This window comes from Canis lupus, chromosome 7, assembly GCF_011100685.1.
Source record: "Canis lupus familiaris isolate Mischka breed German Shepherd chromosome 7, alternate assembly UU_Cfam_GSD_1.0, whole genome shotgun sequence".
Classification (NCBI taxonomy): domain Eukaryota; kingdom Metazoa; phylum Chordata; class Mammalia; order Carnivora; family Canidae; genus Canis; species Canis lupus.
Window position 1 is genome coordinate 73,717,409 of NC_049228.1, and position 144,179 is coordinate 73,861,587.

Below are 144,179 nucleotides of genomic sequence, written 5' to 3' on the forward strand. Positions count from 1 at the left end.
GTGACCAACTCCAGTGATCCTTGACTTCAGGATCATTCATGGCCTGTGGTATCTCTTCGCATCCCCCTTCACCCCCTGCTTTCCCAGCACACACATGTTGGAGAGGGTAACTTTCTCACTAGCAGGGTGTTATAGAAATGGTGAAGTATAATTTCTGAACTAGGGATGGCTGAGTGGTTGAGCATCTGCCTTTGGCCTAGGGCATGATCCTGGGGTCGTAGGATTGAGTCCACATCCAGCTCCCCATAGGGAGCCTGCTTCTCCCTCTGCCTATGTCTCTGCCTCTCTCTGTGTGTCTCTCATGAATAGATAAATAAAATCTTTAAAAAATAACTTCTGAACTAAGTCACAAGACGCCATGCTTTTTTTGTACGAATGAAATATACAATGCACTAGCTTAAATAAAATCTTTAAAAAATAACTTCTGAACTAAGTCACAAGACACCATACTTTTTTTTGTACAAATGAAATATACAATGCACTAGTCATGAAGGATGTGCTTGCTGAGAGATGGGAAGCAAATGATGTGAGCCTTGCAACCATCAGAGTTTACCTCCTTGAGAGAGTTTCCAAGGCAAGCATATGAGGGAGGGAGACCAGGAGAAGCAGATTCACCAAGTTGAGGAGATAAGGAGAAAATTCAGGAGAAGAAGGTGGTTAGATTTTGTAGAACAGAGAGGAGACAGCTGTATGGAGAGAAAATTTCAGAGATCTTCAGAAGGTTCCCTTGAATATTCAACTGGGTATTCATTAGGACATGGATGAGGAAAACAACCCAATGATGAGAAAAGAATCACATTTTCTCATCTTAAAGGATAAGAAGGAATAGTACTTAACACTCACACAGAGCCAGAAATAGTATCTATTCCCACCAGTCAGACTGAAAAGCCTCATAATCCATAGAACACGGGGTGAAACATTCAAAGGAATATTGCCTCAATAGTGGATGATAATCAACCTTGCTCTTGTCCCACCTAATAGATCTTAAATGCTAGCCTGAAAGTATCAAACTGTTTCCAAGTAACTTAATTACATTCCGGAACAAAGCTCATGAAACTACTTATAGAAATGAAAAACTGGGGTGCCTGGGTGGCTCAGTGGTTGAACGTCTGCCTTTGGCTCAGGGTGTGATCCTGGGATTCTGTGATGGAGTCCTCCATCAGGCTCCCCCTAGGGAGCCTGCTTCTCCCTCTACCTATGTCTCTGCCTCTCTCTCTCTCTCTCTCTGTGTCTTTCATGAATAAATAAATAAAATCTTAAAGAAAAAAAGAAATGCAAAAGTATCCAGTACTCAAAGGGGCAAAATTGACAATTTCTGTTATCCAATAAAAAATTTCAGTACAAAAAAGCAGAAGATGATTCATAATGAAGAGAATAATTGTGCAATCAAAACTGACTCAGAAGTGACACAGATATTAGAATTAGCAGACAAGGGCAATCAGTTGCTATAAATGTATTTCATATGTTGAAAACTTAGGTAGAGATTTATAAGACTAAAAAAGTGACCAAATCCAGGGCACCTAGCTGGCTCAGTTGGTGGGCCATGTGATTCTTATCTGGAGGTGGTGAGTTCGAGCCCCACACTGAGGGTAGAGTTTCCTTAAAAAAATGACCAAGTCCAACTTCTGGAGATGAAAACTAAACTGTCTGTGATGAAAGCACATTGGATATAATTAATGGCAGTTTAGCTATTGTAGGAGACAAGATTAATGACCTTGAAGACATAGCAATAAAACCTATCCACACAGAACAATTATTTTTAAAAATGGAAAAGAACATTAGTGAGCTGTGAGACAACTTCAGGCACCTTAATATACACAGCATTAGATGAACCAAAGGAAAGCAAGGGGAAAAGTGCTTAAATAAATAATGGCCAACAATTTCCCAAACTTGATAAACGCAATAAATTTGAGTCCTAAGAAATTCAATGAACTCCAAACATGATAAACATGAATAAAACTACACCAAGGCAAATCAAACTAGAATTGCTCAAAACCAGTAACAAGGAAACTTTAAAAGTCAGTAGGAAAGACAGGAGGTGTGCACAGAGGTGCATATTTAAAGATGACAGCAAACTGCTTGTCAGTGGCAGTGTAAGAAAGGAGGCAGTGGAGAAACGTCTTTAAGAAAAAAAACTCAACCTAAATTCTATACCTAGTGAAAATATCTTTCAAAAAAATTAAGGAGAAATAAAGAAATTTTTATTTTTTAAAGAAGATTTTATTTATTTATTCATGAGAGAGAGAGAGAGAGGCAGAGACATAGGCAAAGGGAGAAGCAGGCTCCCTGTGGGGAGCCTGATGCCAGACCTTGGGATCATGACCCAAGCCAAAGGCAGACACTCAACCACTGAGCCACTCAGATGGTCCAAAATATAGAAATTTTTAAACACACAGAAGCTGAAAATATTCATCATCCCAGGAGACCCAAACTATAAGAAATAAGGAAGTCCTTTAGACAGAAGGAAAATAATGCCAGATGGAAATCTGGATCTAGTCAAACGATTGAGGAGCATTAGAAGTGGTAATTAGTGATTAAATATGTGGTCATTTTTTCCTTATTATTTAAATATGTTTAAAAGATGATTGTTTAAACAAACATAGTAACAATGCATTGTGGTTTTGTACACACAATGGAATATACTCTTTATGGCTTATTTAACACATATTTACAGACTGAATACTTGGTTCCCCTGAAATTCATATGTTGAAACCCTAAACCCTAGTGTGATGATATTAGGAGACAGGGCCTTTGGGAAATAATTAGATCCTGTGGGTCTGTCCTCTTTAATAAGATTTGTGGCCTTATAAGAACAGACACGTGAGCTTGTTTTCTCTCTCCTTCCCTTCCATCATGTGGGAGCACAATAAGAAGGCCATTTTCAAATCAGGAAGAGTGTCTTTACTAGACACTGGCTATATCAGCATCTTGATCTTGGGCTTCTCAGACTCCAGAACTGTGAGAAACAAATGTTTGTTGCTTCAGCATACCTGTCTATATGGAATTCTGTTACAGAAGCCCAAACGGTCTAAGACAAAATGTGAAGTAATGTAATGTCACCTGAAGGTCAATTAGGATAGGTTAATGATGTATACCTTCAGCCCTAAAGCAATAAAACAAATGGTTAAGGCTAGCAAGCCAACAAAGGACATAAATAAAGTACCAAAAATATTTTTATTTTTACATATTTTAACACAAAAGAAGAGGAAGAAGAAAAAAAGAAAAGACAAATAGAAGAAAGAAGAGACAAATAAAAAATAAACAGCAAGATGATGGATATAGACCATAATCATTGTAAACATTAATGCTCTAAATGCCTCAATCAAAAGGCCAGAATTGCCAAATTGGATTAAAAAGCAAAGCACAACTATATGCTGCCTACAAAGAACACAATTTAAATACAAAGATATAGATTAAATGAAAGAAAAAATATATTCCATGCTTATATTAATCAAAAGATAGTTGTAATGCCTATATTAATTTCAGACTAACTAGATTTCAGAACAGAGACCACTACCAGGTGTAAAGAAGGTCATTTAATAATGATAAAGGGGTCAATTCATCAATGAGACATGCAATCTTCAATATGCACCTAATAATAGAGCTTCAAAGTATGGAAGCAACAACTGATGGATGTACAGGGAAAGGTAAACAAATCCATAATTACAGTCAAAGATTTTGGTATCTCTCGGTAACTGATAGAACAATTAAATACAAAAATCAGTAAGAAAATAAAAGTCTTGAATACAATCATTAACCAGCTTGACCTAATTGATGTTAATTCAAAATAGACTGTATATCTAAATGTAAAACCTAAAGCTATTGGAATACTAGAAAAGAGGGGGGAAGTCTGTTACTTGAGTAAGGCAAATATTTCCCGGATATGACACCTAAAGCATGAGCCATAAAAGAACAAATTGATTAATTAGACTTTATTACAGTTGAAGTCTGCTCTTCAAATGACATGGTTTAGAGAATGAAAAACTAAGCCACAAACAGAGAGAAAATATTTGCAAAGCATATGTCTGATAAAAGACTTGAATCCAGAATATAGAAGAAACTCTCCAAGCAATAATAAGAAAGCCAATAACCCACAAAAAAAAAAATCAGCAAAAGATCTGAAGGGACATTTTATCATTAGTCATTAGAGAAATGCAAATGAGAACTACAATGATATGCCTCTGTATGACTACTGAATGACAAAAATGAGAAGAGATTGGACAAATTGAGGAGGTACGGAGAAACTGGAAATCTCATTCACTGCTGGTAAGAATGTAAAATGATACAAGCACTTTGCACTTTGGAAAACAGTTTCAGTTCCTTAAAAAGGTAGCCATATACCTGGTGTAGGATCTAGCCATTCTATGCCTAGGTGTTTACCCAAGAGAAAAGAAAGCATATGTCCGTTCAAAGAGCTGTACACAAATGTTCATGGTAGCTTTATTTGCAAAAGCCCAAACCAGGGAACGACCCCATGTGTCCATCAACAGGTGAATGGATAAACAAAACTGCAGCATATTCCAACAAAGGATTACTACTCAGCAACAAAAAAGGAAGGAAGTATTGGTACACACTAACAACATGGGTGAATCTCATAATAATTATATTGAATTAAAAAAAAACAGATAAAGGGATCCTTGGATGACTCAGCAGTTTGGCGCCTGCCTTTGGCCCAGGGCGCGTTCCTGGAGTCCTGGGATCGAGTCCTGCGTGGGGCTCCCGGCATGGAGCCTGCTTCTCCCTCTTCCTGTGTCTCTGCCTCTCTCTCTCTCTGTGTCTATCATAAATAATAAATAAATAAATAAATAAATCTTTAAAAAAACAGACAAAAGAGCACATACTATTCAATTCTATTTATAAAAAATTATAGGAAATGCCAACTAATTTATAGACAGAAAACAGATCAGTGGTTTCATGTAGGCAGTGGTGGGAGAGGCAGGCTCACTGAGGCCCAAGGAGACTTTGGGGCATGAAGGATACGTTTACTATCTTTGTCATGGCACATGTTTCACTGATGAATACATGTACTGAAATATCAAATATTACACTTTAAATATGTGTATTTTGTTGTATATGAACTATACCCAAATAAAGTGGTTTGAGAAAATCAAAAAATTATGAAACACATTAATGACATTATAATTTTAAAGAAATCTGACCCAGCTATGTAAGTAGCCTCCCTAAAGAACACCTCAGTGACTACTCTAGTCTTTCTCTGCCAGAGCGTGTGGCAGAGTAGAGGGGCTGGTGTCAGCATCTTTTCCCCATTAGAGTACACAGCCATCTTTCCCTGGATGTTTCAGGTCTGCACCCAGTGACTGCACAATTTCCCTAGAAAGCCCACATCATTGTAACAGCTGGGCTGAGTTTCCATAGATCCATAAGCCTGTCTTTTGCCTGTCCTGCAGACACACAGTTGTTCTCCTTTATTGCTATGTTCAAGCCTACTGGCCTCCTGCCATCACTCTGTCATTCTAATGATGCCAAGTGCCATGTTGGACCATTTCCAGATAACACAAGCTCTTCAAGGAAGGGTTGTAAGCTGTGTCCTACCCATCTTGTACTCCTAGCGTCAAACTTTGCCGGCTTAAGTTTATCTTAGTGATAAGTTTATTTTAGGAATGAACAAACAGATGAATGTTTAACATAAAAGAGACAATTTTCAAGGTAATTCTAATATAATGGTACCCACAATATGAACAGGTTGTGATCTTAATCTTAATTCTTCAAAAAGTTATTTAGAATTTGTGACGTTTGCCTACATAATAATGAAAGCTGACATTTATCACATGCCTGCTTTCATATGCACCTTTCTAAGCATTTGACTCATGTTGTTTCACAGAACCTTCTAAAGTACCAGCATTCATTTGCTAGGGCTGCCATAACAAAGTACCACATGCTGGTTGGCTTATACACTAGACATTCATTTTTGCGTCATCCTGGAGGCTACAGTCCAAGATAAGGTATCAGCAGGGTCCATTTCTTCTGAGGCTTCTCTCCTTGGCTTACAGATGCCTGTCTGCTCCCCTGTGTCTTAATAATTATGCTGTATGGACTCACAATTGATCCAAATGTTCTCACTGGTGAGCAGATTCATAGGTTAGCCTCAAGAGCCTAATGCATCGACACCATTGGGATACTACTCTGGGTATTCCAAAGACCTGAGTGCTGGGGGTCTTAAGGCATAAAAAAGGAGAAGTGAAAATTGGAAAACAGCCCTGGGGGCTCCTCAAGCCATAGCTCTGTGGTGTTGGGAGAGTAAGCAATAGCCAGGACCTTGGGTGGCCACAGCCCTATAACAGAGAATTAATGGCTGTTTCTATGCAAAGGTCCTTATTAGGCAAGTGGTTTAATTCTGAGACTGACTATATTTACCAAAGAGACAAAATGAATAGAATAGAAGGCATAATTAATATGCCACTGGGATCTTGAAATAATATGTAGATTGTTTTAGGGTTTTTAATTTATTTTAACTTTCCTAGTGTACTGTATGTAATATACTACATAGATATATGCAATATAATTTTAAATCACTGGAGGCTTTCTTTTCTGATAGGAATTAATTTCACAGAGCAGCAATATTTCTTAGACTAAATCTCTCAGACAGCAGACAGCATGGATTCTTTTTCTCTGCCACTTAAAATGCACTCAGGGGAGAAAAAAAATACACCCAGAAACCTGTCTAATTCTCAAACCCATTTTTTACTGGCTTGTTTGAGCCTTATGCGATATTTAGGTTTGTCAACCCCAACTTTTATTTCGTCTCTATGAGGTAATGCATGTTCTGTAAGAGTTTTCATAAAAGAATACTCTTAAAAGAGCCTATGCAAAAGCTGGTATGTCAAAGCATATCCTCCATCCATGTGGTTTCACTTAACAAATATTTCCACATGATTCTAGGCTTCAAACGTAGTCTCAAGCCTTCTTCTTGTAGGGACTGACTTTTAGTGCCATGTGACAGGTAAGGACAGGCCTCTGACCCAACCCTCTAGCACGCTACACTCTTGGCCACTGAGGAATGTGGTCCCCATGGAGGAAACGCCTGGTGCCAGGACTACTGAGGAGAGAAGTCTAGAATATGAGACATTGTGGGACACTGGGAAAGCTCTCTGGTCAGGGTTGGCCCAGCTTCTGGCCCTCCAAGCCCAAGGTCCTAGGATGGTGGACTTTTAGCCTAGATGCATGGGCAGGCTGAAACTGAGAGGCAGGAAGATCAACGGGCTTATTTCTCTGATAGAAGTGTTAAATGTTATGTATAGAATCCGAATAAAGCGAGACTTTCAAGTTCTCAGTATAGTTTTGCATTCCAAAGAAACACTGGTCGTACAGCAAAAAAAAAAAAATAATAATAATAATAAAATAAAATAAATAAATAAAAATTAAAAGCAATTTTAACATCTTAATGAATTTTCAAAGAGGATGAAGAAGGGATTTCATTCATAAAATTTGAGTAAACTTGTTAAAAATCCTCGTTCATATGTATTGCCCCAAAGCCCCACTCATAGCACAGCAGTCGCCTCAGTTGGCTTCTCAATTTCCTAACAGAGGTGGGGTGGGGGCACAGAGCTGCACTTGCACTTCTCACCTAGCCTTGAGGGTGCCCTCGATTGCAGGCTGGCTTGATTCCAAACAGGAACCTCTGACCTCAGTGCCATCCTCTTGCTCTGGGAAATTTCTGCAGGACTCCCAGCCTGGGTTCCTTGAAGGTGTGGGTCCCACCTGCACCCCCAGGCTCCCCTTTCTACAGAGCCCTCCTCTTGCTGCCCTTCTCTCCTGGTCAAAGACAGAAAAAGCACCGGGGGCTATCTTTCCTGAACATAATTCGTTGCAATATTTCTTAGGCTAAATCTCTCGGGCCACACACAACATGGATTCCTATATGGTCTGAAACTCTCCATCTCCATGGGTCCTCTGGCCCCCACACCCCACAGACCCCAGGGATGGAGGTACAGGTGACAGAACTCAGCTCCCTCCTCATTTCCAATCACATCTCTTCAAGAGCACCTCATTTATCTGCTTTCTGAGAACTCTAAGGGACAGCAGGATGAACTCCCTCCCTGCCCCCTGTTTTTCTTCTTTCACCCCTTCCTGCCTCCCTTCCTTCCTTACACAGTAATGAAGTCTGCTTAATTGGAAGTTGCTTTTTACTTTCATTTACCACATCTCTGATGTCTAATATCATCCCAGCAGGCCATGTCACATGCTGAGTGTTTTCTGGGATTTTGGCATTGTCAACATGAGAGTTTGGTCTTTGTTGCATTATCTATAGTGACCAATGCTGTGCTGATCTCGCTGCTTCCTTCTAGATTTATTTCTTTTTGAAGATGCACATCCTTTGTCTGTAGCTTAGAAATTATTTAACCTTGTTCTTGAGTGATAATTTAGTTGTGTGTGGAACTCCAGGTTGACCATGTCTTACTTTAGCTTATGGATGACATTACTCCATTGTCTTCTGGTCCCTACTATTTCTGACAGAAAAAGGATGTTCTCAATCTGTTAGCCCTTTGTGGGTTTAGGTTTTCTCCCTCTCTTGGTATCTTTTAATAATTTCTCTTTTTCTTGATGATCTGCAGTTATTTGATTATCTGTTACCTTAGGCAGTACTCTGTGTTATTTTTATCTGAAGACTTATATATTTCTTTATTCAGAAAATCCTCAGGCATCAGCTCTGAGTATTGCCCCCCACCACTCCTCTCTCCCCTGCTTCTGGAATCACTGATCCATATATGGTGAGGCGTTTTTGTTTTTGTTTGTTTGTTTGTTTGTTTTGCTCACATGTTTCAGCATTTTTCATTTTCCTTTCATTTCTTATTGTCTTTGTGTTGTTTTCTAGGTGGATTCCTTAATATTTAATTCATTGTATTACATCTTCTTTTGGGTTGTGTCTTATGTAGATTTGATAACTTGTTGAGTTTTTCCTTTCTTTCCTTTTCTTTTTTTTTCTTTTTTTATTTTGAGAGCGAGAGAGAATGAGAGAGAGAAAGAACAGCAGGGAGGGGGTAGAAGGAGAAGGAGAAGATCTTAAGCAGAATCCCTGCTGAGCATGGAGCCCAAATTGGGGCTCAGTCTCACAACCCTGAGATCATAACCTGGGCTGAAACCAAGAGTCAGCCACTTAACCAACTGAGGCACCAGGTTTTTCTTTTTCATTTCAATTCCTGGCTTCTAATTGGTGTTTTTTCATATCCACCTACTAATGATTAATATCTGTCAGTTTTTGTATTTTTTTTAAATAAAGCTTCTCCTTTTCTTTTTATATCCTCTTTGAAGATACTGCCACACTTATTTTAAATTCTTTCAGATTTCTCTATTATTTTCATTTCTTCAGAAAAGAATTCTCCAGTTGTTGAGATTTTGGGTACCTTTTATAACTTTCATTTTCCTTATCTGTTTTGAAATGTTGAGTATGAATCCTTGTCTTCCATCCCCTCTCCTCATGGCCAGTCTTGAGGTTGCTACTTCCCAGCACCCACCCCACTAAGCTAGATCCTGTCCTCCCCTCCAGTAAGACATATTACAATGAATGAATTGGAGTTTAACTCTGCATCATTCTCATAGAGTGTATATTCTTCCATTTATTTGAATATTTAATCCTCATCATTTGGCTTTGCTTGAAACTAAAGGAAAGTTGGCCCATGGGGAGAAGATAGGAACAGGAGCAGTGAAGAGGCAACAGGACCAGGCTTTGGCTTGCCCTGATACCAACTAACATCTAAGCTCAGACTTCCATATAAACATGTTATAGGCTTTCTAGGGTGGCCTCCAATGCTGAATCAGTATTAATGGGAAGGTATTTCTGTGGGTCCATCTTCTTCCCTTTCTTGGTTTGTCCATTCCCATCTTTCATACCTATCAAAATGCATTGTCTTGGAGGATTCAGCCTCTTTTCTTCCTATGGTCCTTCTCTTCCTCCATGACACCAACCCATATTTAGATATTTCCTCTCACCCCCTAAGTCTACCATCCATAACTTTTTAAGCCAAGATTACTTTTCCATCAAACTCCTCCACACCAAGACACCTGATAATGTTGAATACCTGCTTTCAGGCCTTTGCCAAAAGCTGGGGAACACGTAGGGTTAGGAAGCCTCATAGAAAACCTTTGTTTCTTAAAAAGAATCAATGACATTATGTGTATGAGGGTCAAAGGTCAAATATTCTTTGATTAATTGTATTAAAATGTTAATTTGATACTGATTATAGATACTTGAAACAATAAGGTAAGAAAGGAGAAGATTAAATTTTTGATTCATTTTTTTTTTATGGACTTCCTACCACTTGTAACTAACTACTGCATAGCACAAAAATAGCCATGTATCTCACTGAATGTGCCAAATTAACTTGATCACAAGTTTCATTTCATTCCTAAGATTTAAGGAGTATTTATTATGGAGAGGGACCTAAAGTTAATAATTTCTACAATGCTGCACTATATGTGCATGTGTATATATTATATATATATATATATATAGTTTGTCATAGTTTATTATATATCTGTCTGGTGGTCTGGGATTACAGCTGTATTTTCTGCTCAAAACTATAAACATTTAGAAGAAAAAGGGTTTGTTGGTGGCTCATTAGCAGCTAATCTGATAAATTAATTTTCGCAATGTATCAAATAGTTGATAATGGCTAGGGGCTTGCCACACCCAGATAATATGCTGCATTTTAATAAAACCCTCGAACATCTTTTCTAAAGATTGAGCAGAAGAAGAAATTTAATCGTCTGTGTTAATCTAGTTTGAAGAAATTTTGTAGGGTTTTTCAGTACACTTCAAGTCATTCTGCAAAGACAATTCAGACTTATTTCCCACTCCATATGGAACTTGTGTTTGTCCTAAGGAAAACAATATACTACAGCTTAACACTGAACCTCCTGATAAAAAAGTGGCCTTTTCAATTTGTAATCTTTCACAATTTGATGCGTGAAAAATGGAAATGAGGCCTCAATGTTTTTACCTTGTATATCTCTAATGGAATTTAACATTTTAAGATGTCTTTGGTCATCTATGTTTCTTTTTGTAAATTCTCTTCGCATATTACTTGTCTGTTTTTTTTAAATTTCGGTTGTCTGTATCCTTTTGGATTTATAAAAGCTCTTGTATAGTAAAGGTTATTATGATATTTTAATCAATAGATATAAATCATATAGATATGATATAAATATAAATCAAACCATAGATATAAATAAAAGGAGTTTTGTTTTCTTAGGTTATAATAATGCAAGTTTCTACTTTTGTCAGTTTGCAAGGATGGCTACAACTGAATGCAATACTCTCTTCATCCTGAATACTGTCTTCTATTGTTGAATTAGCTATCTCCCTTAAAGGACTGCACATGGCATTGTTCTTCTTCTTCTTTGATATTTAAAATATTTATAATTTGGCCAAGATAAAAAGACTTAGAAAAGAAAACAGATCAAGTTCCCCTAATGAGTCAGCCACAAGGGATCTTTCTGCTGTGTGACTGGCATATTTGCATCAAGTGAGAGGTTAAGACATGTGAAGTATTTGATTCATCAGCGAAAACAATTTCCAAATGGCATATTTACACCGTCTTTAACTCTTAGCCAAATATGTAGTACAGCAGAACCCCACACTTTAGACAGACCATTCTAAGGGAATCTTAGAGTCCTTCCTCAGCCCCACCCATCCCTTGCCCTTTACTCTCCTATGCTAAAATAATCTTTGTTATCCACCTTTGTCTTATTTGTTAGGGAATATTCCAGACATCAAAAACATGCAGAGACAAGTTCAGCAAATATCAATTTGTCCCCTCTTCAGTTAACCAATGAACATAACAAACACAGCGGGAACTCCCTGTATTGTTCATCATCCCAAATATCTGGTCCCTTCCCCACCCAGAGGTAACAGCAATCCTGGATTTGGTATCGATCCCATGTTTGACATGTGCACGTACCTTTAAAAAGCATATAAAACTAACTTGTTTGCTTATTTTTATTTTTTAAGTTTATGTAAACACTATAATACAATGTGTAACCTTTATACTCAACATTATGTTTTTGAGATTCATCCATGTAGCTACTTGCAACTCCAGTTCATTATTTTCACTGTTGTGTAGTACTCCATTGTATATGACTTCCCACTCAACTTGCTGTCCTTGAAACTTATCTACCACATTAATTTTTTTTATAAATTTATAAAGCCAGTAGGCCTAGTTCAGTGCCCACCCTTCATTTCCACCCCCTTGATTCCAGAGCATTTCAAGAGAGGAAACACCTTCTCCAATGTTAGCTTTCCAAAATATTGTTCTGTGCCTGTGGGTTTTGTTGCTATTATATTACCCTTTTGCTTTATCTGCTATTATCTCCTCCTCATTCTCTATTACAGAGGTAAAAATGAAATGGAAACTGTTTTTTTCTGGAAGCACAGAGCCTTATCACTGTTCCCTCGTTTGTATACAGCTGAGTGTTTACCTACCAGCAGGGCTGCGGCGGAGTTCCCAGGCTGATTCATACTTTACTCCTACTTCAGGGACGCTGGCATCTGGCCCTCGACCTCATGACTTGACACCACCAGACACAAAGTTACGAAATATATGAAGTCTGTCACCAAGAACACAAACCTTTCTGATTTTTGGACTCTTTCTCTCATTCAAAATCTAAAGGAGTTTTGTTTTTTATGACAAATTAAAGGCTTTATTTCATGTTTCAGTTTGTATAACAGAACTGTGTAAACAAGAGTGTGGGTCAGAGTGGGGAAAGGGAGGGTGTCTTTACCCCAACCATCATTGTTCTCTGAAAAGTCCAAGGGTGTTGGAATCAGAGAAAGTCTGCTCCCATCACACTTTGCGGCATGCTAGCTCTCTTAGACTACATCTCCTCATTTTAAAAGTAAACTTCCTTTCGGGATCTTACAGGATTAAACATATTACATATGCAGAAAGCAGAGACCTAGAGCAGGATAAATACCAAAGATCTGTTCATTTTCTCATTTCCTTTCTGCTGGGCTTATTCTCCTTAAGAGTTCTGTTCACATACAGATAAGACCTGACTACTTCTCTGCCCAAGCATCCAGAAGGTCTGGAAGCTGAGTATGCTTGCAATCTTAACACTCACCTTCAGAAAGGACCTCTTTTGTTTCTTAAACTTTAACTAGGAAATTTATAATAAAAACTAAAGGACGGATAATGTGCGGTTTAGACTCAGTTCCATGAGAAATATCCTATATTATGCCTCATGCCAGAGATGACACAGAAAATCATCGTTCCGATTCCAAGTTTCTGAAGTTGTCTATAACTGCTCAGACTTGAGACGTCGGGTGCATCCTGCCAGCCTTCTCTCCCTAAATGGCTTCAGGCTCTCTGGCAAACCATGACATCTAGTGTTCCTACTCCTAACCCTATCCCAGCCCTTAGCCAAAGATCTGGACATGGTGTCCATTCTTACATGTCTCTCTTCATCTGGAGAAGGGCCAAGCTTCTCTCTCATAGTTACAACTGTGCACCTGCTTGCTCCTCCAGCCAGGTTTCAGGGATGCAGTTCTCCAGAAGACTATTTGGAAAAATTTGTATATCTGAAGACATGATGAGGATTTGTTTGTTTGTGTGTGAAGGAAATTCAACTCAAACCCAGACCCAGGGAAACCAGTATGGACTGGGGCTTTATTTGGTTTGTAACTCTGAAGGCCAAGGGTAGGTGGCATCAGATGTATTTGGATCCAGGGTCCCAACTATATCAGCAAAGTACACCCTCCACACCCACTGTGCATGCGTCTGTGCATGTGTGTGTGTGAGTCTAATTTAACATTGCTTCCTGTCACCTCTTGTCTTCATGCTTCCTTACCTCAGAGGGGAATTGAGAAAGTGGCTCTTGTCAGCTGAAGCCCTTTCCTATCAGGTCCTAATCCTATAGAAACTGAACCTATCCTGATTTAAATAAGGCAAAGGCAAGGACTCATGACACACAATCCCACCAGAGCCATCAGGAGTTGAAATAAGAGGGTCTAATATAGAAAGAAGGTACTGGGTGGATAGAAAGCAACAGGGATCTTAGGGTCCAAGACACTCAAGTTTCTACACTTTGAAAAACTAATGATAGAAATAAGAAGCAGTGGGACACCTTGGTGGTTGAGTGTCTGCTTTTTGGGTCAGGTTGTGATCCCCAGGTCCCAGGATGGAGTCCCACATCAGACTCCCCAGAGGGAGTCTGCTTCTCCCTCAGCCTGTGTCTCTGCCTTTTCCTGTGTCTCTCATGAATAAATAAATAAAATATTTTTTAAAAAGAAATAAGGAGCAGCATAAGTGACCATTTGAAATTGGGCTGAGTGAGCTTTTCTGAGCCTCTTTCTTCAGTACCTACAGGGGTGGATGAGGTTATTAGTGCTCACTGAGGTTTTCTCTTCTCTTCCCTTCCTGGACTTTTGTGAAGATCCCACTTCCTGCCTCCTTGACTGAGGTAGGGCCACGTGGTTTTGCTTGGAGCACTGAAATGGGAGAAGTGGTGTGGGTCACTCATGAGTAGAGGTGCGCAGGACTCAATGTGCGATGTCCCACATTTTCTTCCTGTGCAGCCAGAATCATGACGAAATTCCTATGGTGAGAAGAAGGAAATAAAAGATCAAAACAGCTCAACATGAGAAGCTGCTGTAAAAAGGGTGGTGTCTTGGATCATTTTCCAGATCACCACAGGATCTGGAGGGAGAAATGGACCTTTGAGTCTCAAGCTGCTAAGACATGGAGGTTATTGCTATAACGTTGCCTCTGTATCTCGACTGGTTCAATTGAGTGTTGAAAAACTAGGAAGGTTTACCTTTTAAAAATTAATTATATGAAACTGAATGCTTCACTTAGCTCTTAAAAAAAAAGATTTTATTTATTTATTCAGAGAGGCAGGGACACAGGCAGAGGGAGAAGCAGGCTCCCTGTGGGGACCCCAAGGTGAAACTCAATCCCAGGACCTTTGGATCATGCCCTGAACCAAAGGCAGATGCTCAACCACTGAGCCACCCAGACATCCCTCTCTTCTGAATACAAATTCATAATTTGCAAACTACCCAAGATCTTTGCAGAGCAGAGCATTAGCTAACTCTTTGGGAGAGTGATGGCCTGAAGACATGTCCAGAGTGTCAGAGCCTAGCTGGATGCTCACCCCTGCCGTGTCCTTGTCCTGGCACTCAAGCACTGAGTGCTGGCATTTCCTAGCCTACCTCGCAGTGGGATTGGGAGGATGTGACTGAGTTCTGGCTGATGGAATGTGAGAACGGTATCTTTGCCTTCCAGGGTAGCCAAAAACATCCCATGAATGATCTTCCTTGCTTTCTTCTCCCTTTCCTATGTGTGAGTCCCATAATGATGGAGTGTACAGTGACAGGAACCCAATCCTTGGTCATCATTTAAGGAGAAACTGGGACTATTGCTGTCCTTGAAAACTACCTGCCCCCACAATTTACCTCACCTGCCCTAATAATACATCAAGAACTGGATCCTGAGTGTGGAGAAGGTAGGCTGCAAGGCTCCATGATTAAATGGAGGTATGCAGCTGCCACCACAGGCTGAGCGCCTAACAGAGGACCAATATTCCAGACATCTGGCTTTTAGTCGGTGACAAATGACCTCGTCGGAGTGGATACCAACTTTGAGCACACCCCTCCAAAATGGAGCATATTCACAAACTAGTACTTACAAATGTGGTGTTTGCTAGCCCGTTTTGCTTTTGTTTTTGAGGAGCACCTCTGTTTATCTGGTCTGTGCTCAGAGGACCATCCGGAGCATTTACTTTAATGTTGTCCCTATTTTCTATCCCTCAGAGAGTTGATGAAAGCCACCAAGACCAGGGAAGGTTTCTTCCCACAAATGAGCCCAGGCGCAACAGGATGGACCACAGGATGGGGGAGTGCCAGTGACGAGGGTAACAAAAGATGTGGCAGGGAGGGAGAGAGTTAGAGGATGAATGAAACATTGAGACAGCCCAAATGTGCTTGGATCTGCGATTATTATACTTTTGCCAGGGCACAAGTCAAGAATAATGAAGCATGCCTCTCATCGGGTTTATTGTAGAATAAGTAATTTAGTAAACACAAAACAAAGCTGCTGAAAAATGACTTTAAAGCATTTTGTTTCATGGAGCATAAAGGGTGATTTGGGGGCAAGCACTAAAACAGTTATCCTGAAGCAATTATAGATGTAAGCGACCTCAGAAAGGCTCCAAGTTAGCAACAGACCTTGCCCAGGAAGCAGGAGGTGTGGAGGGCACAGTCTATTCTTTACAACAATGCTCCTTTTGCCCTTTTACACCCTGGAAGATAAGGAAATACTTCAAGGGCTACTTCTTATGTCTGCATTCCTGTGCTTGCTATGGCAGGGGTTATTATAAGGACAATGGAGTAAATACCCACAGCTGTGCTTGGTTGAGCACTCAGTGTTCAGACTCCCACGACAAGAAAGACACTCAGTTAAAGATCTCATCACACTAATGGCCAACAAGTCCTGGCCTCAGTCTCCCTGTGCGGCCTGTTGCAAAGTGCTTTCCCGCCTGATGTCGTGGGCACCTCATGACCAACTTCTGGGGTGGGCACTTTGACGATCCACATTCCACAGATAGAGAAATGGCATGTTAGCTCCTAAATGGTGAAGCTAGGACCCAGGCCACATCATTTGGCTCCTAAGCCCGAGCAAAGAGCCACAGCCCTGGGACTGTGTGCCAGGCTGTCAGGTCAGGGCAAGGCACTACTGCCCTCCCTATGCTGTGTCTGAACAGCCTCTCCACAGCCCAGCTTGGCCTCAGTCTTCCATCTGTGGACCCCCTGGGGAGATCAGGGTAGTCCCCAAGCAGGGAATGGTAGCAGCCCAAGACTGGGGCAGGAGTGAACAGGCTGCATGCAGTCTGTTCCACTGGGCCACATGCCACCCTGCTCTTGGCCCCATCTCTTTCAACTACTGCCGTGGGCAACAGTCTTCTTGATGCTGTTGGTGGGGCCATTTCAAGTGCCCACTGCATCTCTCTCTTCCCCCATTCTCAGGTCTTTCTCCGAAAACAAGGCAGCCCAGCAGCAGCGTGGAGGGAGGTGGAAGGGGGAGGCAACCTTTATCTGACAAGGTTGGGAGTCAGTGAGTAGAAAGAAGGAAATAGAAGGAGAATCTTTGTAGCATGCTCTGTATGTTCCTTAGTGGATCTCTGGGAGACCAAGCCCTTACCCGCAGGGTTGGGCAGCTCAACAGCAGCCACCATGTGGCTTTCTTTCATCAGCACTTTACTCTCCCCACCTCCTACTCCTGCTCATTGTATATCACCTGACAAAGCCCCTGCACCCCAACTAAGACCAAAGGTGCTCAGGATGTAACCCTTCCACGTCCATGACCTCAGTGGAGAAATAAGAAAAGGGCCCCACTTGCTTCTTGCCTAGTTGCCTCCAGGACCTCACACGAGCTCTCCAGCTGCACTGTGGTTGGGTCTCTGGGGCCTGCAGACTATGATGGAGTTTGGAGGACAAGATGTGGATTGCGGACAGGCATCTGTGCCAGGAAGGGCAGAGCAGGACTGGGGACGGGGAGAGGTCCAGTGTAACTCAGCACCTGCAAAGCCTCAGCCCAGCCCATGAGCTCTGCAGCAAACAGGGCCCTGAGTCCTCCCGCCTTGGCCTTTATCCCCAGGCCTCGCTGAGTCACTGTAAGGGCACGACCTGCCCAGAGAGGGGAGCTGGTGGCAATCTCCCCTTCTGCTGTGCTGGGGGATGGAGCTGTTTGCTCGTGGCCTGGCCTGTACCCAGACATGCAGGGAGAGGGGTGAGGACAGCGGTTTAATATTCTTCAACAACCAGCACATTGCCTAGCTCAGGTGGACAACCAATAACTCTTACATGATTTAATATTAAATATCAAGGACTAAAAAAGCTTCTGGTACATTCTTCATTTCGTAGGAAGAAAGAGCTGGAGCCCAGAATGATGAAGTGACCTGCCCAAGGTCACACAGCAGGGGAGGGGCTGATGGCCTCTGATGCACATATTTGATTCCAAGTCCCTTGATCCCTTCCAGTGCTCCCAGACACCTGGACCAATAATATAATATGTTTTCTCATTTTGATTCTCTGCTGGACACTTACAGCCAGGCAGATTTACAGCCATACTAAAAATAATAATGAAGAAGAAATCCAGAACTATTAACACCTATGAGCCCCAGGGCTGTGAGGCACAATGACCAATGCCCCATACCCAGGGAGGAGAGCAGAGGCTGAGCTGTTGCCATGTGCATCGGATGGAGTCAATTGCTATATTTCTTGAAAGGTCAAGAAATACTACTTGTACTTTTAATAAAGACTATTCTAGACTGAGTCTACACACTTATATACAACTTTGCCTCTTCCCTGATGAAATGATGCACTTTCTATGCCACCCTCCCAACTCTGGGGAGGCACATTAAAAGAAGGACAGGTCCTTTGGGACAAAATCTAGCAGAGCTAGGGATGCCCAGGGGTCAGAAAGGGTGGCCTGTTTATCCACCTGGAGTGCTCTGCTCTGGGGCTCCATGCTGGGGCCCAGGGATGTGCTTCCACAGCATCCTGACCCTTTAGAGATAGAACCTATGCTATGATAGACTCTGTCTCACAGAATCTGCCACAGACCAAACCCCAAACACTGCCTTATCAAGCCACCAGCTGCCATTCCAGGGGAATCTGGTGATTAGTTCCTAAGTTTGGCCATCTGCAGGATGTAAGAAGAATAGAAGGAAGCTGGGGTCTTGGCAGGCACATTTATAATTAGCAATGTGACGATTTTCAGGGTGCTCTCTGAATGGAACTTGAATATTCGTGCTGCACCACTATATTGTGATCAGCACTTGATAATTACAGCCATTTGTATAGAGCCAAGCACCTATTCCTACAAAATAGCTGCTTTGTATGGCTTGCTCATGAAGTGTAGCTGAGTTACCATGACAGGCAGACAGGAAAGCCCGTAAGTCAGCAGCGTGAAAGGGCACTTGGCGTATTTACAGCCCTGACATCTTAGGTCCCTTATATTTATGCACTTGTTCTGCTCTGCCACCAGTCAAACTCCGTTTCCCTGAAATATTTCTGAATCTGGGGGGGAAAAAAGATGAAGAAGTGGACTATAGCTGGGTCCTTTTATCTCTCTGGGAAACAACCCCCAGAGAAGTTTGCAAGCCTCAGACACCCTGCTGAGGGGAGGCCATGGGCTGCCTGTCAGGATTCTTCACACACCAGTCCTACAGAGAAGATGGGATTTGGAAACAAGTCCATGAGCGGCAGGTGAGAAAGGAGGCCTGTGAGGCCATCGTACCACCCTGCGGGCCGGCCTCGTCCCTGGTTGTGCAGGGCTCCTGGCCCTGTTGTGGAGTCTTCGGACAGCCTTTGGGCAAGGCTTCCACTGGGGGGGGGGGGGGGGGAGTGCAGGACGGCTGCGAGCACAGCTCTGTAGAGAGGTGGTGATCTAGGAGTCTACAGCGAGCCGGTGAAGATGACAGGTTGTGGCACACAGACACCCCGGTGCAGGCACACCTTCTCCTTTTATGCAGAGACACAAGGGAGCACTAGGTGGGAGGAGAACCCTGGGACTGTCTTGGTGTGGAGGGAGGGGAGGAGAGTGGAGGGGCGCAGGGAATCTCACACCCTCAGAGAGCACTCCTCCTCCTTCTCAGGGGTCCTCCAGCCTGCTTCAGACAGAAACTTGAGCGTCAAGTGTGCATCTGCCCAGGGCTGTGCTCCCAGCCCCCGTCCGTGCATCGGGCCTCCCTTTTCTAAGCTTCCCCTTCTAGGGCTTTCCACCTGGCTCCCTCATGTGCCTCATTAGTGACTTGTAAATATCACACCCACCACTTTCTCCCTGTAATTTGCTCCCTGGCCAACTCTGCAAAGGATTCCATTAAAGCTGAACAGATATCTGAGATCAGGAAGGCCTGGAAAGACAGGGCCAAGCCACAGATCCTCGTGACTGGTGGCAGGGGGTGAAGCCGGGTACCCCACACTGTGCCACCCCGGAAATGCCTGCTAGCTACTGGCAGGGCAGCCTTGAGTGGGGCGCAGCAGAGACCCCCAGAATGCCAACCCAGCGCCGCCTCTGGGGGAGAATAGCGTCCTGACAACAAGGAACAGTCATAGACTTTTAGGGAAAAAAACATCATTTTCTCCCAGCAGCGGGGGTGGTGGTGGTGTGGGGTGGGGGTTGGGGGGAGGATTCGTAAAGACAGGCGCAGCCAGATAGGGCCAGCATTTAGAACAAACATCTTATGGGTTGTTTAAATTAGAGACAGTCACAGATAAAGACATATTTCATCCAGCTGTTTGCTCAGGACTTAGCCCTAATTCTATCTCAAACGCTGTTCATTGTTTAAAGTCTTTATATTCAGAAGTTGTTCCCAGCCTATCTGCAGGGGCAGAAGCAGAATGCTGATAGCACCGGGGAGCTGTGCCGGCAGGGCCTGCTCTCGGGGGTGGGGGAGAAGGAGATAAACGCCCGAGTGGGAGGCCTCCCTCTCAGTGACCGGATTCTGTGCAGAGGCAAGACCTCAAGCGACACGGCAGCTCCAGGCTCACCCCTGGGCCTGCCGAGCAAAGGGGCCAGAGCAGCTAGGGCCACCGGGGCCTTTTCCGGAGCCAGGTCCTGGCCCCAAGGCCAGGTGGAGGAAGAGGAAGAGGAGTGGCTTCCCGTCTGTGTGTGTCTCTCCCAAAGTCGGGCCCGCTGGCCCCGGGCAGGAAAAAGATGGCCTTCTCTGATAGGAATGCTGTTTAATTGTTTGGAACAATGGATTCAAGGCTTGGTAAAGGCATTATTTGAACTCAACTATTTTGTCGCGTTATGAGAAAGGTTATTATGTGATCCTGATCTGATTAGTGTGGAACTGAGCTAAGTGATAGATGAAGCAATTGCTTTCCTGAAATAACAAAATTGCAACCAGCTTGGGTTTCATCTTTGCAGACATTCACTGGGATTTCTGAAACAGTTAAGGTCAAAGTGCAACATAATATGTTGAGAAGAGAGGGATAAAATATATTCGTGGCCCAGCCTCATCCTGATACATCGGCAAAACAGCCCGCCTGGCCTAGGAAGGGCTGGAGCAGCCCTCAGGCGTGTGAGAGGAGCGCAGAGCCTGTGGAGCCAGGCCAAGAAAGCAGAATGAGGGAGACAAATGTGGGAGTGAGAATGTGGCATGAGAAGCAGTCCAGGAATGAGAGCAGTCCTTCATTTCTCCAAATGAGAAGGAGGTGAAATGTCTGGGTCCGAGGCCACCCAGCTTATCCTGATCCCAGGCCCAGTCCTGACTCACAGCACTGTGCCCATGGAAAAGTCGATCAACGGGGGCTCTTGGAAGCTGTTTCCAGGGTGGTCCCTGGTCGGTGTGGGCGAGCTGTTGAAGGGAGGGGGAGAGAGATGGAATTGGCAGTCAGATTGGAAAGGAACCATTGGAGGTGAAGACAAGGAGGTCAAATGCAAGAGCACAGAGTAAGGGAAAGGAACAAAGTCAGGAGAGGTGAGAGAGGATGCAGGGCTGTTAGGAGGCTGGCATGTTAGCTCCTAGTGGGGCCCCTGAGGTCATTGCCTGAGTGACAGGCCTAGATTCCATCCCACCATGTATAGCCACAGAGAGGCCGCTGTGGCCCATCATGAAACAGCATCATTTAACCTCTTGAAGCCAATCCAGTTGTTACAGTAAAAAATGGATTAACCACTATTCCCATATCAATTGCATTCCTGTCATTAGGGGCACCTGAAGGGCCCAGGAACCTATCTGTCAGCTGGAGAATGATCAGGAGATTATTCTTCTTCCCCTAGGAAAAACAAAAACAAAAACAGAAACATTTGCTCAACAGAAGCCAGCTGAATATGTGTTTTTGCATCATGAATATTCGTGATAGATGATGCTAGTTGAGACAGGTATGGGAAATCATTGTCCGACCATGACAAAACTCTAAAGTGAAAGGTCTCAAACTCCCTTGCCTATCTAGTCCCAGGCAGAAATGTAATAATAAGCAGAAAATAAGCTTTATTTCATAAGGAGTCTATTTTGGTTATCAATTACCATATAACAAACCACACCCCAGGCTTAAGGGCTTAAGGCAACAGTTTATTATTCTCTCCTCTGTTTCCATGGGTTGACCTGAATCAAAGTCCCAGAATGTGACTTCCACATTTTGTTAGTCAGGCAAATCACCAAGATCAACTCAGATACCTTTGTTTCTTAGTGCCTGCATTCTTGTAACTGAACTTTTTTTTTTTAATTTTTATTTATTTATGATAGAGAGAGAGAGAGAGAGAGAGAGAGGCAGAGACACAGGCAGAGGGAGAAGCAGGCTCCATGCACCGGGAGCCCGACGTGGGATTCGATCCCGGGTCTCCAGGATCACGCCCTGGGCCAAAGGCAGGCGCTAAACCGCTGCGCCACCCAGGGATCCCTGAACTTCTGGTCTTTACGTCCAATGTCTTCCATGAAGACAACTACCTTCCAAGACCCCTTTTCCTCAGCTTGCTTTGACTTTTCTGTGAACGTTGTACTGGGATCAGAAAAACCGAGTCTAGGACAAGATTGTGCTGTAGATAATCTGGGTGGCCTCACAGCAAGATTTTTCACCTGGATTTCCTCATCTGTAAACCTCACTTGTTGTTGAGGGGTGACTGGTCACGTTACAGAAAAACATATGGGGAGACAAGGCCATCGCAGCCATCTTTGGAAAAACAATCCACCGCAGTGTCTAAACTTGTGTCTTTCCAAACGCATTCACTTTGCTTTGCACATTAACTGCATTGACATATTTTGTACAAATAACAACTATACTCTCTCCAACTTTTCTTGAAATAGAGGTTTATTTTTCATTTTCCTTCTTTTGATGGAGAGGTAGTACAACATATATCCCACTTTCCTTTTTTAACACATCTAGGGAAGAGATGACAGCGCAAACATGCTGACAAATGGCAATGGCAACTATTGCGGGGAGATTCTAGGGGGTGGCAGGGACTGTGGTGAAGTGGAGCCACATATCCCACCTACCAGAGTGGTAGGCACTCAGCCGCAGTGATTGTGATCATGTGAGAAAGGGTGTTGGTTATATTGCTTATAATTTACTCCGAAATACTTCAGCACATTCTTTGTGATACGTATGTGTATACAATTCAATTTTAATCTATGCCTAGGTGCAGTTAGTTAACATTTGCAGCATCCTTCAAATTAGAAATCCATACTCCAGGGGTGGTTAGTTACCATTTGAAAGGCCCTAACCAAAGGTCTACATTCCAGACATGCTCTCTGAATCTGCACTACACGGTTCATTAATAGGGTGACTCTACCTCCTGGTGTTGCTGGTTTACATCTGATGTTCTCATAACTGCACACAGTGCATCTAAATAGTGCACGTTCCCTGCCACTTCAGGATCCCATGGGCACCATGGAAATCGGAGAGCCCATTTGCATGACTGAATCCCCTAGGGTCATATCTGGCCTGTAAAAGAGAATAACCCCAGAGCTTTGGGTAGACGCACTCGCCTCATCCTTCTCAATACCTTAGGGAAGGCATTATCTTCCTGGCCTTCTGATGGTAGTTGTGGGGCTAGGCCCCTGTGCAGGTCACACATGATAAATCCAGCTCCCTAAGTCCTTGGATTCTCTCCTCTATCTTATGCCAGGGAGCGTCTGGCCTCTCAACTTCATGAAATACAGGCCACTATCAAGTCCCAAGTTCAGTTAACCAAGCAAGTTCATTGTTACAGCCACCTCCAAAGGCAGGAGCCGACATGTGAAATCCAAAAACCAGTAAGTGTACCAATAGCAATGAACTTTTCTATTATATGCCTCCCTGTCTAGTCTAACACCCTTGGAATGCAGCCCCACATGTGTTTCCCTGTTAGAAAAGTCTTGCAATCCTCTTGGCATATCAGCTATTTCTCCCCAGGCCACAGAGTGTGCCTATACCCCTGCAGGATGCTGAGATATGGGTCCAGTGGCACCATGTGGTGGTTATGGAGGGTCTTGCAGAGAACAGGCATCACTTTTCAGGACATCTGTCCCTTGGGTGAGGTTATTACAGAGTTTTCAAGCAAAAAATCTAGTATCCCTGGAAACTGGAGGGCAAAGCCCCACTTCTACTGGTAAGACTTCGATGCCAGTGTCAGGGGACAAACCTTCCCACCAGGTGTTCCCCTTCTGTCTCGGGAATGTAGCTCTCCCTCAACCAATGCTCTGGCTTTCACATGAGAAACTTGATGAGATTGTGAATAGAACTGTTGTAATTCAGCAACCAATGCAATTAAATTTTGTGTTTAATTTTTAGCAACGTGAGCCCTATTACAACCAGAAATCAGATTCTTTTAGGGCTCTCATAGAAGCTCCCATCTCTCAGACCATGTGACTTGTGCTGAAAGCCAAGGGCCCTGAGCTTGTCATTTTCTTTCTTTCCATGCTCAAATGCACTCAGAAGGATCCATCCATCTCACACCACAGATCTTACAGTCATCACTCTTACTATAAGGGCCAAGTATAGCAGCCACTTGGGCTCCCAAGGCACATGCTTAATTGGCACTTCATCATAATCTACCACAGGTACTAGCTTGACTAATTGTGATTGCACTGCACCATGGCTTACTAGCATCTCATCTCCCACTGCTAAGGAGCTCGGCAGCACGCTCAAATCAAAGGGTACCACCAAACCAATCCCCACGTCCCATCTGTGCCACTCTATCTCCTGAGACCACTCTAAGTTCCAACTGTTTATCAGTCAGGATCCCATCAAAACAGAAAGCACACAGTAATTTGTACAGTGAAACTTTAATATAAACAACTCGTCACAGGAGACTGGCACAATGGGAAATTGATGAGAGTTAAGGGAAATTCCAGAAAAATACAAAATTGCAGATGTAAGGTACAGCCCTGACCCTAAGGCTGAAATATACCATCCAGGTGAGAGACACAGCCCCTCACCTCCCAGGCTTGGGTTCCAGGCCTCGGTGGAGGAGAGGATGTGCCTGTGGTTTACTGGCTGTCTGAGAAATCAATCACTATAGTACCAGGTCAGTGGAACTTGCTGGAATTCCACCTTCTAAAGTGCTGGGGGAAATTGTCCTTCAGGAGGTGCTGTGCCTCAAAACTTTGCTACAAGCTGGGAAGGGATTCTTTAGGGAAGTCATGTTATAGAGGTTATAACAGTTATAGAGGTAACTCCCTGATGGCACTCAGCTGCAAAGCTGCTCACGGGGCTCCTTGCAGGAAGTTGCTGTCCACTGGGCATCACTGGCCACACCATGTGCCACCAGACTCAGCTTCTAGAGAAACTCTACATGCAAAATCATGGAGAGGAGTGCATCTTCCTCCTCTAGTGTTCCTCCAGTGTTCTATATTGACAAAGCATCACCACATTCCAGTTGACGAAGGAGAAATATTCAGAATATAGGTTCACCTATATTATAGCAGAGCTAGCAGTGAAGGATGGATTTGAAGACAAGTTTCAATAAACTGAGAAACAGACAACCACTTAAACAACTGCAAGAGTCCTAATTTAGACAATAAGTTATACAGTTACCCTGATCTTTAGACATAATTTCTTATGGATGCAACGAGTAAATTTTATGCATGCTCTTCTGTCCTTGCATGAATGGGATTTGAGAATCTTACAAGCCCAGAAGCCCAAAAACTTGAGAGGAATATCTTTGGTCTGGAGCTCCATTTGATTCTTTGGCTCATAATTTATGGAATTCTAATCTTGCCTAATCTCACCAGAAAGAGAGTTGAATCTGTGGTTAGGACACTGTGTCATTTTTGTCTTCCTGGCGTCTGCTGAGAAAAGAGTGGGAACTTTGCAGAATTTGCAAAACAGGTATGAGTTTTTATGCATGCTCACTAATAAATGTTTACATTTTACAGCTTAGTTTTGCTTACCATAGCACCCAGTATTATCAGATCTTCCAGTTTTTAAAGAAACACCATAATCTGGACTTTTGTGTAAATCTCCAAATTTGTAAATATTGGCAAGTGAATTCGGCCCATATCATTAGCTGAATAAAATTCACATTGGCATCACCTTGGGTTGCTTACTTAACCTCTCTAACCTTTCTACAGCCATCAAATGGGGACAATAATAATAATACTTCAAAGGGCTGTTATGGACAAACGTGGGTATATACTTAACATTGACCAGCAACTAGGCAATGTGTGTTGCCAATTAAAAAATAAAAAAGTCTCTGCCAGCCCTATGTCCAGGGGCTGCCTAATTTTGATCTCTCCTTTCTAGGGTTCCATGATGCCCATTTGCATTGTTCTGTTAGCCTCACCTAGGGCAGGAGTAAGACTTGCAATAAATAATATATTGAAGGAAGCAACTTTGCCAATGAGCTGGAAGAGTGTACACACCAGAAGAACTCTTTCAAACTCTGTCTCCACAACATAACTGCCTTCTCTTGCCTTCTGTTGTTCTGCCGTCATAAGGCAAAAGCAAATATATGCAGGGCTGCTGCCAGACGCTCAGAGTTGACTCCGTCCAGTTCTGGGCACAGGGTAGGTGCTCAGTCAAAGTGTTGACTTATCTGGACACAGTAAACACATATGCTCCTATGGGCTCAACTGCCAGATGCCTCATCTGGAAGCCATTTTTTCCTGGTAGAAATGTTGGCCCAACATTTTGGCATTAAAGCATCAGAGATCAGCCTAGTGTTTCTATTTGAGCCTGGCCCACTGGTTAAAATCTTAAAGCTTTAATCAAGGCTTTTAATCCTTCCTCCATTGAGTCAGAGTGGTTACTTACCTTGGGAGCAGATAGAGCTGAACCTTGAAAACAGGCAGAAGACTGTGGCTTCTGTAGAACCCTTATTGCTTCTCCCTTTTCTTACATCTTTTGTCTCTGAGAACCTAAGAAAGGTAGGAAGAGGGGTAAGAGAGAGAAGCAGATTTGCTCCTAGGAGGCCTGGTATTAGTGAAGGGATTGTCAGAGGAGGCAGGATATCTCTGAGCAAGGCTTCTAGCATTTAGTAAGATGGGCAGGGAACAGGCCTAGTCAACTCCTTGGGGAAAGCCATGCATGGGGATGCCTGGGTGGCTCAGCAGCTGAGCGTCTGCCTTTGGCTCAGGAGTTCTGGGATCAAGTCCCACATCAGGCTCCCTGCATGGAGACTGCTTCTCTCTCTGCCTGTGTCTCTACCTCTCATTCTCTGTGTCTCTCATGAATAAATAAAATCTTAAAAAAAAAAAAAAAAAAAAAAGCCACGCATGGAATGGCTCCATCCTCTCAAAGCCTTTCTATACTCAAATGGATATAGTTGAGATGTGGACAATGGTAGCCAGAAGACTGGACTCCCTGTAGCATCTTCTCCAGCTTCCCATGGGGATCACTGCACCCACCCTCTGTGCAGCCTGGTCCCTGAGGATTTCAGGCAGTTTTCCTCTGGGTATCATCTCAGGCCCCAACGTATGCACAACTCTTCGAGCCAAGGATTTTCCCTGCCAACACATTTGGTGGTAAACAGAAGTTAAGTTCTCACTTTTAATCTTCACACTCAATAGTCAATGCTTGCAGTGCTCGCATTGCACTCCTGAACTAGTGGTAAAGTCCATCAAAAGGGTTTTTGGCTAGAAATAGGGAGGGACATCCTAAAAAAAGGAAGATGTCTCTCAAAAACCTTTTCACCACAGCCAACCCCCCCTAGTCCTGAAAGGACCCAGAAAGCCTTTATTCAGAACATGTAACTGGCCTCTTCATTCCAGATTCTCAGAGGAAAGTGATCATTTCCCCTGAAAGGAAAGGATCCTTGAAATTCAGTCACTCCTATGCCTTGTTAATAATACAAATTTAGTGGGACTATTTCATCCACACTGGAGAAAATTCTCAGGAGAAAGCATTCATAGTATCATATTTCAATTCTTCAACACTACAAAACATGTTGATTCAAAGGCTGGATTTTAAAGTCAGTCTTCCTGGGGATCCCTGCGTGGTTCAGCAGTTTAGCGCCCGCCTTCGGCCCAGGGCGTGACTCTGGAGTCCTGGATCCAGTCTTGCATCAGGCTCCCTGCAGGGAGACCTGCTTCTCCCTCTGCCAGTGTCTCTGCCTCTCTCTGTGTGTCTCTCATGAATAAATAATCTTTAAAAAAAAATAAAAATGAAGTCAGTCTTCCCTGGGCTTGCATGCTGGCTCTATCACTTTCTAATATTGAAGAAACACCCCTCCTCTGTACCTCGGTTACCTTATTTTTGGAATGTGGACATGAACAGTGCCTCCTCCACAGGACTGTGGTGAGAATTAAATGAAATAGCACATGTAAGCTTAGGACAGTGCCTGGCATACAGCAGGTGCTCCCTAAGTGGTGCCAATCACCATTGTTGCTGCTGCCTAGCTCCTATTTTCTTTCTTTTTTTTTTTTAGTTGAGTAAGATGAACCAAGATTTGCATAGGGTATAAAGCTGTGAGCCTATGTAGATGAATCGGCTTGAGCAGCAAAGTATAGAGTTGAAAGGCAAGTAGGAAAAATGGAGGAAGGGAAAGCATAGTACAGTTGAAAACCATTGACCTGGGATCCGTGGGTGGCGCAGCGGTTTGGCGCCTGCCTTTGGCCCAGGGCGCGATCCTGGCGACCCGGGATCGAATCCCACGTCGGGCTCCCGGTGCATGGAGCCTGCTTCTCTCTCTGCCTGTGTCTCTGCCTCTCTTTCTCTCTCTGTGACTATCATAAATAAATAAAAATTTTAAAAAATATATATATTAAAAAAAAAAAAAAAAGAAAACCATTGACCTGGGTTCAGAACAAATATCGAAATGCTGCTAGGCGATTGAAATTGTACTCTATGCTGGGAATGAAATAAATGAACAAAATGCAGTGTCTGCTTCCCTCAAGAAGCACATCACCCGGGCCGGGACGGGGATTTGCGGGTAAATGGGCCAGGACAGCGCAGCACAATAGGAGTTTGCTTTTCTGTGCTGTAAAATGGGAGGTGCTGACTTATGAACAAGGACTACTCAGGTCCTTTCAGGAAGGGGGAGGGGGCCGGCTGTGGGAAGGCTGGAGGGAAAGTTCCCATGGCAGGACGTCCCTCCGTCTCTCTACAATCCCTGGACTGATTGTACCTCTGGCTCAGGATTGCTGGCTAAGCACTGTACCAGCAGTAGAGTGCAAAGGTATCCTGCGCGATCTCTGTGCAGAAAGAACTTGAAAGAAGGGGCATCTGGGCCACAAGTTGAAGGCTGAATTCGAAGTAGGCGTAGAGCGGGGAAGATTGTTCTGGAAAGGAAAATTAGTATCTGCAGATGCCCCGTAAGGGACAGGGGTGGTTTCAGGAACTGCAAGCGATTCGACAGAGCCAGGTGTCTGGAGCTCCAAGGGTGAGCGAGCGCAATCGGCCCACCAGGGTCTTCCGAGTCCACGTCACACAGCCTGACACTTGTTTGAAAGCAGCAGAGCCCCGGGGAAGGTGGTGCGACGTTACATGTCACTGTGCTCGGTGAGAACGGAGGCGAGGCGCCAGGCGAGGCCTGCAGCAGCGATCCCGATCCCGGTAGCCGAGCACGGCGGCCTGCGGCGCGGCGGCGGCAGTCGGAGCGGAGAACGGCGCGGGTGCACAGACCCAGACGACCCGGCCATTTCCTGGACGGGCCGGAGCCAAGGGAACGGAAGGGCTCCGCTGGCGGCGCTGCTCTGGTCGGGCCGCTGGCACGTGAGCCGCGGGCCTTCTCCAGGCGGAAAAGGGCAGAACCGACCTGCGGGGAAACGGCCCGGCTGGCTTCGAGGACGTCGCGCCACGGGGCAAGGACGGACGAACCACAGCATCTGAGGCTCCGGAGGGCCCGCAAGAGAGCGGCCGAAACATCCCCCCGCACGCACGGGCGCCCGCACGCACACGCACGTACACGCACGCACACGCACGCTCTAAAGGGCGGGGTAAGAATTCTGAAAAAGTCCCCCGCACGCACGCATGCGCACGCACGCACGCGCTCTGAAGGGCGGGGAAGAGTTCTGAAAAAGTCCCCCGCACGCACGCATGCGCACGCACACGCACGCACGCATGCGCACGCACGCGCACGCACGCACGCACGCATGGGCGTCCTTCGCTGTTCTCGTGGCCGCGTGAACCGTTGTTACCGAGGCCGCTGGGAGCGGCCGGTGGGGCTTCTGAGCGCTGGGTGAGCGCCTCTTCCTGCCACACCACCCAACGGAGGGACCGCCGTGGCCCAGAGGGTGGCTCAGCGGCCTCAGGATCCGGCGCCGCAGCCCCCGCCCGTGTGACCGAGAGCCCCACGGTGAGTGCAGCTGCCGCCCACCGCTAGTCACCATTGGAAGCAGAGACCCGCCGGTCCGGGCCCGCGTGGGCACACAGCTGGTGCTCCGTGGTGGCCCCACGCGCACAGGCCCCCTCTCAGTTTTGTCTCAGCCGCTCTCCCCTTGTTTTTGCGGGCTGAATCAGCTCCAGTAGGGCTCCCCGTACTTTGCCCCGAAGCGGCAGCCTGGGATGATGAGCCTCCTGGGCCAGCCTTAACGGGCGTGCAGTGTTTGAGGGAACGCGGTCCGGCACGCTCCAGGAGTCCAGGGGAGAGGGAAGTCCCTTGCCATCCACCAGATGTCTTTCTTGCAGAGAGAAGAGAAGCCTAAGCAGTTCTCCCCAAGTGGTCAGGATCTTAACAAGGATAGGAATCCCCTTCACATTCAGATACAGCGTTAACCGCATCCGTAAACTAGGTCTTTTTTTTTTTTTTTAATTTTTATTTGTTTATGATAGTTACAGAGAGAGACAGAGAGGCAGAGACACAGGCAGAGGGAGAAGCAGGCTCCATGCACCGGGAGCCCGACGTGGGATTCGATCCCGGGTCTCCAGGATCGCGCCCTGGGCCAAAGGCAGGCGCCAAACCGCTGCGCCACCCAGGGATCCCTGTAAACTAGGTCTAAAAACAGCGGAAGCAATAATAAGATATTCGGGGAGGCAGTGCATGCGAGGTAATAGTAAAGAGACTATTACTGACTTTCCCTTTGTCAGCCTCCGGGCTCTGTGGTCCCGAATAACTGGCAACCTCCCATCCTCCCAAACTCCAAGCGCTGCTGACACCCCAGCACACGGCGTCCTGCCCGTCCGGCCCTGGGTTCCTCACAAAGGTGAAAGGACCAGCAGGCCTACGTTGCTGTTGGGTTGAAACAAAATGCAAGAGGTCTTTTGCATTCATTCTAAAGCGGAAAGTTTCCCAGTGTTTTTGGGAAATCGCTGCTGTGGTGTGTGTTTTAAAGTTTTCATTGAAGTGATGAGCAAAAATTACCACTAATTAGCAAAAAAATACCACTAATACCATGCCATTAGGACAGCCACCCATTGCACGGCATGGGAAGCCAGAGGCTCGGTGGTGAGGGTGTTATCTGGGGAGCAGCAACAGTTTCTGAACAAAATCATAGAGAATAGTCTATGGCGAGGAAGAACAGAGTGCCGGCAGCAGTGGGGGAGAAATAGGTACATGCGTTATGTTCAGATTATACCTTTTGTTCTAGAATTCAAAGCTCTGCAAGTACCAGTTAAACCTGGATCATCATCTGAGGTCAGCATCCTTGCCCCATTTCGCAGATGGGAACGGAGTTGCTGTGAGTGACAGGGGCAGCCACACCAGCAGTAGAGCTATGAATAGAACCATTTCTCCTCGCCCCCCCCCCACCCCCACCTCACTCCACCCCACCCCCACCCCCAAGGCTGCTTCCTTCCCTTCTGAGTGAGTTGGAGCCAAAACCTCAGACTGGAACAGAAGCAAAGTCAACTTGGCCTTTCCTGCCTTCCCTGCTTCAGAGCTCACCCTGCTGCTGCTGCTGGTGCATGGGGACAGGTCTTTGGAACCAGACCTCAGAGAGGCAGGGCTCCCATCTGCTCTTTGAGGACATTTAATATCCCGGGGTGATTTCCACAGAACAAAATTTATTCCAGGCCCTGGGCTGGATGCTCCTTTTACAGAAGTGCAGAGGCTGTGTGCACTTTATGTTCCCGGCCATTACTCTCCCACCCTTGAAGAGACTCAGATGAGAAGCAAATCAGGCCGCCTCTGTGTGTCAGTGGCTTAGAAATGATGAGGGGGTGGCAGAAACACAAGATAGGATCCTCATCTTTAATCCAGCAGCAGCACCAGCACAGCTGATAATTTGCTTCTGTGGAACTTTGGTTTCAGAGAGGACGATTCCATTTCAAAAGGACGCGGTGTTTTCCCATCAGGCTGATGAAATTGACTTCCCTGGATGGTAGGATGCCTGCAAATTTGAAAACAAGAAAGCATTTTACTTTGCTGCAATTCACTTTTTTGGTTAAATAGTATTCAAAGAGGTAGGGAGATAAAACTCATTTTGTCATTTTCCAGCCCTGAGGGAAAAAAGAAAAGAAAGAAAGTGTAGGAAAATATGTAAAATAATGCAATTGTAAGATAGAGCCCAAATGCCAGTCTTGGCTACCTCCCATTTTTTAAGAAAACCTCAAGCAGCCACTTAATAAACCCAGAGTCTAAAACAGACTGATTTTGACACTGTCAGTTTGTGTGGAATGTGATGAGAATCAAAAATCATAGGAAAACTATTAGGGCAGTAATTATTGGAGCAGTTGAAGTTCTGTAAGAATGACTCAGAAGCCCTGTATGGAGTATTGGGCATGCTGTCTACTGTAGCGTTGGAGGCTGTTGGATCATCAATGTTTTTTCCTCTTTTTCTTTTGTTTTCGAAGCACAGACATCAAATGCAGAGCAGTAAAGCCAGCAAAAAACATGTTTGAATTTTTCTTCTTTTGGTCTTACCCCTTGCTTGTCTCTCTCCTTCCCTGCCCCTCTTTGTCAATTTCCCTCTTATTCTGTGTAAACTTTACCTCCACCTGCCACCTTTCAGACATTCCTATCTTCAGATATTTGCCTTCTTTCTTGATTTACTAGCACAGTACATCTCATCTCTTTGCCAGACTGATGATGTTCTGGCTAATATATATATATATATTAGCTATATATATGGCTATATATATATATATATATATATATATATATATATATCAATGTGTGCTGGAATGTTATGATGTCTCTCTCTAAACCCAGCACAATTTTTCCCCATCATAGAAGATATGGAGACATATAGGAGAAACACATCTGCAGACTGCTGGCATGTCGGAGAAAGTAACTTTAAGGAGAGATTCCTATTGTGATAAAAAAAAATCCTTGCCCCACAAGATGTTTTAACCAGAGGTGCTGAAAGCAAATCTGCTGGGCTCCTTCATGACCCAGCATGAAGGACACACAATGGACTCTCAAAACAATGCATCTGGAATAAAATGAATTAACAAATGGGAAGGCCAAGTAGTGGTGGGAGTAATTGAGAATGAAAGATTCTAAAAGGAATATCTGCACATTTGGGCTTCTTGGTCACTGCTCTAGAAAGGACATGATGCTTTCTGCATGAAGATCTTCTGTAAACAGCTATGTCTGTGATGCACATGTGGATGAGAAGGACCTGATGGGTACAGTACCCAGACTCCTTCAAGCCTCTGTGAGAGCATTCTCAGACTTTGCCTTTCGTTTGAGCACCCCAGAATAATCTTCAGGACAAAGATTCAAGTGCAATAAGCTTTTTTGGGATGGTACCCAGGAAGCACCTATAAGAGCTCTAAGTAAGCAAGCAAGCCAGAAAGCAAAGGTGGCTGACAAAGGACAAAGTAGTTCCCACAGTGGTGCCTTGGACTGTATTTTGCTGTGGAAATGTGGGAACCTGTGTAGAAAATGCACTTATGGATGTCCCCTGTATCCAGTAGGATACAAGCGCTGCTCTCAGGACTGGATCCCGTGGCACTTTGACTTCTTCTCTGAGTGAACAGGGTTCATTCTGGAGGCCAGTGAATGCCTTCAGGAAAAGAACTGTAGGTGCTGGCTGCTGAAAACCCCACCCCACAAGGTTGTGAGGGCAGTGGATATGGGTAGGGTACCATAGCCCGAGATGATCTTTCATAACTTCTAATTTCTATATCACAACAACTTTTTAAATGAAATTTAGAGTCACATGGCTCTTTGCTTAGCTATGCTTGTAAATGGTCATCCCAAGTTATGTGGATGAGGAGTACAGAGTGATTAGAAAATATAATAGCTAAGTGGTCTGTACAGGGGAGAGCCACACCTGAGAGGGGCTTTGAGTAAAAGTTTCCTAGGCATTATTCTGTGGGTCCTACAGAAAAAGAAAAAAGTGATACACCAATTGTTTATATATTCCTCTACAGATGGACAGCAAAGGAGGATGAGGAGCCTTTCCTCACAGCATCCCTCCTCCTTAACCCACCCCAGCTGGAGTATTCTCTATGCTCCCCAAACACCCTGCCCGTCCTTAGCACATGGGTACATTCTTGTGCATCCCTTTTCTCTCAACATACTTCGAACCAGCATTTGGTGAATAATAAGTGTACCCCCAGTAAATGAGTAAATCAATGAATGAGTATTGAATCTTATCTTTCTAATGAAAAGCCTAGTCCTTGACAATTTGGCAGTGACTTACCTGGAGGTTTATGATAATTTGGTATGACCAGAGTGATGTAGGACAGCAACAACCATTAGCATTTGGCTATTATATGCATCAGTCATGAGGACAAACCTGTGAGGGCAGGGATAGTGTTTACCTTGCTCACCATTGACTTTCTAGCACCTTGCAAACAACACGTGTTGGATGAAATGAATGAACCACCAATGTGAAGTCATACGATGGTGTAGTTGCTAAGAGTGCAGACTTGGGAGTTAGGTTAGCCTAAATTCAGAACTAGGTTAGCCTAGGTTCAGATCCCACCTGTGTCCTTTTGTAGCTGGATGATTCTGAGCAAAGTATTTAAACTCTTAGTGCCTTGGATTTTTCTTCTATAAATGAAGATTACAGTAGTATCTATCCCATAGGACTACAGAAACAGTTATAGATTTGTGAGGATCAAATTATGTAATGTATGTAAAGCATTTAGAATGGTGCCTAGAGAATAGTAAGCCTTATATAAAAGTTTACAGTTATTATGGAAGGTTAGAGTCTCCTGGACATCAAGAATTCTTTTCCAAAAAAATGGAAATATGGCCAATATGGGCATTGCCTTTAAATAAGTTCCAAGTCCTACTTTTATCATCTGTAGAACTTTGAGATTTCATAGCATACTACTAAGCAAATGAGTTTTCACAACCTCAAAACATTTGAAAAATGCAATCTCTATCAAAATCCCAATGATTTTTTTTTCAGAAATTTAAAAAAAAAATCTACCCTAAAATTCATAAGAATTTTAAGGGACTCTGAATAGGCAAAACATTTTTGAAAAAGAATAAAGTTGGGGGGCCTCACATTTCCTGATTTTAAAACTTACTACAAAGCTACAGAAATCAACAAAACAGTGTGGTACTAGTCTAGAGACAGTCCAATGGAATAAAACAGCCTAGAAATGAACCCTTTAATAAATGTGCAAATTATTTTTGAGGAAGGTATCATTCAATGGGGAAAGGACAATCCTTTCAAGAACTATTATTGGGAAAGCTGGATAGCCACATGTAAAAGAATGAAGTTGATTCCTTATCTTATGACATATACCAAATTAACTTAAAATTGGTCAAATACCTAAATATGAGAGCTAAAATTATAAGTCTTAGAAGAAAATGTAGAAGAAAAGCTTCACTATATTGGTTTTCACAATGATGGTCAACAAAAGAAAAATGTAATATATTGGATTATATCTAAATTAAAAACTTTTATGCATCAAAGGAAATGATCAACAGTGAAAATGCAACCCATGAAAAGGGAGGAACTATTTGCAAACCATACATCTCTTCTCTGAGAAGAGACTAACATACCAAATATAAAAAGAACTCCTACAACCAACAGCAACAGCCAAACCACAAACAACTTGATTTAAAAATGGACAAGGAACTTGAACAGAATGAATAAGTACATGAAAAGATGCTTGACATTACTAGTAATTAGGGGAAATGCAAACCTGAACCACAATGAGATGCCACCTTACACCTGCTAAGATGACTACTATAAAAAAAAAAAAAAAAGGCAGAAAATAACAAGTTTTGGGGAGAATGTGGAGAAATTGAAATCCTTACGCACTGCTGGTGAGAATGTAAGATGGTATAGCCCCTATGGAAAACAGTATGGCCATTTCTCCAAAAATTAAACATAGACTTTTCATATGATCCATAAATTCTAGTTATGAGTATATACCCAAAATAATTGAAAACACTTTTGAAGAGATATTTTTGTATATCTACATTCATAGTATCATTCGCAATACTGAAAAAGTGGAGGTGACCCAAGTGTCCATTGACTGGTGAATGGATTAACAAATGTCGTCTATACATACAACGGAATATTATTCAGCTTTAAAAAGGAAGGAAATTCTAACACACACTACAACATGAATGAGCTTGGAGGACATTATACTAAGTGAAATAAGCCAGTCACAAAAAGACAAATACTGTATGATTCCACTTACATGAGGTACCTAGAGAAGTCAAATTCATAGAGACAAAAGGTAAAGTGGTGGGGTCAGGGGCTGAAGGCAAAGGCAAATTGAGAGTTGTTATTTAATGGGTATAGAGTTTCAGTTTGGTAAGATGAAAGTTCTAGATATTAGTTTTACAATGAGGTGAATGTACTTAACACTAATGAATTGTATGGTTAAAAAGTGAAGATGATAAACATTTGTTATGTGTATTTTGTCAATTTAAAAACTTTAAAACACACACAAAAGTGAAAAATACAAGGTGAGTAGTGGAAAGCTAGACCAAGTTTCAGGAGACTTGAATTCCTGTCCTGACTTTGGTTTTAGTGCATAACTTAGTTAAAACACATGTGAGAAGCAGTACTAGAAAAGTATTTTGAACATTTTTTTAAAGGATGGCATTGTTATTAATGATCATCAGCATAATTACATTATTAAAACACTGTACTATGGAAACAAATTTTTTTCCCCTGACAAATTTTAGGCAAAAGCAGATGACAGAGAAGCTATCCTGCTGGTTCAGATTAACACCTGAATAGAAGAAAGAGGGCAAACCTGAAAAATGCAGTAATTTACTTAAAAGCAATTTTAAAAGAAAAAAAAAGAATAATAATAGCAGTAAATCTGTGACACAGACTTCATTTGCTATTAGGAGTGAATTTGGATGGGTCTTAGAGCCTTATACTATAAATCAAAACTAATTTGAGTTTGGGTGATTTTCTTTTTCATATGGTATATTTAACTCTTATCAGATGGATATATGGCCAAATAAGTAATGACATGTGCACAGTAAATTAAGCTAAAGTCATTTTCTTCCTTTAGGGATTTAATGTGGGTAAAGCATCATACAAGGATGATTTCTTCAGACACTCAACCCCTGTCAGAGACTGCCGGAGACCTGAGTTATTAACATAGTATAAAAGAAGAAATTTGGTCCTCTTACCCACGTGCTCCTCCTGAGCCCTGTTAACTGGACTCCAGTGTGCCCCTGTGTAATGGGCTTGTTGCTAGGTAACAGACACAGGGACCCCAGAAAGCCTTTCCTCAGGGCTGCCTATAATTCCTACTAAAGCCCTGGCTTCTGCAGTCTGGAAACTGTTTCCATTACTCATTGTCTCTGCTGTTCTTCTTCCCATTTGTTTTTGTTTACAGATCCCAATTTAACAAATGAGTTCATACATCTTATGCCATTAAACAGCTGTGTAAAATAGAGACCCCACTTTAATAGTATTGGTTTACTCCAACAGGTAATTTAATAAAGAGCAAATTTGGCTACTGGTATTTGCCTCCACTTTGTACAAAGAAAAGCGTTAGGAAAAGCGTGCAACCATATTAAAATGTTTCATTACAATGGAATGTTGTTTTAAATACAGGTTTAACTGACCAAAGAAATACATAAATAAAAGTGTGATTTCATAGCACAGATGTTTGGGGGCAAGTGGAAATATTTGAAAATGAACCCAGCATTAAATGGTATCCAGGAATACTGTTCATATGTTAGATGTGGAAATTGCACTGTGGTTATGTAGTAGAATGTCATTTTTTGAAGATGCCGCTAAAGGTGCAGAATGCCATAATATCTGAAAATTGCTTTAAAATGGTTCAGCAAAGGGCACCTGGGTGGCTCAGTGGTTGAGCATCTGCTTTCAGCCCAGGTCGTGATCCCGGGGTTCTGGGATGGAGTCCAGCATCAGGCTCCCTGTGGGGAGCCCGCTTCTCCCTCTGCCTATGTCTCTCCCTCTCTCTCTGTGTCTCTCATGAATAAATAAAATCTTTTTTAAAAATGACTCAGCAAAAAAATATAAATGAAGCAAGTATGACAAAATATTAGCAATTATTAGACTGGATGGTGTGATATATGGATGTTCATTGACCTAATCTTTATATTTTTATGTTTTGAAATTTCTTATAATAAAGAGTAATTCATAATAACAAACCCACAACTACCATCTTAGGTGGAAGATCGTGTAACAGGATAACAGGGAATATCCAATTTTTTTTTTCTGTTCCTGAAAAGAATGAGAAGAATTTTAAAGGGAAGTAGATTAACAACCTAGAAGGAGGGGATGGAGGAGGCAGGGAAAGAAAAGGTACATGGAGCTGAGGACCATATAGAGTGAAGTGGGCATTAAAAAATCCTGTGTTGAGCAAACAATGACTTTGGTATTCCATTTGAAACCATTTATGTTTCTGAAATATAATTCCCTCCTCTATGCAGCACAATTATTCAGCAAGTTGTGCTATACTCAAAATAATTTGTGAAAGTGAAAAATGAGTCCAGTGTCAACTTCCATGTCGTAGAAAGAGTCAAAGGGGGTATAGGACAGCAAGGCCACCCATAGACTTGCCCGTTTCCATGGAAGCTGGCATCAGATGTGATTGTGAGAATCAAAGTCCCTTGAAGATTCATGGAAATCTTTGAAAGAGATTCCAACTTCTACAGAGAATGGAATTGGACTTGAAGCCATCTCATCAGGGATTCAGCTTACATTGGGACAATAAAATTTAATCTTTCCTCAAGCCTAAGAAAATTGAAATAAAACATTGTATTATCCTCTTTTGTAGCAATGTAGGATGTACATTAATTTATCAATCAGACCATAAAATAAGTAGAATACACTTACTGTGACAGTCATTCAGTAGATATTTATTGAGCATGACTGTGTTCTGGCTATGTTTTCATGAGCTGATGGGGAGCCTGATGTGAGACTCGATCCTGGAACTCTGGGATTACGACCTGAGCTAAAGACAGACGCTCAACAAAACCCAGGTGCCCCTGTAGGGGTTGTGTTTTAGCATGTGTTGTAAAAGAAAGATAGGTTCTGGATATCACTTGAAGGTAGAGCCAAGAAAATTTGCTGTTGGACTTGATATAAGAAACAAGAAAAAGGTGTATGTGATGACATTGCCATTGTTGGCCTGAGCAATAGGAAGGAAGTTATTAGCTGATGTGGGGAAGACTGTGGGAGGAGTGGGTTTGGGAGGTAGAAGGTTGGGCTCTGGGTATGTTAAGTGTGAGGTACTATTTGACGTCTAGGGAAGATAGACAAGGCAAATAGACATATGAGGTGTTTACAGAAGTCTGGGGTAGAGACATAAATTATGAACGTGTGTGTGATTATGACTATTTTACAGGTACCCAGGGATTATTTAAATCAGGTATGGTAAGGGATGCCTGCCTGGCTCAGTGGTTAAGCATTTGCTTTCGGCTCAGGTCATGATCCCTGGGTCCTGGGATTGAGTCCTATATCGGACTCCCTGCTCAGTGGCCAGGAGTCTGTTTCTCCTCCCTCTGACCCTGACCCTGCTCAGGCACTCTCTCTTACTGTCTCTCTCAAATAAATAAATAAAATATTTTTTTAAAAAAATAGGTATGGTAAGACATGCAGATACGGAAATTGACTATCATGAAGGAAGAAGTTTGTCATCCTCACAATTCTCTAGTAACAGGAGGCACAGCACACAGTGCCGCATAAGGAAGCATCACATTGAGGTGGAGGTACAGAGAGGGAAATTGCAAGCAAGAGCCTTTATTGTGATATTCATGGAAAGGGATGGATAAGATAAGGTAAGCGGGGTAAGAAAGGACCAGCTATTTGGAATAATTTCAGCAGGGCCCGTAGCTGCATCTCTAGGTCTGGCACCTGGCCCCGGGGGAAGATCAGGGTAGCGGGAGAGTGGCTCTGGATTGGTTGGTTTGCATTGAAAGGCAAGTTCATGGGCATGCAAGTTGTTTACTGTCTCCAGGAATTGGCTAGCTCTGAGAGCAGCAGACCTACCAGGGTCAGCAAGGCCCTAGAGGTCAAAGTATCAGCATGCAGAAAATAAAAGTTCTGATTATTATAACAGTATTTAAAGTCATGAGAGTGGAAAAGATCACAAAGTTTGGAGCCCTGGGCTTTTGAAGCAAGATGTCAGCAAGATGAAAAGGGTCCAACTAAGAACACTGATAAAAGGTGGGGGGGAGTCAGAGAGTTTGAAGAGAAACCAGCAGAATGTGGTATCCAAAAGTCAAGTGAAGAGTTTCTAAGAAGAGGGAGTAAGAAACTGTGCCAAACACTACTGATAGTCCAAGTAAACAACAGGGGGGGGTCACTGGTGACATTTGCAAGAGCAGTTGTGGGGTAGCAGTGAGACAAAAGCTCAAATGAATCAGATTTAAGAGAATAGGAGAGGGAGAAAGACAGAATCAGTCATTCTTTTGTGATGTTTTTCTGTAAAGGGAACATGAAAATGAGACAGAACCTGGAATAAGGTCCATAGAGATGATGATTCTTCTTCTTCTTCTTCTTCTTCTTCTTCTTCTTCTTCTTCTTCCTTCTTCCTTCTTCCTTCTTCCTTCTTCCTTCTTCCTCTTCTTTCTTCTTTCTTCTTTCTTCTTTCTTCTTCTTTCGTCTTCTACATGGGAGGGAAAATTGTTTGTGATCAAAGGAACAGGGGAAGAAAGAATGTGGAGAGTTGCCCCTGAGTAGACAAGAGGGGCCCAAGAGGAGAGTCCAGCCTGGGATAGGAGTGAGGACAGTTGAGCTGTAGTGATGGCAGAAGAAGGAACTCATCGGGCCAGCTGGGGGCCTCTGTGAAGATGCGATGTCCCTCCACTGGCTTGTTTTCTCAGTGCAACTGTGATTAGCTTGAAGCTTGTTCTTTTCATTGATGCTGATTTGATGGTCTTAGTTAACCAGATGGATGGGAGACGATCTGATTCATTGGGAGTGAGAGAGACTAGTCTGTCTCCTTTTTTTTTTTTTTTTTTTTTGACACAGCATTGTAAAAGAAGGAAAATGAAAGACAGAAATGCAAACCTAGAAATAGAATTAACAAACTAGATGAGTATGATCCTGATTAAACTGCGCAGACATCTTGTGAACAAATGTATGTGGAAAGAGGAGCTGAAAGCGATAGCCATAAACATTTTAATGCTTCTTGCAATAAACAAAAAGTTAGTTACTTCCCAGAATATTATAAAGGTAAAAGGAGAAAACAAAACAAAACAAAACAAACCGTGGATTCAGCACTTGACTACATCAGGAAAAGCTTAACAGCCTCCCAGGGAGTTCCAAAGAAGTGGTTTAGGAGAAAGACGTGCATGCACACATACCCTCTGTACTAACATGCTTAACCTCTCAAATCCCTGACAGATCACAGCCTTGGGAACTATGTTCCTGGGACGGGGATGCCTTTATTCAGGCAGCTTATTCTTTTGACCTTGCAGTTGTTATGTGCCACTCACAATGACATGTTCCCTGCTTTCTGCTTTAAGTAAAGGCACTTTACTCGACAGCTGTCAAACAGTGCCCAAAGACACCTATTTTTTTTCTTTTTTTCATGTGCATAACTGAATCCTCTTTAGTGGGTGGGGTAGAGTTCCTGGAGATGATGGGACTCGAGCCTATGAGAAATCATAATGTGCTCACACCGCAGGTAAAGATCACATCTGAGAGTTGCCTGTCCAGTGCTGCAGGTATGGCTGTATGCCCTGGGCCACAGCGCTGCCCACTGATTTTCTGGAGATCTGGGAGGCTGGGCCTCATCAGCGCTATGGTCCATCCAACCCACCCAACCAAGGGTCTGCCAGGAACAGGTGATGACGGCTTTCCCCATCCAGTGAATTCCACACATTCCCCCTGCCCCCAATTTCCAAGAACCTGCGTGCTTTTCAGAGGCCCTGTGAGCATTTATTTACTTCCCTTGTGCGAATATTTGACATCCAAAGTCTGATTGACTCAACTGGGCCTTACAAGTCATTTAACATTTTCTTAACCCATTTGCTGCCCAGGAGGCAGCCATTTGCAAGCCCACGTTTCTCACCTGGATCATGCCTGTCTCTTGCAGAGACAAATCACACTTAGCTCTATCCCCAGCAAAGATCTGGCAGACAGAGGTTTTATTCTTGCAGAAGGCTTCCCTGTTATCTTTCTGCTGGTCGCAAACTCTGTTTTTCCAGGTGTCCTTCATGAAGATATATCAGAGTTAAGAAAAAGAAAGCTCTCACATCTGGTGTCCTCCGAGGTCCTAACTGATTTAAACCATGGGCAGATTTTACTGTTTGCTTTTTCTTCCTGTGGAAACAGAATCCACACTGTGCAGCAGGGAAGGGAGTTGTTTGTGTTTACTGTGGGGATAACCAACACTGCTTTCCCCATTCTCCTTTTCTGGGTGCAGATTACAGATTAATCTTTATTCAAGCACAGAAACTCTTGATTTATGTCACTAATAAGTATGTGCTTTGTGTTGCAGCCAGTGTGAACTGCTCAGAATACACGATGTGCTGGTTGTAAATTGATGACCATATATTGTAGACCCCGGGATGCTCAGAAGGAGGAGAGGACAATGTGAATCAAATTCGTATTATGAAGCCTGGCCCCAGTATGCAAATCCCAGCCTGAGTGGTCAGGGCCTCTTAGTGTACTCCAAGTTACCTGGCACATCATTTACATCCATTTTTTTTATTTCACTAAGAACACACAGACCCTCTTTCACTTTGCCACAATTCTTGCTTCTGAATCAAACTACACACGAAGAACCCTGATCTCACAAATGAGCAATTGCTCTATTATCTGCCTGCCTTATGGGAAACGGAGGTCCCAATGCATTAAGAAGGAAACTTCAAGCCACATGAATGAACTTTGCCTTTGTATAGAAGGGTACAATGCCTCTTCCCACGTGTCCACAGAAAAGCGTGTCATTTCCACATGAGAAGCAACAAAGGCCCCCGGAAGTCCAGCAAAGCCCAGGCACCCCAGCAGCATCTTCTTTGTCCAGGCTTCTTTTGTCATTTACTTGCTTTCACTAATCAAGATCGCACAGGAATGTGTTGAGTTAATGGTTCAGTTTTGTTAATTGCTTCATTGGACTGCTTTTCAGAAAGCACTTGCCCCAGTCCTTGAAATGGAACACGATTAATCGGAAGTCACAAGAAATAATGAGGTTGAGGCGCCTCTGCATCCACCCTGAAATTCTGAGACCCCCTGGAACTGCATTTTAGGCCAGGCAGCAAGGTAATTGAGATTTGCACAAAGAATGGCATGAGATGGGGGCTTGCGGGCTCTGATAAAGTGTAGGAGGGGTGCTCCTTGAAGTGATTACACCCTAATATTTGCATGATTGCTAGAGTCATCTGGGAATGATTTTTAAAGTTTGCATCAATCATAGTTTTCTCCAGAAAACGGGGAGCAACACAAGCCTGGTTGTCCTTTCACATTGTGCGCCAAGTAGAGACAATCCCACCTTTTCTCAAGTTCTGAATCGTGACATTAAATAGCACAAGAAAATAAAAGCATGGCAGTCCACCAGGACTGTCAGCTGAGATAGAAAACCTGATTAGTAGCAAATTTGGCACCTGAGACTTCTGCAAATGGGATGAATTGCCAAAGGCGTGTCTTGCTGCGAGAACATTGCCTTTCCATTCGGTTATAGCAAAAGTATGTGTTGCTAGATATGGTGCATTAATTGTTTTCTTAGGAAGCTGCAGTCTAAATATAATTTTTAGTACGTGCCTTTGTAAGAGGCATTTTTTATAGCTAGATCTATATATCATAGTTGCCTATTTTATTAAATGCTCAAACTTCTAAAGAAATTGTGCCATATTTACAAATTATCTATATTAGCAAAAACCATATAGGGCATGCTTAGGTTAATTACTACCAGAAAGATTGTGGAGGTCTTGACATATTTTCAATTTCAATAAGAAAAACTCTGCATTGCTAGGAGTGTTATGCCAATAACTAATTTCTTTAGATGAAAATATATTGCTGTGTAACACTCAGTTGTCAAGATGGACGGCTTGAGTCTATAGCGACACAGTTTAGGAAAGTAGGAATTTTAAATGCAAAGTTCTGGGAGACACAAACAAGGTTAACTAACTAATTCCCCCAACTCTTTATCACCATAGCGACTGCATCTCAAACATTTATGTTTCTCGTTTCCTTATAAAGTGAAATATGAGGCCAAGGTGACTACCACATCTAGGAAAGGGTAAGGATAAAGTTCACAATTAAAAATGTAGCACTAAGTGTATCTAATACATCATTTTTGTCATTCTTCTTTTAAAATGACACACTTTTTCACCTGCATTCTCAGAGCCTTAAGGTCTGCTAGAGATGTGTCAGGGGCCATTATAGGACACAACTGAAAAGACCATACAGATTATTCCTGGGTCTCCTGTCCACCACTCGGAAAAGAGCAGCTCTACATTTATCTCCCTCTAATCCTGGGGTTTAAGAAGTCTTCTGCTATTTGAAAGAGTTTGAAAAACAACTAGGTTGTTTTCATCTATTTAATACCAATTAGACATTTTAAGATAATACAGGGAAAAAATTTTTAAACAAGGAAACCTACTCATGACATATTGTTAAATTAAAAAATGGTAAAAAAAAAATGTGTGAACATGGTAAACCCTTTTTGCAGATATGTTCATATTTATTTATTTATTTTATATGTTCATATTTACACAAAAAAAGATGATAAAAAACCTAAATCATATTGAAGCTGAGTATTAGGGAGGGAGGAAGATAATTTTTATTATGTTTGCTGTTCAGTGTTTCTGTAACTTTGTTTTGAAATAATTCTAGGTTCACAGGAAGTTGCAAAAATAGCACAGAAAGGTCCTTTACCCCAATGTTAACATCAACAGAAACATAGTTCTAAGCACACTATCAAAACCAGGAAATTGACATTGGTATGACCCACAGACCCAATTCAGATTTCTCCACCTTTACGTGCCAATGCATGAGTGTACTCTTTGACCCTTAAAGGTTTCTTTGTTCTAAAGTCTGCTTTATCAGATGTTAATTCTCTCCCCTTCATAGTGTAATTAACTATAACATGTTCTTATAATTGTTGCTTCAATCACCTAATATAGCTTTAAAAATTCAAGAGGATAGTCTGTAATATTTACCCTCAACTTTTATGTTTTCTGCTGTTTTTTCTTCATCCCTCACATTCCACGTTCCTATCTTTTATTTCCTTTCTGTTCAAAGAAACTTTTTTTCTGTGTCTTTAGTTTTGCCAGTGATCTGCTCTCCTCAGCCATGATTTCAGTGCTTGGAACAATTTGTACTCTGCCCTCCTTGGCAATGTTTTGGCTACCATCTTGAAGAGCAGCCTAGGGTTAGCCAAGGTCTGCAGAGGGAATATGAATAGACCTCCAATGCACTCCACTGCTTCCTGACCTACACCAGATTAGGACCAAGAACAAAGGGCTTTCTCTTCAGGGTGGTGTCAGTATTAATGCCAGAGATAACCCTCTGTATAAAAACGACAGCTCAGAAAGCCACCAACTACTCGGTCTAGGAAGCAGTCGATAGTGACACGAGGAAATTAGGTATTTATTAGGTATCAGAAGATCCAAGTTCAAGTCCTGTTCTGACACAGTGAATGATTTTGTGTAAAGCACTTAAGCACTTTGAGTCTATCTTTCCATCTTTAAAATTAAAACAATGAATATCTATTTATATGGTTGTTTTGAGCTTAATTTGCTAATCTCTGGTCTAGAGGAATTCCCCCATTACTGACCAGATCTCTGGAATAGCAAACTTCCAGGAAGTTCATTAAAGATAGTGAACAGCATAAGACGTGAAAATTGGGAATTCCACTGACTTCATTGGAAGAATACTTTTAGAGCTTATCCAAGAGGGCCATTTGGGGCAAGGGGGAATATTGAACAATCGTTGATTACACATTTGAAGGTACTGACCAGATAGCGTCCCTAGATCCAAGCATAAAGAATAAAGGAAGGATGTTCACTGAAATCCCATCTGCCTAAAAATGGGAGAAACAGGATCTCATCAGTTGCTTTTAGGAAAAAAATATCTTTGGGCAGGAATCACAAGTCACTAAGAACATGCTTTTATGCACTATTTAAAATAACACTGCTATTGAATTGTTTGATATCAACCTAGATTATTTTGGCTGAAAACACTAATTGACAAGAATCTTTTCTAAGCCTGCACACTTGAAAATATCTTCTGTTTTTTATTTATTTTTGTTTGGTTGATTGGCTGGTTGTTTTATAGCCACTACTGAATGTATTCTGCTGCAGTTTTCAACAAGACCCTTGGCTATTTTCGGCTTCTTAAAAAAAGATAGCATATTAATACAAAACTAAAATACAAAATAGGAAAACACATGTCTGCAGTTGTATCTTCTCAGATTTCAATCATTCCAATGTATTATTTATCATTTTTCATTTATTTTGTTTTGTTTCAAGAAGTCATTATAAAATAAACCATCCCTGTTAATAAGTTACTTTAAGTTTTTGCATTTCTACTTAGGACCTGCTTTTCTCAGTGGCCCATGGAGCAATGTGTGCTTTTATGCTTTTGGGTAAGCTGAAGGTTACAAAGTTTACCAAAGTCCTCGGTGACCTCCTTGTTCATAATTCCACCAGATGTTTTCAGTCCTCACTTTTCATGGCCTGTCACCTGTATTTTCCAGTATGGGCCACTTCCTCCTTCCTCTGGCTTCCATGATGCCACACCTTTTCCTCTGTCGTCTTTGTGCACTCACCACGCATCACCCAGTGATTAATGTAGGACTTCCTCAGGACTGGGCTCCTCTGCCTCACTCTGTAGGCCATCTCTCCTCTTGGGCAATCTGATCAATACCTTTGACTTCAGTAGCAGCTATGCTGTACCAGTGACCCCAAGCTGTAGATCTACAGGCCAGACCTCTTCTCTGCCCCAGAACTAGTGATCCAATCTTCTATTCTATGTCTCTCTTTTTATTCTCAAAAGTATCTCAAATTCATTATGTCCAAAACTGGATGAATGACAAGTTCTACCATCACCAACACCACCACCACCTCTGTGTTCTTACACTTGCCTCTTGCAGTGAATAGCATAAGCAACCATCCATTGGTGCAGGCCAGAAAGGCAGGAGTCCTCTTTAGACAGCTCCTTTTCTTGTTCCTCCATATCTAACCTTTGGCAGAGAACTATAGACTTTGCATTCTGTCAAATCCAGCATTTTCTCTCCATTTCTACTGCTTCTCAGTGTGGGTCAAATCCCTGGAGATCCTACTGTGAACCCCAAGCTGGCCTTTCATAGCATGCTTGCTCTTCCCTAATTCATTCCCCAAACAGCAACAAAATGATCTTCAGGAATGCAAACCTGAGGGGCACCTAGGTGGCTTAGTCAGTTAAGCATCTGACTTCAGCTCAGGTCATGATCTCAGGGTCCCAGGATCAAGCCCCATATATGGCTACCTGCTCAGCACAGTCTGTTTCTCCTTCTGCTCCCCTGCTTTCTCTCTCTCTTTCTCTCTCTCTCTCTCAAATAAATTCTTAAAAAAAGAGAAAAGAATGCAGACCTGACCCCTTCAGCACCCCAACCCTCACACACACACACCACCAAGAACTTTTCAGTGGTTTCTTGTTGCCCCTTGCTCTGAACTAAAATCCTCACTTTGATCTCATGGCCCAGCACAATCTGGCCCCTGCATACCTCACCAGGCTCTTCTAAGCTAAGGTTACTCTCACCTCTGTCCTTCATACATGCAGGGCCCTCAGGGTAGAAGGGCTGCCCTACTCCCTTCTTTACCTACTTATCTCCTCATTTTCATGATCTTAGTTCAAATGATCTTAGTTCAGCCATTGCAGGGGACTCTCCCCTGATTTCCTAGTGTGGGTCTTACACAACTCTCTCTTTTTTCTCAGTAGTTATTATGTTTGTAATTACATACTGATTTATGTAATCATTTGATTAATTTCTATTCCCTCACTAGGCTGTGAGCTCCAAGATATATGGTGGTTCCATTCACCATTGCATCCACAGAGCCTAGCATAGCATATGAGAGGCACTAGGGAAGTATCCCATGAAGAGAAGAAGGAAGAAGGGACAGCAGGGGTAAAGGAAGTGATGCAGGGAAGGAGAGAAAGAGGGAGTAGAATAAAATGAAGAACAAATTATCCCTAGATATGGTGCCCAGGAAATCACACCATCATGTAAACATATAGAATCCCTTTTTATATTACAAAGAGGAGGTTCACCCACCTGCATGCCCACTGTGGAAATATTCTCCACTTGAGCCCATAAGCTTAGAGAGGTTTGTATCTTTCACTGTGAAAAACTCCGAGATCCAACTACTAGAATTGTGCTCATGGCATTTCTGAGCCCTTTTTCATTGTGTCACTGTGGTTGAGACAGAAAGTACAAGACTTGTACCTCTTTACAACAAACCAGGTGTCCCTGAGACTCTGGAAAGACAGAAGATGAATAGACATGTCATGACTTCTCACCAGGAGAGTCATCTTGAGGCCTAGGGGAAGTTCTTATTAGAAAATGTCAGGCAGCATAGAGACAGAATGATTCACTGTACGTGAAAAATGCTGAGGAAATCCTCCCAACAAGAGCCTTCGCAAGAATTATTCAGAATTGGAAGATAAAAAATACATATTCTGGAGGGAAAATAATTTTTTTAGGATCTGGGAAACAAAATTTGCTAGTAGGATAGGTAGGCCTCTTTGCAGGAAGATTTGCTATAAACTGTGGGCCTGCATGTATGCATGAGGTTAGAGACCTCGAGATGGCAGATGCAACATCTCCTCTTTGTCTTGATCAGGGTTTAGGACTCAGGGTTGAAAAATTGAATTCATTTTCTGGCCTTATAAATATTAAAATGCAGTTTTTAATAGAACCTGAGATCTCCTTCATCTTCATCCCTGTCCAATTGGTCTGTGGGTTTCTACATCGTGTCTATTGTCCCTGGTTTCCTTCTCTGAAAACCAGAGAGGCAGTCCCAAAGGCAAGACATAAATTCACATAAAATAAGGCCTTCCAGAAAGAGGTTTAAAGGTAGAGAATCTTACAAAAGCAGGCTAGAGACCCAAGTGTATAGATTTGAGATGCTTGGGGAGAAATTGTGGCCAAAAGAAGCTAAAACCAAGACTGAGGAGGCCAAAATAGGACTCCCCACCAGCCCTGCTTGTTTCAGTTTGTTTTATTAAGACATTAAAAAAATAGTTTTAATGACAGGGATGCCCACTTTCACCACTGTTGATCAGCATAGTACTAAGACCTAACCGCAGCAATCAGACAAAAAAAGAAGTAAAAGTCATTCAGATTGGCAGAGAAAAAATTAAACTCTCACTCTTCACAGATGACATGATTGTATATGGGGAATTCAAAAGACTTCACCCCAAAACTGCTAGAACTCAAACAGCAATTCAGCAATGTGTCAGGATACAAAGTCAATGCACAGGAATCAGTTGCATTTCTATATACAAACGATGAGACTGAAGAAAGAGAAACTAAGGAATCAATCCCATTTACAGTTGCACCCCAAACCATAAGATACCTAGGAATAAAACTAACCAAAGAGGTAAAGGATCTGTACTCTGTAGAACACTTCTGAAAGAAATTGAGGAAGACACAAAGAGATAGGAAAACATTCCATGCTCATGGATTGGAAGAATAAATACTGTGAAAATGTCTATGCTACCCAGGGCAATTTACATGTTCAGTGCAATTCCTATCAAAATACCATGGACTTTCTTCACAGAGTTGGAACAAATAATCCTAAGATTTGTGTGGACCTCGAATAGCCAGAGGAATGTTGAAAAAGAAAACCAAAGCTGGGGGTATCACAATGCCTGATTTCAAGCTGTATTACAAAGCTGTGATCGTCAAGACAGTATGGTACTGGCACAAAAACACATAGATCAATGGAACAGAATAGAGAACCCAGGAATGTACTCTCAACTCTATAGTCAACTCATCTTCAACAAAGCAGGAAAGAATATCCACTGGAAAAAAAGTGTCTTCAATAAATGGCATTGGGAAAATTGGAGAGCAACTATGTAGAAGAATGAACCTGGACCATTCTCTTACACTACATACAAAGATAAACTCAAAATGGATGAAAGGCTTAAATGTGAGACAGGAATCCATCAAAATCCTAGAGGAGAACTCAGGCAGCAACCTTTTTGACCTCGGCCACAGCAACTTCTTGCAAGACATGTCTATAAAAACAAGGGAAACAAAACCAATAATGAACTATTGGGACTTCATCAAGATAAAAAGCTTCTGCACAGCAAGGGAAGCAGTCAACAAAATTAAATGGGAAACTACAGAATGGGGAGAAGATATTGCCAATGGCATATCAGATAAAGGGCTAGTATCCAAGATTTATAAAGAATTTATCAAGTTCAACAATCCAATCAAGAAATGGACAGAAGACGTGAGCAGACATTTCTCCAAAGAAGACCTACACATGGCCAAAAAGCACATGAGAAAATGCTTTATATCACTTGCCATCAGGGAAATACAAATCAAAACCACAATGAGATACCACCTCACACCTTACACCAGTGAGACTGGCTAAAATTAACAAGACAGGAAACAACAAATGTTGATGAGGAAGTGGAGAAAAGGGAACCCTCTGGCACTGTTGGTGGGAATGCAAACTGGTGCAGCCACTCTGGAAAACAGTATGGAGGGTCCTCACAAAGTTAAAAATAGAGCTACCCTATGGCCACACAATTGCACTACTGCGTACTTACCCCAAAGATACAGAAGTAGTGAAATGCTGGGACATCTGCACCCCGATGTTCAAAGCAGCAATGTCTACAATATCCATATTGTGGTAGGAGCCAAGATGTCCTGTGACAGATGAATGGATAAAGAAAATGTGGTTTATATATACAATGGAGTATTACTCAACCATCAGAAAGGATAAATACCTACCATTTACATCAACATGGATGGAACTGGAAGATATTATGCTGAGTGAAATAATAAATCAATCGGAGAAAGACAATTATTATATAGTATCACTCATGTGGAATATAAGAAATAGTAAAAGGGACCATAAGGGAAAGAAGGGAAACTGAATGGGGAAAAATTAGAGAGGAAGACAAACCATGAGAGACTCTAGCTCTGGGAAACAAAGGGTTGCAGAAGAAGTGGGTGGGCAGATGGGGTAACTGGGTGATGGGCATTAAAAAGGGCACATGATGAGATGAGCACTGGGTGTTACACTATATGTTGACAAATAGAATTTAAATAAAATAAAACAGTTTTAGGACTGCAGCAAAACTGGGCCAAATGTATAGGAATTTCTCATATACTTTCTACCTCCCAACATGCACAGCCTCCGCTACTATTACCATCCCCCACCGAAGGGGTGCAGGTTTTACATGGACCCATCATCACCAGAAGTCCCTGCATGGCATTAGGGCTCAGTCTTCATGTTGCTCACATCCACTCTATAGGTTTGGACAAAAATGTACAACACTATAGTACACATATTCACCATCCAGAGTGTTTATGCTGACCTAAAAATCTCCGTGCCCCACTATACATCCCTTTTCCCAGACCTTGTCTTTTTTTTCTTTAATCAAAACTAGATCCTTGACATTGATCTAATTATCATACATGAGGGAAAGTAAATGTGATTTGGCCCCTACAAATATATGTCCCCTAGAGGTTTTCTTTCTTCTTTTGAGGTTGAAAGATAAAGCAACTAATGCCAAGTAACGTACCATTTGATATGTTGAATTTTCCACTTACACATATCTATTTGGGAAAGGAAGGCATGCCAAGTAGCTCCTGGTTGCTGGCCTTTTTCAATGGGAGTTAAGGATGTGACATGCTTTTGCTTTAATCATTCTAACAGAAACTTTGTAATTATTCCCTACTATTTCTAAAGCCTCAAGTGGATTTCATCTCATTTTTTAGTTCATGCCCAAAAGTTGAAGTGTTAAGATTTTGTTGCCAATCATGTTTTCAAAATTATCCAAAATGTAAGAGTAAACTTTGTCCATGATATTATGAACTTCCTTACATAGTGTTTTATTTGTAGATAGTTTTCATTATTAATTTAACAAATGGGAGCCACTGGAAGCAAAGCCAAAATCATATGTTGTTGCCCTGATTTGCTAAGTGACTATTCTTTATAGCATTAACTGAAAGATATTAATTATATTTTAAAAGTAATAATCAAATGGGATTCATCCCTAAGTGCCAAAATGCAAAGATGTTCAACCATGGTAGTTAGACAAAAGAGAAAAATGACCATTTTAATTGATGTCAAGAAACCATTTTCTAAATTCTTTATTTTTTCTGAAACATTGCTGTTAAATGTATTTATATATAAATTAGAAACACCAAGCATAATGGTAAAAACAAAAAAACAGTATCCTTTGAATTACAATGAGAATCAGTTTAGGATTCACAAATTTCTTTTATCATTAATTTAAACATGCTGACAAGTGCAATTAGACAAAAAGAATGAAATAAGAGCTATTAACAATGGAAAAAAGGAAGCAAAAGTATGGTTATTTTTTATGGACACACTTTTACATATTGAAAACCTAGGGTTAACATATGAACAAAAATTAGGAAGAATAAGGAAGCTTATGAGGTGATCATTTACAAAACAAATACTGAAAAATAAATTATTAAAAGGAAAGATGTCAAATCTCCGTAATTATCTATAAATTAAATATGTATAATTTCTGTATAATTCCCAACAGGATGACATCACTGAACAAAACAATTCCATATTTTATCTGAAAAAAATAAACACATGGAAATAATCATAAAATGGCTGAAAATAATAGGTAGTGGTCAGCCCAGGATATGTGGGAATATAGTATATTGCCTAGTTAACATTTGTATCAATGGGAAAACATCTGAGTATACAATAAAGAAAAACAACAAATATCCAATAAATACATGAAAAAAGATCAAACTCAGTACTGATTAAACAAATCCAAATTAAAACAGTTGGTGGGAAGGTCAATTGGTAAAATTTTCTAAAGGGCACTTTAACAAAACAACCTAAAGATGTTTCAGTAACTCTGCATCATAGTTCCCAAGAAGCTGCCTGTAGGAAACATAACTGGCATATCAGCTGGGAGTGGCCCCTGCCTACTGCCCATCCAACATGCCACATCGCATCTGAAGGGAAGTCCTGTTAGTTCTACCTTCCAATTATATCCAGAATCGTACCACTGCTCACTACTTCCTCCTCCACCACACTAAGCCAGATACTATGATATATTGCCTGGATTGTTAGAATACCCTTCTGGCTGGTCTCTGTGTTTCTAAAATTACACACTACCATATTTATTTTCAGCACTATGACCAGGAGGATTCTTTCAAAGGACAAATCAGATCATAATGTTCCTTTCCTCTATACTCTGAAGTATCCCAGCTCACTAAGAGGAAAAATAAAAAAGTGAGTCCTCTTGGCCTAGAAGGCCCTCAAGATCTGGTAACTACTCCTAGTTAATCCACCTCAGTCTTTGTGATTTATATCTCCCTGTACTCACCTCTTACTCATTTTGTTCCAGCCAAATCGGCCTTGTCACTGCTCCTCAAGCAAGCTGTGCGGGCTCTCCCCTCAGGCCCTTTGCACTGGTTATTCCTTTGCCTGGAAACTGCTCGGTTCTCCTTCAACTCCTTCTGGTGGTTGCTTAAATGTCACCAGCTCAGTGAAGCTTGTCTTGGTCACTCCCCACTCTCCCAGACCTCCTCAACCTGTTCTGTGTTTTCTATTTTTTAGACCTATGTATCATTTTCTAACTGACTCATCCACCTGGTTTCAATCTATGTTGATTATAGTCTGTCCCCTGTAGTTTACAAATTTCATAATGGCAGAGATTTTTGTTTTGTTCACATAGATCTGGCCCTAGCACACAAGCAGCTACCCAGAGATGTTTGGTGAATGAATTGCTGAATAATATTGCAAGGAGCCTTCCTACCTGGTGAGATTTAAAGAAAGCAGTACAATAATCAAATGGAACTCACAGAAGCGGAATACTATCTGACAGTCTTCAGGAATGCGAGGGAAGGCACGAAGGAAACGGTTGGTGTTTTCCTGTGCAATTCTAGATAGTCATCTGTTACTTCTTCCAAAAGATTCTCTGGCTGGTTACAGGCCCACACCAAACTCCTAGCCACAGTAAGAATAATAATAAAAAAATCAGAACCATAACATGAAATTAGTCCCTTATGTTTATATACCATTTCACAATGTACTAGTATTTATCTCGGTAAATTAGGTAGGCAAGGTAGATGTCAACTATTTGATGGATTAAAAATACTACTTTTACCTTGAGGCTACTTCTCCTTCTTTGATTACTATTATAATCTTTGTTTTGGATTCACTATTAAGAGAGGTTAAATTATACTGAAAGGATATTACGTAAGGGAAAAATGGTTGATGATGCTTCAGAAATTATCCAGAACAATTGGATAAGGATGGAATGTTTTATATTTGTCATTTTTGTCACAGATAATTCGTTCAGAGCTGAGAATTTATATTTTATTTCAAAGCTACTTAAAGGCTCCAAAGAAGCCTTTTTTGGCTTCTTTTAAAAGTCCATTTTCTGGGATGCCTGGGTGGCTCAGCGGTTGAGTGTCTACCTTCGGCTCAGGGTGTGATCCCAAGGTCCTGGGATCAAGTCCCGCATCAGGATCCCTGCAGGGAGCCTGTTTCTCCCTCTGCCTGTGTGTCTACCTCTCTCTCTGTGTCTCTCCTGAATAAAATCTTAAATAAATAAATGTCCATTTTCTGAAACCTGCCACAAGCTGATGGAAGTTTTATAGGAACCTTAAAGCCAATTAGAAGTCTGAGAACACTTGGTTTGTAAATGGCCCATAAGTTGGAGAGGCTACATTAGGGGCCAGGCTGAGAGCAGAAGCAGAGAGGGAGAGTGGGGAGCTTTTTGTTCTGCTGCTGTGAGACAACCACTGCCAGATGCCAACTCCCCCTCCTTGCCCCTAGTTCTGAGGTTGTCCCTATGGGTTTCAAAATAGGCATAGGCTTTGCCATTTTGTTTTATTCTATAGATGTCCTCCTACAACAAGGGAGAAGATAACCTTTGCTAAAATTTATGAGGCTACTTCTTAAAAAGAGCTTTCATTTAGGCTTTCTGAATTTTCCTCAACATGGAAGATTAAAGTTAAAGGACCAATTTACTCATTTTTCTCTCTGTATCTAATGCATTAGCAAAATAATCTCAGGATTGTGAGTTTACAGTTGTGAGTTTATGGAATGGCAAAAACAATTGGCTTAAAATGGATCCTATTATTTTAAATTCAACCATTTGAATCCAGTTGATGCATTTAATCCCCTAGATCACCACCCAGCCTGCCTTCAGACTGGACAAGAGCACTGTGTGTCCTAGCCAAATATTTCTACATCAAGGTCTGGTATATTGACATATATTGATATATATTACACTTACATCTTGTAAATGAAAGCTACTTCTGATGCAAAAATGTGTTTTCAGGTCATTTTGTATTTGATATTTGATAAGAGGAGAGATGGGGAATTGGGTCATGGGGCATGGAAAAAGAATGAATTATGATTTCAAGAAACATTTGCAGTGGCAAACTTGGGAGGAAATAATTTTGGTTAGGGCCAAATATGTGAAATGCCAGTGTGTGCACATGAGTATGTGTGTATATGTATGTATTGAGAGTGTTGTCAATGAAAAAGTGGTTATTTTATTTGATTAACCTTCAGAGGCAACTGATTAATCACAAATGATCTGTTGAGAGTCTCTGGGCAAAATATTTGCCATTAATTACACATACTTAAAAGTTTTATTTACTAAAACTCTCAACCTAACTATATTTAATCATAGAAAAATAAATGTAGTCAATTTCTTACTTAATAAATTAAATAATGGCCAAGTGTCTTCCTGTGGCTTCCTGGACACAGGACATGGCATGGTTTAACTGAACCTACCCTCACACTGATCCATCACAGATGGAGATGTGCCTACACCCATGCCCTGGTCATTTTCAATTTAGATTCTAGTTCAGCATAAATGGAGTTCCAGAGGTTCCCCAAGCCTCCAGAATGTTGATCTAGTTGAGACCATCCTTCCTAAAACAAGGACACAAAGGGACCTGCTGGAGAGGGCCAGGCAGAGAATGAAGGATATAGATAGGGGTAACAAGGAAACAATCAACATTTTGCAGTGCATATTCAGGCCAGACCTTCAAGTATATTCATTGGAATGACAAGGAACGCATAGACATACATGAATAATTAGGGCTTTAAGACAAGAAGAGGCCATTCCCAAGATAGTCTGTTAATGGAACCTGAGGTACTGGTGGCACATAGAAGGATGGAAAAACGTAGATGGGATCATGGAAATGACACTGTAGTCACAAACACCATGTGACCTCTGGGTTATGGCCACAGAACCAGGGTTCCAAGGAACCCAGTTTGAAATCCCCTTCTCAGACCCTCTCTGATGTTCCTCTGCCTATCTCAGCACTGTGAGACTTTATTTTTAAGAGATTTTATTTATTTATCTGAGAGACAGAGAGACAGAGAGAGAGAGCAAGTGGTAGGAGGAGCAGAAGGGGAGGGATATGAAGAGGTAAAGAATGTCCAGCAGGTTCTATGCTGAGTGCAGAGCGTGGTGTGGGGCTCAGTCTCACGACCCTGAGATCATGACCTGAGCCAAAACCAAAAGTTGAACACTCAACTGACTGAGCCACCCAGGTGCCCCACTTGTGAGACTTTAAATAGTACTTTCTGGGTATGAAATACAGTTCTTAAATTTATGTTACAATTTATAAAGGAACAGCATCTAAGTGAATGACTGGCCCTGTCCACCTCTAATGTTTTCCCATAAAACATAGAACCTAGGCTTCATTGATATACCAACTTATTTGTTTAATGGCTATCAAAATTCAGGCCATATGATATAAACCAAATACTTATTAGGGTCTGTAGTAAAACAAAAGAGTTGAGGGGCTCGTGGCTTTTGAGAAAACATATTTCCACAGCCTTTGTAATATTACTTCCATACATAATAAATACCACCATGATAAACAACAACTACATGGGTAGCCTCCCGTAATCCCCAGACAGAGAGATAGGTAGGTGATATGTTTCCACTGTTATAGATGCTGAGTATGAGGCACCAGGGAGTGGAGTTGCTTGCCTGAGGCCCACAGCTGGAAAGGATATGAGCTGGACAATGGGCCAAGACTGTGTGATGGCATGTCAAGTGGTCTTCTTCCTGCACCATTCACCCCCTTGACTTCTAGTCTGATTTTCCAAACTCAGGCATGTTTCCTGAGTCTTGAAATTGTTAATACAGACAAGTGAACATTCATTAAAACAAATGTCACATCTAAGCCAACTTCTACCCGAGATGTATGTTCTTCCTGTGCTTGTGTGTTTCAACAACTGAGAGAGTAACTTTCTAGCATCCTCAGACCATTTGGGTAAATAAATTACGAATATCCAAGAACAGTTGCCCTGTGCCTTCTTATATACCACATGCTAGCCCAGAGGCTGGACCTGCGAGGGTAATTTGGCCCCTGACTTTGAAGAATGGAGTTGGAGAGGCCATTCAGGTGGCTGAATGGGCAAAATAATCTCAGGATTGTGAGTTTACAGTTGTGAGTTTATGGAATGGCAAAAACAATTGGCTTAAAATGGATCCTGTTATTTTAAATTCAACCATTTGAATGCAATTGATGCATTTAATCCCCTAGATCACCACCCAGCCTGCCTTCAGACTGGACAAGAGCACTGTGTGTCCTAGCCAAACATTTCTACATCAAGGTCTGGTATATTGACATATGTATATATATAATACACTTACATCTTGTAAATGAAAGCTACTTCTGATGCAAAAATGTGTTTTCAGGTCATTTTGTATTTGATATTTGATAAGAGGAGAGATGGGGAATTTGGTCATGGGGCATGGAAAAAGAATGAATTATCTTGAAGGGAACGCCATAAACAGAAGGTCCCAAACTGGAAACGCCAAGATTTTTGCTGAAAATGATGAACATGTGGATATCACAGAGGCTTAAAATATTTTTGGGTGTCATCCTGAGTGTTAACCTGCTCAGAGGCACCTTCCATGCCATTTACCATCACTGCCCCTCCTCTTCCATGTCAGAACAATCCGTTTCAGTTATTTGTGATGTAGGATTTCTGTATGTGCATCTGCTCTATTTCCCTTCCACTGGACTGTGAAACCCCGACGCCAGAGACCAGGATGTTTTGGGGCTCTGCTGGAAGCCAATGCCTTACCCACCTCGGCACCTGTAAACAGCAGTCATCTGCTAACTACCGGGCAGTTCTGCAGCTGGAGAGGCATTTGGAGAGGTTGGCAGGTAGAGATGCTACCAGCCTGAGACATCAGCAAGAACACAGAGAATAGATGCTACAACATACCTAAGCCTTGGGTATAACTGCTGAAGAACATGCCTGGAAGGTCTCTCTCAGTCCATTTGTGAGATCCTCAGCAGCCAGCTTAGCAGAGGGTGGTTTCCCCTGAGATGATGGGACATCCAAAAGTTCAGTCATCTGTAAAGTCGCACAAAGCTAAGCTCCAAGTAAGGTATGGCCCTGAGGTTAAGACCCAGCTGCACAGAATGAAGAGCACACTTACAGTCTCTGCCCGTGGTGAGCTAATGACCACTGATAATAAACCAAAGTCATGTACCAATGTGATGCTGGTGCACTGAGGGTCAAATTCCCCAATGTAACAATCTCTTTACCTTGAGCTGAATATTAGTAAAATGGCTGTCTTTATGGGAAGCAAACCATGAACACATGTAACTTTATTCAAAAATGCCAACACTTCATCTGAAGAGAGAATTTATAAAACTGCAAAGTGAGTGATGGAGTGGCATGGGGGATAGCCCTGTTGTCCCGGAAGAGAAGCCCTGAAGACTTGGTTCCCCACACTGTCTGTGACTCCAGACAAGTTATGTCACCTGCTGGCCTCATTGTCTCGTCTATACATCAAGTGATGGGTTCAGCTGAACTCTCTGGCCTTTGGAGATGTAATAAGCCTTACATGGACTCAAGCTTTTCTAGCATTGCACTTCTGAGCTCTCGATATTTTTGTTAAACATTATAATCTGCAATTACATCATTCGGTAATATCGTATGAAATTTATTTTTCACAATTCTGCTGAAGTGCAGGGTGATCACATAAGCAGCATTCTTGTATTGGAGTTTGTCCTTTATTAAACACTAAATTCTACATCCTTATGTTTTCAGCTGTCTCTTAAAATCACTGGTAAAATGCAGTTAACACTCAGAAACATGAGTCTGGGCTTATAAAAGAACTCATGAAAAACACCCTGATATAATTTCAAAATGAAACACAAAATTGCTCCTAAATATTGAGAAAAGAGAGGCCCAAGGCCCAAGCTTTCTAGACATCCCTTCTCTCCCCTGCCTACACATGTCTGCATGCCCCACCGTACATTTCCTGAGGATGGAAACTTTCCTCTGTGTCCTTGAGCCGCCTCCCCCTGCTTCTGTGGGGACCTTGCTTGATTATTTATCCCACTTTCCCTCCTGATGTATCTTCATCTTCTGTCTGTCGAACAGTTCCCTCCACTCAATCTATAAACATCCCAGGTCTCACTTTCTGAATATGCTGTATTTCATCAATTCTAAGATATACATTTTTCACACTTAACATCTCTGAAATCAGGATGTTTCTTACAACTTGCTATTCTTAAGGAAGATTTTTTTTTCTTTCTTGGAACATAAAATGGGGGTGTGCCTTACAAATGATGGTATTTTAGATTGGATGTAACACAATGCAAATCCCTCCTCTGTCCCCCCATAACACCTGCCATGGGTTAGGCTCTTCAAGATGGTCAGAAATGGAACCTATCCTTTGGATATCTTAGTTAATGAGGATTTAGTATAAGGCACCACAGACCAAGGGAGGAAACAGTCCTAGCAGTGCCCCACCAGGAGCAGTGGAAAGTTGTGGCTCATTGGTGAACAGCAGGTGCTCTAATGATTCAAGACAGTGCAGATGGTCTAGAAGCAACTCTGGTGCCAACTCATGACTCAGCTGTCCCATCTCTGCTCTACAAAGTCAGACTCACATTCAAGATCCCCAAAAGTAAAGGTAAGATTAGTTTGGTCAGTCACCATTTATGCCATCAGCAAGACTCGTTTGCCAGACTAATGGCAACCTATATAGATTAGACACCCAACCATCCCAGATTGAATTAGATGTGGCCAGAGCAGGAACAAGACATGGCAACCTGCAGGTATGTAACCGCTCAGAAGAAGCTATGGCCTAGGACGTATTCAGAACTTAATGTTTATCTCCACATGTTCCTCTAGCTGGTACTTTATTTTCAGATTTCCTTTGCAATCCAAGTTTTTTAAAATGTGGTCTAAACTTCTTGTCCCCACCTCCAGTCTTCCACCTGATTCAATCAGATTTCCTTCCCAATGCCTCTACACACACTGCTCTAGCTGTACTTGTCCTCAGCATGACCTTGTGTTTGATTTCTCCAAGGAACACGTTTAGTCTCTATCTTACCAGCCACTGGGGCTGCAGCAGATGCCAAGGGAATGCCATGGATGGCCCACCTAGGGGCCCTTCCTCAGGCTATACACTCTTCCTCTGGGTGCTCCCCACATTGCTGAGGGCTCACAGCAAAGTGCCTCTCCAGAGAATAGCTCTGAGCTGATGGGAATGCACATATGACTCCTGACTGAAAAGGCTGCCTTGGTGCTGTGGGGGCTGGTCATGCTCCAGAGGGTCCCATGGGGTTGGTTTGAGGCCAGATGGTAACTAACTCCCATCTTCACTTCGCTTCTTTCCCTGTTGATCCTTTGCCCCTCACCTCCTTATAGATTTTCTCTACAAGCACTCCTTTAACAAATCACCTGCCCCAGAATCTCCACTTCAGGCTGTTTCTAAGAAACCAAGACACCTCATACCTTGCACATCTCTCCTGCACTGACTTCCTTGTTACCATGTTCCCCTCCTGCCCCCATGGCCCTTAATCCTATGTCTCCTACAGTGGCAAGCTCAACCCTTCCCTTCCTCCCCTCCATGGCAGTGGTTCCCAAAGCAGCAGACCTTACATCCATTTTAAATAACAACCATTTCACAGCACTCCCTTTACTGTCCTGAGTCAGAGATGACATCACTGCCTGGTACAAGTCTCATTTGCTGAAAGATGCAGCTATACATATGTGTGTATGTGCGTGTGTGTGAGTATATGTCAAGTAAAATTCAAATGAAACCATATGACTAACTGAATGGTAATTTTATTAGTTCATTATTAAGATTCAGAAAATCGTTTCTTCAGAAAATGCTATGAAATATGAGAAATCAAAATATAAATTAGGAATAAAGAGGAGGATAACAGCAAAGAACAAGGGTTCTGGAACCAGACTGCCACTAAATTTTAAAAGCTATGTGGTCTTGTGCAAGTTGCTTAACTTCTCTGTACCTCAATTTCCAGTTTACCTACTTGAAAGAGCTTTACAAGAAGTAAATTGCAAAAAAAAAATTATGTATGCCTGGCATACCACGGGTTTTCATTTATATTTTAAGACAATAAGTCATGTTTTCTTTTAGTTTTAGCACGGTGTTGACAACCTCCTCTTTTCCCCCAGAAGGCCAGATGGTAAATATTTGAGGCTTTGTGGGCCGTACACAGTCTCTGTCATACACTTTTCTTCTTCTTGATTACAATCCTTTAGAAATGGAAAAGTAAGGCTTGTGGGCTTTCGCTGGCCAGCTCTGTGTCAGTTAGAGACCACACACAGGTAACATGCAAAGAAAAGATTCCATTTGCACCCTTTTTGTTCTTCTCAAAACTGTGAAACATTTAAACATAAAGAGAAGGATGGAGAATAATATGATACTCAGGTACCCTTCACCCAGTAATTACAATGTTAAATTTTGGATATTTGCTTTACCTTTCTTCTTTTCCTGACTCCACATAGCAACTATTCACAAGTTACTGTGTACCCTTCCCGTCTGTGGCAAATCACCAAAATCAGCTACATTTTCTTCTTGGGCCAGATGTTAACCTGCAGTTCCCAGACTCCCATACAGTTAGATGTGAGCCTGTGACTGAGTGGTGGCCCCTGGACAGTGGGCATCAGTGATCGTGTCACTTCTCTGCCCAGATAAGGACCTGAAGATTTGCCTTGCACCTGGTCCTTCTCTCCATCTGCCACCTGAAGATGGACCACAAGGTGGAAATAGCCAGGATTCTTGAATGGCCATGAGGAATGAGGAGCACCAACATTAGATTGTGATATAAATGAAAATAAATAAGCATTTATTGCATTAAAGCCATTAAAATTTCAGGGCTTATCTGTTAGAGCAGTAGCTGGTATTATATGAATTTAATTCAACATGATCCATGGTTTCATAATTTTACTAAATGTGTATTTATCCACATATAATATATGGTACCACTTTGGGTTTTTTTTATTTTTATTTATTTATAAGTCACAGAGACAGAGAGAGAGAGAGAGAGAGAGAGAGGCAGAGACACAGGCAGAGGGAGAAGCAGGCCCCATGCACCAGGAGCCTGATGTGGGACTCGATCCCGGGTCTCCAGGATCACACCCTGGGCCCAAGGCAGGCGCTAAACCGCTGCGCCACCCAGGGATCCCCCACTTTGTATTTAAAAAAAAAAATGGTACATAGCATTCCACAACTTACTTTCTTTTTTTTCTCTTTGCTCAACAGTATGTCCTTGAGATGCATCCACATTGGTAAAGACTCGCACTTTCTCAATGGTAGTTATTTGCTTGATTTAAATAAGCTCTCTTAGGTCTATAAAAATGAATTAAAATATCTTAATATTGAAAATTATAATGTGTTCAAATCTCTAAAATGTTCTAAATTGTTTTCAGCTGGCATGTGATCGGTATCCAGTCAGCTTGGGAAGTGTACTGGCAAGCTAGCTTGTTTTCATTGCATTCCCACATATGTCCTTCTACATGCTTCCCCCCAAATCCTGTCAGAGAAGACAAGACAAATCCAGACAATGAGGAACTGGACAGGTAGATATTAAGAACCAGCCCTGGGTATGTGGAGGCACGGGTTCATACCCCAAACACCTGCTAGTTCTGTGACCTGGGATACACAGCTGGACCACTTAGTCATTCAATTATATTCCTCCCGGAAGTGGGAAACAAACTTGTAACCATATCTTGGGTTCTCATGAGGATTAGATAAGCTTTTACAAAGAAAACACTTAGCCCAATGCAGGCCACATAGTAAGCATTCAATAAATGCCACCACCATGGTCCCCTTAGCAGAAAAATGTGCTTCTATTATATGTAGTTAATATAAAACTACCACCCTCAGCACACAAGCTTACTGAAGGCAAGCATGCTGGTTGGCATGACTGGCTATTTTCTGAGACTTTCTACCATCTCTCCATTATTCATTTGTTTTGTGTTCACTGGGATCTATTTGCAGCTACTAAATATTGTTGAGTTTGGTCTTTCAATTATGAAGCAAAAATTTAAAATTTCAATATTCTGCCAATTTACTACTTTCTCTCTAGTGAATATTTTAAAAATGTCTGACATCAGTGAATTTTCGGGGTAGTGCATTGGACCCCACTCTCCAGACCTCACCCCTGTCCTGCATCAGGGACACAACTTAATCTTTCCTCTGGAGAATCCCTGTTCACTTAAACCTAAACTCTTATTACAAATGCCTCACATGTAGCTTCTTTTCTTTGTCAATGATGAGCATTTTTTTCTACTTCTTTCCTTCTCCTCCAAGTTAAATCTCTAAGTTCCTCCTATAACATTTCATCCCTCTTTACACTTCCATATTGTGAGCTTTTGATCCTAATTTGCTGTCAACTGAGATGTTGCTGAATTGTTAACAGCTGTTCTTGTTTAGTTCGATATTAGTGGTTCCTTAAAACCAAATCTGTACATCAAAATTCTGGGTTTTGTTTGTTTTGTTTTGTTTTTTGTTGGTTTTTTTTTTGTTTTGTTTTGTTTTTTTTTTACAGAGAGCCTTAGGGACACGTAATCTTATTATTGAAAACAAAATAAGACAAAACATCTTTACATAGTCATACTGCTAATATGGCACTGATCTGGGCCATGACCAGGTCTTTTGACTGTAAGTCCAAACTGTTTTCCTCCAAGCTCCACTGCCTCCCTGAACAATGCTCTACAATTCCCAAAGGGGCATTTGTTCATGTCCACAGTGTGATATGTCTATTCTCATAATAAAAGAATAAGCCTTATTTCAAGCAAGCAGGATAGTGGAACTTAAAAGTGTCTCTAGAAGTTAAGGACTGAGATGTCAACCCAGCAAGTTTCCAATTAATGAGACTTTTATACCATAGTTTATTGACTATGGGCTTTACATATATTGTCTTAATAACTTTGCAGGAGGTAATAATTCTGTACAGATGAGGAAACAGCTTGCGTAAGGTAGCACGCGTGTCCAAGGTCACCTAACAGGTAGGTAGTTTGATTCATACTCATGTGAGTCTGACTTCAGAGTCCTCAGCCCCATTCTGCCTCTCTTAAATACCAGCACACATGCGACAATGCTGCATTGTGACATTTGTCATAATTTGTACATTTGTCCCCTTTCTGATCTCCATTGCACCCTCAGGCACAGCCCTACTTATTTGTATTCTTCATGTACATAGATGAAATATATGTATGGGGAGATAACATAAAATATTACAGTAGTTTATGGAAATAGACAAGATGAAAGGGAAAAGTAAAGCACCACACAAAGAATCCGTGATAATCCCCGAGGAAGGGCTTCAGCAAGAGAAAAATCTAGCTTGTTTTCCTAATTTCTGGTCATTAAATTACTTATCGTCCTGGATTCTCATGAGTCATACTTATAAATAGGACAGCTGCTACAGGAAAGGAGAAGAGGTGAGCAAGTACAGGAAAGAAGACGTCCCGGGCTGGCAGAGAGCAGAGGAAGCCAGCGCAGGAGGGATGGGTGCTCTGCTCAGCGCAGGAGGGATGGGTGCTCTGTTAGCGTGCTGCTGAGGGACACACTCCTCCTTGCCCAATCCAGCCCTGTTTCTGTGTGGAGGCAGCATCTTCCCCAGAGGGAGCTCTGCTGTTATTTAAGGACCCAACAGAATCAGCAGAAGGCCTACTTGGTCTTACCATTGGCAATGTGCAATTCCACCCATTCCATTTAATGTCTTAGACCTATAATTCTTTCATTTCAGATCGCAGAAGCAGAGATAGCACCATACACTTTCCACAGCATTTCAAGAGAAATATTTAAGCTTCTTGAGCTCCTTTGACTCTGTGCCTTGCACACCAAGCCCAATCCAAGATTCAAGAGATAGTATCAGGTTCAGGAGCATTAAGTTGCATGAAAATAGGGCACTGCATTTAGACGTTCTCCCTGGAGACTCTGGAGAGGTGATGTGAAATGGCATGCCTAAAGATAGAAGTTAATTGACGAACTTAAGATAGTTGACCAGAGCTGTAGATTAATTATTTGCTGTGATGGAGAAAGGGGGGCTACTGGATAGCTGTATTATTTTTAGATGTAAGGTCAAATGGAAAAGAAGTATAGGAAAGTAGTAGGCTTTTAAAAGGTGTTTTGTTTTGTTTTGTTTTGTTTTTTTGTTTTTTTTTTTTCCTTTGGACTGAGGTGGACACTCTGGCCAGCCAAGAGGTAAAAAGATAGGGTTTCTTCCTTCTCACATCAATGACGATCAGTTTCCAGTTCTTTCCAGGGTAGGAAAGGGAAGAATCTTGAATTAAATTCTTTACCTTTCTTACAGTCTTACACTTTTAAATTGTACCAATACTCAGAAATCTTTCATTTCCCATGTCATAGAGATAGGTGGTTTTGCTTTCCTAAGATTACTTCATGATAATCTTATAAATCTAGATAAAACAATGATAGAATCTATTTTATTCATCACATAAGAAGAGAAATAATGATTTAGAAGCTTTCATAATAGGATTCCTAGTATAGTTTCTCAAACTTTTCTTTATGGATAAAGTATGTATGTGCAAAAACTGAGTCTGTTTGAAGTGTGCATTTCCATGAGCCTTGACAGTTCTACACAGCCGAGAAACCACCACCACAAGATACAGAATATTCCCATCACTCTCAAAAGATTTCATCCTGTCCCTTTACAGTTTCCCCCTCCCTCCACCCACAGTCACAGGCAACCACTTTACTTGTTTTCCCCACAATTATTTTTAAGGCAGGCATTTGTTTGTATCCACTTCTAGCAAGGAGTAAGAAGTGGCTACAGGATTCTAAAGAAGTATTGGGATTATTTTGAAAGCCTTCCAGTGTCCATGTCATTCACAAGTTCACTAAAGTACTTTGTCTTTTTCATTTTTCTAATGCCAGGGTGCACAGAGAGGGCTGAAGTAAAGCAGATAGCTCTCGAGCATCTGAAGAAGGGGTGCAGTGAGGAGATCAGATAGGCCCTCTCTTTTCTCTGGTACATCCGACAACGCAGGTTTGATAGATACAAGTGTTAGCCTAAGTGTGTGTTCCTGGGGGTGGCGGAGAGAATGCGGGGCTACATCAGGTAGTTTCTACCTGTGTGGTTTCAGGTGAGTGATTCCACTTGCCCAGTAGTCTCTTTCGCTCCAGCAGTAAGGTGAGAAGGGAGAACTGAATGATCTCTTGTGTAACTCTTTCCCTAGAAAGCCATATCCCAGCAATGAAACTTGTGCTACGGTGTGTACCACCTATACATACATTGTATAGGCCATCTGTAAATATCCCAGAGGACAGATACTGTGTCCTTTTTATTTTCCTAATGCTAAATTGGACAGATAGGTCTGATTTGCAGACCCAGAGAACAGTCGCTATTCTTAAGCACTTTGAAAATATTTCTACATAAATTGTTGTAAACCTTTTCAACAGTTTGGAACAATGGCAAAAGGGTAAATAAAGCAGGTAATTAAGATGACACTACCAAAAAATGTGTGAACTAATTTTGATATACGAATCTCTGTTTAACTGTAAACAAGGCCTTTAAAACATCAGTGATTGGGTTGTTATAAGTCAACGTAAGCAACTGGAATAAGAAGAGAGAATAGAAATTTTGTAAAAGAAATATTTTATAGCTTTCCATATCTCTTGCAGAGATTGTCCTTTCACTGAGGTTGCCTGAGACAAACAGTTCAATTGTCTTTCTTGGCTCTTTTTAACCTTTCTTTTTTTGATTCTGTCACTGTGACCTTACTTTGAAAATTAAGAGGAAAATTCATAAAAATGTAAACAACATTAATGTCTCTGTATCTTGTTGAAAAATACTATTTTCCCTGAAGGAAGTATTATGTTTACTTTTTCCTTAAGGCTGCAATATTTTAACTCAGCCTCCGGGTCACTTTTATCTCAAGAGGCTTTGAAACCAATTAATACCAAAAAATAGAATTCTCTAAGACTTACTTTTGCAACTAGAAAAAAAACAGAAAAAGACTTGAACCCTCTCAAGTCTATCCTATTGCAAACTGATGACCCATTGAGGCAATTGTAACATTGTTCCAAGACAGTATATAACTATTATATCATCTACTTTCTTTTAATAAGGAAAAATATTCAGAGAAGAGGCAAGTCAAACTTGCAAAGTACTTTTCTGCTTTTTCAGTGATAATTCTACATTTTCTTCTAAGTCTTAACAGTTTTTAACTTTGGAGACATAAATCTTACAAATGTACAACTCAACTGTTGGAAGGTTTCTGATCCAGTGTGTGGGTTATATAACTTTTTTTCTTCTCTTGATGATCATCCGCTATCTCACAGGAAAAGTCAAGGAGGTCCACTTTGCAACTCATTATTATGAAATTTTTAATGGAATAAGACTTGAATGATGAAATTTGTGGATTTTTTTGGCAGCAGCTTCTTTAATGGAACCTAAAGAAGTCACAGGAGTTTTTTAAGAGCTTCAGTCTAAATCAAATCTGACTTTTTTTTTTTTAACTTAACCCATTCAGCAAACTAAAGACAATGAGAAATATATATTTTAATGGCAAAGTTGAACATTTTCTAACATTGTTTTGGAACATGAAAATAATGTCTGAACCTCAACCAAACTGATAGTTATTTGATTTACGTATCAGTTCTATGAATCTCTAGCTTTTATTTGTTCTCTCATTTAAAAGATAGTATGGACATATCATCCTCTAAAACTAACCACGTAGATTTTATTTTTCAATAGTCATATTAGTATAAATGGTGCTCATGCAGCAAAGTAGTATATTATTTCAGAAACTTAAACCATGTGTAATGTATGTATGTATATAGATATATGTAATATTGCTATATATACCTCACAGATAGCTTATAAACTTTTATACAAAGACATTTTAACCATGTATCTACGTTTCCTGTGCTTTTTAAAATCAGTCTTTCCCTGGTGTTAGGCAAAACCATTTTTCCAGGGCTGTGGAGTATATTCTAACTTTTTGGTTAAATTTTAAGCTTGTCCATCAACCCATTTTAGATGAGCTCCATTTCTTTCAAATCTTGAGCTTATAAACCTCTGCTAATTTGCATAGATGTTCATGCAATCTTAAATGTGAAAAAGATTAACAGTAGTGAATTGGAACTTGCTGGAAGAGGGGTCAGCTACTTTGGTTGGTTTGTTACCCATGGGAGGTGGGGAGGCAATGTCTCAGGTGTCGGGTCTCTTTAACTAACACCTCTTACCTCTGGGATTTGTCGGAGACAGACAATGGGCTCAGCCCGTATCAGCCAGCATGCTCCAAGTCAGACAAGCAGAAACACCAACAATGCCTTTATTCATGCTTCCACACACTAAGTAGGGGCAAAGGCACACTAAAGGTCAAGAGGGACTATAGCTATCAAGACAGACAAGCTCGAGTGTCACACTGAAGCCAAAACTTGTACCTCCTGCAACTGCAGCCACCAGGGCAGATCACCACGCCAACAGGGCCTCTGTGACCTCTGGAGACAGCTCTGTGCTGAGAGGCCTCAGGAGAGGCCTTGAAGACTTGAAGCCTTGATCCTCCAGTTCCTCGGCCGTGGGTGAGGCCATATTGTAAGCAATATTAAAAATGTCAAGAAAGAGAAGAGGTTCATTAGAAAATCAGGAAACTTAGCCCACGGTGGTCATATCCCTGAGCAATGTGCCTTGGATAAACAGAGTTTTGGCTTCCTGGAAGTCATGTTGCATCCACGATGAAACAAATCAATTAGATTCTTCATAGCACCATTATTGACTATATTTGCTATAAAATGTGAATATTTATGGAATACTCACTACAAAAAATATGACCTCCATGAGCTTTTGAGGTGTGTGTGTATATGTATGTGATTTGGAGTTTGTTTTGGGTTTTTTTTTTTTTTTTTTTGGTACATTGTTATTTCCCAAATGCCAAGCACAACATCTATCATTGGCACTAATAAATATGTGTTGAGTGAGTGATTGTTTGAAGGCCTGCCTATAGGCTCTAATATTTTACATATAGTATTTCACTTAAATTTAAGTGACTCAAATAACACAGGTACTATGCACGCCCCAGTTTACAGATGTGAAAACTAGTCACAGAGAAGTTAATTTGCCTAAGATCTCACAACTAGAGATGAAAGCCTTAGAATTCAAGCTAGCAGTCTGTTTGTGGAGTTTGTGCTTTCCATCATATGTACACGGACTCTCATTTTCTTAGCAAGTCATACATAACACTTATTTTATACAAAAACATAACCAACCTTATTTTGCTCCAAATATCTCATGACCAGACAGGTTTCCCTGCTTCTAGAATGCTTACTATAAATGCTCTGACACTTTGGAAATATTACCTTTCAGATACACCTTTCTTCTCTATCAGCCCCTTTGACTGCTTGTGTCTGGGACTCCAGTGAAGTTTGAATTGTCCAATCTGAAGAAGTTAGCTTATAAAGGCAACTGACAGACTTCGGAGATGGCCACATTTTCCATCCTGTGGGGAGTCCTGACTCTTACCTAGATCACCAACTTGTACTCATAATGGAAGATGAGTTGCTTTTCTTTTGGAATTTTGAATGAATTTGGCTCCAGAGGTGGATGCTATATTGGAACCTCTGGAGAATAAGTTCCTTCAGTTTCTGCTTACTTGGGGACTGTGTGCTGAGGGCCATAGACTGTTACAACTAATGAGCCAAAACCCTACCCTCAAGTGCTCACTGAGAGAAAGGGCAAATGGCTGAGCTTCCATGACTGTTCCCTTCTGAGCCAGTGGCAGTGGACAATAGATTTTTATAACACCAGGAGCTTGAATGAGGAGCTGGACTGAGACCATAGAGACAGCAGAGTGGCTATAAAGCAATGTGATTACTTTTGGCTGTGATAGGACTGGGCCATGTGAGCTGCAAGTGATAAACTCTATAATCCATTAGTGTTTCTCAATTTTATCCATTTTCCATAGGAGGATATGATTAGCTTTTTTTATTTTTTCTTAAAGAATTGCTTTCCCATTAAGATTGTCTTTTAAAAAGGTTTTATAATGGTCTTATTTGCAGTAAACTTCATTTATATCCTGAGAATGAAGCTTGGAATTGCAGCAAAATAATCCAGAATACCATGGAAGGAAAAGATTATAATCTACCTCCAGGACTTTTTTTAGGTAATAGTCAAGATATGCAGAAAGAGGAACAGGTTATTTTCACCCACAGAATTCATGCCCCATTGGAAACAATATGAACTGGGCAATAACATCAGCAATAACTATTTGTATTTTGGACATGTTCAATGCATAGATATTAGAGAAGAAAAATGTATTACAATTTACCAGTCCATAACCATTAAAATAAAGCACTCTGTCTGAAAGTCAGACTAAACTATTCTCCTCTATCTTATTTCACCCAACTGTCAAAAAATCCAGCAGGGTAATTTAGAAAGTTAAGCTAGAGAAGGGCTAAAGTTTATTCATGACTTCATGAAATAAATATTACAGGATACAGAGACAAAGAAGCATGTGTGTGCTTTAATCAAGATGCAATTGTTAGTGTATCAGAGAGAATATGCATTCTTGCCATCTGGAAAAGACAATATGAGGTGTGTAGGGAGCACCTGAGTGGTTTTCTGAGGAGCAAGTCCATAACTTCATCAGGCTTGCATGGATGGTCATAATTTATTAGGTTATGAATCATTGCTCTAGCAAAGTGTTGACTCTGTCCCACTATGACAACATTTACCTGCGAGTCATTTAGCTGGGATGTCTGAATGTGAGGACTAGATTCCAGCATCGTCCCCAGGGAGAGAGTCAGATCTGGATCCAGGGTGAAGGAGCTACACTTTGGAAGTAAACTAATCCCAAATGAGCCAACTAAGTAAACTTTTCAGGGCATTATTAAGCACACAGAAGAAAATGTTGTGGCCTATAAAATAAAGTTCATTTCCCTCACTTGATGAGCAGGTCGTTCTCAGAGATATCTCCAGGTGTCCTTTTGACGAACCCCTCCTCCCCCCAAGACAAAGAACAAAGAAGTTGAGAATGGAAATTAATTTTTTTCTCTCTAAGTACTATCCGCATGCTGCTTGGTCCCAGGGATTGTGACCCTCGTCTATAGATGAACAGATGCACCAAATGTTTGTCTAAACTATCGACTTTAAAAGGTAAGATATTCTGATATATGCTACAACATAGATGAACATGGAGGATATGATGCCGAGTGTAAGAAGTCAGATGTTATATGGCTCTGCTTGTATGAGGTATATCTAAAATAGTCAAAATCATAGGGACAGAGAGTAGAATGGTGTTTGCCAGGGGCTGAAAGAAGGGTGGAATGGAGAATTACTACTTAATAGGTAGAGTTTCAGTTGAACAAGATGAAAAGAGTTGGAAATTGATGGTGGTATTGGCTGCACAACCATGTGAATGGACTTCACGCCACTGAACTGTACACTTAAAACAGTTAAGATGGCAAATGTTATGTCTTGTGTATTTTAATACACATATATACACAAAAATAGAAAAAAAAAACACAAAACCATGGGGCCCACCTTAAAACCATCACATCAGAATCCCAGAGAACAGGGCTTGCACATTTTGTTAAAATTCCCCCATGTGATTATGACCTATAACTAAGGCTACAAATTACTGATTGAGAGTAGGATTTTTCATCTTGACACTATTAGAATTTTGGATCCAATAATTATTTATTGTGGAAGAAGGAGGCTGTCCTGTGCATAGTAGGATATCAAGCCGCATCCCTGGCTTCTACTCATGTGATATTAGAAGCACCTCCCCCTTCCTCAAGTTGTGATAATCAAAATTGTTAGACAATGCCAAAGGCCCACTTGGAGGGGACATGGGCTGAGGAGCAAAATCTCCTGGCTGAGAAAGACAAAAGCTAGTATTGATAAAGAAGCAAGTAATATTCTCACAGCTACTGCCCAGCCTCTGTACTTCAAGAGGGGAAATTCTGTCCCCTGAGGCTTGGTGCCTAGTGGACCAGTGGATCTTCTTTGGATCCACATGTCCCTGTCGGCTCTACCCCTGTACTAGTGTACTGGGAAGGTTCAGGTCAGGGCTGAGAGCAGACCTGACCAAACAAGTACTCGCAAATTTTCTCCCTTAGTGAGGGTGGTTTTTGTTTCATTCAATTTTGCTTTGTTTGCATTAAAAGGCAAGAATTTGACCTCTTCTTTTTCCTGGTTCAACTTTCATTTGGGGCTAAGAGGCTTCAGTATTATCTGATCATTAAAACATAAACAAGGTATAAGACAGTGTGTACATGTGTGTGTGTGTGTGTGAGATTGAGAGAGAGAGAGAGAATTTTGGGGTACACATCAATTAATTCTCAAAATAATCTTGTCATATATCATGCCACTTAATCCTCACTAAAACTTCATAAGGAAAATACTATTACTCTGATTTGACAGAAGAGAAAACTGAGGCTCAAAGATGTAAATATATAGCATCTAAATGGATCATGAAGGTGCTAGATGTTGTATCCAGAGCCCAATTCAAATCTGTCAGATTCCAAAGCCTATGCTTTCTTCAACCATAGCACATTGCAATGGTTCCGTTTAACCCGGAACTTTACTTGCATGGTCTGGACAGCGTATTGGTACCTCATCTGCTTCCACCTATTACCATTTGCTTCACCAGCATGTAGATCTAACATCCATTAAAAGATTCACTTCTGATCCTGTCAGAATGGCCAACAGATGGTATTTTCTGCTGAGAACCTATAGCCAGTCTGACTGACAGATTCGTCTTGCCAAGGCACAGGCATCAGTGACCACAACCATGCATCCATTTTGTAGCCCCCAAATGTCCCAGCATTTGATGGCACACACAGGGGTGTAACCAAACCCAGTAGTCATCCATCATTTAATCCATCCATTTGGCAGTACTTTCTCTTGCAAGAGCAAAAAGACCATCTTAGGTGTGTGAGTTGCTGACACTGAGAGTCAACCATCCCCGTGAAAGCGCTGGGGCACCCTGAGACTCCACCCGTCTGGAGCAAAAGCACCACATTTGCAGACACCTGTGGTTTGCCTAATTACATTTTCGCAAACCCTTGGAAACCAGTGAGCGCTTCAGCTGCACCACGCGTGTAGTCTAATGAGGTTTCAGAACCCTATGTTATGAAATTGTCACAGGTTATTTGTCAGGAAGTGGCTGCCTTGTGAATCTAGCAGACTGAAAATATGGGGGACCCACATTCTAATAGTAATTCTTAGTAAGTATAAAAAATAAACATGACTTCAATCACATGCAACAAGTAGTTGCTGAGCATTCATTTCATACGCCTCTGAGTTTCCCAGGTCTTTTTATTCCCCTGAGCACCCTGGAGGGATTGAAAAGCAAGAGCCTCTGCTACCTACGTCCTTAAATTTGAGAAAGATTTGATTCCCAATGAAAATGGAGATCTTACCTTGAAATGAATTGATCAGTATTGATTTCCTTTCCTTGTAGATGGATTAACTACCCTATGTTCTTATGCTGACCTTTTTTTTTTTTTTTACAAATTATTGTGTTCTTTGCATTCATTCCTTTTAAAGTGTATTTAACATAAGTATTATCACCCCTTGGTTATTAAGAGATGGATGATCTGGTGGGGGGATTATTCTTGCCTTTGGCTGGCAGGTTATGTTTCCTCCCTTTTTTTCTTTTTTTTTTTTTTTGGGCTCCTTGCTTCTTAATCCCGCTGTTGCTAATTATGAGTTCTCTACACCGACTGGAGCATTGCCACAGCATCCCAGTCTCTGCCTGGGCTCAGTAACACCTCCGTGGCCCAGGGAGTCTCCTGTCACAAGTGCCACCGGGCCTCATCTCAGAGCCAGGAAGCCCTCCCTGTATAGGCACTTCTTAGCTGCTAGCAGGTGGGGTTTGGAAATAAACTTGTACCATGTTTTGTCCTAAAACCACACTGCCTGGGGTTTATTGAACTCCCACTATTTACAAAGCCATCAATATAGAACTTCTCCAATCTTTGGGGGAAGGGTATCTCATTGTCTGCATTCCTTCTGTGGGCATCTCCTAGGTACTTGGGGTTTTCCTATTCTGCTCTAGGAATAACCCAGCCTGTATGCCAGAGAATAATTGCGTCAAATTATGATTACACGTTCACTATACAGAATTTGGAAAATGCAGGAAAATTAGCACACATACAAAATAAGTGTAATGACATGACCCAGCAGTAACCCCAGTTTTCAATCTCTGTGTATATTTCTATGTTTATTTTATGAAAAGGGATTGTAACTTAATACTGTTTTATTAACTGATTTTTAATTAACATATCTTATTATTTTCAATGACATGAAACCCTGCTAAGTAATGCATCATATGACTGTATCATTACATACTTAACAAATCAATCGCAGCCCATCTAGGCTAGTTCCTTCTTTTTATTACAAATAATGTGCAATATGAAAAGATTTTCAAGGGTATTTGTGCATGTCTTGTTATTCCCTTGTGATAAATTTCCAGACTTGGAATTGCTGCATAAAAAGGAGGCATATTTTAAGTGAGGACTCTCTTCTTGACCTGACTCTACCAATTCTGCTTCCCATGGCTAGATTTTCCTCATCCTGCATTTGTCAGCTCTGATACTTAGATCTTCCTCAGCAGAATTACATGAAAATTCCTGGGTGCCACCCCCATCCCCATTGCTGGAACTGCAGCTCAAGGGTCTGCACACCTGATCTTCCACAACGGCATTACGTAGGAACAGGACAGACAGGAGCCACCACTGGGCCTCACGTGATCAGTCACCCTGTGGAGTTAAAATGTACTGATTTGTTTCAATCAAGTATAATAGGACAGAAGACACAGAAATGATTTGTCATGAAGGAAGAAATTTACACTCACGGATCCCTATAACAAGAACGCACACTGAGTCACGCAGAGCCACGTGAGAAGCACCAGGTCCATCAGGAGACAAAAATGAAGGGAGCAGAGTGTGGTCTAGGGCCCATCTGGGGTTTTCCAGAGAAGGAATGGGGAAGGCAGGGTAGGTGCACTAAGTGAACTTAGGGTTGGATAGTTTGAATAATTTCAGTGGTCGCTGGGCTATACAGGGTTCTGGTTTCTAGTAATCTGGTAGCTGGTTCTGGGAGGCAAAAATGTCAGGGCAGGGGGAATATGATCATGACCTCCTTTGGAAATGAGGAAATAGATATTTACTGGAAGTGAATTAGAATCTTGCCAACCTCTCCAGCCTTGATTCTACCCCCTACCCCCAAATTTCCTAACCACTGGCACTAGGACTCGGCTTCTAGCAATGCCCACCAAAGTGGCACCTAACGGGGCCAAGACTCTGATAGATTCACTTCTGTGTCAGTTGACCCAACATCAGGCACAAAGAAGCTAAAATATCCAAGCCCGAAGCAGGTTTGCTGAGTTTTGTGCTCTATATAAAGAGGTCTCCTGGGGGAGAGACTGAAATTCTTGGCAAGATGATATTTATGAATTAGCTATGAATTTCAAATATCCCTGCATCCGTATCACTTCATTAGTATGGAATCAAAAATTCTAATTATGGAGTAAATGTTTTTGAAAGGGGGAGAGAAAAAGAGTTTTCACCACAATCCTTGTTATTTCTCTTGTATAGGAAAATCTAAAATTGGACCAAAAGGAAACGGGACTATGAGCTTCCAGCATTCTCCCTGTGACTGGATTACTCCATATTATTATTTCTATTCATAGTTTACATTGCTTTTGTAGAGCTGTTATTACTGGAAACAAAAACACGACAATAACCCTTTGAAATCTTTTCCAGCAAGTTCTCTAAAGAGGTAGGCCTCTTCCCATCTCATCGCAATTCTTTTCTAAGAGGTCAGCTAATTTTTCCTTTTAAAATCATTGATATTTAAATCTGCTCTTTCTTTAATAGTCACTTGCCAAGAATTGTCAAATCTCGTTTTGAGCACGGAGGTAAAAATGTCCTTATCCGTTGTTGAGGAGGCAAGTGTTCTCTGTCATCCCGCGGGGAGGTGGCGGCCCCTAAACCCGCGTGGGCCGCCCCCTGGGCTACTTCTCGCTCACCTGCCTGCGCTCAGGTGTGAGCAGCAGCGGAGAGTTGCCTGTGTGACAAGGCGACAGCCCCAGGCCCGGCAGAGACACCAGTAGCACAGCAGCAGGGACGTTTGCTCCTCGTTAGCCTTTCCAGAGCTGCGGGGCTCAACCACCAGGTCTTTTTGTGGACAGGCAACAGGTACGCGGACCTCACAGCCTGCAGCACCCGTGGTGCTTCCAGAGAACTCCATACTCCATGCGCCCCGTTCGCCGTTGTCGCTTGCGTGCCAGGCAACCCTGGCCGTTTCAAAGGCACAGACCGCACAGGCCCGCATTTCCTTCCTGAGGCCCCAGACATCTAGTGCCTGCTCGGTTCCAGCCACGTGGGCAGGGTGCTGGGCTGGAGCCCTCCCCCCCCCCCACTTATCCCCTGCATGTAAATCAGCCTCCCCCCTCTCCCAGGAGCAGCAGAGACCCATATAAAGCAATCTCCTGAAGCTGGGTTTGCTGTAGCAATGTCCTTGTCAGAGCTCAGTTTCTCTTGTCTCTTTGTACGCCCAGTGAAAAATTCTGGAACAGTAGCCCCAAGAAAGCTTTTCTTCCCCCCTCCCCCGCCAGCGCTCCTGCGGATGGGGGCGCCTTCTGAGGCCTGCGCCGGCCCCTCTGCTCCTTTGATGGCCCGGGAATGTACATTCCTGTCTATTTCAGCTGCGCTCCCTCTAAAGGCGTTTTCAAAAATGTTAACTGCTGAACTCTAGCCAGCGTGAAGCCGTTTCATTTTGCTTCAGCCAGACTCTCAATACTAAAGCTCCCACAAAGACATTCACACTGTGTTTTAGAAACGAGAGAGAAACACAAGTTTGAGAACACTTTGCAGGAGTGAAATTGCGATCTTTGCAGCAGCCGTTTTGACTTGTGTTTGGAATGAGTCAGTCGCAAGATAATGCGAACTGGATTCAATGGCAGAAAATGGTACGAAAAGGCCCAGATACACCATTATTCAGTGTTTCTGAAACGGCATGGAGAGAGCTTTTAGCAGGATCTACCCCTGCTTACAAAATGTGTACACCTTTGCCAAGAGGAAAAATGTGAGAGCAGATTACATCTTCTGTCTGAAGTGACAGTCCCTTTCTTTACTGTCTTCGTGATATTTGGCTCAGCAAGCACCAGCAGCGGCATGTCAGCTGCTTGTTCTACAATGAAGAATGCTCCGCACACATTGCGGTTGTAAGTAGGTAATCAATCTCCCATGTGGGCAAAAAGGGAGTGATCTCCCAAATCTGTATAGACCTTGTTTCTCTGTCTCCTTTGAAAGATTCTATGTGCTCAGAGAAATTTCTGGTGCTCATCTGTAGCATATGTGGAAAAGCACGCACATGGAAACGGAACGCATATTATCCAAAAACGTTGTGACTACACCAAGCGAGACTCAGGGGACTGAGCCCCGGAGGGAAGAAGGGAGAAAGCTCTTCTTCGGGGAGCTGGTTTGCTGAAATATTTTGTTTCCCATCTTATGGTTTGGGAGCAAAACCTGATTGCAGGAAGGAAGCCTCCTTTTCTGGAGCTTGCTTGTCTGTAGTCTTGCAAGTGCAGAATAATTTCTGTAATTTGTTTTTTGGGGAACTGAGCATCAAAGCCTGGGACACGTAGCTTTTGCAGGCATCTCTGGAAAGGAGGCGGGGCTGTCCAGGGCTCTTTGCCTCTCTGTCATCTTGGCCACCCAACCAGGGTGGCCCACAAATCCTTTCTGATCTGACATCCTTATTATTTTATATTTGTTTGGACTCCGGCTAGTTTCTGTGCTCCCAGGGAAGCAGCTCTAAGGAAGTACGTATCCGTGCCTCCAGGAAGTAAAGCAGGAACTTGCGCGTTGGACAAAGGGTCTGAATATGAGAACAAAAACAAAAACCCCAAACACATGTTTTCTAAAACTGTGTGGTTGTGATGCTCTCCATTATGGTTGCTCAGGCCGCTTTTTTTTTTTTCTTTTTCCATATATGTTACTCATCACCAACGTGTTAGACAATCGTGTCATTTTTTGAGGAGTGCCTTAAAATTTTTTCAATTTAACAAATGATCAATATTTAAGTAATTAGATGAAACCAGTCATGCATTTTCTGTCAGTTGAAAGACACATGGTTAAATAAAGGAGGTTTTCTCTAGGCCGTTTAGCAAAGGGCATCATTTCTAGTTCAGGAAGTCACAGCCATTCACATTCCGTGATAATATCGTTGGGTGCAGCTCACTCTCCGGCTGGTGCACATTGCAGGGTGCCCCGTTAGTGACTTGGGCTCTGCTCTGAGCTGGGAGAAGAACACTCACGGTGCAGAACAGCAGCTTTGCTCGGCTGAGCCCGGCCGGAGCCGCCATCAGGGGCTCAGATGGGATCAATGCACGACTTGCAGCTAGTGATAGAGTTTCAATTCTGTATCCATCATACTTCAGTAAGAACAATTATAACAGGATATACTGGTAGAAGTATGCAAAGGTCAAATGATGTTTGACTTACAAGCACGAACACCTGGGAGCTAGGGATAATTTTAAGTTCTTAAGCTCACAGAAATCAAAGTGAAATCATCCAGTTGCTTATTTGAAGGTGTGATCATATCAACATAGCTTGTTATAATTTTTTAAGTTCAGGAAGTCTTGTGTGTTGTCATAACAACCCAAACAACAAACACTACTACATAGTTAAGTGTCATATGTCTTCTATTTGTTTGTATTATTTTGTTTTGTTCTTACGCATGTGGGCAGAGCATGTATACCTGGAATAAAAGTGACTGATTCGCTTTAATTTTTTTTTTTAAAGTTTCAAAGTGTTCGGCAATGGCTAGGAGAGACTCTTTTCATTTACCAACTTGCTCATGTCACCCCTAAACCCCCTTTCATGTTGCCTGACTTGGTTTAAATTTGGAATGGTATAAAGACAAAGGAGGGAAACAAAAGCAGTATGTCTAATAATTGGATTGTATTTTGACAAGTTAATTCTCCACAGATATCTGGGCTGCCAGTCTAGCTGCTACCTGGCTTCATTTCACAATACAGTCTTACGGGCTCCTTACCAGGAAGATCCTTTTTAAAGACAAAACAGAGTGTCATCTTATATCAGAAGAAGGAACTACCTGTCTCTCAAAGTTGCTTTCTGTGTGGACAAAGTTGCTACATCCAGTGTCTGAAATACCAGACAGGATTAGGAAATTAATAACTTAATAAATTAATAACTTTTTATCTTACCAAGAGAGGATGTGATTGTGAACGGCTTCCCAATGCTTAATTTTCAGCGCTCTAAATGGAATTTAAGCTGCAGGCAATAAATCAGTGACACCTTTGATTCATTATAGATAATCAAGAGGAAGCTCTTCTGATTATCAGTGCTAGCAGATTCATAGCTCCTCATTTTCTTCAAACATACACGATCAGTCAAAAGGAGGGACTGGCCAGTGGCAGAGGTGGGGTAGTGGTAGGTGGTAGGTAACAGCCGAGTGTCCTACCAGAAGCCAGATGCTTTAGGTCTATTCCAATGCAGCTCTACATAGTAGATGTCGTACCTGCCAGGGCGTGGACTGACTACATTTGAGGCAGGGTGATGTGGGCAGGTTTTCACCTTCTCTGGGAAATGAGGGTATGATGCTACCTACCTTCAAGGCTTTTTTTTTTTTTTTTTTAAGATTTATTTATTTGAGAGTGCATGTGCAAGAGCAGGAGTGGAGGAGGTGACGGGAGGAGAAGCAGACTCCCTGCTGAGCAGAGAGCCCGATGTAGGGGCTCGATCCCAGGCCCCTGTGATCACGACCTGAGCCGAAGGTAGATGCTTAACCTACTGAGCCTTCCAGGTACCCACTCCTGAGCTTGATGAAACCTATCGCACTGAGCGTAGGGCCTGGCACAGTCTGCTCTCGGGATGAGAGGTCTGGCAGTATCACTGTGGAGGAGAAATGGCAGCTCAGAGGGATAAGGACACCTTCCAGGAGCTGCTCAGTCAGCAGATAGCAAACTTCAGGTCCCAAGCCAAGCCCTTCTGACCTCAAGGCTGGCCTCTGCACCCAGGGGCCCTTGCTCCCTGAGGTCCACAGGCCCTTTCCCATCTATTTCAGGGATTTACACTGCTCTTTCTAGACTCTGCACCTTCTCCTTGAGAAAGGACATGATGGAAACTCATGCAGATAGAGGCCAGGGATTTTCGTTTTAGGGACATGGGCTTATTGTTTTGGGGTCAGGTTTTGTTTTTTGGGGGGGATTTTTTTACCCCAAAAGATGCTCTAAATTATTATAGTTGGACTGTCCTTTCCACATAGAAACGTGGGTTTTGTTTTTGTCTGATTCTGTTTGTCCTGACCAAAGCAAGGCCTTAACTAAGCAGTGCGCCATCGGCTTGCTCAGGCCTTGGCCCTAAATTAGAACACATAGCCCCTGTGTCAAAAAGACCATGGGGAAGGTCACCTGCCAACAGGCTTTCCGAACATGAGACTTTCTGCTGGAGAGAGTCAGCAGAGTTTGTTGCTGGAGCACAAACATAGGCTCTGTAAGCTGGCAAGTCCCTGGGCATGAGATTTGAACCCTAGAGCAGCCCCACCTTTCCTATGAGTCCCTTCCTTTTCCTGGCCTTGACTGGAAGCACCAGTGGTTCCCACCATGGAGAAGGAAGATGTCCCTGACAATGAGAGAGCTTTCTCGTTTTCTCCCTTTGCAGATCAGTCTCATTGGCTTCTTTACTCATTGGACTCACCGATGGCCAGCCTGATAGCAAGTCCCGCAAAGAAGGATGCAAGAAGGAAGCAAAGGAAATATTAGTTCAATGCAATAGACTCGTATTGAGTCCCTGCCCTATGTGGACCAGACACTAAGGACAGAGGTGCATGAGTGAGCCAGCTCATCAGAGACTTACAGTAATATATCCGAGAAGAGGAGGGATCCAATCCTGGGAGAAGCAAGTGAGGACACCTGTGAGCAATAATTTTTCAAAATGTTTTTAAAAAATATACGAACTTATAAGAAAGCTGGTTTCTGATTGGAGCGATGATGGGGAGGAAGAGCTAGGATCAGGTTCCTGGAGAGAGTTATGGGTGATGAGAGGGCCCGTGAAAGCCCACCTTAAGCCCAGTCTGGAGCTTGCCTTCTGCCCCTACCTTGCCTTCAGAAGCACCTGCTGCTGTCTGACCACAAGGTAGGGGCCAACGGCCACCCTCTCCTCATGGCAGCCCCTCCTCCACATCACAGAGAGACTCCAGTAGGCGCTGACACTCAGGCCTTCCTTAGGTCATGTCCCCAGAAACCCCTTCATCCTATCCGCTGAGTTTTTTTTCTCCAGGCTCCTATGGACTTGTACCGAACTGTAACTTCTCCTGCAACTCTTTGAAAGTTCAGGCTCTGCTAAGGTTCTTGCTCCTTTACCTCCAGGACACTCCACAGAATAGCAGAAATACTATTTTCCATTGGTTCTCAGATCCATTTCTACTTCTTCCCATTTTCACATAGTCACATCCCTGAAAGCAGGGTGTGCTTGAGTGTTGATAGCATTTTACAATTAGAACTGGCAGCAACTTTTTAAATTAGTGGCACATAGAATAATGGCACATTCTACAATTAGCAGCATCCTAGATTTAATCAAATACAGCAGATTTGTAGATGCAAAGCAGTGCTTGGGCAAAGGGGTGGCACCCCCATCACTGGTACAGAGGATCCAGATCCCAGCATAACTGCAGGTCAGGGTCATGTGCTACCTCCCCACCCCCCGAACATATGAGAACCTCTGCATGGCAACCGATATTTCCTCTTATTTCCAGAGGAATTGGGAGCGTGAGAGTCAAAAGACTTTCACAGTTCTCATTACACAAAGGGGGAAGGCTGCTGTCTAGACATAGACTATAATTACTATTATTATTTAAAGTCACTGAAATGCCTGAATTGAAGAAAAGAGCAAAAGGGCTCATATATGCCAAAAGCCCTATTATGGTCCCCAGTAAACACCTCCCTGTTTCATGTGACATCCATTCCACCCTTCGTCGGGGAAGCTGATAAAAGAAGCTACCAGAATCTCAGAGAAGTTTGTGGTTGATATAACCCATAGACAGTATTTCTACAGTAAGCTATTTTTTAAAGTGCTCTCAATTTAGTTAACTCTAAGGTCAATTAAAGTCTTGAAATGCCTATGCAAGGCAGCCCAGCATGCTGAGATGAGCAAAGAACTTGTCAGTATTGCACTACATTTTTGTAATTGTCACCAGATCCTACAGAATGCCCCTGCTTTTATATTTTAAGAAATACAACATATGATTCATACTTAGATCTATGTTGGTCAAGGCACAACATTTGAAAAGCAACCATAAGGCTGTGGCAGTGTATATAAACACTGCAAACTGCTTCTGAAAACAATTTGACTTCCAACATTTTCTATTTAGCTGACTTTAATCGTATTTATCAACATATTTGCTCTTCTTACTAACATCTGTCTCCTCCTGCTTCTCTCAACTGCAAAAACACCTTCCTTTGTGGGAGGATTGGGGATCTGTGTGTAGGTCTGTTGAACCCCAGAGTGGAGTTGGTCCCCTGAGTCATTGAAATGAGTCACCATTTGACTCGTTTCAGCCATGGCATCTCTTCCAGCCACAGCTGTGACCTACTGATCCCCACCTGCAGGTAGGGCCACCCTCATCTCCCCAGGACCATCCAAATCGAAAATGACACATACGTCAGTCTTCGAGGACCACACTGTAGTCAGACTCCTACCAGGGTGCTCTGGGTCACTACTAAGGCCCAGCGTGGCCCGGGCCCCGGGCTCACCCTGTGCCTCCCACTCTTCTACGTGAAACGTGGGTTCCTGGTGAGTTGCCTCATTGCCTGTGACTCCTGAAAGGACCTTTACTTTCCCGCCTCTACTCCGAGGGCCTGAGCCTCTCTCTCCTAATCCCCAGCTGGATGGTGGGGATGGCTCCCTCACACAGATCTGCCCAAAGCCATTTGTGGCCTCACTTTCTTGAGGATTCCCTGCCCTGCATCCTGCTGCTACTGTTCCTCTCCACCACTTAGGACCCTGTGCTATGCCATCTATGTCATCCAAACCACACTCTTCTTAATTGGGTACTGTTTACCTTAATTGCCACCAACATTCCAGCCATTCCAGAGATGCATACTAGCCTGCTAGATCGATGCTTTTTTTGATAGCACCTGGCACCTGGTCTGTCCTTCAGTCGCTGTCCTCAGCCTTCTCATTCGGCTTCACGTAGCTTACCATGCCTCGTCGATTCCAGAACTATGACCCTTTTGCTAAAGGCTAGGCTCTCACCTAGAATGCCTGGCCATCTCTCCTATCCCCCTCCATCCTTCATGTCTGAGTGCACAATTCACTTCTGTGTTTCTTGTTCATTTCATTCTTCATAACTTTCAGTAGGAACCCATCACACGATTTATTAAATGGGTTGGACAGCAGCATGGGTCAGACCTAAGGTAGCCAGGATACACTGAAGGCAAAAGAGGAAACTGAGGCTGCATGTGGGAGCTGTCAGAAGACCACACCAGGTGGGCAGGACTCTAGCCCGTGAAACAAAGGGAAGATCAAGAGGGCTGGAGTAACTGATAGAAAACCAAGGGACCCAAGTATGGAAAAGAAGGCTACAGGGTACTATTCAATGGGAACCTTAGCAAGAAACCAGCAAATCCGGAAAGGATCATCTCCATTCAGTGATCTCTGAACCTCCTGAGTTCTTGACCAAGTATGACATGGTCAGTCTTGATCAGTACAACATGATGTGTGTCCCAGGGGCTGAGAATATGGGTATCTGAGACTCTGGGCTGGTGTCTGCTTTTGCAGTGCTCTGGTCTAGAATTTCCCAGCCTGCACTGCACAGAGCAGTCTTCATGAGACAGTCTAGGTGTGCCAGGTCAACTGAGTGCCATGATAGGATGATGTCTGGGCAATGCTGCATATTCAACATTCATGTGGTGTTTGGATGCTCTCTCTATCTGATTATGAAATTGCCTGCATATCACTTGAAGTATTTCCCAGAGATGTGGTTCTGTACACTCTATTATTTCACCGTTTCTAGAATCTGGAATCCCATTCATATTCATGTCTTAGGAGTTTCCAATTTCAGGTATCAATTTGCCCCAAAATTTAAAATTTTTATTTCTTTCATGTCCCATTTAAAAGGGTAAGTATTTACTCTGTTTATGAGAGTGTAAATTAGCACAAACATTCTGGAGGGCAATTTGGTAATATCTAGGGAAGTTAAAAATGCCCAATCATGTCTCTAGCCACCCTAAAATTTTGATGTTGAAGCTTTAACCCCTAATGAGGACCTAATGAAGTCATAAGAGTAGGGCTGTAATCCTGTAGGATTGTGGCTTGTAAGAAAAAGAGAGAGAGAGAGAGAGAGAGAGAGAGAATGAGAGAGATCTGTCATGTGAAAACACAACAGAAATGTGGCTGTCTGCAAGTCAGGAAGAGAGCTCTCACCAGAAAAGTGACCATGCTGGCCTCATCGCCAGCTTCTGGCCTCTAGAACTGTGAGAAAATTAATTTCCATTGTTTGAGCCTCCCCAACAGTATGCAGTATTTTATTGTATCAGCCTGAGCAGACCAAGACACCTACAATATAGAAATTTAGAAATTCAAGTTCTAGGTATGTGAACAAGAGAAACTTTGAATGTGAGTCCAAGGAGTCCTGTACAACAAAAATGGAAACCCAACTAACTCTTCATAAATAGAGGAATAAAGGAATACATTATCTTATATTGATAAATAGAACACTATAAAGCAGTTACAAATAGCCAATCTACAAATCTGCAGGTGCCATGTAACTATATCTCAATCTTTTTGCACAAAGTAAAAAAAGTCAAGTTGCACATGGACATGTCAAATATGGTAGCAGCTGTACAAACCTTAGAAACACAAATCATCTTAACTGCATAAATATGCATACAAATGCATATGAAAATAAAAAAACATGGTGGAAAAACCACCAGTTTCAAAACAGTGATTCACTCTGAGATGAAAGGGAAGTGATAGAGGTAGGGGTATCACAAAGGCCTCAGTTGTATATGTATGCTGTTTATTTTTTATAGGTGGGTTGATCCATCCTTGTTTCCTCCCATTTACTCTTAAGATCAGTCCAGTCCCTATTTTGCCCTGATCACAACAATGAAACAGCTCTTGTGAAGGTATCCAACCACTTCTATTGACACTTCTTTGTCCACATTTTACTTGACTTTAGTGAGATTAACCCCTTCCTTCTTGATAATCATTCTGTCACTTAACTTCTGATGTCATTTACCTCTTTTTTAAGTTTCTGTCTTAGCTCCTCCTCAGCCAATAGTACAATGTCCATCCATCATTCCTGGGTTTCCTCTACTTTACCTAGCATGTGTCTCCAGATATTCTCATGCCATCTACATGTTAATGACTCCCAAAGGCATACATCTGTCCTTGAGCTCTACTCATATCTACTGTCAACTTGGCATTCTGACTTGGATGTCTACTAAATATTTCAAATTTAATGTATTCTAAACTGAGCTTCATGCTCTGCATGCAACCCTAAACCTCTTTATCTCTTGAGCTCCTACACCATTCCCTTCCTCCAATATTCTAGGGACTGTGCTTGATTTCTGTCTTCAACTCACTCCACTAATGTATTACCAAGTCTGGTAGGTACTACCTTGATTTTTCCCCATCTCCACCATTTCTTGCATGGATTAATGAGCTAGTCAATCCTCCACTGGTCATCTCTGCTTTCACTCTTGCTTGTCACTTTCCACAAGTGGATTAAGGAATCTTTTCCATTTATGCCTGTTTCTGGATCTTAAATATTTCATGATAATAATTCATTTTGTCTTTTAAGTTTAAATGCAATTTGCCAACATATAGTATATCATTAGTTTCAGATGTAGTTTTCAAGAATTCATCAGTTGCGTACAACACCCAGTGCTCATCACATCACGTGACCTCCTTAATGCTTGTCATCTAGTTACACCATCCCCCCACCGACCTCCCCTCCAGCAATCCTGTTTGTTTGTTTCCAAACTATGAGAGTTTCTCATGGTTTATCTTCTCTGTTTTTTCCCCATTCAGTTTCCCCTTTTTCCCTTATGGTAACATTTTGTAATGTAAAGCCAACAGAGCCTAAACCCCCCAAGTCTACCATATACCCATAGAGCAGCTTAAGAAATAGAATATTTCAAGTTAGTGAAAGCCTTTGAGTAGTAGCCCCCTCATTATTCTTCCTTTCTTCACCATCAAAAGTAAGCATTAAGTTTAATTTTGTGTTTGTCATTCATATATATTTCTGCATATTTTATCCTTGTGTTTGATTTTCTAAACATCACATAATTTTTGTATATTTTAAACTTTATTTATGAGTAGCATACTAAGTGTATTCTTCTGCAGTTTTCTTGCACTCCAAAGTATTTTTATGAGATTAAGCCATTTTGATACCTATGACTCATTCATTCATTTTTCACTGCTGTATAGCATTCCAAACATATAAATTAATTTATCCATCTTCCTGTGGATATTTAGTTTCTTTTTCTTTTTCATTATTTCAAACAATTCTTTCTATTGCTATTGCCTGAGTGTTTGTGTTCCCCTAAAATCTGTATGTTGAAACCTAATCCCCAAGGTGATGTTATTTGGAGGTGGGACCTTTGGGAGACGATTAGGTCATAAGGATGGAGCCATCCTGAATGTGATTCATGTTCTTATAAAAAAGGTTCCAGAGAGCTCACCTGTCCTTTCTGCCATGTGAAGGTACAGCAAAAAGTCAGCATCTGCTACCAGAACATTTCTCACCAAAACTTGACCATGCTGGCACCCTGATCTCTAACTTCCAGCCTCTAGAACTATGAGAAATAAATGTCTGTCATTTATAAGGCACGAAGTCTACGGTGCTTTAACAGCCCAAACAGCCTGAGGCACCTGCTATGAACATATTTAAGATCTTTCCCTGTCTCATGCTCAAGAATTTATCTAAGACCTATGTTCCATGGTAAAATTCCTGGACTAAAGAGAATGAGCATCTTCAGCTCTTCTTAAGATTACTGAACAATTCTCCAAAATATGTCTTACCAATTTATCATCCCCCAGCAGCATGTGGGCTCCTATTGCCCTAAATCCTTTCCAACACTTTATATTGTTAGCCTAATACTTTTTAACAATCAGTTGGGTGTGAAATAGCCTCTTGTGCCTTTTGAAATCTAAATACCAATCACGGACAGCCCAGGCGGCTCAGTGGTTTAGTGCTGCCTTCAGCCCAGGGCGGGATCCTAGAGACCCAGGATCAAGTCCCACATCATCCCTGCATGGAGCCTGCTTTTCCCTCTGCCTGTCTCTCTCTCTCTCTCTCTCTCTCTCTCTCTGTGTGTCTCTCATGAATAAATAAATAAAATCTTTAAAAATAAATAAATAAATAAATACCAATCACAGTGAGCATCTTTTACATGCTTATTAACTTCCAGTTTCACATCTTCAACCCATTTTTTCCATTGATTTTTTTCCTTCCTACTGATTTTTGGGGAAAAAATGTATATATTATACACTAATCACTGGTTAGTTTTCTGGTTGTTGCTTCACTTTTCATTTATTTATTTATTTATTTTTATTTAAATTCAATTAGTCAACACATTAGTTTCAGATGTAGTGTTCAATAATTCATCAGTTGCATACATCACCCAGTGCTCATCACATCACATGCCCGCCTTAATACCTGTCCCCAGTTACCCCATCCCCCCACCCACCTCCCCTCCAGCAATCCTGTTTGTTTCCCAGAGTTGAGAGTCTCTCATGGTTTTTCTCCCTCTCTGATTTTTTTCCCACTCAGTTCCACCCCCTTCCCTATGATCCTCTGTGCTGTTTCCTGTATTCCACATATGAGTGAAACCATATGATGATTGTCTTTCTCTGACTGACTTATTGGACTCAGCGTAGTACCCCTAAGTTCCATCCACATCGATTAAATGGTGGGTATTCATCCTTTCTGATGGCTGGGTAATATTCCATTGTATATATACACCACATCTTCTTAATGCATTCGTCTGTCAATGGTCATCTCAGCTGTTACAGACATTGCTGCTATGGCTTCACTTTTTAAATCGTGTTTTTGATAATAGAATTTTTAAATTTTAATGCAGTGAGATTTATACATCTTCTTTATGATTTGCTTTTTATGTCTTTTTTTTTTTTTTGTCTTTTTATGTCTTTCTTGTTTAAAAAAGCCTGCCCTACCCTGGCCTGTGGAAAGTGATGTAAATCATACCACATCCATGTCCTGCTTAAAATCCTCCAATGACTACCTTCACTGTGAATCTGAAAGCCAATTTCCCTCCTTGCCTGCATCTCTGAACTTGCTGCCCCACTGCTCCCTTGCTCACTCCTTGCTGTCTTCTCTTCAGTCCTCAAACATGCCAAGTCTGCTCCTGTGTCTCACCTCTTTAAACTTGCTGCTGCCTCGAAGCATCTTTGCCTGCCTAGGAATATGGCTGGTTTCTTCTTATCACATGGGTCTCAGTTTGGAGATCACCTCGGGGAGACCTCCTTTGACCCAAGTATCTAATGCTCCTCCCCCATTCCTTTCTAGAACATTCCTCCCATTTTATATTCTTTATAGCACTGTCGTGTTGTGAAATCATCATGTGTGTTTGTCTATTTGGTGTATTGTCTGTCGCCACCATTAGAAGATAAGTGTCTACAGAGCAGGGGCTTTGCCATCTGCTCTCCTCGATACTTCAGTCTTGTGCAGTGATTAACACACTCAAAGGCATGAATAACTATCTGTCAAACAAGTAAATAAACAAATGAATTTGAGGGAAACTTACCAAGATAATGGGAAAGCAGTGATCTGTAAAAGTGGTAGATGAGTGATGTGAGATACTGACCAAGAAACCCAAAATATGTGTAACTCATATTTCTGAAGAAACTACAGGATACATTGAACAAACACAATGAAAGATCTAATGAACTTTTTTAAGTGTTTCTGAAGAAAAGGAGGAGCTGAATCTTCCCATACCCTAGTCTATTCCATACACAACTGTCAAAATATTCCTTTCGTGGCACACGTCAGGTTTTTCTTGCACTCAAAACCCTGCAATGGCTCTCATGTCACTCAGGGAGAAATCCATATAGCCCTGCTGGCCACAGAGTCCTGTGGGGTCAAGGCCTGGGGACTCATCAGTCTCCCCTCCTTTACCTCCCACCCCCTCTGCTACCACACAGGCTGTCTTGAGACTTCCCCTCTGCTCTCCCTCTCCCCCTGCCTGACCCTCCATCATCCAGAATAACCACCTGCCTCTCACCTTCCTCTTCTTCACCTCCTTGCTCAAATGTTATTTTTCACTCAGGCCTTTCTGAATCAGCCTATTTAAAATTGCAATCCACCTCCATCCTGTAGGCTCTTTACCCTCTTTCAGAGCACAGATCGCCCTTCCAAACAGTGTTTCACTCTTTATATTATGCTTACTGATTGTCTTTTCCCATGAGAATGTCACCTCTGCAACGACAAGGCTTTTGTCTGTGTTGTTCACTGCCATATTCACAGCACACGGTAGGTGCTTAATATATACTTGCTGGATGAATGAATTCATTCAACAAACCTGTGTCTTGGGGGAAAAAATGAGACAGAATGACCAACGCTGAGACACACTTTCATAAATTTACAGAACCTCAGTTTCAAGAAGAGTCTTATGGAGATCCAGGCAGAAGAACACACATATGGGGAAGAAGGAGGGAGGAGGAGCCTCGGGCTTTCCCTCCACCATCAGTGCCAGCACAGTGGTCCATGCCTGCCACATTCTGAAGCAGAGAGAGCACTACACCAGCACAGTAGAAGGAGCCACTCTGTTCTTTGTGTATAGAGGGAGGACACTCTCAAGCAGCCAAGAACTCAAAGGAACTGGAACTGCCCACTTTCTTTTCTTTCTTTTTAAAAAGCATAGCTAATTGGCTTTATTCAATGATTCTTAAATCAGACAGCGACCCATCTAGCAAGTAGAGTGGTGCTCCAAGGAGTTGGTTGTACAAAATGGAAGGTTTTTATAGAAGGAGGGTGGGCCGAGGAAGTTATTAGCAAAAGTAAAGGATGGTTCCAGACAAGGCTGCTTTCCCTTAAGGGAAAAGGAAGGAGGTCTTATCCTGCAGATGACCTCATCCTTCTTTGGGGGAGGGGAGGAGTGGACAGGGCCCAAGTAGCAGACTCACTGGTATTGATGGAAATATTCCTAACTGATCAGTTAAGACCACATTTCTGGGGGAGATCCAACTGCAATGAGGTTCTGTAGTAAGCCCTGGCTTGAGAACTCGGTTTAAGTGCCACCATTTCAAGCCTGTCAGCCACCACTGTCTAAACTAGTTTGTGAGAACTGCATGGAGGAAGGAGAGACAACATTGTTTGCTGTGTGCTGTCTGTTCCCCTAGCGTTGTTGTGTCACTCCAGCCGGGGACCTCAGGGCTGTCATTTACTGAGTGAGTGATTGCTATGGGTCTAGGCTTTTCACCTCCTACTCAATGAAAACCTCACACTCTAGTTGACGAGAAAGCCCCATTTTATACATGAGAAGCCTGAAACAGAGCAAGGTGAACCTACTCCCCAAGGAATGCAGTAGCCGAAGGAGGATTCAGTGTTACACAGCATTGCAAATATCAGCCTTGCACCCATCAAACTCCAGGGAAATCCTACCTACTGGCCTCCTAATAAAGCCGAGACCACCACTGTGCAAAAGTGATTTCTAAATCTCCATTTCCTCAATTTCTGACAGCTCAAGAAAATATCAGAAAGCAGAATTCCCTCCCAGAAATAACACAGAAAGGATTGGGACTCTCCATCTAGAAAAGAAAAGATGAATGCAGGACTTCATGAATATAATTTTTAATGTTGTGAGTAATGTGGATAAAGCCGATGCACTTTATTTTATTTATTTATTTATTTATTTATTTATTTATTTATTTATTTATGATTTAATTTATTTATTCATGAGAGACAGACTGAGAGAGAGAGAGAGACAGAGACACAGGCAGAGGGATAAGCAGGGTCCATGCAGGCAGCCTGACATGGGACTCGATCCTGAGTCTCCAGGATCACACCCTGCACTGAAGGCAAATGCTTAAGCACTGAGCCACCCGGGCATCCCCGATGCACTTTAAAATTGAGAACAAGTAAGAAATAGTGATTACGGTCAGTTATAGTCAAGTTATATTTTAAACTTCAAAGTACCTAAAAGACTAGATCTTAAGTATTCCTACTACCAAAGAACCCCCAAACAAACCAAAAACAACTAACAAATAATTCTGTGACCCGATAGAGGTGTTACTGATGCTATGGTGGTAATCCTACTGCAATATGTAAATATATCAACTCAACACGTCCGGCACTGTTGATCCTTCCACAACGTTATATGTCAATTTGATTTCAATATAAAAAAGAGGGACAGCTTTTAACAGTCTATGATAAAGCTGTGTAACCCCTACCCATAAAAGTGAGAGTAGCAGGAAATAAAAATAGGTCCAAGCTGTTTAGACACATTAAAGAAACTAGTGCCCTGACTATTTCCCAGGTGGGCATGAAATCCTCAGCAGGAGGACTATCAGAAAGACCTGGATTTGAGCCATTCTTATTTAATACTTCTTTTTCCTCACCCCACATGCTTGCTGTTAGAAGAGAGTAATAATTGGTTTCACTCTACTCTTATGACTGACTTCATTTAATTTGTAAGGAATTATTTATTTACCTCGTTTCTGTTGCTACTTGATAAAGAAATATTGCATCTTTTAAGAAACGGTTGGAAGCCCAGACAGCAAAACAATAAAGAAAACAGAAATATAGCTGAAATGAAATAGAAGTAATTAGACTTGAATCTGGCATCCCTTTCTTTAGCTAACACAATATATTAGTACAAAAGGGAGAGTAATGGTTTTTCATTTACCTTCATATTCACGATCATTATGAAAAAATCACATAATCATACTTAAAGAAATCTCCGGTTTAAGCCAGTGTTTAAAAAGGGTTTTACTTGAACTGTATTACACTAGTGATTTCTGAGCAAGTCGTTTTTCTGTACAGCAAAAAAATATTTTTGAAAAAAAAAACGTTATAAGCATTAGTCTTTTTTATTTTAAATTTATATATTTTCAAATTATGAGTGCAATATCTGCCACTGTTGTAAAATCTTCTTCTGCGTCACCAAAGAATATCCTTTGGGGAATTAACATTTCAGAAATTACTGGAATATGCTGGAGCTACTTGTCACGTTGTTGCTCTATAAACCCATTTTGTGTTGAGTAAGACACTATAGAGGTTGGTTTATTTTTACTTTCCTTAACTGGACCTGTATTATGAGATGAGATTTATTTCTTATGACCTCTTACCATTATTTTTTTTTAATTTTAAAATTTGGAAATTATTATTTAAAATATATATTTTTTAATTTTGAAAAAAATTAAGCTTAGAAATTGTAGTATAAGCAGCACAATTACAATGAATTAAAACATTATCACTCATCAGCACTGTGGTTCCTCAGCTGAGGAACTCCACATCTCATGCCTGAAAAGGAAATAAAAATGAAGCTGAGCCTGGAGCTCAGAGCTCCATTATGGACTCAGCCTGGCTCTCATCAGGCCCCTCGATCCCAGATTGATCTCCTCATCTCCTCTCTGGGCAGAGCCATCAGGATGGGTGTGGCAGAAGCAGCCCTTCTTGCGAGCTTGTAGGGCTCTGCAGGCATTTGAGCCAATTAAGACATCTCACCCATGTGCTGCAACATTTCTCGTTCCCCATCGTCTCTGACTGAAGCCATTGCCAACTCATGCTCAGAACCACTGCTCACACAAATGCAATTTTTGATCTTCCTCCCTGTCAGAACTGCAACACAAGAAGCCCAGAGTTAGAGCAAGGATAAGCTGAGTTTGGTGGCCATCTCATGGTTCTCCAGGGCTGCACTGTCCAAGAAAGCAGCCACTAACCACTGTGGTCTTTCAAATTTAAAAGTAATTAAATATAAATAGAACTTAAAACTCAGTTCCTCAGTCTTACTATTTCACATACTCCATGGTCACATGTGGCCAGTGGCTGCCATATTGAACAGTACCAAGTATCTACACGTAGAAGATCATAGAAGATCTCAGTTATCACGGAAAGCCTTCTTGGACACAACTGCCCTGGAAGGTATTATATGTCCTATAGGTGATAATTTTGGGTGAGAAAGTGCTGCTAGGTCGATCTCAATGGAGAAAACCCTATCTTGTTCTCTGGCTCTGTCACCAACCTACTGGAAATTGGGGTAAGTTATCTCCTTACTCATGAAGGCTTTCTGGAACTAGATTTGGGTCCATGATGGATGAAGGGCAGGCTTATATGGCACGTGGGTCCTAGAGCAGTTATTTCTGTATGGCTTTTTATAGAATTGGTTTTACCAAACTGTGGTTTTGTATCATGTCTCCCACTTATGTAAGGACAATCACATAAAATTCAGTACTGCATTCATTTCAGGGATATTTTTGAATATTCTAAAAATTATATTGCATAATTTTCTTTTTATGAGACCCAGAGGGGAAATTTCTCTCAGGTCTCAGGACCAAGACAAAATGTGCTTCTTGTAAGCAACTTGTGGGCATTTAGTTTTCAAAACAATGTGAATATTGTAACTAATCTTGTTTTCCTTTTGGTTCACTGCAAGGAAGTTCAGAGCAATAATGTTAGAAGCAGTTAGACAGCATTTATGGTATTCATTCCTCTTTCCTAATTGTATCTCTAATAAGAACTTTTTGCAAGCCATCAAAATATTTGGGGGAATGAATAGTAATTGAAGAAATTATTTTATTAATTGAGAGAAATAAATGTTTAGACCCTCAAAGCCCTCAAATACATCATGAAATGCATAACATCAAGTCCATGCTAAGAGAATCCATCTGCTGGGAAGATATCCTTACAAAGATGGGCTGTAAGCAGACTTGACCTTAGATTTGGAAGTTTGGTAGATACATATTTCTAGAGTCTAGTATGAGACTAACAGAAGTTAGTGTGCCTGACTTTATAAACTCAAATGTTCTGGAGATTCAACAATAAAAATACATCACTTTTTTTTTAATGGAGGGTTTTGCTGTTCTGGTTAAAAAATATGTTCTTTGAATGTTTCTAAAACTGTTGAATTCACAGATTTCTCACCATTCCTACATCAAGCATAATCTAAGAATATGCTACTTATTCCTAAATGAAGGCATAAAAAACAATACTGAGTTTTCTTTTTATTACACATCTGAAAGTCTATTCCTTACATATTAGTAACAGAAATGATCATTGATATATCCATGTCCTCTCAACGATCGTGCCAAATAAAGACACAACAAGGAGTATTATTTAAATAATAATAAATTATTTTTACAGGGAATTTAGTACGTTCCAGGCATTCTAGATGGATTGTCTTGTTAACGAACTATGAGGTAGGTACTGCTTCTGTTCTCATTATAGACTAGATGAAACATGGGAGCTAACTTCTCTGGCTCCATAACCACTCAGTAAGAGACAGGACTCCAGCCTGAGACTGACTCCTTAGCTATGCTATTTGTCCTCAGCAGTGTGAATGACCTCACTGCAAGTTAATGTGGAAGTTGAGAAAATCCCAGAAAGGTTCCCATTCTCACCAACCGTATACCCCAAGTAGCCCTTCTGAGCTCCTTCTCCACTGCCCAGAATAAATGAGCATGAACCAAAGGCACACACACAAAGACCTGGGACAGAAGACTACCCAAATAACTAGGAGAAACTTTTCTGGCCTGGCTTCTTATCATCTACTGGCAAACTTTTTCATTTGCTTTTCCCTAAAGAGAGAATAAATGCAGTTGCACTTACACACAATTAATTTGCTTATCATGTATATAATAATAATCATTCTGATTATCTAAGTATTCTGAGGCCAGATAGTTGCAACTCTGAGTAGGCTCAGTTCTCCTATCTCTGCTTCTAATTCTATTAAACAAGGATGGATAAAAGGCTTCCTTATCAAAGTACCTTAGTGTTTGATGATGAGTGCAACAAACATATGCTGAACTGCCTTTGTATGCAGCTTAAAAGGCCAAGAGTTTTCCAGTGGAGCCTCTAACCACATGTAAAGGCCTAATCTAAATACAGCTTCTATAACATAATTAAGAAATCATACTTGGGGCCCGCATTTTACCATTCAAAAATAATTAAATGCTCACAACTGGCTAGGCATCTCTCCACAGATCGTGGTCCATTTCGTCTTAGAAGATGCCTTACTTATCTGTAGAATGAACATGTGACGACCCATCCTCCCTTTCAGATTGAGTAGAAGCGGTTGGGGAAGAGAAAAGATGGGTCAGACCCTTCTTCCTTCAGTGTTTGGGAGCTAGAGCATCTCAGCTTGCAGAAGGCTCTGTGAGCTGCCCCCACAGTGCAGCCCCAGAGGACAAGACCACCTGTCTGGGAAGGAAGGATGCCATGCTGGGCTTGCCCAAGCCCTGTGTGCTGGCAGCTGCCTCTTACCATATAAAGGTTTTTGCCGGCCTGTCGGACCACTGGGTAAGCAGCCCCCAAGGAGCTATCATTCAAAAATGTTTATGATACTATCCAGCTCTCCTGGGAACTTCCCCCACCATATTTAGACTTGGGCTCCTATAACTCATTCTGTGTGAAAGCGAACAATTGCCTGCATTTTGGTCTGAGATTGCACTTGCTGTTATAAATCTTGGTGATCCATTATTGTCTGTAAATATATAGATAACTAGTGTAGGTACATTTATTTGATTAACATCTGCTGGGCTCCCTTTATGTCTGTTAACTTTAGCACTGTCTCCTGACCAAGAAAGAAAATAGTGTTCCCTGGGCTCCCCCTCTTTCTCTTGCTCTCCAAAGCAGAAAAGAACTTGTCTCTTGTTGACCAGCTACCAGTCACCTGGGATTCTTGAGAGAACTTCCCACCCCTCCTCAGTCTCCTACCTCCCACCTCACCCTACACCTGACAGCTCAAAGCCAAGGGCATTGACAAACACACCCTGGACTTCCCGTGCACTCTGGCTTTGTGAAGTCGGTGCCATAGAGCAAGGCAAGACTGAGTGATGAGCCAATGTAAACAAGAACTACTTCCGGGGGGAACTGGTATGGGTCCTAAGAGGACCCTCTCAGAGAGTTTGCTGTAGGAGGGCCCTCAGCAGACTTGGATGGTTCTTTCCAAGCAAACAGGCAGATCAAAAGCAAAATGATCAAACAGAGTCTTAACAAAGACATTGCGCCCGAGTGTGGTGAAGTGTGAATTTTAGAGCTCTGCTTATGTTCCAGCTCCTTGGGGAGTCAGGTACAAAGGCAAATTTTATTGCAGTAATGAAAAAAGCCATTGATTTACATGGTACTGGAAATGCATCTAGCCAGATGAAAGAACTCAAACAAAACAAGAACTAACATGCTCTCCTCCTGTCTCCTCCCTCCTCCTCCTTTCAGGAATGTGAGTTTGGGAGAAAACCCAAGAAACTATTTGTGCATGAGGCAGATAGCCGGGGCAAACGTCACTTGCTGCCTGGTCCCAGCCCTCGGCATCCTGCTGGTCATCAGTACAAGCGGAGTTGCAGGAGAAAGGCCCCTTGCCAACTCTAGCTGTCCTCACTCACCCTGGTCCTATGCTCCACTTTTGACAATTACTTGGATAAAAAAAAAGTAGGCATAGAGCATATAAAGTCCTTGTTTTGCCTGCCTGGCATCTGAACCTCCTTTTTTTTTTTTTTTTTCAAGATTTTATTTATTCATTCATGAGAGACACAGAGAGGCAGAGACACAGGCAGAGGGAGAAGCAGGACCCTGCTAAGCAGGGAGTCAGATATAGGTGCTGGATTCAGGACCCTTGGATCATGACCTGAGCCCAGGGCAGATGTTTAGCTAGCTGCCTGAGTCACACAGGATCCCCCGAACCTCCTTCCTATATTAGGGGAATAGCTTGTATAACAAGCCCTGATGGGAGGCAGAGCTCACCTCCAATAGTAGATCCAGAAAATACCAGATACTTGCATTCCCAGCTCGCTTCCAGCTAGGGTGCAGGTAGGTGACCCAGGACTTGCCACTCAGGCTAACGCACCCTCAGTTTTAAGCCAGAGGATGGGAACTCAGAGAATGATAGAGGCAAATCCTTTCCATGGCAGAGATAGGTTGTGGCAGTGGCTCTGGGTTTCCATGCAGCACTGGCACGTCACAGGGCCTGCGTCCACGGTCCAGGGCCACAGGCTGGGCAGGCGGGGGCCATCCAGGCACAAGCAGTGACGTCCTCCACAGTCGGGTCTCGTACCCTGGTCTGTGGTGGCGTCTTTCCTGCTCCTTCCCTGCCATGGCACAGGGTTCTATGGCCTCCCCAGTGATTCCGGGAGCCGCCCCACATCTTTGCAATCAATTGTTTCTCTATTTACATCAGCCAGAGTTGATTTTGTTGCTTGCAACTGAGAACATTGACTGGTAGCATACTTTTTAAATCTGCCAAAGGCATGAAGCTGGAAGGAAAGCAAGCTCTGGGATGGGAGAATTAAGAGTAAAAAAGATCACCAGGACTGGAACCTAACAAGACGATATCAAACAGGAATAAATGTGTTTGCCTTAAAGTTGGACCCCAGAGCCAACTCTGTGAAATCAGACTTGGGCAACACTTCCCTGGCCTGCATTGCAAAATCCGCACTTTCATGAAACAAAGGGATCCCTTCGGGGTTGATTTTAATTTTTTTTTTTTTTATCGCATTGCTACTCAAATATAAAGTAACATAAAATTAGGTATAAAGTCCTTATGATCATGGCTCGTTTACAGTTATAAAACCAAAACAAATTTACAAATTAATTACAAGCAGAACTACAAAAGCAATAACATTCAAATTAACATCATTAATTTAATGTGAGAGATGATGATGTTTTGCTGAAACTGGATCATTGCTCACCACATGGCTCTGGCACCAACTGCTGAGGCACAGGGGGTCTTGACGTGGGGGAGGCCTGTCTGCAGGCTTCTAAGCTAGGAATCCACTGAGCCAAGGCACCCCCCCCCCCCCCATTCACCACATATCAGCTTCCCCCTTATTTCCCATGACAGTGTTCTGTCCCTAGAGTCGGGCTTTTGTCTTACTGCCCTGACTTACACTGAAATTCCTTCTTCCCTCAAAGTTATCCTTCCTTAACTGAGCTCCAGTGCCCTGGGACTCATTGGCCCTGCATGAGGCCAATATTGATCCCTGATTAAACCAACTGAGGTGAAGAGACAAGATCAAATGGTGCTAATGCTATGGCTGCTTTAGATTCATGAGGATAGGGAGGAGGAGTCACAGTACAGTGCTGCACACCTATCTCAGCGACATGCCATGGCTAAGTCCTACATTTCTACTCTAGCACCATGGGAATTCTGATGCATGGCCTTCGGGAGACCTGCATGAGGATGTTCACTGAAGCATTGTTTGTGGTGGCCAGGTGTTGGGGGTGACCTGGTTCCCATTACTGGGAAAGCAATCCACGGCAGATATACACCATGATCTACCAGTAACTATTAGAACCAATGGAAGTTCATACGTCAAAGGATGTGGACTTAAGAAACATGGTAATAACGAGAATGAGATTGAAAATACTATTTACATAAACTAGTGATACATACAAAAAGCAATATGCACTTGGCAAGAAGGTATGCAAATACAAAGATGCAGATTACATTTAAATATTTGCTTGTAATGGTGAGACGGGAAAGGTAGTGGAGTCTGCTGATAAGAGACATCAAACAAAAATAAACTCACTTGCTTATCAACAAATGAGACAAAGGCCATATAAGGGCCAGTGATAATAACGTCCACGAACATTAATGCTTAATGAATGCTTACGTCAACCCTCTGTACCCAAGGTGGAAAAAAAAAAAAAAGAAGAGAGAAGGAAGGAAGAAGGAGGTAATAAGGAAGAAAGGGAGTGCTGGATATAGCAGGGATCCGCCACACATGCAGATTACAGAGATTCTTTCTAAAGTCTTACTTCACCTCATGAGAAAAAGTTTTTGGAAAGTTGCAATTAGAAATTTTCCCTTTGAAAGGCAACAGCCATATTGCTTGATACGTAGTCAGGAACAGCTATTTGGACTTTAGCAGTGCCTACTAAAAGCCTGCCTAATATCCCACAGATCTACATCTTAAAAAGTAACCCAGTCATTACTCTAACTTTGACGTATCCAAATGCTAGTCTACCAAGCGTGATTTGAAGGTAATGAACGTGAAGGTATTCTTTATTGCATAATAAGTTCGCACACAGCTTTATCTTTTCAAGCCAGAATAGGCTGTGCTATTTCAGTTACATCTGAGTGAGATACCCTAGTCATGAATCATGAAAACATTTCATTAACTGATTATAGATCTTGTCGCTTCAGCAGGGGAACTGAGAAGTGCACTTCTGACCTGAAAATCCTTCGGTACAGATTGAGTGACAGTGACACACCAAGTGTCACAATTCCCTGTTTGGTTGCTAGTAAGAGATGCTAAGAAAGTGACATTTCTTTCTAGCCAGGCATCAACCACATCTTAAATAAAGAGATGATTTCCATAGTCATCCTGGGATCTATGAAAATCTTTTAAGACTTTGCAAGTAAGTTTTAAAAATAATGGCTTTGTGTACAAAAGAATCACCACCGGTTGATACTTAACTCCAAGGCATGAACAATAAGCTTGTTATGGTTTGACCCCGAATTGAGCTTTTACCTTAAATTAAACCACACGTAATGAAGTCCCTATCCTCAATATGCAAATAAATTGAATAACATTTTTCAGCTGCATGAAACAGCTACTGTCTTAAAACTTATCTTCTATGTGGTCCATTCTAAGTAAGGTCACAATTTATGTAGCTATCTATTGCATTATTCATGATATAAATAGTTTGCTTCAATATCTATGTGCTGTCTCAATTTCCCACTCCCCTTGCAGTTAGGTGGAGCCAGCCATGTGCATTTCTCTGGTCAAAAGGCAGTGAGCGGGAGTGATGAGTGTCACATCTGATGGAAGGAAATTAAGACCTGGAGAATGGAACTCACCTGTGGAGGGTTGTAGTGTCTGTTAGCCCGGGTCTCTGAGAGCCCATGAAGGGCAAGCTCCCACAGCTTAAGGAGGGCAGATGAGAAAGAAACTTCAGCTCTTTTAAGCCACTGAGATCCACGGGTCACTGGGTTACTGCAGCATAACCTAGTCTATACTGACTAATATTCAAATTAATGACTCAATTAACATAGAACCTAATATACCACATCCTAGGAGGAACAAAACAAAATTTAAAAGATAACTGACATGGGAAAGTTAGGCAACAATGTTTTAAAAATACAGTAGAAGAATTTCTCGAGCCCTTATCATGTGACCAAGTGAACCGTAAGTGAATGAGGGCTCCAGATTCAAAGAGGTGTCACTGGGCTGCAGGGCTGGAGGAAGAATTCATAAAATAAAGTGAGATTCAAGATAACCCTTGTAATTGAGGCCAGATTTGGAGAGTCTGGAGCAAGAATGGGAGTAAAGGTCTGTAATTAAGTATGCACTGGGGTGGTCCAAAGATAGTAGAAAGAGAGATTCTGTTAGGAGAATAACTGGAAATCAAGTTTGGAAAATATTTTGATATCATAACATGAAGTCCATCGAAAACTGAGCTAAGGATTTTATACTTATATTTAAGGCAACAGAGAGTTGGCTTGGCTTTTCAAATATCATGATGAAGAAAGAGAGAGAGAGAGAGAGAGAGAGGTCACATACTTTCCTATTTAATCTGTAAGTGAAAGTGATTTCAGGGCTCTGGGCAGGTCTGAGGACTGGACTGAGTGGAGGTAGAGGTCTGGAGAACGTCCCCTGGGGTTGTGGTCATGAAAAGAGAAGGAAAGGATAGGCATGAAAGGCATCATGAAGAATCTACAGATATGAGTGACTTCGCAGATGCAGAGAGCGAAGGAGAAGGATGACTATCAAGCCATTCATTCATTCACTCACTCACTGATACATTCATTCATTCATTCATTATCAAATAGATAGTAAGTACACACCACAAGCCAGACACTATTCCTTGGAGGGAATGTGGGGGTTTTGGACATTTTAATGAGAGAAATGATAGCATTCTTTCATACCAACGGGAATGGGGTAGTACAGGAAGAGCTTTGAAAACACAAAAGCAGGAAGAAATACTTACAGGAGAAAACTTCCTGAAAACAGGAGGCAATAGGATCCAGAGAATCACTGGAGACTGTGTTAAAGAGGACAATTTTATCTTATAATTTGAGGGATTATTTAGGTTTTACTTGTTTCCTGTTTCAAGTTAATAACGGAGTCTCTGTTCTCTGTACTTTCTATTTTTAATTAAATTGAATTTGTATCTAATGCTTCTTGTTAGCTATGTTATGATGAAAAGATTTAATATTTTAAATACTTTAGAATGCCTGTTTTAGAGTACTGGAGAGGTGGTGTGGGAGAGAGGGAGGAGCACTTTTGAGGGGTCTAAACATGCTTTGATTGGTGATGTAAGGAAATTTAACGATTGATCAAGAGATTTAATGGTGTGCTTCCAAGGCGGTGAAAACATTGCTTTACACGTATCACACCACCTTAAAAACCCTTCAGTCACTCTCAGTGTGTAACAAGTTTAATTGTGAACTCTAAATCTGGACTCCTAGTGCTTCCTCCACTCTTAATTGTACAATTTTGGACATATTCTAATTTCCTTATTTGTAAATTGGGGAGAGTAATACTTCCCTGACCAAAGGTAGGTGATCACTAAGTGTGATATTAGGCCAGTTATTATTGACTTGTAGGATATTGTCACAACCTCTCAGCATTTGTTCCAACTCTTCCCCATTAGGTAGAAACCATGTGGTTTTGGTAGTACTAATTCTACTTCTAACTCTCTCTCTTCTAGCAAGGAAGCAACGGAGAACATCTGGAAGTTATCTTAAATTCATGAGGGGAGTTAATCTTAAGATAAAGCAGACACCATGAGAGACAGAGGAGAAATGGAAAGGAAGGAGATCCATGATGACATGTTTGAGCTACTAGAATCAAGCCAACACTTAAAGTAAGTTATATGAATTTTCATTGTTTTACCAATGTGAGTTGGATTTTCCATTACCTACACTTTGAGGGAAATTTTTTAAAAAGCACAGACTCCAAGTGTAGAGTAAGATTTTGCCATTTACTAAGAGCTGAATCCTGGAGGGCAGGAGAAAGCCTTCTCCTGGCAGAATCGAGATAGTTATACTCTACCTTCTTGACTGGCTGCCAGGTTGGAAGTCTATATCTACAAGTATGGGGGGGTATGGAGGGAGGTGAGCAGTGATGAAAGGCAATGGATTTTTTTAGTCACGATAACTTCTAAGGGGGCACCTGGGTGGCTAAGTGGTTGAGCATCTGCCTTCAGCTCAGGTTGTGATGCTGGGGTCCTGGGATCGAGTCCCACATCAAGCTCCCAGCAGGAATCCTGCTGTGCTTCTCCCTCTGCCTATGTCTCTGCCTCTCTCTCTGTCTCTCATAAATAATAAATAAAATCTTAAAAAAAACTCCTAAGAATAACTCATTGTAGCAAAGGGTTATACCATTGCAAAGTGTGTGACATTGAATAGAAGTCAGTAAATGTGGAGAGCTAGCCATGCAGTGCTGATGAACACCCTGGTCAAAGGGATCAAGTACATCCAAGAAGAATAAAACCCAATGGTCTTAGTGTATCAGGCTTTCACCATTTCTCTAGCTATGTGAAATGTAACTCTGTTATGGGGATGATAACAACAACAAAAGGCTTTTACTGACACATTTATTGACACATAATTGAACTTTAATTGAATAAAGTTCAAACTCTTTCCTCCCTGTGACAGCACTGTGAGGGATGCTGGGGGGAAAGGATGAGCAAGATGAGAATGTCTCTGCCCTCATGGAGCTTATGTGGCAGCAGAAGACACAGATGTTTAGACTCAAAGACTTACAAATCCAGGAATCATACACGTACAAAACGTTAGTGGGGGTGCTGTAGAGGAGAGACAGATGTGTGACAGCATGTAAGCAGTGAGTGACAGTCCCAGCATTCCCTGCCATACTCTCCTATGAATGGTGTTAGTGGCCTGTTGCCCACTCTTTGTCTCTTATCTTCCATCGACTTAAGTAACTTGTCACTGATGATTTCATTAACTATTAACATCATTATTGGATTGTCAGTGGGAATCTTCAGATAAATCATGAGTAAGTCAATTTGCCTGTGAACAACTCTTTTTTTTTTTTTTTTCTGGTTGAGAAGGCTAATGTCTAATAGCACTTGGTTAATTTTTATTTATTCAATGGTTAAAATAAGAAAGCATTGGAAAGAGATGAGGAAATGGACATACTTACACAAAATCAGAGAAGAAGTAAACTGATACAACCAGTTTCGAAGATGATTTGGCAATAGCAAAATCAGGTATGTGTATAAGCAGAATTTCCACTTATAGGACACTCCCCTACACAAGTATTGATGAGTATATGCAAAGACTTTTATATAGAGTTGAGCATTGCATCATTGCCTCTATTAGCTACATATTAAACACAACCAAAATGCCCATCTATATAGAAACAATTTATAGACACTTATATTGTAAAATACAGTGTAGTTGTTAAAAAATGATGATTTTTATAGAATGAGATAGATCTCCATGAAATATTAAGTAAGAAAAGCAAATCATGGAACTATATATTGTGAGTTTTAATTTTTGTAAAAAATAACTAGAATCATGTTTGTGTATGTGTGTGTGTATATGTAATAAACGTAAATAAGAATATCTGGAAGGATAATAGCTACCTAGGGAGGGAGGTTAAGAGAATTAAGAGAACCTTAGTTTTTCACTCCAGACTTTGAATTTTTTACATTACCACAAAAGATTTTTTTAAGATTGGAAAGCAATAATTGTTGTTTAACCATATTCTAGGGCTTCTGGAAGCTCTAGCCAGCATAATAAAAAGATTTTTAAAGCAATTGAATATATAAATATTGAAAAGGAAGGCATAGAACTACAAATCTGTGATGAAATGATCATCAAATTGACTATTTTAAATTGAATCAGTGGGGAAATGGTTCAGTGTTAGCCACTTATCACACAAACACACACATACACACACACACATGCCTGTGTGTGTATGTGTGTGTGCATAAATGCATGCATAATCACACATTAATGCAAAACTTTCTAACTCTATTGGCCAGAAGAGGAAGGTAGAGATGTGGAACCAGGCTTCTAATCCTGTCCAATATACCAGAAACCACACTGAAAGTCAATATATTCCTGAAAAGTTTCACAAATGTCTCCACATCTGGAGAGAAGCAAACAGTATCACAAATCTTTTTCTTCTTTTCTGACTGAAGAATTACAGAAACACCTGCTGGGAAGAAATTGGGAGATGGGGAGCAGACATGGGAGGAGATGGGACAGTGCTGATCCTCACCCTGCTAAGTAGTAGGGGACAATCCACTGATACTTTCTAAATCTGAAACATGTTGATTTTTAATAGCACAATAATGCTGAATGGTTGTCATAATTACTTTTACTTAATTCCAGAAAAAAATTTTATAAAACAATATATGTTGAGAGAATGGCATATTTATAGAAAAGCCAACAATTCTTTTTTATTTCCCTTCAGTTCCTTTTTTCTATGAAATTCAGGTAAAATTAAGACTACTATTTTTATTAAAAACAAAAATATTCCATCTATTCTCCATTTTTCTGTCTGCCCACCATTTTGAGCACATGCATGGGCAGATGTCTACAAAAAAGGCCCACTGAATGGCACTTCGCAGTATTTTTCAGACTTAAAATAGTGTTTTACATTTCACCTTCATACTTTTTCCACATTATTTGAGTTGTCTGTAATGATTGCGTGTCACTTGTACACAGTTGGCATAAGAGTAAGGGAAAATCTTCATCTCTCTTTGAGCTAATAAGTACACTGTGGGGTTTCTCTCCTATTTAAAAAAAATATATATATACATATATGTATGTATATATATATATATATATATATATATATATTTGGCCTATTTTATAAGTCACAATCATTTTGTAAAGTCAAAGTCATATTACTCCTTTTTTTTCCTTCTTATATAATTTTTAATTATCCATTGCTGCAGTCCATTGCTGTGAGGCAATAGAGTATGGGGCAGTAGAGTATAGTGGGAAAGAGCCCACTCTCAGGTTCACTGCCTACATCCCCTGGACTTGCTATGACTTGCAGGTACTTGGTTTCTCTGATTTCCTAGTTGCCATAGACAGATGCTCAAACAATATCTAGCTCATAAAATTATATAAGTCTCCCTAATGCAGAGGAAGTGTTCACAACAGTCTACTGTAATACTTTGCTCTACTTCCTCTTCTAATAACACAAACAAAATAGGTTCACTTTAGAAAACAGGTCAATTTCAACTAAGCAAAAAGGGAAACAGGGAAAATAATTTGAATCTCTTTACCTACAAATAATTACATCTCAGCATGGTACTGTTATGTATTTTCTTTCTTTTTTTGTTATGTATTTTCTTATGCTCTTAATGTTAGTCCTCTTATGTTGTTATTCAGGAAAAAATAAAAAGCATTTTTTTTCTCTCACTCTTTCTTCAGGAAAATACCTTTTGACTAGATATTATACATACATGGTTGAAAGGTCAAAATGTACAGAAGCATCTGTCTACACTGGAAGGTAAATCTTCCTCCATCTCCAGCCACTACCCTGCTATCCTCCCTGGAGGCAACCACTACGAATTAATGAATAAGTGAATGCACACATACACTTTTTTGCTTACAGTGCTTTCTTAATGGATTTTTTTTAATTGAAGCATAATTGACATACAATGTCCTACTAGTGTCAGGTGTACGTCATAATGATTAGATTTTTTTTTATTTTGTATACATTACAAAATGGTCTGCCCTGTAAGTCTAGTTACCACCTGTCATCATCTGTCACAAAGTTACTATGATATTATTAACTACATACCTTGTGTTGTGAAAAAAAAAAAGTCTTATGACTTATTTACTTTATAACCCAAAATTTGTACCTCTTAAGCCCCTTCACCAATTTTGCTCACCCCCACAACCCTTTCCCTCTCTGGTAACCATTAGTTTGTTTTCTGTATCTATGAGTCTCTTTCTGTTTTGGTTTGTTTGTTTTGTTTTTTAAATTCCATATGTGGGGGATCCCTGGGTGGCGCAGTGGTTTGGCGCCTGCCTTTGGCCCAGGGCGCGGTCCTGGAGACTCAGGATCGAATCCCACATCGGGCTCCCGGTGCATGGAGCCTGCTTCTCCCTCTGCCTATGTCTCTGCCTCTCTCTCTCTCTCTCTCTCTCTGTGTGACTATCATAAATAAATAAAAATTAAAAAAAATAAATAAATTCCATATGTGAGTAAAATCTCTGTCTGACTTTTTTCACTTAGCATAATACCCTCTAGATCCATCCATGTTGTTGCAAATGGCAGGATTTCATTCTTATTCCTTTTTTCTGGCTGAGTAATGTTCCATGTGGTATGTATGCTACATCTTCTTTATCCATTCATCAGGTGATGAGCACTTGGTTGCTTCCATGTCTCTGGGCTATTGTAAATAATGCTGCAATAAACATAGAGGTACACATATTTCTTTAAAGTGGTGTTTTTGTTTTCTTCAGATAAATGCCCAGAAATAGAATTGATAAATCATATGGCATTTCTATTTTTAGCTTTTTGAGGAAACACCATACTATTTTTCACAGGGGCTGTATCAGTTTTCACTCCCACCAACAGTGCACGAGTTTTCTTTTCTTTTTTTTTTTTTACGAGTTTTCTTTTTCTCCACATTCTTGCCATCAGTTGTTTTTCTTTTTTTTTTCTTTTTTTTTTTTTTTTAGTTTTTATTTAAATTCTAGTTAGCTAATATATAGTATAATCTTGGTTTCAGGAATAGAATTTAGTGATTTCATCATTTACATATAAAACCAGCACTCATCACCACAAGTGCCCTCCTTAATGCCCATCACCCATCTAGCCCATCCCATGCTCACCTCCCATCCAGCAACCCTCTGTTTGTTCTCCATAGTTAAGAGTATTATTTCTTATCTCTTTGTTTCTAGCCATTCTGACAGTTGGAGGGTGATGTCTCATTGCGGTTTTCATTTGCATTTACTTGCTGATGAGTGATGTTGAGGATCTTTTCATTGGTCTGTTGGCCATCTGGATGTCTTCTTTGGAAAAATATCTGTTCAAGTCCTCTGCACATTTTTAATCAGGTCGTTTGAGTTTTTTGATAGTAAAATATGTAAATTTTTTATGTATTTTGGATATTATTTTTTATTGGATGTATGATTTACAAGTATTTTTTCCCATTTAGTACGGAGAAATGCTTTGTTTTGTTGATGGTTTCCTTTGCTGTGCCTCATGAAAAATTTTTAAATTAAACTCATTTCTTCATGGAGGAGCGGGAGGAGGACATTTCAGTTAGCCACAGTCAACCACAATCCAGAAGCAGATGATCATCCTTCTGACATATAGTCTGGTCAACAGCAGCCTAACTAACACTGCATCACATGCCCACATCATTGCCCTCACTTCCTCCCATCACGTAGGCAATTTCTTTGCATCTCACTGCATTATAGTACAAGCTGTTTTGAGAAAGGGACCACATTCATATAACTTTTACTACAGTATATTGCTCTAAGTATTCTATTTTATTATTGTTGCTGTTAACCTCTCACTGTGCCTAATTTATAAATTAAACTTCATCGTAGATATGTACAGTTAAACCTCAAACAGTGCCGATTTGAACTGTGCAGGTCCTCTTATACACAGATTTTTTTTTCAATAAATGCAGTACAGTACTGTAAATGTGTTTTCTCTTCTTTGTGATTTTCTTAATAACATTTTTCTCTAGCTTACTTTGTTGTAAGAATATAGTGGATAATACATATAACATACACAGTAGGAGTTAGCAAACTGTTTATGTTATCATTAAGGCTCCCAGTCAACAGCAGGCTTTTCCTAGTTAAGTTTTTGGGAAGCCAAAAGTTACACACAGATTTTTCGACTGTGCAGAGTGTGGTGCCCCTGACTTCCATGGTTTTCAAAGGTCAACTGTATGTGGTTCAATACTCCCTGCAGTTTCAGGAATCCACTGGGGGTCTTGGAAAGGAACCCCTGTGGCTAAGGGGAAAGACTGTGTCTCACTAGGTCTTTCCTTTTCTTTTTCCTTCTCGTGAATCTTTAAGAAATTCAGGAGAGATCTCTGCCTCCCCAGGCATAGTCTAGAAAAGGAGTGGACACTCACTCTAGCCTGGGGCCTTTTCAGATCATCTGCTTGCCTCGTGATTTGGAGGAGATTGCTGGACACAAATCTCCTCCACATCTCTCCTCAGATAGGATTTCAGGGTGGCACAGCCAGTGAACTCCCCTCCCACAAAAGATACAAAGTTCTGAATCAATTGTTCCTTTATTATCTCTTAATGTAGAGTTTCTTTCTTACTGTAAAAGTAATAGATACTCATTAGTTTAAAACTTGGAAGAAAACATTTCAAAGTATGCAAGATAAAAATAAGCATTTGAATAGTTATAAATTCACCATTCGTAAAATTGTTTTATCCTTAAATATTAGCTCTTGAGCTAATAATTGAAAATACACTAAAGCAAACAAAACAGGAAGCAAACAAAATTTCATATTTAAAAATCACAATACAAAGAAAAGGGGGAGTGAAAATGTCTCAAATGAAAAATAGCCATTATTTTAAGTAATTTTAATATTTCTTAATAAGTAAGATTCCAATATGATATTTGGACTAACTTAAGATTCCCTTACCCTGTGTCATTTCTTGACCAGGATATCAGTATTTGGGAGTGATAAATATACTCCTTGAGGAATGAATTTTAAAGCAAATCAGCTATGCCAAATAATTATCATGTGTGAAAACTGGTCTCATTTAATTGTTGGCATTTGGTTTGCTAAGCTCCTTTGTAGAAGTTAGGCATGACGTTTGCCCCTCCTTCCTTTCTTTGACTCAGCCTCTTTCCCTTACACAATCAAAAACTGAGATTGTCACTTCACAGAGAGAAGAAAGACAGGAAGTAAAACCACCAGGGAAAAAACAGGTTCTATTTGAAAACTGTGATTACGTGTGGTTAGAGGCTGATTTTTCAAACAAGTCATCTTTTACTGCTAGAATAAATTAATAGCTTAATCAAGATAAAATGTTTAAACCATTTATAATAAACAAGCTTGGCTTCCACATATTTTGGAGTCAGATAACTCTTATTTGTTCATTATAAACAACTATTTTTTTTTATCCTGGCTTATGTTATGCATAATAATTATGTTAAGGCATTAAAATATTTTAAAATGAAATATTCTGTTTTTTTCCAATCAGTCCAAAATAGTGAGATTTTACTCTATCAGGTATTCCAGAAATTTGCCTTTTCTCCTTTGTAGGTTTTATTTTTTTTTTTAATTTTTTTATTTATTTATGTTAGGCACACAGTGAGAGAGAGAGAGGCAGAGACACAGGCAGAGGGAGAAGCAGGCTCCATGCACCGGGAGCCCGACGTGGGATTCGATCCTGGATCTCCAGGATCACGCCCTGGGCCAAAGGCAGGCACTAAACCACTGCGCCACCCAGGGATCCCCGTTTTATATTTTTTTAACTATACACAATATGTGTCCACTATAGAAAAATAGGAAATATAGCTAAATTTTAGAACATTTAAAAAATTTAGAGGTCTGGATTTCAGCCATTGGTGAGAAATAAAGTGAAGACATCTACCAGAGATATTAAAATGAAATTTATTTCTCAGGACTTAGTTAAGTACTTAGAACACACAGATTTATCACACACCTTTATTTTATTTTAAAATGATTTCATATCATGGTGCCTAGGTGGCACAGTTAAGTTTCGAACGCTTGGTTTTGACTCAGGTTGTGATCTCAGGTTCTTGAGATCGAGCCCTGCATCTTGCTCCACACTGAGCATGGAATTTGCTTAAGACTCCTCTTCACTCTCTATTCCCCCCTGCTCTCTCTCTCTCTCTAATATAAATAAATCTTTTTAAAAATGTAAAATGATTTCATGTTGACTGTGACCATCAAAGTTGCTACTAGTTTTTCCTCTATTATTAACCAAATAGAGAAGATGTTGACTAATTCAACCCATAGGCTGAACTATATCCAATTAGTCAGAAACAAGTGATTTTTAATTCCATTTATAAAATATCCAAGGGAAAACATCCTACCTTGCCCAAATAATCTGTTACTAAATTTCCTTCCTGCTCTGAATAGCTCTACTATAAAGAAGCTTTTCATTACAATTCATTTGAATCTCTTAAGCCATAACTTCACCTCATTTCTTCTCATGGAATCAGTTGTATTTGAATCTATTACCTGTGATTTTCACTTCCATCAGGGCATTTGTCTCAGTTTCTAGACTGTTTTTGGCTTTTCCTTACCTATAATCCACTTGTGTTATTTGTTTGACAGAAACAATTGTTGAGTTATGTGCATGTAACACATAACCACAAATTCTACTTCCAAGCCCAATTTCTAAAATTTTTTTGGTAAAAATTTGTAAGACTTTATAAAAATTACACAAGAAATGCACAAATACATTCTTACCATAAAAGATTTAAAGATATCAAAGTATATAGAATGAAACACTAACACCTTTCCTCATGTCTCTCCACACTAATTTCATAAGCCGTTACCATCTACACTATCCATTCAGTTCCTATACATTGTCAACCTATTCTAATAAGTCTTCTAAGACTTTTATGTCTTCCCATAGAGGCTCAATACTCACATTGAGTAGCTGCTATTTGACCCAGCCATCCGGAGTCATACCAATGGTTCATTGTCTTCAGTGTCCAGTCTCTGCTAATGAGCCAGGACTCACTCAGGTAGAAGAGCTCCACAGATATCCTCAGCAAAACCCCACTCTAGCCTCCCACCTCTCCAAAAGCACTATTTCACTTTACTTATCCTCCACATACCTATGGCATTTAAATAGTATTCCTCAGGCACCTGGGAGGCTCAGTGGTTGAGCATCTGCCTTTGTCTCAGGGTGTGATCCCAGAGTCCTGGGATCGAGTCCCGCATCAGGCTCACCACAGGGAGCCTGCTTCTACTTCTGCCTATGTCTCTGCTTCTTTCTCTGTGTCTGTCATGAATAAATAACAAAATCTAAATAAATAAATGGTATTTCTCACTATTAATGAACTTAGTAACTAGTTGAGTGATGTTGGGAACATCACCTAACCTCGGGGGCCTCATTTTATCGTGTATAAATAAATCTAGTAGTCAGATTATGCCATTTCTAAATTTCCTCCCTGCCTCTAAAATTCTTTAATATCAGGCTTAAAATAAGGTAATGATATTAGTAAGAATAATTTATAAAAACATAGCAAGTATTTTTTTCTAAGGAATTCTTCACCTTGTTTTCCTACTGAAAATATTGATTGACAGACCTTGACATCAATGATCTAGAAATGGTTCCCATACCGCAGCCCAAATGAACCAAGGAGTCTGCACTGAACTGTAAAGTCATTGAGAGGGCAATAATTAAGGAGACACACTGGATCCCAGTTTGAGGAAAGGAATAAAAGTTCAAGGTCAAGAAAAATTTGTCAAAAGTCAAGTTCCACAGATGAGGTAAAGCCACGAAGGTGAATAAAAATCACATTTCCAAAATGACCAGAAATAGAGTGGGTATCAGAGTAAGAAAAAATATAGTGGCATGGTGGACAATGTAAGGTTTTTCATACTCTGTATTGGTTATCTACTACTACATAACAAATTACCCTAAAAGTAGCTACTTGAAACAATATACATTTATTTTCTCATATGCTTTCTGAGGGTCAGGGAGCTAGAAATGACTTAGCTGGATGGCCTGGCTCAGGGTCTCTCATAAGGCTGTGATCAAGTGTTGGCTAGGGCCATAGTCTCAGAATTTTTGACTAGGGCCAGAGGATCCACTTCCAAGCTCACTCACATGACATTGGCAGGAGGCTTCCTCTCCACATGGGCTTCTCCATAGGGTTTCTTGCAATATGATTTCCCCAAGCCAAGTGATCTGAGAGTGAGAGGGTAAATATATAATTGACAATATTGAACTAAATAGAACCAAAACCAGACATGGAGCAGACCAAGGTTTAATTCAAAACTCATCTCATCTGTTTTGTTCTTTTGTTTTGTTTCTTAAATTCTACACAAAACAAAGAAAAAAAAGACTCTTAAATACAGAGAACCAACTGGTGGTTTCCAGAGGGTAAGTGGTGAGGGGAATGGGTGAAATAGGTGAAGGGGATTAAAAGTACACTTATTCTGATGAGCACTGAGTAGTGTTTAGAATTGTTGAATCACCTATATTGTATACCTAAAACTAATATGACACTGTATATTCATTATACTTTAAGAAAAAAACCTCACATCATCTTTTAAAAATGAAAATACAGAGGTTAGTTTACTGCTTTGTAAACATTTCATTTGATCACATTTACTTGTTGAAAATCTTTCCTCCATCTTTTTAATAAAATAATTAAAAATCATTTAGTATATAATTCAGAGGATGTAAGCAAGTTAAGCCAAATTTATTTCACTAGGAAAAAAAAAAGAGTAAAAGTAATTTGAAATAAGAACTTATCTTTAAAGAACTGAACTTTTGGAACTAATGTGACTTCCAAACAATAGACACTTCAAATTCATGAGCCAGCCTTAGTAAAACTATAACAGAATGGCAGGACCATACACCAAACATCTCCAAGTGTGTGATGATAGCTTGGGAGAACGTTAGTGCTGATACCTGAACTCTTGCTCTTTTGAATTTTATTTTCTCTTTTATAAATATGAGAAATACAATAGAAAAAATTATTATACATATTATTTGAGTTTTCCAATTGGAAAAAGAAATTGGGCTGTTTCCTTTGATGATTACTTATATTTCATTTCAAAAGCGTGCTGAATACGTGTCTCTTTGATACAATAATAGACAATAAGCCATCTGCTGGTTAGTATCTTCCTACCGCTGATGGTGTCAGAACACAGAGACCTCTCCACCATTCCTAGGGTAACTCAGCTGAGAAGAAAGTCCATCCCCAAACTAGCTAAATCACCATAGAACTGTGCCACCCCATTTCTCAGTCTCATGCATTCATTCTCCTCCATCAATCCATCCATTCAAACATCTACTGTTGAGTTTCTGTTATTTCCCAGTCCTGGACTCCACATAAGAGACCCTCTCTCCGGTGCAAATTTGACCTAATCTCAACAAGGTTACAGAGCCCTCATCTCTAACAGGCTTTCCTCAGTTGTGCAGTCAGAGAAATTCAATTCATCAGCTTGCCTTGACACCACCTATAATAAAGAACAGTGCCTTGGAGCACCTGAGTGGCCCAGTCAAGCGTCTGCCTTTGGCTCAGGTCATGATCTCAGGGTCTTGGGATCAAGCCCCACATAAGCTCCATGCTCAGTGGGGAGTCTACTTCTCCCTCTCCCTCTGCCCATCCCCCACTCCTGCTCTCTCTCTCTCTCAAATAAATAAATAAAATCTTTTTAAAAACCCCAAATCAAACAAAAACCAGTGCATTTTTTCATTGACTTAATCTTTGTAATTTTTTAAAAAGATTTTATTTATTTATTCATGCAAGAGGCAGAGACACAGGCAGAGGGAGAAGCAGGCTCCATGCAGGGAGCCTGATGTGGGACTCGATCCAGGGTCTCCAACATCACATCCTGGGTCAAAGGCAGGTGCTAAACTGCTGAGCTACCCAGGGATCCCCAATCTTTGTTATTTTTAAATGCAAGTAGCAGCCAATGCTCAGAAAAGCCCAAAAGCACATTCTTACACTGATTAATAAACAAACCTAATATTTATTTTACATATATGCCTGCTAAGTAATAAATCTGTATCATTAAATAGGAAAAAAACCCACAGAAACAGTATTTTTTTAAAAGACTTTATTTTTAAGTAATCCCTACACCCAGCATGGAGCTTTAACTTACAACCCCAAGATCTAGAGTCACATGTTCTTGTTGACTGACCCAGCTGGGTGCCCCCAGAAACAGTACTTTTATTTTATATTATTTTGCTTTTCATTTTAAAAAATATTGTATTTATTCTGTTATTCTAGAGAGAAAGGGAGGAAAGAAAAGAGTGTGAGGAGAGGGAGGGGCAAAGGGAGAGGGACAAGCCAACTCAGTGCTGAGCATGGAGCCCAAGGCAGGGCTTGATCTCATGACCCTGAGATCAGGACCTGAGCTGAAATCAAGAGTTGGATGCCCAACCAACTGAGCCACCCAGGTAACCCAGAAATAGTACTTTTAACAGTTGTCTTTGACCCTAAACAGGGTGTCACTTAATAAAAAAAAAATACTTCTCTGTTGTTAGATTCTTAGTTCAGAGAATCTTCTGAACATTCTTAGTTCAGAGAATTAGTGCTTATAAGCAGACAAAAGGACTGTCTGGATATGCTGCCTGGTGCTGTTCTCCCTTCTCACATCCAGAAACCCAGCGTGACATGTCAAAGACATGAGAAAAAGGAAGACATGAGCTAGATAGGATTCTGCTCATAGATTGTACAAGCATTGTCAGTTATCAGAAGAAGCTGTTTTATTTGGATGGGCTATTGGATTGCCCTAGGGAAATCTTCTGATTCTTTATTGATTTAATTTGGTCAGGGCATACACTGCTCTATGAACCACTGACTTCATTCTTATGAGGTAGGGCAATTAGTTAGAAAGAAAAGAAATGTACTATTTGAAAGAAAGACCATGAGAAGGGACACTCCTGTGCTTGAACTACTAACAATCCATTAGAAATCTCATAAAAAACAAAAAAGAGATCTCATAAAAGTTGGCGTTTTTTATATCTGAGCTGGGATGAAGTGTGGGAAGACAGGCACCTCTGTGTCATTGCTGCATACAAGGCCCTCCATTTTCTCACTCAAGCCTGTGAGGCCATTAACCCAATGTCCTCCAGCTCATTCCTCTTTCCGCCACATCCTGACCTCTGGAAAATTAGGTCAGTTAATACTTTAGGACATTTATCAAAATGATAGTTCTGAACTGATTTAGATGAGAAAGAATGCATATAATTTTAAAAGGTTTCTTTATCATGCATGATATATTTATCCATAGTCATAACTGAATGAGAAGAAGAAAGAGCATTCATCATCACGTGAGGAAAGAAATATTTTCTCCATTAGCAAAAAAGATATACATTCAGTTAGGTAAGCACCTAACTGCATATCAAAGAGACTTACACATCTTATCTCTTATCTTTCAGGAACTGCCCATTCTGAGTGGAAATCATGTAAATGAAACAGGAACTATGGCATAAAAGCAATAAACCAATTCATGAATATGCAGTGCCTTATTTACATCAAATTCAAGTCAAAAATGATTTAAGGCTAGGGATTAGGAATAACAGTCTATCTAGGGGTGAAACTAGGGAGGCTAGGGGTACAATTTCAATTCTACTCAAGAGGGAGAAGTTTTCAACTCTTTCTAATCAATACAGAATTTTCCTTAACTGTGTCCTAAAATAGCAAACTGTGATTTGAAATGATGACCTGAGAAAAGGGTCATTGTTTCTTCTTAGAACAAGGAAAAGTGTGCTCTTTTGCCCACAGAGGGCCTACACTTGCCCCTGGGGAACTCACCTGGCCTGTGCTCATAGACCAGAGGCTGAAGGCCTCAGGGCCTAATGTCTTAGGCTGGATTTGGGCACACTCGAGGTGAGCCCCAGAAGAAAAGTGAAGGAAGTAAAGTGGGAAAGACAGGAGGAGTTCAAACCACTACAGTGTGTACTATTGACTCAGCACTTGCTTAGGCTTATTGTAAGCAAGTCCCTGAAGCCCCATGCAGAGAGTAGCTCTAAATTGTCCTACAAAAGATGGGAGACTGGTTTATTCATTTATGACAAAGATTCCAAGACTACACAATGGGGAAAGGACATCCTCTTCAATAAGTGGTGCTTGGAAAACTGAGTAGCCACATGCAAAAGTAAATAAATAAATAAATAAATAAATAAATAAATAAATAAATCTGGATCATCTCACTACCAAATACAAAAATAAACCCAAAATGAATTACACACTTGAACATAAGACCTGAAACCATAAAACTTCCAGAAGAAAACAGAGGGTAAGTTCCTTGACATTGATCTTGGGGATAATTTTATGAATTTGACACCAAAAGCCAAAACAACAAAAGAAAAAAAAAAAAAAAAACTACGTCAAACTAAAGAGCTTCTACACAGCAAAGGAAATTATCAACTAAATGAAAGGCAACCTACAGAATGAGAGAAAATACTTGCAAATCTTGGATCTGATAAGAGGTTACTATTCAAAATACATGAAGAACTCCTACAACTCGATAGCCAAAAAAGGAAATTTGAGGAAGTGAATAGACATTTTCCAAAGAAGACATACAGACGGCAAACAAACACAAGATGTTTAACATCATTTTTTTTTTTTTTTTTTTTTTTAGAGGATTGGCACCTCTAATGTAGTTAATGGGCCGATCATCACTTTCACCTCAACAGTCACTGTGACTTAGAGCTCTTTTATGGTGATAAACATCAGGCTTTTTTTTTTTCCTTTTCCTTTTTAAAAATTTTTATTTATTTATGATAGTCACAGAGAGAGAGAGAGAGAGAGAGAGAGAGAGGCAGAGACACAGGCAGAGGGAGAAGCAGGCTCCATGCACCGGGAGCCTGATGTGGGATTCGATCCTGGGTCTCCAGGATCGCGCCCTGGGCCACAGGCAGGCACTAAACCGCTGCACCACCCAGGGATCCCCAAGATGTTTAACATCATTAAGCATCAGGGAGATGCAAATCAAAATCGTAAGATCACCTCAAACCTGTCAGAAGGACTATATCACACACAAAACACAAGAAATAACAAGAGTTGGTAAGGATGTGGAGAAAAGGGAGCCCTGATGCCCTGTTGGTAGGAGCATAAATTTTTGCAGCCACTATGGAAAATAGTATGAAGGTTCCTCAAAAAACTTAAAAATAAAACTATCAGGAGTTCACTTCTGGGTATATACCCGAAGGAAATGAAAACAGAACCTCAAAGAGGTATCTGCACTCCCATTTTTATTGCAGCATTATTTATGACAGTCAAGACATGGAAATAACCTAAGTATCTATCAGAAGATGAATGGATAATGAAGATGTCACACACACACACACACACACACACACACACAGACGAATATTATGCAGCCATAGAAAAGTAGGAAACTCTGCCACTTGCAACAACATGGAGCATTATGCTAATGGTATGTTAGACAGAGAAAGACAAACTGCATGACCTCACAAATATATGGAGCCTTAAAAAAACAAAGTCATAGAAACAGATTGGTAGTTGTCAGAAATGAGTGGGGTTGGGGGGGATGTGAAAGAAATGGATGAAAATGGTCGAAAGATACAAACTTCCAGTTATAAATAAATAAGTCCTAGGGATGTAACGTACAGCCTGCTGACTATAGTTAACAATACTGTGTTGTGTATTTGAAAGTTGTTAAGAAAGTAGATATTAAAAATTCCTATCACAAGAAAAAAATGTGTATGCCTGGGATGCATGTTAACCTTATCATAGTAACCATTACACTATATGTATAGATCGCAAATCATGATGTTATAAATCTAAAACTAATATAATGTTAAATGTCAATTATATCTCAGTAAAAGTTGGAGAAAAGAAAAGATAGGAGGCTGGGCATTATCAGTTTGGTCCCATCTTCTGTTTCTCCAGGGTTCTTCCTGAAGGCACTAAATCCCTTAAGCCTTGCAGCTACAGTGTCTCCACCTGAATGAGCTAGTGCAGCTTCAGTGGAAGTTCTAAGGTAAGAATCAGAGACAAAAAAAGTTGCTTGAGACAGGACACTGCAGCATGCATGGGAACTGTCCACTGCTCCTGCAGCCAAAACCGGAGGCAGGAGGTAGGATGTGCTATGGACACCATGCATGTCTGCTGGCTAATCTCCTGCAGCTGTCAGACCTACTCATGTCCAGACTGATCCACTCAGTTGGACTCACCCATCCCGGAGCAGTTACATGATGCCCCAGTGAATTCTCTGAATTCCAGATATGTGTCTCCCTGTCACATTATAGCAGCAACAGTGGCTCTTCGTGATCATCAGAACTGATTTCTCCTGCCAGTATAGGAATTCCTTCCTTGCCTGACAGTCTCCAGTTTTGACACCAAATTGCCCAGGCTGTAGACTCACTATAGTTTAGCTTCCATGGAACCCGTACTGTTCCCAAGTCAGAGCCATCTTCTGCAACCAGAATTTTCAATCCATTAGAACTTAGAGTCACAGGATGGATGGGTGCTGAAAGTGATGGTGAGAAGGTCAATCCTACTTTTGTTTCTTAGTTCCTGGACCCATGAAGTCTAGCTATCAGAGAAGCAGTGCTCCGTACCAGTGAGTAGTCCATTGCAGGTGCCCCATCCTGAAGGACATCCCCAGGTTCATGCCTCTTTGAGACCTTGAAGAAGCCATTCCAATGTTCTTACTCTTTCTAGGTAATGAGATATGTGGGAGAACCACTGTGATCCTGGTCATGTGCCCATTGTCATACTTACTTTGCCATAAAATGGACCCTTTCATGCAAGGCAATGTTATCTGGGATCCCATGCCTATAAATGAAGCACCCTATATGTACCCAGACCACTGTGCTTACAGATGTGCTTCAGGCATGGAATACAACCCCAAATCTAGGACAGTCATCAGGTTCAATAAGGACAGATCTCTTCTCCTTCCAGAGTTGACTGCGTCCAGTGTAATTTACCTCCCATCAAGTGGTTGGCAGTTCAAACACATCAAAAATAGAGCCCCTGATATTCTCCCTCAAACCTGCTTTCCCTCCAGCTTCCCCGTCATGATTTATAGCAACTCTATCCTTCTAAAGCTAAAAAATAAAGCTAACGACTTTGGGAGAAGCCCGGACTCCTCTCTTTTCCTCATGTTCTATAGCTGATGAACCAGCAAATCGTGTTGGGTCTGCCTTCAAAATATATCCAGAATATGTTTCTTCCCCATTGCTACCCCAAATTTACCTCTGTCAACTTTTTTTAAAAGCTTTTATTTATTTATTCATGAAAGACACAGAGATAGAGATAGAGATAGAGATAGATAGAGATAGAGATAGAGATAGAGAGAGAGAGAGAGAGAGAGAGAAAGGCAGAGACACAGGCAGAGGGAGAAGCAGGCTCCATGCTGGGAGCCTGATGTCGGACTTGATCCCGGGTCTCTAGGATCACACCCTGGGCTGAAGGCAGCGCTAAACTGCTGAGCCACCTGGGCTGCCCACCTCTGTCAACTTTTATCTGGATTATTGGATTAGCTTTTGACTGGTCTCCCTAACTCTGTCTCTGGCCTCATGAAGTCTATCTTCAATCCATCATCTGGACCAATCCTGTTAAAACACAAATCACATCTTGTCATTCCTCAGTTCAAAACTTCCTGATGACTACCAGTGCCAATCAGAGAAAAAGTCAAAGTCCTTATAGGGCCCTTATCTCTTAATGTGATCTGAGGTCCCATGATCCTCTCTCCTAGTGTCCATGCCTTTGTGTGATCCCTTCCTTTTGAGTGTTGGTGGGAGCTGTGACTGGCTTCCAACCAAAGCATATAACAAGGATGTCAGATGACACTCTTGCAATTACATTTATGTAACTTCATGTTATACTCCCTCTGCTTGCAGACTCTCTCACTCTCCCGCTGACCTTGAATAATAAGCAAGCTGCCATATTGTGAACTTCCTATGGAGTAGGCCATCTGGTAGGCTTAAAGCTGAGGGTGGGCTCCACTGAGGCCCAAGAAGAAACCCTTACAGCTCTCATTCTTACAGTAGCAAGGGAATGAATTCCAACAACCTGAGTGAACTTGAATGTGGATCCCTCCCTAGCTGAACCTCCAGATGAGAACACCGCCCATCTGATACCTTCACTGCAGCCTGGTGAGACTTGGAAAGAACCTAGCAGACCTAGCAGAGAACCCAGTTAGGCTGAGCATGGACTCCTGACACAAGGAAACTGTGAGCTAATGAAAGGGTATTGTTTCAAGCCTCAAAGTTTGTGGCAATTTGTTATTAGCAGCAATACATGACAAATGTAGTCCTGTTTCTTTTCTGAACACATCTCCTCCTACTGTCCTCATCATCTGCTCTGCTTGAGCTACACAGGCCTCTTCATTGTGTCTCAGATGAGCCAGGCACATTCCCATCACAAGGCCTTTGCATTTGCTATGTTCCTCAGCTTGAGATGTTCTTTCCTAGGATACACACATGGCTTTGTGCCCTCATTCAGTTCTTGTTTTCACATAAAAGGAATCTTCTTAGTAGGCCTTCCCTAGCCAGCTTATCTAAAATTTCATCACTCTCCCTCATTTTATAACTTCCTTCCCTGCTTTTTTTTTCTCCTTGGATTTCACCATCTTATAACTTACTATATACTTTAATCATCTACCCTACTTATTGTCTTTTCTCTCTCACTAGAGTGATGGCTCCATGAGGACTGGGAGTTTTGTGGCTTTGCTATATTTATTCCACAGTGAATCCAGTCTGTGTGATTGTGATTCCTTCCTGCCACACTGAATCACTCTGCAGCAGGCACAGAATGAGAATATATTTGGGTTTAGCCAGAGTTGGAGTATGATGAGGAGACAGAGCAAGCAGCAGGAGGGCTGTGTGTGTTCTGGGGAAAGGCTACACCGTGAGATCAAGTCTCGGAGAGAAGTGGGGACATTCAGGAAGTGGTGGGTGATTTGAGGTCTCATTAAAATCTGAGAGCTCCTGGGCTGGGCTTACTAGATATTCAGGAGACTGGGAAGTTATATCTGGAGAGATGTTTGAAATTGAGAAGCTGGGAATGTGCTTGGTAATAACAAGGTCTGGGGTGTGGCTTTGTGAGTGGGTGCCTGAAATGAGGTGGAATAAGAGATTAGTGGCTGCAAATGATTTAGGAACTGAGAGATTAGTGTGTTAGATGGACAATTTATTAAATTACGAAGTCTCCAAGAATGGTGGTAAGGTTGTCAGCAAAGTGACTCAAGTGTTCAAGTCATTAAGGAGTAAAGGAACACAGCAGAGAGATCAGCAATTCACAGCTGTGATCTTGGATGTTTGTAAGAGGGAAAAATCACCTTTGCCTAAAAGCTGAGGAAAACAGGAGTCTTGTAGCGGTGGCCAGGTTTTTGTTAGATCAGAGACTGGAGAGCTACTACCCTTGGGCCACATCTAGCCTGTCCCTGATTTTGTAAAGAAAGTTTTATTGGAACACTTTGTTTATGTATCTTTGATGGCTGCTTTTGCACCAGAATGGCTAAGTTTAGTAGTTGCAACAAAGGCTATGTGGCCTGCAAAGCCTAAAATAGGTATTACCTGGTCTGACAGAGGAAATGTTTGAGGACCTGGGTTAGAGCAAGAAGAATGTTCAGGCAAGAGGTTGAAGAATCACTGGGACTTTGTTGGGATGGACTCTGAATTTCAAAGGGACCTTTAGGAATGATCTGGGAGGAGGAAGAAGGGTGGAAGGTGAGGGCACATTAGGGCAATGTGGCCACGGATGGCCATCTTGAGGCTTGGGCTTCTGATGGTGATGGAGGCAGCCAGGATGGTGAGAGGCGTGATGAGTCAGAACCTTAGGACACCCCAGACTGGGGGAGCTCCCCATGCATAGAGATGCTGCCCCAGCTACGGGAGCCAACAGCAACTGAAGACCTTGGAAGGTTGATTTGCCCTCGGCTGATGCAGAGGAACATGCAGTAGTGCATGTCTTTGGGGTCTGGGCTTGCAGGCATCTGGTCTGGGGTCAGCTCCCAGAGGACAGGCACTGCCTAATTCCTGAATGTGTTCCTGGAGTACAGAGGAAGGGGGTAAGGGGAGAGAGGGAGCAAGGCAGGCACTCAAACCAACAAGCCATGTAAATAAAAGTTAAAATGACAACTCTGGGTTACATATATTAGTTCTAGGTGCTCATAAGCTAGATAAAATATTAGCAAGCTTTTCGTATTAAAAAGTCTCTTTATGACCTTAGACAATCAAAGTAAGAAATCTTATAATCATCAGGCCTGTTCTGAGACCTAAAAATCCATGGCTCAATGACAGTGAGACAGATACTCTGTGTGTCTTATTCTCCTTTAATGCATTATCCTTCTAATCAACTACCTGTAGTCCTAAACAGTGATTGGGGCGCTCCTTTAAAATTTACCCACACTCTTAACTGTGTCAGAATGCTTGTAGGATAAATGAGTAACACATGGCCGCTGGCTAGCCCTGGTATTTCTGCTCTCCTGCTGTTAACTACAACTTTACCTGTCTCAGCCACAGGCAACCTTTCCCACCTTCCATCAGAATAATGAAGGGGAAGGCAGCGCTGCTCCTGTCTCAGCCCCACTGTGCTAAGATCCACACTCTACTGCTTCCCATGAGGGTACACAGTTTTGTTACACCCCCAGAGAAACTTAACCCAAATTCCCAGTAGGAAACCGCCAATTCTAGAACACTCCACCAGTTAATGACTGCAGTTTAATACATTTCCTTTTCATAAGAGTAGAACAGCCCCCTCCCTTCCCTTGTAGTCTGGAAGCTGCCTGCTGGATTCACATACTGTTAAATATTTCTTAACTCTGCTGCCTTTAGCAAAGGTCTCTCCCCTATAAACTTGATCAGAGTAAATGGCCGAGACTCCAACAGGAAAAATAAAAACAAGATTCTGAAAAGATTTGATACCAATTTGCAGCAGAGTTAACCTGGTTTGGTCATAGATATTGGGGGATGGTTTGTTTGTTTTGTTTTGTTTTTAATTTGAAAAAGAGAGAGAGAGCAAGAGAGCACAAGCAAGGGGAGAGGAGAGGGAGCCTGATGTGGGGTTTGATCCCAGGACCCTGGGATCACCACCTGAGCCGAAGGCAGATGCCTAACCAACAGAGCCACCCAGGCTCCCCTATCATAAATATTCTGCAGGGGGAGGAAAAAAACTAATTCAAAGGTGGGGAGTGAAGTAACTCTGATAGCCAAAAGTTCTGAGAATCTAAAATGACATCGAAAAATCATATTTGTAAATGTACCCAGAGGCTATTGAATGATGGGCACCCATAGGAGCAGGGCCCCAGGCATTTGCCTGTGCCTCGGGCTGCTTGTGTTGATTGGCCAAAAATAGCAACAGCAAGTTTTCACCTAGGCTTCTACCATCATTCCCCCCAGCTACAAATGTAACTCCCAACCTAAGGATCAAAGTGATTCCCTTCGAGAATGTCTTCTATCCCATTTGTGGGCAAGTCTGCATTTTGCAGCAGTGCAGTCTGTTCTCTTAGGAGCCAATGAATTTCTGTTAGCATCCTTATAGCTGCTGTGTCTTGGGTTTTCATATTTACCTTTCTTTACTTCCTCTTGTCTCTGTGCTTTATCTTTCCTGCCCATTTCTACCTGTTCCTCTGGGCTTTGGAAAGCCAAGGGAGGAGCAATTAATTCTGATATGAAAGCTCTTGGGCAGACTTGACAGTATGTATAATATTTGAGGGAAAGACTGAGGGAAAGACTTTGTAGCTAAAGCAAAGCACATGTCCAACCTTGGGTCCAACTGTGAACCTTTATCCTAGAGGCAGTGGTCAGCCATAAAAGATTCAATGCCAGTGACATAACTAGGTTGATGCTATAGAAATATCTTTGTATTACAGAAGTCTTCAATAGTTTATCTATGGTTGCATAACAACTCATTCCAAAATTTAGACCTCACATAACAAAGTTTAGGGGTTTCTGTGGGTGAGGAATCCAGCATGGATAGCTGAATGCCTCTCTTCAAAGTCTCTCTCAAGGCTGCAATTAAGGTGTCAGCTAGGATGGCAGTCTTCTCAAGACTCAACTAGGGAAGGATCCAGTTCCAAGGTAACTCAAATGGTTGTTGGCAGGACTCCTTTCTTCCCCGGCTATTGCTACCTCAGTCCCTTGACACTTCTCTCTGGGCTTTTTTGTGGGATGCCCATTTTCTGTAGGCTTCTCCACAGAGCAGCTTTTTTGTGGGATGCCCATTTTCTGTAGGCTTCTCCATATGCCAACTGGTTCCATCAGCATGAGCAAATGAGGGTGCAAGTAAGAGTGAAATTGGAGTCTTTTTGTAACCTAATCTCACAAAGGACATCTTATTATTTTTTGTGTGTTCTGTTCATTAGTAGGAAGTCACTTGGTCCAGCCCCTCTTCAAAGGGAAGATATTACAAAGGACATGAATACCAAGAGGTAGAAATCACTGGAACTCATCAAAAAATAGGAGGGGAATCAGGAGGCAACATTATCTATAATCCAAGAAGAAGAGGATTTCAAAAAATGAGAAGTCATATATGGCACAGCAGTATCAATACCCTCCAAAGTTTGCCAGAAACCCACCTATAGTTGAACAAGTTGGGTGTATTATTTCCTGCAGGAGGGAAGGCACACACCATAAGAACCATGAAGTCTCTCGGTAAAATGGTGTTGGAAGCTACTATGAGATCGGGGCTTTGGATGAGTGATTGGGGTGGGGGGAGTCTAAGGAAGCTTCTAAGGAAGCAGGGGCTCACTGGTAACTGGGTATTGCAGCGACAGTTCTGTGATTGGGTATCTCAGTAAATCTTATTGAAAGGGAAGGAAAACCAGAAAGAAAATAAAGCTGTAATTGGTTAACAATAAGCAGTCACTTGTTTTGGCTGAGAAGAGAGGGTGTTTCATATTTTATGATGGCACAGTGATCTTGCTATTGTCTGTTATCAAACAAAATTATGAAGTGGCCTTGTTTTGGCTCATTTTACCATGGTCTAAGGGTAGCCTTCTCTGAGGTTACTGGTCTGTGAGGATGTTTATGTTTAATAGAATAACATAACCTAGCCCTGAGGGACCAATCAGCTTCAGAATGTCAAGGGAAGACAAGAGTGGTTAAGAACATGACTCTGGAACCAGACTACCTGAATTCAAGTCTGACTTCACTGCTCACTAGCTCTGTGTCCTGGGCCCATTGGTAAACCTCCCTGTACCTTACTTTTCCCACTTTAGAGTAGAAACTATAATAGTATCTATCTCATTGGCTTGTTATGAGGACTCATGAGTTAATATACGTGTGTGTAGAATCAAACTAGCATGTGAGAACTATGTGCATGTTGATTATCATTATCATCTGTGACCCCTGAAGGAGCAATCTTGTTAGAGTGGTAGAAGGCAGAAGCCAGACTGCAATGACCAAAGATAAATAGGAGTTGATGAAGTAAGGTCTGTATGTGCTAAACGGCCTCTCAAGAGGGATCATGACAGGAAGATCTGGAAATCCTGCAGAGAGAGGAAGGGAACTGGTTTATTCAAGGTCAGTATAGAGCAGTGCCTCTCAAAGATAGTTAGAAATGCAAAATCTCACACCCTCCAGGTGACTCTTTTTTTCCAATTGCTGAAGTATAATTGACATACATCAAATTGCACCTATTTAAAACATACAATTTGGTAAGTTTTGACATAAGCACGCACTATGAAACCATCATCACAGTCAAGAATGAATATTTTCATTACCCCTTGGTAATCCCTCCCTCCTGCCCCCCCCCCCACAGTCCCCAGGTGGTTCTGATGCTGACATGTGAGATCCGCAGGGGTTGTGAAACAAATTCTGTCATTAAAAGGACCTAGAGGGGGAAGCCTGGGTGGCTCTGTGGTTGAGTGTCTGCCTTTGGCTCAGGATGTGATCCCAGGGTCCTGGGATCGAGTCCCACATTGGGCTCCCTGCATGGAACCTGCTTCTCCCTGCCTCTCTGTGTCTCTCCTAAATAAATAAAATATTAAAAACAGAAGATCTAGAGTCGTGGCTCAAAAAGCAGTAAGAAAGATGAAATCCTAACAACTAATAAAGGGAGGAAATGGGAGCTAAGTGACAAGATCAGTGTCTGGGAAAGGCTGAGGAGGCCTGCCAGCCCCAAGGCTGGCCCTTGCTGAGCTCTTTCACTTAGGGCCACTGGTAGAGGGAGCAGTGAGGACATACAAGGGCTGCTCTGCGGCCCAGGGCCTCGCTGAGGGGGCGAATCCCCAAGGCCCAGGCTGTGCGCCCCGACTCTCACCCAGCCCCGAGCGTCCTCCCTGAGCGCGTGCCGGCGAGCCAGTGGACCAACCAACCAGTTCGCCTACTTGTCCACCAGGCTTTTTCAACCCGGGCACCTTTGACGGTTGCGGGGGGTGATTCCCCGCGGGGGGCTGTCCTCCACGCTGTTGGAGGCTGAGCAGCATCTCTGGCCTCCGCCGCTAGATGCCCGGAGCACCGCCTTCCCAGCGGGAGGACCGCAAAGCCTTCCCGACGTGGCTTCCCGCGGCTGGAGGGGGAAGGAGAGCATCACCCTGGTGGAGACTCTTGAATATTGACTTCCCGGGAATTCCATAAAATTTGTATCATAAAAAGTATCGTGACAAGGATCTAATTCAGGTCAAGAAAAGAAGAAAAATGTTTAACCCTGGGAACACTTCCTAAATCCCAGGAAACCCCCTTACAGTGTTTTTTTCCTTTTTTTTTTTTTTTTTTTAGATTTTATTTATTTATTCAAGAGACACACAGAGAGAGACAGAGACACAGGCAGAGGGAGAAGCAGGTTCCCTGCGGGGAGCCTGATGAGGGACTGGATCAGGACCTGAGCCAAACGCAGATGCTCAACCTCTGAGCCACCCAGGCATCTCCCCATAGTTTTCTAAGCGGCTTTCTTTCTTTCCCCTCCCAACTTGGTCCTTCCCTAGTACCTGGTGCTGTATCCCCACATTCCGACCATCAATTCCTGCTAACAGCAAAGGAAAACAGAACCAGAGTCGTGAAGCTTTAGGAATGGGAAGGCCTCAAGAAGTTGGTATTTTGAAATAGGGTGCCCATTAGGTTCCTCAAACTGAGCTCCGCAGGTACCGCTCACTTTATCTCCTCCTAATGCCTGCCGTGTATGATCTATAACCATCTGTTCTCAGGAACTGAAGACGGTAAATCACTTCTGCACATTTGTTATGAGATAAAATGTTTCCCATCTTGACTTCATGTGGACAAGTTCTGAAAGTGACAAAGTCAGGAAACACTGATTCATGCTCCGTCTCTCCGAGCTAATCTAGATCTTTACAATCCTAAGTGTTTCTCCCTCCTTCTCCTAGATCCAGTCTTGGTTTAAATAGAGTCATTTTCTTCCTTATTATAATATGATATATGGTGTTCATTTCGCAAGACTAATTCAATGAACTATTTGCTCAATGGCCTATTCAAATGGAGGAACGGCCTGTTACCCTAAGCCTCCGTCTGATTGCTCCGAGTCCGAGCATCCCTCCTACCAGCACCACCCGCTGCTCCCACTGCTTGGCCCTCCCCAGCTGCAGGCAGGTTGCTGTCTTTCTCCTTTGCAGCCCTTCTTCCCACTTCTTCCTTTTCTTCTTTATTCTCAATCTACTTCACGCTGACATTCTCCTTTGATCCTTTTATGCTTTATAGACCCTTTGTCTCTGTTCTTATACTCAGCTTCTGTCTGTGTTATGTGCTTCAATTTCAAATCACCGGGAACATAAGCTACATATCACTGTTTTCCTCCTTTAGTCACAAAAGCAAAGAAAAAATAAAAAGGAACTCATCTTTCTGCCTGAGTGAAGCCTTATTCATGCAGTTAGTCTGCAGGTCTGTTGCTCAACACCAGCTGGAGTGAACACTGGACACGATCGTCTTAATGAGGGAACTTCTGATGCAAATGAAAAGCATATGCTTGCGGGGAAAATAGCCTGGAAAAATATGGTAAGATACCCATCAGGAGGAAAATCAAACTTAATAAAGATACCCTCATTGAGTTGATATCATAACAATACTCAGCTTTCCATAGAATGTTAGAATTTGTCCTTGATATGATGACTCTGGAGTTCTTTTTAATTTTGAATGTGTCTAACACAAATGGGAAATATCTTTGATTTTGGTCATTAATAAGCAACAAGAGATTCAGCTAGCTGAAGTCGAAGAGCTCATCGGCAAGATTGCCCCTAGAAGTCAGCCCCATGGTGAAGGATCCTGCCATTCTGTGCAGGTCGCTGTGTATATACCCATCTGTTTCTTTCTCTCATTGCTATGAGGAGCATCCTTAGCTGTGGAAGGTATAAACTATCTAAAACAGAGAAATGAACACATAACCAGAAATGTGAGTATACATATAATAGCAGCTTAACAAATGTTATGGACCAGTTTGGAGAACAATGATCCACTATTCATTCCTAAAGCATCACAATCTCTCCCACTGGCCCTGTTCTCTTTTGAACTCTTTTATCGACTTGTCACTGTCCCTGATTACATATGCAGCCTGCAGAACCCAGAAGGAAAAATACTCCAGGTTCTGACTCCTGACTACCAAAAAATCTTTTCAAAACAAAACCAAACCACAAAAAACCCACTTATTTATCTCTTCTGACCCCAGGGAAAGCTGAGAGTTTGACAGACAAGCAAGCTTAGAGAGAGGCAAATGTGCTTTGCCTAAGAGGGAAAGGTGATGGCAACCTTTGCAAATAGGCAAATGTGGGCTGCGGTCTATCAGAGAGCCATAAGTAAAATGTGGAGACTTTATTAATTCCTCCTGAGTAGATATTTCACAATGTGGCCTCAGTATTTCATTTGATATGAATTCCCTGAATAACAAATATATTCGGGGGGAGGAGCAAGATGGCGGAAGAGCAGGGTCCCCAAATCACCTGTCTCCACCAAATTACCTAGAAAACCTTCCAATCATCCTGAAAATCTATGAATTCGGCCTGAGAATTAAAGAGAGAACACCTGGAATGCAACAGTGAGAAGAGTTCGCGCTTCTATCCAGGTAGGAAGACGGGGAAAAAGAAATAAAGGAACAAAGGCCTCCAAGGGGGAGGGGCCCCGCGAGGAGCCGGGCTGAGGCCGGGGCGAGTGTCCCCAGGACAGGAGAGCCCCGTCCCGGAGACGCAGGAGCTGCACCGACCTTCCCGGGCGGAAAGGGGCTCGCGGGGAGGTGGAGCAGGACCCAGGAGGGCGGGGATGCCCTCGGGCTCCCGGGGACACTAACGGACACCTGCGCCCCGGGAGAGTGCGCCGAGCTCCCTAAGGGCTGCAGCGCGCAGGCGGGACCCGGCGGGACCCGGAGCCTCTCGGAGGGGCTCGGGCGGCGGCTCCGCGGAGGGGGCTGCGGGGCGGGAGCGCGAATCCAACAGCGCAGGCCCCGGAGCACAGGGCGCCGGGACACAGCCCAGGACCTGGCCTCCCACGGGACAGGCAGAGGCCGGGAGGGCCCAGGACAGCAAGGAAGCTCCTGCCCCAGCTGAGCAGATCAGCGGCCCCGCCCCGGAGCCTCCAGGCCCTGCAGACGGAGTTCCTGCCGGAGCTGAATCCAGGTTTCCAGAGCTGCCCCGCCACTGGGGCTGTTCCTCCTGCGGCCTCAGGGGGTAAACAACCCCCACTGAGCCCTGCACCAGGCAGGGGCACAGCAGCTCCCCCAACTGCTAACACCTGAAAATCAGCACAACAGGCCCCTCCCCCAGAAGACCAGCTAGACTGACAACTTCCAGGAGAAGCCAAGGGACTTAAAGTACACAGAATCAGAAGATACTCCCCGGTGGTTCTTTTTTTTTTTGTTTTGTTTTGTTTTGTTTTGTTTTGCTTTTTGATTTGTTTCCTTCCCCCACCCCCTTTTTTTCTCCTTTCTTTTTCTTTCTCTTTTTCTTCCTTTTTTTTTCTTTTTTTCTTCCCTTTTTTTTCTCTTTCTCTTTTCTTTCCTTCTTTCTCTCCTCTCTTTTTCTCTTTTTCCCAATACAACTTGCTTTTGGCCACTCTGCACTGAGCAAAATGACTAGAAGGAAAACCTCACCTCAAAATAAAGAATCAGAAACAGTCCTCTCTCCCACAGAGTTACAAAATCTGGATTACAATTCAATGTCAGAAAGCCAATTCAGAAGCACTATTATACAGCTACTGGTGGCTCTAGAAAAAAGTATAAAGGACTCAAGAGACTTCATGACTGCAGAATTTAGAGCTAATCAGGCAGAAATTAAAAATCAATTGAATGAGATGCAATCCAAACTAGAAGTCCTAACGACGAGGGTTAACGAGGTGGAAGAACGAGTGAGTGACCTAGAAGACAAGTTGATAGCAAAGAGGGAAACTGAGGAAAAAAGAGACAAACAATTAAAAGACCATGAGGATAGATTAAGGGAAATAAACGACAGCCTGAGAAAGAAAAACCTACGTTTAATTGGGGTTCCCGAGGGCGCCGAAAGGGACAGAGGGCCAGAATATGTATTTGAACAAATTCTAGCTGAAAACTTTCCTAATCTGGGAAGGGAAACAGGCATTCAGATCCAGGAAATAGAGAGATCCCCCCTAAAATCAATAAAAACCGTTCAACACCTCGACATTTAATAGTGAAGCTTGCAAATTCCAAAGATAAAGAGAAGATCCTTAAAGCAGCAAGAGACAAGAAATCCCTGACTTTTATGGGGAGGAGTATTAGGGTAACAGCAGACCTCTCCACAGAGACCTGGCAGGCCAGAAAGGGCTGGCAGGATATATTCAGGGTCCTAAATGAGAAGAACATGCAACCAAGAATACTTTATCCAGCAAGGCTCTCATTCAAAATAGAAGGAGAGATAAAGAGCTTCCAAGACAGGCAGCAACTAAAAGAATATGTGACCTCCAAACCAGCTCTGCAAGAAATTTTAAGGGGGACTATTAAAATTCCCCTTTAAGAAGAAGTTCAGTGGAACAGTCCACAAAAACAAGGACTGAATAGATATCATGATGACACTAAACTCATATCTCTCAATAGTAACTCTGAATGTGAACGGGCTTAATGACCCCATCAAAAGGCGCAGGGTTTCAGACTGGATAAAAAAAGCAGGACCCATCTATTTGCTGTCTACAAGAGACTCATTTTAGACAGAAGGACACCTACAGCCTGAAAATAAAAGGTTGGAGAACCATTTACCATTCGAATGGTCCTCAAAAGAAAGCAGGGGTAGCCATCCTTATATCAGATAAACTAAAATTTACCCCAAAGACTGTAGTGAGAGATGAAGAGGGACACTATCTCATACTTAAAGGATCTATTCAACAAGAGGACTTAACAATCCTCAATATATATGCCCCGAATGTGGGAGCTGCCAAATATATCAATCATTAACCAAAGTGAAGAAATACTTAGATAATAATACACTTATACTTGGTGACTTCAATCTAGCTCTTTCTATACTCGATAGGTCTTCTAAGCACAACATCTCCAAAGAAACGAGAGCTTTAAATGATACACTGGACCAGATGGATTTCACAGATATCTACAGAACTTTACATCCAAACTCAACTGAATACACATTCTTCTCAAGCGCACATGGAACTTTCTCCAGAATAGACCACATATTGGGTCACAAATCGGGTCTGAACCGATACCAAAAGATTGGGATTGTCCCCTGCATATTCTCAGACCATAATGCCTTGAAATTAGAACTAAATCACAACAAGAAGTTTGGAAGGACCTCAAACACGTGGAGGTTAAGGACCATCCTGCTAAAAGATAAAAGGGTCAACCAGGAAATTAAGGAAGAATTAAAAAGATTCATGGAAACTAATGAGAATGAAGATACAACCATTCAAAATCTTTGGGATGCAGCCAAAGCAGTCCTAAGGGGGAAATACATCGCAATACAAGCATCCATTCAAAAACTGGAAAGAGCTCAAATACAAAAGCTAACCTTACACATAAAGGAGCTAGAGAAAAAACAGCAAATAGATCCTACACCCAAGAGAAGAAGGGAGTTAATAAAGATTCGAGCAGAACTCAATGAAATCGAGACCAGAAGAACTGTGGAACAGATCAACAGAACCAGGAGTTGGTTCTTTGAAAGAATTAATAAGATAGATAAACCATTAGCCAGCCTTATTAAAAAGAAGAGAGAGAAGACTCAAATTAATAAAATCATGAATGAGAAAGGAGAGATCACTACCAACACCAAGGAAATACAAACGATTTTAAAAACATATTATGAACAGCTATACGCCAATAAATTAGGCAATCTAGAAGAAATGGACGCATTCCTGGAAAGCCACAAACTACCAAAACTGGAACAGGAAGAAATAGAAAACCTGAACAGGCCAATAACCAGGGAGGAAATTGAAGCAGTCATCAAATACCTCCCAAGACACAAGAGTCCAGGGCCAGATGGCTTCCCAGGGGAATTTTATCAAACGTTTAAAGAAGAAACCATACCTATTCTCCTAAAGCTGTTTGGAAAGATAGAAAGAGATGGAGTACTTCCAAATTCGTTCTATGAGGCCAGCATCACCTTAATTCCAAAACCAGACAAAGACCCCACCAAAAAGGAGAACTACAGACCAATATCCCTGATGAACATGGATGCAAAAATTCTCAACAAGATACTGGCCAATAGGATCCAACAATACATTAAAAAAATTATTCACCATGACCAAGTAGGATTTATCCCTGGGACACAAGGCTGGTTCAACACCCGTAAAACAATCAATGTGATTCATCACATCAGCAAGAGAAAAACCAAGAACCATATGATCCTCTCATTGGATGCAGAGAAAGCATTTGACAAAATACAGCATCCATTCCTGATCAAAACTCTTCAGAGTGTAGGGATAGAGGGAACATTCCTCGACATGTTAAAAGCCATCTACGAAAAGCCCACAGCAAATATCATTCTCAATGGGGAAGCACTGGGAGCCTTTCCCCTAAGATCAGGAACAAGACAGGGATGTCCACTCTCACCACTGCTGTTCAACATAGTACTGGAAGTCCTAGCCTCAGCAATCAGACAACAAAAAGACATTAAAGGCATTCAAATTGGCAAAGAAGGAGTCAAACTCTCCCTCTTCGCTGATGACATGATACTCTACATAGAAAACCCAAAAGTCTCCACCCCAAGATTGCTAGAACTCATACAGCAATTCGGTAGCGTGGCAGGATACAAAATCAATGCCCAGAAGTCAGTGGCATTTCTATACACTAACAATGAGACTGAAGAAAGAGAAATTAAGGAGTCAATCCCATTTACAATTGCACCCAAAAGCATAAGATACCTAGGAATAAACCTAACCAAAGAGGTAAAGGATCTATACCCTCAAAACTATAGAACACTTCTGAAAGAAATTGAGGAAGACACAAAGAGATGGAAAAATATTCCATGCTCATGGATTGGAAGAATTAATATTGTGAAAATGTCAATGTTACCCAGGGCAATATACACGTTTAATGCAATCCCTATCAAAATACCATGGACTTTCTTCAGAGAGTTAGAACAAATAATTTTAAGATTTGTGTGGAATCAGAAAAGACCCCGAATAGCCAGGGGAATTTTAAAAAAGAAAACCATATCTGGGGGCATCACAATGCCAGATTTCAGGTTGTACTACAAAGCTGTGGTCATCAAGACAGTGTTGTACTGGCACAAAAACAGACACATAGATCAGTGGAACAGAATAGAGAATCCAGAAGTGGACCCTGAACTTTATGGGCAACTAATATTCGATAAAGGAGGAAAGACTATCCATTGGAAGAAAGACAGTCTCTTCAATAAATGGTGCTGGGAAAATTGGACATCCACATGCAGAAGAATGAAACTAGACCACTTTCTTTCACCATACACAAAGATAAACTCAAAATGGATGAAAGATCTAAATGTGAGACAAGAATCCATCAAAATCCTAGAGAAGAACACAGGCAACACCCTTTTTGAACTCGGCCATAGTAACTTCTTGCAAGATACATCCACGAAGGCAAAAGAAACAAAAGCAAAAATGAACTATTGGGACTTCATCAAGATAAGAAGCTTTTGCACAGCAAAGGATACAGTCAACAAAACTCAAAGACAACCTACAGAATGGGAGAAGATATTTGCAAATGACATATCAGATAAAGGGCTAGTTTCCAAGATCTATAAAGAACTTATCAAACTCAACACCAAAGAAAGAAACAATCCAATCATGAAATGGGCAAAAGACATGAACAGAAATCTCACAGAGGAAGACATAGACATGGCCAACATGCACATGAGAAAATGCTCTGCATCACTTGCCATCAGGGAAATACAAATCAAAACCACAATGAGATACCACCTCACACCAGTGAGAATGGGGAAAATTAACAAGGCAGGAAACAACAAATGTTGGAGAGGATGTGGAGAAAAGGGAACCCTCATACACTGTTGGTGGGAATGTGAACTGGTGCAGCCACTCTGGAAAACTGTGTGGAGGTTCCTCAAACAGTTAAAAATAGACCTGCCCTATGACCCAGCAATTGCACTGTTGGGGATTTACCCCAAAGAGACAAATGCAATGAAACGCCGGGACACCTGCACCCCGATGTTTATAGCAGCAATGGCCACGATAGCCAAACTGTGGAAGGAGCCTCGGTGTCCAACGAAAGATGATGGATAAAGAAGATGTGGTTTATGTATACAATGGAATATTACTCAGCTATTAGAAATGACAAATACCCACCATTTGCTTCAACGTGGATGGAACTGGAGGGTATTATGCTGAGTGAAGTAAGCCAGTCGGAGAAGGACAAACATTATATGTTCTCATTCATTTGGGGAATATAAATAATAGTGAAAGGGAATATAAGGGAAGGGGGAAGAAATGTGTGGGAAATATCAGAAAGGGAGACAGAACGTAAAGACTGCTAACTCTGGGAAACGAACTAGGGGTGGTAGAAGGGGAGGAGGGCGGGGGGTGGGAGTGAATGGGTGACGGGCACTGGGGGTTATTCTGTATGTTAGTAAATTGAACACCAATAAAAAATAAATTTAAAAAAAAATAAAAAAAAATAAAAAAAACAAATATATTCACATTCGTATTGCAGTCCAAAATTTATTTTCCAAAACCAAATAGAAATAATCTTTAATATTCATGCTATTGCCTTTCAATAAAAATGAAGATATTTTTCCTTATGCATTATTAATCAGAAAATTTTAAAACTTGGCTGATTTTTTTAAGATTGTAATTTTATTACATAATATAAAAGGAGTATCAGTAAAAAATATCTCCTTTTTATTATGACATTGACATTTCTCTTCATGAAGAGAAGCAAGATAATGCCAATACTATTTTAGCCTTTCTCCATTACGAACTCGATAAGTTCATAAGATAATGTCATAAACAGAGGTTAGCGATCATGCAATATATATTATGAGGGATTGCATTTTGAGCTGGCAAGATTTTTGCTTTTGCAATATTGTAAAAATTATTGTAAAATTTCAGAGGATTTTTTGTTTTTAATTTTAGTTTTTCAGCTGATGTATTTTCTTTCTCTTTCTCTCATGAGTTTTCTTCTTATCTTCTTTTTTATTTTCTGAATCACATTTGCTTTCTGAGGTTGTAGCTCTACCAACCATATATAAATCTATTTTCTATGTTTTTCCTCATTCTCAATTATAATGGACACTTGAATTGTAACCCTTTGGGAAATAAGATTCAACAGTCCATAATCTCAAGTAGTCTTCATGATATTCTGAAGTGAAAACATGGCAAATTGTCAAATCTGGAAGTGAGAAAAGGAATACTCACCATAGTCCTATTTGAGCTCTTGTAGACTTCAAAGTGTTTGATAGGAGTCCAAAAAACCCTTAACACAGAATATCACTAATGTGATTTACACATGCTGTATAGCTGCTCAGAGCTATGGCTTGATCATGTAATAATGAAACCCTGCATTTATACAGAAAGTAGATACAAGAACTAGAACATGACCAGCATGACCAGGACTTGAAACCACTAAGCTGGAGGGCAGGAAAATTGTATTGGCAGTTTGAATACACCCAGGTATAAACTTTAGATGTTTGTATAATGTCAGAAGAAACCTGAATGGTAAGAAAGAAGTGCTAATTGTACTGTGGAAAAAAATCTGATAGTAGTGGAGTAAGCAAAAGGTGCTGAAGGAATGTTATGGTTCACTAAGATTCTTGAGAATTTGCCATTATGAATAAATAATCAACCGGCTTGCTTTTGAGATAACCCAGGAGCAGTGCTGAGTCATTATTTATTTAGAAATACCCCCCAGGAACTGGGTAAAATATAAAGGCTTAGAGGATAGTGAAGGTTCTGGACCACAGGAAAAAATATAGTATTAAATTATCTCTCCTTATCATCTGTTACAATGTTCTTGATTCTACCTACTATAAAGAAGGAAGCTGATCCCCAATTACATCACAAGAAAATAGGAGATGATCAAAGTATTCTTTCTAAGGCAGTTAATAATTAGGAAATACTAAAATAAAAGTTGGCTAGAAGAGTTTGCCAAGATTCTTTCCATCTTTTGTAAATAGGGGTAAAAGGAATTTTTGTATTTTTACAAATAGGGGTAAAGGAAGGCTATCATATATTAAATACTTACCATGAAAAGACAACTATTTAAAGCCTCTGCAAATGGTTTTAAAGGCAAAGACCAGATAAAGAAAACATAAATTTAAGAAAATCTATGAAATTTTGCTAAGAAAGTTGAGAGTCTGTGGTGTTTGAACCAAGATTGTTTCTCCCATCCCTCTCCCTGCTGCAGCCAAGAGCACAGGCCAGTCTCTCCCCACAGCTTCCAGTAGGAAGGATTCTTCCCAAGAGGACAGAAACTCAGTATTTCTCACCCACCCCCATCGCCCTGCTGCCACTTCCTAAGTACTAGGCAAGTGTGATTGAGAGGTGGGGACTCCCTTCCTCTGAACAGCTCTGACTCATGGGATGGGGGCTTTACCTTGGGCACAGCTCACTACACACTCTGGAGCCCTGAGAGTTTTCCTTCACCTTGTGGTTCCATGATAGGAGAAACAAGTCCACCTAGCATTCAGCCCCTGGAGAAGCAGAATCAAAGAGAAGGTTGTCATCACCTCCACTTCAAGCTCCCAACTCTTGTTGAGCATCTGCCTTTGGCTCAGGTCATGATCCTGGGGTCCTGAGATTGAGTCCCACGTCGGGCTGCCTGTAAGGAGCCTGCTTCTCCTTTGGCCTATGTCTCTGCCTCTCTGTCTCTCTCTGTGTTTCTCATGAATAAATAAATAAAATCTTCAATAAAAAAAAACTACAAAGAAAGAAGAGCTCACACTCAGAAGCAGCCTCACTGCTGACTTCTACTAAACATTCAAAGAATTAATACCAATTCTTCACAGTCTCTTCCAAAAGTAGATGGGAATACAACCCAACTCATTTTATGAGGCCAGTATTACCTGATACCAAAACCAAACTAAGCAATTCTAGGAAAAGAAAAGATCAATATTTCTTATGAATTTGGACCCCCCAAATCAACAAAATACTAGCAAGCTGAATACAGCAGCCTATAAAAAGAATTGCACACCATGACAAGTGAGATTTAACCTAAGGATGTGAGATTGGTTCTACATCTGAAAATCAATTGGCATGATACATATCTACAGACATTTTTAAAGTCACACAATTATCTCAATAATTTGCAAAGCATTTGACGAAAAAAAATCCACCACTACTTCATAATATAAACACTTGATAACCTAGGAAAAGAGGGAACTTTCTCAACATGATAAAGACCACATATGAAAAACCCACAGATAACATCATACTTAATGGTGAAAGACTGGATATTTTCTCCTATCTCAGGAACAGGTGTCTGCTCTTACCACTTCTATTCAACATTGTGCTTAAAGTTCACACCAGGGCAATTAGGCAAAAGAAAGAAAAAGTATCTAAATCAGAAAGGAAGAAGTACATGATCTTTATTTGCAGCTAGCATAATCTTGTATACGAAAATATCCTTAGGAATACACTAAAACAAATAAACAAAAAAACGAACCCCAGTGAAGTACTTCTGCAAGATCAGGATTCAAGATCAATGTACAAAGATCAATTGTATTTCTCTGCACTTAAACAATCTGAAATGAAATGTGGAAGGCAATTCCATTTATAATAGCATAAAAATAAAACATTTAGGAATAAATTTAGCAAAAGAAGAGTAAGAGCTATACTCTGAAAATTACAAAATGTTGAAAGAAATTAAAGATCTAAGTAATTAGAAAACATCTTGTATTCATGGATTGGAAGACAATATTGTTAAGATGGAAATACTCTTCAAACTGATCTGTAGATTCAGGGCAATCCCAATTGGAATCCCAGCTGCCTTCTTAGTAAGAATGGACAAGCTAATTCTAAAATTCATAGGAATTGCAAAGCACCCAGAATAGCAAAAATAATCTTGGCAAAAAAAAAAAAAAAAAAAGTAGGAAAACTCACAAATCCCAATTTAAGAACTTACTACAGGGTAACATTAATCAAGCTGGTGTGGTACTAACACAAGAATAAACATAGAGATTAATGGAGTAGAAATGAGAATCTAGAAATAAACCCATACATCTGTTGCCAACTGATTTTCAACAAGGGTGTCAAGATCATCCCATGGGGTAAAAATGGTCATTTTAACAAATGGTGCTGGGAAAACTGGATACTCATATAGAAAATAATGAAATTGAACCTTTATATCACACCATGTACAGGATTAAGTCAAAAACCCCTAAGTATTAGGCTTAGAACTATAAACCTATTACAAGAAAACATAGGGACAAATTTTAATGACTTTGGATTTGGCAGATGATTCTTAGATATGACACCAAAAGCATGAGCACCAAAAGAAAAAAATGAATCAATTGGGCTTCATCACATATTAAAAAGAAATTTGTGCTTCGAAAGATATTATCAAGAAAGGGAAAAGAAAACCAACAGAATAGAAGAAAAAATTAGAAAGTATATCTGATAAAGGACATGTCTAGAATATATAAAGAATCCTTTTAATTCAATAACAAAAGACAAATAACCCAATTTAAAAATGGGAGAAGTATCTGAATTTCTTCAGGGAAGAATGGCCAAAAAACACATCGAAAGATATTTAATATCATAATCATCAGGGACATGCAAATCAAGTGTACATACAATGAGATACCACTTTGAACCCACTGAAATGACTAGAATCAAAAGTCAGATAACAAGTAGTGACAAGGATGAGAAGAAATTGGAGCTGCAGAGGAGGAACATTTTATTTCCTTTTCTAGGTTCTTTTGGCTGGCCTATTAATTAAATCAACATAAGGCAGATCAATGGGAGAAAAATTAATTTAATTTTATAAATATGAAAGCTTCACAGAGACATGAGAGGTTCACAGTCAGGCAGCTAAGATTGCAAGGGCCATCCTGAGCTAAGGAGAAGAGGAAAGGAGCCTGGGGCTTCAAAGAGAAGGAAGACAATTCACAGAAAGATAGAAAGAGCAAATGTTTGGTAATGGAGTGCTGACAATGGAACGCAGAAAAGAATTTGAACAGGACCTGTGGAGCTCCCTCCAGCTTTCGTACCTAGCCTGCACTTTTTGCAGCTATCTCTGGTGATAGCTCTCTTCCCTGAACCAAGCCCTCTATCTAAATTCTCTTTAGCAGTTAAAGGGGGGGTTAAAAGTTTTTCCTGAGCTTTTTGGGTCTTGATTGTCTTCCACTCAAAATAATCCACATGCTGAAGTGGCACATTCTGGCAGACTTGTTCCAAAGCCCTTAAGAACCTTTGTACGTTGCCAGTGAGAATGTGAAATGATGCAGCCTTTTTGGAAAACAGTCAGGCAGTTTTCCTCAACCATTAAATAAAGAGTTAGCATCTGACCCAGCAACCTTACTCCTCAGGTATATATCCAAGAAAAATGACAACATAGGTCCTCATAAAAACTTTTACACAAGTGTTTATAGTAGTGTTACTTGTCAGAGCCAAGAGGTGAAAACAACCCAACATTTGAATGGATACATGGAGAACAGTTAAACGAAATGTGGTATAGCCATACAATGAAATATTATTTGGCCTGAAAAAAGATTAAAGTACTGATGCATGCTATAACTTAGACGAATCTTTCTTTTTTTAAAGATTTTATTTATTCATGAAAGACAGAGAGAGAGAGAGAGAGAGAGACAGGCAGAGGGAGAAGCAAGCACCTGCAGGGAATCTGATGGGAGACTTGATCCCAGGACCTCAGGATCACGACCTGAGCCAAAGGCAGTCACTGAGCCCCAGATGAATCTTGATTAAACTGTGCTAACTGGAAGAACACACAGACACAAAACAGACTACATATTATATGATTCCATTCATAAGAAATGTCCAGAACAGGAAAATCTGTAGGTATAGAAAGTAGATTAAGGATTGCTTAGGACTGGGCATTAAGAGTAAGAGAAAAGAGAGGTAATAAAGAAAGGATCAGGAATTTCTTTTTGAGGTGCTAAAAATGTTCTAAAATTGACCATGTTGATGGTTGCTTATATTTGTGAATACACAAAAATCACTGACTTGTATACTTTAATGAGAGAATTGGATGCAGTGTGTGTGAATTGTATCTCAATAAAGCTGTTTAAAAAAGAAAACTATCCTGAGATTAACACAGCACCTACCATTTCTACATACGAATGTCTCATTTCTAGGTTCCCTTTTTTCAGGTGAGGAAACTGAGGCTTAAAATGTTTAAGTAGCTATGCCAAGGTCACCCTGCAAGGAAGTAGAAGAGAGGGCATTAGAACAGGAACACTGACTCCCAATTCACTGTTGGAATTCATAGTTACTGCATTCGACTATGCTGCCAACTAACCACATTTCTATGTATTATACCATTTAACTCTTGAAATGCCTTCTGTGATGTGTAAATATTACTTTTCTCACTTCAGAAATAAGGAAACTGATCTTCAGAGAAATGGTAAACAGCAAAATTTCAAAGCCATTCTTGCTGTGCTTATTGTACCTCATCAGAGCTAAATGACACCTGCCTCCACGAAGGTTGGCAGAAAGAAGCTAAGACCCAAGTCTACTGACACTCTGAGTATAATATCCATATTAAGTGAAAACTTTTAACTACCTATGAAAGAATAGATCCAAGCCTAGAAAAAAATATATCTGCAGGTGAAGCAATATCACCAGCAATTATTAATGAGTCTTATTCTCAGCCCGGTAGACAACAGAAATGCAACGGCCCTCCCACCCCCCACCAAAGCCACAGTTCTCAAATTACTAATTTGATTCTATGGTCATGTGTCTTAAGCCTGCTTTCTATCACCACTGATTTGTTTAGCTGAATTACGGATCAGCTTCAAAAGTCCACTAATGGTGAAATAACCTTTCTCAGAAGGGGAATTATACAAAATGTATCAGTACTTTTCAAGAGAATAAAATGCTTAATAAGATTTGCCTTCAGAGATTTTTGAAATTGAGGCCTACAGAGGCAAAGCACATCTGCCAGCAGGACCTGTGAGGTCAGCTCCCTTGCAGCTTTCTAGAGTTTTCCTAAGAAGGGCTGGAAGAACAATAAGCAGTGCCTAAGGCTGGGAAAATAAGGGGGTGATGGGCAGCAGGAAGCCATTTCTGGGACAGGAGGAAGGATATCCAGAGGGGGCTTACTCATATGTTTATGCTCCCTCCTCCCTCTCCAGGCTGAGAAATGAATAAAGAGGCAGACAGATTCTCATCTTCCAAGAAGAGAACAGAATCTGCATCGAAGAGCAGAGAAGCTGCAAATTCCACTTGGATTTTCTTAAAGTAGGTCTTAGGCAAGAATTCTTATCGTCCCAGGGTAATGTTCAAGGTATAAAAGCATTGGTTTCTGTTTAAAGATAAAATATCTTCTGTTTCTATACAAGAGTATCAGAACCATATTTAAAGGGCTACCAGTCAGAAAAATATTTTGGGGACACCATGGGTGGCCCATAAAAGTGGATTTCACAGGAACAGCTTTCCTTGTATGCAAAATATTTTTTTTACATCATCGCCTCAGCAAGGCACCTATTCTTTTTTTAAGATTCTTGGAATGCCAAATGCAATACAATCTTCTGAGAAGAGGGGAGTAAAACCTCAGGAGAGCTGATTAAATACCTGTGCAAGTATTGTCTGAGAGATTCAGGGTCCTTGGGCATTTTTCCAGGGAAGTCAGTCCTCCAACTGCTGGCTTGTCAGATTTCCAACCTTGGACTATTAGCGAATTCCAACTTACAAAGGGCTAAAGAAAATCTTAAGACCCTAAAAGCTTTTGGAAAAAAATTCACAGTCAGTTACAGTAAACCAAAAAGTTAACCAAAACCCAAACAAGTACCTAGGTTATCTGTTTTCAGTGTGTTAATAATAGAAGCAATCAGAGTTTTCTAAAACAAAAAGACACTGCTTCTTGCAGCGCAAATGCTTGCTTCATTAGAGCCCATACAAAGTGCTCTACCTTAGTGCATCTTCGGTTGGCTTCAGCTGCAGGCACAATTTTGACTAATTTTGGGAGACGAGATGTGTGAAGGAGTGCTTCAGGTATCCATTACTCTTGTTGAGAAAAGAAGGCCTGCAAATAGGAAGGAAAGTCTGCTTGGCTCATTCCCTCCCTCTCCTAGCTCTGTCTCTGTTTTCGGCAAACGCTTTACCATAGCTTATCTAGACAGCAGCTGACACAGGCCACTGATTCACTTTGGGTTGAAAAAGTGATCTCTTGAGGACAACAATCTCTTTAGTCTGTGATTGTACAATTGTTACTCACTCTTTTTGTAACACACACACGCACACAAACTTAGAAACAATCATATATATGAAAGTTGTCAGTAGTGAAGTCCTAAGGCAGTCAGATTTTTCATTTATAATATTAGATGGATGAACATGACTTGATGATAGTGTGATATAACTTTCAGCTAATTGCCATTGTCCTCTCAATATGTCCTAGCTTTGGCTTTGGCTTCCTCTTTTTGGTTGGACAGCAATTAATGTGAAAGTGAGATCAAATTTCTCGGTCTTCTCTCCATATTTTCTGATATTCTTTGGCCTTAGGAGCCTGTGAAGGGATTCCATCAGAGTAAGGCTCTTGGCCTTTCCCACATTCACTTCCATGGGAAGACTTGTCACACCTCCCTGGACAGCTTGAGAGAAGGATTAACATGCTCCGATCTGGCTCTTCTGGACACCCTTCAAGGACTGCCTGTCCACAGAGTGAGCTAACATGTACTCTCATTTCCCAGGCTGCTCTGTCTCTGTGGGGGAAGCCAGGGCATGAGAGGGACCTGTGCCTGGCAGGTGGTTGAGTGCATTTAATGCTGGAGTTATTTAGAGTTAAGAAGCCTACTGTAGGCACACATCTAATTTTCATCCTCCAGTCTAGTATTTACTTGTGATAATACTGATTTTTAAAAAAATCTCCTTCTGCCATAGTCAAATCCATAGAGACAAAAAGTAGAACGGTGGTTGCTAAGGCCTGTGCCTGAGGGAGAATATGAAGTTATTGTTTAATGGATATGTGGTTTCAGGTTTGCAGGATGAAAATGGATTCTAGAGATGGATGGTTGTGATGGCTACACAACGAAATGAATGCACTTAGGTACTTACTGTCACTGAACTACACACTTAAAAACAGTTAATATGGTAAACTTTATGTTACATTACATTATGTATTTTGTGTTATGTTACATATTTTAACACAACAACAACAACAACAACAAAAACAGAAAAAGCAATTTCCTTCTAGTTCTTTTGCCTGTGTTTCCCGGGGCTGGATAGCTTCCGTTGATCATACATTTAACTGTAAGTTTCAGTGATGTAAAGGAGCCAGAAGCTAGAAATGTTACAAAGGAGACTCCATCCCATGGTCTTCAACCCCCCCCCCCCCCCCCCCCCCCC

The 144,179-nt window shown here is 41.4% G+C and overlaps 1 protein-coding gene and 2 long non-coding RNA genes across 44 annotated transcripts; 1 reads left to right on the top strand and 2 right to left on the bottom strand.

Annotated features, from left to right (window-relative positions):
- Positions 1 to 24,281: 24,281 nt before the first annotated feature.
- Positions 24,282 to 29,943, bottom strand: LOC119872647. Its single transcript, XM_038541819.1, has 4 exons — positions 29,864 to 29,943; positions 29,007 to 29,805; positions 27,289 to 27,387; positions 24,282 to 26,799 (listed from the first exon to the last, which is right to left on the bottom strand). The coding sequence occupies exons 1-4, from the start codon at positions 29,941 to 29,943 to the stop codon at positions 26,758 to 26,760; spliced, it is 1,020 nt and encodes a 339-aa protein (XP_038397747.1). The 3' UTR covers positions 24,282 to 26,757.
- Positions 29,944 to 29,953: 10 nt separating this feature from the next.
- Positions 29,954 to 115,948, top strand: LOC119872612. Of its 36 annotated transcripts, none has more exons than XR_005362645.1 (18): positions 29,954 to 30,176; positions 31,408 to 31,454; positions 32,070 to 32,139; positions 42,623 to 44,359; positions 54,010 to 54,194; positions 57,260 to 61,774; positions 62,854 to 62,903; positions 63,021 to 63,170; positions 64,530 to 64,601; positions 69,926 to 71,713; positions 76,162 to 76,345; positions 80,234 to 80,369; positions 81,256 to 81,508; positions 91,302 to 91,419; positions 94,922 to 94,977; positions 102,428 to 102,583; positions 111,983 to 112,168; positions 115,800 to 115,939. It is a non-coding gene; the product is annotated as an uncharacterized LOC119872612 (long non-coding RNA). The 36 variants fall into 36 exon arrangements; XR_005362642.1 differs by lacking the exons at positions 76,162 to 76,345; positions 80,234 to 80,369 and adding exons at positions 103,847 to 103,951; positions 106,137 to 106,215 and having other exon boundaries at positions 115,800 to 115,938; XR_005362641.1 differs by lacking the exons at positions 76,162 to 76,345; positions 80,234 to 80,369 and adding exons at positions 106,137 to 106,215; positions 107,619 to 107,774 and having other exon boundaries at positions 115,800 to 115,938.
- On the bottom strand, positions 31,803 to 76,981 carry LOC119872613. Of its 7 annotated transcripts, none has more exons than XR_005362636.1 (7): positions 68,806 to 70,881; positions 67,823 to 68,010; positions 62,827 to 62,940; positions 58,548 to 58,646; positions 54,137 to 54,281; positions 50,884 to 50,983; positions 31,803 to 32,148 (listed from the first exon to the last, which is right to left on the bottom strand). It is a non-coding gene; the product is annotated as an uncharacterized LOC119872613 (long non-coding RNA). The 7 variants fall into 7 exon arrangements; XR_005362637.1 differs by having other exon boundaries at positions 53,659 to 54,281; XR_005362638.1 differs by lacking the exon at positions 31,803 to 32,148 and adding an exon at positions 38,740 to 38,907.
- Positions 115,949 to 144,179: the final 28,231 nt, after the last annotated feature.

Bases quoted from the DNA above. Each gene is read 5' to 3' on its own strand.
- LOC119872647 (XM_038541819.1), bottom strand. From the start codon at position 29,943: ATGCGTGCGTGCGTGTGCGTGCGCATGCGTGCGTGCGGGGGACTTTTT. The intron at 29,806-29,863 runs GTGCGTGCGCAT...CCCGCCCTTTAG, and splicing joins CCGCCCTTCAGAGCGCGTGC to AGCGTGCGTGTGCGTGCGTG. The intron at 27,388-29,006 runs GTACAATCAGTC...ATGTGTTGGCAG, and splicing joins CCAGCAATCCTGAGCCAGAG to GGAAAATCCTTGGCTCGAAG.